The sequence below is a fragment of the Patella vulgata genome, chromosome 9 (genome assembly GCF_932274485.2).
Source record: "Patella vulgata chromosome 9, xgPatVulg1.2, whole genome shotgun sequence".
NCBI lineage: Eukaryota > Metazoa > Mollusca > Gastropoda > Patellidae > Patella > Patella vulgata.
The window spans coordinates 17,555,614-17,672,333 of NC_065887.2; the positions used below are offsets into that span (position 1 = coordinate 17,555,614).

Below are 116,720 nucleotides of genomic sequence, written 5' to 3' on the forward strand. Positions count from 1 at the left end.
TGTAATTCCAGGAGTTAAACGTACCAATTTACTAGGAACGGCTCGGCATCGATCAGAGATCGTTCCTAAAGGAATTAGCAATCTTTGGGATATCCTGTGAATCTGAAGCTGTCCCTTTAAATAACATTGATGGGGTCAAAATTACATGTACCATGAAAGATTTAAGAACTACAGCTGCTTCCCTGGCACCAACACTGGGAAACTAGACTACTGGTAAGTTTGTATCTATGTCCCCTTGATAATCAAACACTTCCCCTCAGTTTTAGTAATTTCTGTTCTATAACAGGTTGACAAAATATGGTAAACTCATACAATATTAGGTTTGCAGTGGTTGAAGGTCTAACTGGAGGATTCGAAAGTTTTGGGATAAATTTAAAATCCAGTTTCTGTGCATTAAAAACATTGAGCACATGTTTTAATGACAGATTACATGTAGATATCAAACTAACATTTGCATTCAATTTTGGCCAAGTTCGATGAAAATTTGATGTTGCTGGCAGTAATAAAGTGGAACATAAATGGTTCCCATCACAAAACGTGATCTTTCATGACACATTTCACAACATCTGATCTTTAATCACATCAAGTTCATATAATGTGGATGGCCTGCCCCACCTAAAACATTGAAATAGGAGGTCTTATCACCCAAAACAGCAAGTCCTTTATTATATAAACCTTAACCATCATGTTTCTGAAGCATTGGCAACGACTGAGTTTTACAACATCTAGACGCTGCTACACTGGTCTAGCTACATTATCTCCCTTTAATGCAGACACTTGAATGTAAGCATCCAATCAGAGGCTGTGACACAAACACACTCAAATCAAACATGGCAACCTCCATGGAAACATTGACAGAACCTTGAACTTTGCAACTCGATTATCGCAGACATTTTAGCTGGAAAGGAGAAGACTTAGTATTAGCGATGATCGAGGAATCTGATAGGCTCCCCAGCTAGGTCAGTAGCCAATCGAAATTAGTGCCGAAATATGCAGGGTATTACGTGAAGGGCTTAAGATGTACGGAGTTAAAGCGAGATCAAGCCTTTTATTGAAGATGGGTTTCCATAAGCTAACCCCTCCTTAAATATTCAAACCAAGAACAATTTTATGGAGGATCCATCTATTAATATGAAAAACTGATAAAACAAAAACAAAAAAGTCCCAAACGCTCAGAGATTTATTGTAAACAAGAAAATCTGACAGAATTTGTCCCTCATTAAAGATTATTAACGATTTTCAAATTGAAACCATAAAACCATTTCACACATTTATTTCAATAAGACTAGAAGCTTTTTACAAATATGTGAATTAAAATTTTATTTCAAAGTGCTTTAGGTCTCTGTGGCAGACACATATTATACATGGCTGTCTGATCCCAGAATTCAGGTCCTTTCCATCCACACCATCCCTTATCAATAATTTCTCTGATGTTTTCACCACCGGTAAAATGAGGATCTAAGATCAAAAACCTAAGAGCTCCAGTTACTTCACTAAAATTAACACCGAGAATTGTATGAGCCAACACACCACCACCTATCATGATTGGAGTTCCTTGGGTGGAAAAATGATTAGCTAGTTCTCTCCCTTTGTTTGCAAGTTCTGCTCCTGTACTGACACTCAGAATTTTGGATGTGACTCCAATCAGATGCTCTAAACAATAACTGACTTCTAATGATCCTATCCACTTCTTGCTTTCCACAAACTTGACATCTTTGTCCCCAATATCAACTAAAGCCTGTTGTATTTCTCTATGACTAGGCACAGATTTTTGTGTATAACCATGAAAAATAAACCATGAAACTAGGGTCTGCAATGATCGGTAAGCACATCCCCATTTATTGTCGTCAAATTTATCCTGCATGTAGTGATGATATGTGTAATTTCCTTCCACCAAGTAAAATTTAGAGTCTTTTAATGGATTGTTATTAACAATTGCTGTATGGGGATTTAAAATATAACCACCATTAATTTCTTCTCCATAAAAGATATATCTATTTGATCTTCGGAGCATCGGACAATCCAATGGGAGACCAAAAATATCATGGAGTTGTCTTCTCTTTACTTGTAAAAAATCCTCAGTTAACTCTTTAGGATAGATTACAGAGAGAAAGAAATTGGTGCCTTTAGGCTGAAAATGGAAAACTTCTGGTTGATAAAATTTGTCCCCTTGTTGGTATTCTTGTAAACATGTTTTCATGTACTCTAACTGTGAACATATGCTCTTACAGAGTATAGGATAGACATCTTTTATAGGTTGTTCCATAGGAATCAAACATAAAACATCAATCTGTAGGTTCAAAGTCAGACATTTTTCTTCTCCTATTCTGTGATGGATGAATGGGGCACAGGTTGGAGTACTATTATTACATGCCAATCTTTGATACACTGCCATTGGTAATGTTTCATGTTGGTGTGATCTTTGACCTTTTCCAGTCTTCAAGTATTCATTTAATGTTGAGACAGTTGCATTTTTCTTTAATCCAATGATATCATCGCGGGAAATGAGAACTGTCCCGTCATCTATACTGAATACAAAACTGCCACTTTCTAAAATGTCGTCACAAAGTTTTTCATACTCGCAATTGAGAATTGACTTAGTTATTTTACCATTTCTTGAAAGAATGTTAAGATTTATTTCTGTCTGTATGCGGGTTATAATTGAAGATGAAAATATGTTAGTTTCTTCTACAATTACTTCTGCTTGACTAGGTTCTGCATCATCTGTTGGTAACAGCCAATAAAAACTTTTGTCTGTAATCTTATCCTTGTCATTAAGAAAACAGACTATTAAATCATCGTCTGTATCAAGACCATCTAACGATCTTAACTGATTCCAGATCTTTTGATTTGGCTCTTCAGTTTTACCTTGAACGACCAATCCGCAAATTTTCACCGATCCGACTAAATTGTTTTCAACATATGCCTGATAATTTTCAACGTTAGTATTCTCTAAAACCCTAGCTAGTCCAATTATTTTGATGGCAGATTCCGTTCGTTGGCCTATTAAAAAACCTTGCAATAAACTAGAAGTCCATGTTGATGAGTTCAGAGTTTGAAGTAATTTAACGTCAACCTTCGTTTCTGTTGCCATTTTGTCATGACATGAAAACTTCACACGAAATGGATTGTGGGACGTTAGAATCTGTTGACAGTCTAACTCCGCTCCGTAGAATCTGTACTTCCGATGTAAATGTACACATTGATTGATGACGTTTTATGAACTGCTTGTCAGTACCAAAACGAATTTTGTAAGTTTTCTGAATAAAATGGGGTTTGTAGATCAAATTAAACAAATTATATTATTTCTTAATGCTTGTGAATGCAGATAAAACAATGCGTTCTCTGTTAACTATATATAAATCCTATTCAATAAACAAAACACAAGAAAATGTTATAAATAAATGACATGCCTGACCTGAAATGAACTGTTCAAAGCAATCTGTTTCGTTTCACAGAACACAGTTGTTTGCTAAGCCTAAGTTAGGCCTATAATAACTAACTAGTATTAGATGACCGTCCTTGAGTTCAAGTGAAGTCACATTATGCGGCATGGATCATTGGCTTGGTGGCACATGCATTGTTTATATAAGACGTTCGTAAACTGCCATAATAACTGGTCAAGGCAGAATCTTTCCTTTTAGTTTTACTTTTTACTCATTTTATATACCCATTTACACTCAATTCAAATAGGAAATATTTTTTATCTAGATATACTTCAAACACTTTTATTTATTTTTCTATTAATTCAAATTTTTTTTCTATAATTTGATTTGCAGAAGGAAATAAGTTAATATTGCGAGGTAATTAACTTGCACCGATTCATCCCTCTCAGTGATTAAACTAAAACAACTGGATTAGGATGGGGATATATATCATATTCCTGAAGCAATGGCCCGAGAAATCCCTCTCTAGCCTTTGCTGTATTGAGACTGAAAACTTGAGTCTTTGGCGGAACATGTCCATTCTCATCGTCCAATCAAATCTCTCCTGAGTAAAATATAGGGAATTTTCATGACTTAACCGAGGTGACCTCTTTAAAAATAAAATCCTAGTGTTTGTTAGAGCTGATTTCAAGAAAAATGTTACTCTTGAATTCATCGGGAGCAAACATCACTACTCGCATAGGTAAATTTGGCCGTCGTTGAAACTCGCTATTGGAACGAAAATTCTTTGACTCAAACCTCTGATATAAATTCTATTAATGTGTATCAATTATTACTGCCTACTTAATATATTCGATAATATTTATCCATTTTTGTGAAGAAAATCCATGAATTATTTATTTTATCAAAAAAGCCCACGTCGTATTACTATTCAGTTTGTTGAAACACAATACTTAACATGACATCCCTTCTCTTTTTCTCTTTGATCTGCTGTGTGGTCCAAGAGACGATAAAAAGATTCCACGAGCAAGGTGATTACCAAATGTTTACATTGTAGCTATTTTGGATAGCCTTGTTTATAACACAATTAGTGACTCTGCAATGTATATGTACTAGTTAATTGATCGTAATACATTTCGCGCGTTCTGACGTAATGTAGCCATGTTTGTCACCAGATACTTTACGGTAACATATTTAGAGCTCTGGTTGATCCCAATTGATTCTGTTGCATCGTTATGTACTGGTTGTTGATGGGACTGTTAACCAGTCATAATTTGGCAGTATGGTAGTGTTTGAGAGGGATTAGCATTAATCAAACGAAACACTGTGAGGAGTATGGGAATATATATACATGTACAATACATGTATATAATTAAAAGGGGAGTGCTCGATAATCATTCTAACTTGACGGAATTGTAATATACAGTGACACAGAATTAAGTCCTGTCACAGTTTTGTCATTCAAAACAGTAGGGGGATACCTGGTGGTTTCAGGCTACAATGCATGCACCGACTACATAAGATTATTACTCAACCAAACATGACAGCTGAAACATATTCTTTGTGTAGAGTTATGTCACAGTTCTACTTTAGACTGAAAGAACTGTGACAGGACAGAATTCACAGCGTCACTCGACTGCGATTTGTAATATTTTAGACTGACAATTGAGCATCCGCCAGACGTGGTGTGAGTCGAATCTATATTACAGTATATTGACATTAATCAGAAATAATTGCATTTATTTTCTTAGTTGAAATAGTAATATCTGTTTAAATGAAGTTTCAATATAAATCATTTTTATATTTTTTATTTCATATGGATTTGACTTCTCTGCTGATATTAAATAGACATATTTCTTTTAATAGGGTGAATAATGATAGTGATTTAAAATTACATGTACATGTACACTGTATGCAGAGAAAATGATAAAAAGGAAAAATAACACATGAATTGGCCCCCCCCCCCTTTAGCACTGGCACATGCGACCTTAGAAAAGTAACTATGTTTTAGTCTAAAAAAAATATGTTTTGAATAGATCTTAAACACTATTCCTTTCCATTTTATCTTGCTTTTAATTTGAAAATATGTTTAATATATTTTACAGCAAATTGTAGGACAACTAAGATTATTTCTTTTCTTAAAGAGTATTAAATATTTTCTAAAAATGGATAAACTTGACAATATAGAGAAGAAAAAAGTCATGGAAATGATGAAAACCAATCAGTAAGTAGCCTATCATAGTTTAAACTGGTGGGTGTAAGACCCCAAAAGATTATTTTTTGTTTTTATTTGCATTCAAATTCATTATAACTTCACAATCTGATTGGTCATGGTACGTTCATCAGATGAAGAAGTTTATTGATTTTCAATGGTTTCTTTAATTACGTACAAATGAATGAATATGTACAACAACCTTTGTGGACTGCGCAGACAACTTAGCTGCTGTGGATCTATTTTGGGTTGTTTGGCAACTTTTCTTTTCTAATTTTGATCTGTTTGAATTGTTTCTGATCATTTCACATTTTTAGTTTGTCAAAATAGGTAGTTTTGTGGGTGCAATATCAGTTTACATAACTTAGGTATCTCTGATGGCTAATACCAGTATGACTATTAGGTGATCTCCAAACAAAGCTTAATGGGGTTCAGAATTTTATTTTTTTCAAACATACTATGAAAAGAGATTAGCTGAAACTCATCTGAACATTATTTGAAGTAAATGGATCTTTAACATGAAAAGATAGTATTTTGAATCAATCAAAATAATTTTTCAACAGGACAGGGGCAATAACTCTAGATTGGATGTATCGTGAAGAGAAGCCAGAGGAAGAAGATTATTTATTAGGGAAAGAGGTTGATAAACATATAGAAGGAGAAACAGTTAGTTTTGAAGGTTAGATCGATAATTGTGTTTTTATCAGATACCTTATTAAAATCACGGTCTGTGACGAAAAGTAGAAAGTTAAAACTTCATTTCATTTTAAGGTGGGGGGGGGGGGTGTTGAGAGGCTGAATAGTTTAACATGCGCACATTAGATCATAACATCTGTCATTGCATCAAGCTGCGTGGTTTTGATTCCCTGCTTGTATGTGACAAGAGTAAGGTCACCTGTCACCAGGTCATCCGTTTTCCATCCACAGCTAAAGACTCCAAGTGCAAGTGAATTATTGATATAAAATTATACCATATATTAGTCCCAAAATGACCTAGGTTGTGTCTAGTGTACGTTAAGCCCCACTTCTCTCTCTCTCTCATTTCATTTCCTTATGAAAATCAAAATAATAAAGAAGATTTGTTAAATGATCATTTATGTGTTTTAAAAAGAATCTGTCAACAGACACTAGAACAGGATGATCCTTTGCTACATCGTCTTTTTATTCACACTGGGTTTTTTTTCTTCAGAGGAATTTGATGCCAAGTTTGGTGAGAGAATAAAAGCAAATATTGCTCTTGATATGCAGACAAAAATGAGGGAAGATCCACTTTTTATTATCAAGTGAGTTTTGTAATAATGTATGCTTTATTTAAATCACATAATTGCAAGGCTCTGGATTTAGAAAAGAATCTATTTTTGTAAGTAGTGTTTATCACATGACTTGGTTGAGGGAGAATCTATTTTCAGCTGTCATATTGATCATAAATATCGAAGCCAAAGTAAATTCAAAGAGTCAGGATGACTTTTAGGGACATCCTTACATTTTTGTTTTGTGAGTGTTTTTTTTAGGGAATCCAGGATTTTTCTAGTAAGATTGGGTGTCCCTACTTTCCATATACAAAAATTGCCAAACTTTTATGGGAAGTAACTTTCCTATAAATATTTCTGTAGGAATGTATCTTTAATCAAATTTTGCTTATTTTTATTTTATTGCATATTTTATTACTTTTAGACAGAAAGAATTGGAGGCCAGAAAGAAGATTGTTGAGAATCCTATCAAAATGAAACGACTTCAGGCAATGGTAGGTCATGTTTATAATATGTTTATTGGACTTTATCAGATAATGTCTACCAAATTGTTCAGGAGAGCCAAAAACATATACCAGGGGTTAATTATAATGTTTAAAATGTCATATGTACCCGTTCAAGCAACATGTTACTTAGACTAAAAATCTTGGGTTGAAAATCTGAGTTAAAGTTGATACTGTATAGTTTTACACTGTAAAAATATATTCTGGAATTCAACTTTAACTGCTCGAATTTCATAGATATGATTTAGTATTGACATATTGAGGGTGCTCGATTGTCAGTCCGGAACGTCCCGAATTGACAGAATTGCAATCAAGTGATACGGAATTCAGTCCTGTCACATTTCTGCCAGTCCCGACAGCTGAGGTGGTGTGAGTAGAATCATGACATATTTTAAGTAACATATATGTTACAGCTGCCATGATTGGTTGAGATATTTTTTATGCAGTCGGGACATGCATTAAAACTCTGAAATTTTCCTTTTCACTCAATTGACACTATTTTTGGAATGGAGAGAATTTAATTCCGGAACATTCAATCGAGTATTCCCTTTTACTTTATAATGATGTTATCCCCCTTGAAGTCGCTTGTAAAGCTGGTAATTAATAAATAAGAATGGGTTGTATTCTAGACACTTAACTGTACATTACAAATAAAGATCATCAACTTCTTAAAGGGGATTTGTACAAAATATTAACCCTAGCTTACCTGACTTTGGGGGCACATTTAATATGTCTATAAGCTCTCTAAATCTGTCCGGTTTCCTCCCACTACTAAAGACCCCTATGCGCAAGCGAATTATTGAAATAAAATTAAACCATATGTTAGTCCCGAAATGACCTAGTTTGTGTCGAGTGGACGTTAAACCCCATTTCTCTCTCTCTCTCTCTCTAAATCTAGCTTCCTTTTAATTGGCACTCAATGTCATTCCTACTGGCTAGGGGTGATATTTTCTATCTTGGAGTTCAGGGTTATAAATTATACAGCATTGAGGTATGTATTTCAAATCTGACAGAAGAAAAATGAACAAAAGACTTGCATTTGAACCAATTCAGTTCTACTCATACTCACACTATATTTTTTTAAACTTACAGATTGAAAAACAAAAGAGAGAGCAAGAAAAAAAGAAGAAGAAAAAGAAAAAGAAGCACAAAAAAAGGGGGGACAGTGACAGCGAGGAAGATGATAAATTAGTGGCTCAGTATCTTTCTATTCTCAGTCAGAAAAATCAGCCAGCAGGAGGAAAGAGGGGTAGGGACAAGGATAGGATGAGGAGAGAGGATGAGGGTGGGAGGAAAAAGGGGAAAAAAAGCAAGCAAGAAACATCTGATGAGGAAGAACGTGTTGAAGTTAGGAAACGACGAAAAAGTGAAACAGATAGACTTCAGAAATCATTTAGTAATGAAAGACAGACTGATTATAGACATCGGAATACATCTAGTTATAAAAACGATAGAGTGAAAGATTTAGATAGGGATGATGAGGATAAACAGAGAGACAATAGGAGGGAGAGGCAGGATAATGGGGATAGAAGAAGAGACTTTGGGAGGCAAAATAGTGGGGACAGGCGGAGAGACTTTGGGGGCCATGATAATGAGGATAGACAGAGAGACTTTGGAAGAAATGGTAGTGGAGATAGGTCACGAAATTTAGGGGGAAGTGAAAACAGGGATAGATTGAGGTATGAAAACCAGGATAGACAGAGGGATTTAGGGAGAAATGAAAACAGGGATAGATGGAAGGAAGAAAGATATAGAGATGATCAATCAAGAAATAATAGCAGGGTCAGAATTTATGAACAGCAGAGAAGTAGAGTTAACAATGAAAAGAGAAGGAATAGATCCTCTAGTGATGAAAGACAGAATGAAGAACAGAGAAATAGGAGGAATGAAGAATATAGAAGAAGAAATAAAAGCGATCAGAGGGTGAGTCATCCTAGAAATGAAGAATTTTCCAGTTCCAGTGATGACAACATGTCAAATAAAACAGCAGATAGAAAGATGAATAAAGCAAATGATAGAAGAATGAATACTAAAAAAATAGATAAAATCGGAAAGAAAAATAGAAATAATTCTTCTAGTAAGGAGAGACAGAGAAGAAAACAGATCAATAAAAAGAGAACCCATTCCACAAGTTCTACAAGCTCATCAAGTAGTTCTAGTGATAGTGATGAACAAAGAACAAGTGCAATGAAAGAGAGAAAGATGACAAAAAGGAGGAATAAATCATCTAGTTCAGGATCACCTGATACAACTAATCAGCATGAGAAGGGAAGACATCATTCCAAAAGTGATGAAAGATTGAGTGACAAAATAAAGATTGAAAGAAGAGGGTCATATACAGAATCTTCATCCCCTGATGTGAAGAGAAGTCGGAGAGAGATGGGGGATGATGATGAAGACAGAAAACCAAAGCCATATGGTCTAATTGTAAGTATTATAACAAAATTTTACAGATTTTTTCTAATAAGTAGGAATGAAATTTAAGATCTTACTTTTGAGCACCAACCAGGCTAATGAAGACAGGCAGACATGTACAATATGCATTGAGCTACATGTATGAAGGAAATCTTGCCTGAACAAAACTTTTTGAGTAAGTAGGCAGACATGTACAATATGCATTGAGCTATGAAGGAAATCTTGCCTGAACAAAACCTTTTGACTTACTCTTCATCTTCAAGGCTTCTTAACATGCACGCTGATGAATACATAGAAGGACTGTTTTTGTCCTATCCAAACCACTGCAATGTAGATGCTTTTGTCTTGCCAAATTCTACACCCTGTTTCAAGGTCAAAGTGAAACCAGGATGGAGACTACCTGGGAACTTTCTCCCAAGGCCAACACCAGAATCTATCCTAGTAACCCCTATAATCAGAAAGTGACCTCTAATAAATATAGGGTCAGGGGAAGATTTGACCAGCTTTAGCTAAATGAGACACATATAGCAAGCTTCTAATTTCAGATATGGTACAAAATGTTTTTATTATGTATAGAATGAATAAAAATAAGCGAATGTACGGGCTATTTCTATTTTTCTCGTTTTCTCTTATCTTGTTACAGTCAATTATTATTTTGAATTGTCAGATATCCTGCCACTGTCTCATAAAACAATGTTTTGTCTTTGAAGGAATTATTAGTGAGCAGAAATTCGCCCGTGTATCTGTTATCACTCGTCACTTCAGTTAGTTATATAGAAGGATAACTCGTGTAAATTATATTTGGAACATGTTTAACCAGTTCTATTACATATGTGATAATGACTGACACCAATATTGTCCTTTAACTTTCAAACTTCACTTCAAAGTTAACCTTTTTGCAAGAAACAAACACATCCACACCTGAAAAGTCACAGGCCTCTAGTTTGGCATACTTCTGCCAGGATTCGAACCTGTGACTTTCAGTATTGAAGACGAGCACGCTATCCAGTCAAACAAAAGGGCATCCAAATGCCAATAGGGTATACACAATAATTAAACTGTCATCATTCACACACAACCTGTAACACATAGATTTATAGGATCTGGAAATACAATTATTATTAAATTGACAATTATACATTTAAAGATCTTTTTTAATTGTAAATAAAGTTTTTGTTGTTATCATATTTGTGTCTATTTTAAGCTTAGTGCAAATTCCACGAGGCATCAAGGCTCAACCAAGTCCCGATCTCCTGTAAAGCAGAGACAGCGATCAAAGTCTCCACCACCAAGAAATATCCGATCCCATAGATCAAGATCTCGAGAGAAGAACAGACAAAGAAATCGGTCTCCTAAAAGGTAAGAAGCATTAAGGAATTTTTTGGAAAAACTGTTCCTAATGGATATTCATAATAATGCATTTAATTGTAAAAACGAACATAATTGTTTGAGATTAGCTTATGATCTATGAGGAAATTTTCTCTAGCTTATGATCTATGAGGGAAATTTTCTCTAGCTTATGATCTATGAGGGAAATTTTCTCTAGCTTATGATCTATGAGGGAAATTTTCTCCAGACAGCGGCACTACATTGTAGTGACTACAGCACTATGGCATACTCTTATTTCAAAATCCAACCATCAAGGGTCCTTTTACGTGCATGCCAATGTGTACACGGAACCTCTTTTTTTTGTCCTATCCAAACAACTATGTCGTGGGAACCACCCAAAAAAATCCTGATGAACTTTCTAGGTCAACACAGGGATCAAACATGGGACCTCTAGGTTAGAAGCCAAGGTCTTACTCATTGAACCAATGTATATATATATATGGTAACCCTGTGACAGGGTCATATAAATAATACAATTAAAGTAATGGCAACCAGATGTTTGGTGAGAAACGTTATGAAATACCGAAAAATGTGAATGATTAAGCCGACAAGTTTAATTTTGATACATGAATTGTTAATTGTTATGGGAAAGAATAATGGTTTGAATAGGAATACATCGTGTCGTACATGTATACTTTCGGTTTCAGGTTTCTTTTGAAATTATTTGCAATGTTCCAAATTTGAGATGTTTTGATTAGAAAGTTGATTGTTTTCTTTGAAACAAATTTCACATAGCTATAAAAGTTGCGTGTCCTTGTGAATTGTAATAGGGAAATAACAGAAGAAGAAAGAGAAAGAAAATTACAAGAAATGATGGACAATGCTAAATGGAGAGATGATCAAAGACGTACAAATGTTAAACGTTATAATGATGAAAGCAAGAGAGAGGAGGAAGAGATGATGAAAGGACACAAAACAAGTTTCTTAAAGTAATTTTATAATTTTATTTTATATTTATAAATTAAAGACATATTCAGTTCTTATGCCATTGACTGTGAGCATAATGGTTTGTGAACTAGAATGCTGGTTTGCATCATGGCATTGTCTAAGAAAATCTTTCAGAACTTATTAAAGGCTCAATACCACTCTTGTTGTAACTGAATAATATGTCCCAATCTTTATTCTGGTCAACAAATTGCACTATTTTACAATATTCCAGTTAATTGATGATACAAATTTCATCTTAACACACCTAATTTAAAAAATTGGAAAAATTCAACTAAATGATTTGAAAAGCCTGACGTAAAGCTTTTCAAATGTGACTTGGATTTAAAAATATTTTTGAACCCTCTGGACAAGTAAAATTGGATTTAATGGATAATTTACACAACAGGTAGGACACTAACACATCTAGTACTTAGAATAAGGCTATTTTTTATTTTCTGGAGCTGTCAAGCCAGCAAGAGTGTTATTGTCCCTTTAAAGTTATGAGCAAAGACTGGTTATTTTGAGACAAACATATGGTAATTGTTATTTCTATGGTATTGTGTGCAATGCAAGCTAGGACAATTTACCTGGAGATTGACTTTAATAAACCACGACTGGTATCTATCAACGGTTCTTTTATATGCATGCTGATATTTACCTGAATGGTCCTTGTTTTTTCGTACCTTCTAAATAACAAGACACATTTTACCTATCAGCCCTGCAGGCAGCACCGCTGTAAAATGATTCCAGAAAATTCTAGTCAAGTGTCTTGAATGTTTGAGATAGAATTGATTGAGCTACACCTGGGATGTCCATGCTGCCTTCCTTAACAAAACAGCTGGCAGGTGTATATTTGTTGCCGGACGGTGTCTTATCTTTGAACAGTAGGACAATAATTATTTTAAACTGGAATTGTTTTGGTTGGAATTTTTGGTAAAATTGAATACAACTCTGGCATAATTTCCGTTTTCCATAGTGACTTATCACTGAATGTGCCATGTTGCACTACTACTTCACAATAGTGTAATTGTTCTCCTACTACTTCACAATAGTGTCATTGTTCTACTACTGTACTTTATGAAAGTGTCATTGTTCTACTACTTAACAGTATGCTTGTATAAAACTTTGATTTTTTTTTTTAGTTCAATGATGTCTGACCATGCTGACCAGAGTTCGCTTGAGGATCGTATTAAAAGAAACAAATATAATATACAAAGAACACGAACTGCTTTAGATAAAAATTTTACTAAAAAATGAGAAATTGTAAATAGAGAATTGACAGTGTGCTATTAGCTGATGAAGTTTATATTAAATTAATTTTATAAGCAGATTGAGTATTATTGTGTCGATGTTGAATGATCTTACCACCACTCAATGGAAGATTGTTTTGAGATGTTCTTCATGCAGTGTTGTAATCAAGATGTTTCCCTGTGCATTATTAAACATGGAAACCAAGTCTGGAAATAAGGCACCTATCACAGACAATACAGGCTCAAATTCAGGCTTTGTCAGGCACAACCCTTGTTGTGTCTGTCATTTTGTCCAGTACAGTTTTGTGTTCTTATTTGATGTTTTTAACACATTGTAGAGAGTGTATTGTAAGTAAACATGGCTTTTTGGTTATACAAGACACATATGGTTTGATATAGTTTCATGTGATTCACAGTTGTTTATCAGACCTTTTTTTTTATCTAATATTTCTTTTTGGTCTCCTCAGACTGTGAGGTTTGAAGATCCATTCCCACAAAAGTATTTATCGGGTAGTTATTTCCAATAAAGGTATGGTAAATTTGATACATATGGAAAGCAGATACCCAACTTTACTATAAAAATACTGGATTCCCTGAAAAACACCCATGTAAGGGTATCCCAATTTGCATAGGGCGTGCAATTTAAATGTTTTGAGAGGGATCTATGAGATAAGTATTAAGGTAGGTTTCAACATTATGTCAACTGGGAACAACTATTGACATATACTCTCTTACAACAACTGGCTGTATCAAAGTTTGGCATGTTCACCTTCCAATACTGTTTATCAACTTGGTTTCTGCAACATACACAAACACTAGGTGTCATCCGATAAAGCCAATTATAATGCAAGATTTTGTCACCATCGGAAACTTTCATATATAGAATTGCACATGCTAATTCATCTTTATGTCCTAATCCCCATCCCTCAAGGATAACTTCCAATCAATCATTTTACAACCAAAGAGACCATTCTGATTAACAAATTTATTAAAATAATCATAAATTTTATAACGAGTTATAAATTTTTTTATCACAATATTTCAAAATATAATTAACATTATACAGTAAAACCTCCTTCATCAGTTCATTTTGGGTTACTGTAAGTTTATTTGCTCAAGTCTATTTTTATTGATCATATATAATTTAACTTCATTACATCTTGATCCATTATTGTCGTGCTCTTCTTTTCTTATTGTAAAGATGTTTTATAGCAGCCAACAGTCTTTTGATATTACTTGTTCACATGCCGGGATATTCAAAAACAGCAGCTGCTCCCATTCCTGTTCCTATACACATTGAAACAACACCGTATGACCTGGATAAAATAAACACAAAACATTCAGTTAAATAAGTCTTTGGGACTCTTTATATATTGGTAAAACAAAAACATTGAATTTTGAGGATACACAAAATGTTTCAGTAGATCAGTACTTGGATTTTCGATAACAGGCTTATTCGTGGGCACAAGGAATTATTTTGTCCGTGGCCTATCCAGAAATTATGAAAAATGGGCAACCAGTAACAATATTGAAAAATTTCTTATTTATAGATTTAAGATGAGGAGGAAGTGCATGGCCGGGTTATATAATTCCACCCAGCACACAATTCTGGATGGATGCCTGACGCAGCTGAGATGGCGACATCATTTCTTTACAATTAAACTAACACTACAAAGAAAACATTTTAGTCAAAAAAATCCTTTTCATTAAAATTACAACCACAACAGAGCACACTGGTACAGCAGAACTTGTATTAAGCAAGCACCCAAGGGAAATTTAAAAATGCTTGCTTAATGGGGGTGCTCTTTGACTAGAGGTATCTAATATTGCCCCAACCCCTACCACAAAAAATAAAGAAATAGATTGCATATATTTTTTTATTCATGTAGTACAACAATAACAATACATCTAGTTGTGAATTCAAAGTAGTCGCGTATACATGTTTGTTTAGTAATACTGGATCTCTGCCCCCCCCCCCCCCCCAATATTTCTTTTACTTTCATCATACTAAATCATAGCGTCTAAAAGCGTTTCAAAATGCCATGAATTTGAGTATTTCCCACCCCAACTATTTTAGCGATTACGCAACCACTTGTGAATTCAAAGTAGTCGCGTATACATGTTTGTTTAGTAATACTGGATCTCTGCCCCCCCCCCCCAATATTTCTTTTACTTTCATCATACTAAATCATAGCGTCTAAAAGCGTTTCAAAATGCCGTGAATTTGAGTATTACCCACCCCAACTATTTTAGCGATTACGCAACCACTTAAAAAAATCTCGGTGCTTTTTGTGCTGACATAAATTAATTACGCTTGGGTGCATTGGCAGCGAACATCAATACCTGCATCGATAAATTTGACCGTAGCTGAATCTTGCGCTGAACGAAAATTCTTTACTCAAATCTCGAACATAACTTCTGTAAACTTGTAATTTTGTAGCAACCTTCGATACTACTGTCTACCATTGTGATGCATTCGATAATATTTATCCATTTTTGAGAAGAAAATCGATGAATTAATTTTATTTTATCAAAAAAAGCACATGAACAAAAAACCATCGCTGATTTTATCACTGATTTACAGGGGATGTAACTCTGTATGTAATATTATAGGGGGCCCTAAAACGTCTGTTTAACAACAAAGTGGCAATGGAAAAGAGATACTAGATGATCGTGACAAAACTCGGTACTTTCATTTCATTCAATCGGTATCAAATAATGTGTCGTAACACGTGAAAACAATGATCAGGTTAGTTGTTTAATAAAACAAAAGATTAATAAACAGATAATCCCGGGTTGATTGTTATTTTTACATTTCTTTTTACCTGATCAGTGGGGGTCCAGTTAATTAACTACTATTCACAGGATTAGCGGGAGTTAAAAAGAAAGAACGACAAGATGGTATCATTCAACAATGGCCGTTGAATGGGCGATGTTTTGTTGAATTTATTAGTAAAATAGTGACCGCTGGCCGCGTTAGAGGAGTGACCGTTGAAACAGTATAATTTTTACGGGAGGGATTAATCGTGATGCCCGTTGCATGCGTTGAACAGGTGCGTGTTTAGTAGAGGTTAAATTACTTAAAAATTGCTTGGGGGGGATTTTTTGGTACTCGTTGAAGCAAGTGTTCGCTGATTAGGAGTGCACGCCGGAGCAAGTTCTACTGTATATTCAACATTGACTCATTACGTGTTACAATATACCCACAGACATAAATTATACCCTACCTTTTTTGTCGCCTCTTCAACTCGTGTAAAAGTGTAGCGATCTGTCTTGATCCTGTACAGCCGAGTGGATGACCTAATGCAATAGCTCCCCCTTTTGGGTTAACTTTTACAGGATCGATGCCTAATTTTTCAACACAATAAAGTGCCTGACTAGCAAAAGCTTCATTGATCTCAAAAATCTCAATATCATTCACTGACAGTCCTGTCAAATACAATTATTATTATTATTAAACTTTGGTAGACAACATACAAAAGTGCATCTCAACGTGGCACTGCGTTGACATTAATAAAAGTGTAATGTATTTATAGAGTACCAAAACATTAAACACTCTCATAAATTCAACACATATTTATATATTAAACATCCTATTAAACATGAATTAGATCTTAAGTTGGGTAAAAGTACTGTTTAATAATTTAGTAGTAAGGCCATAAAAAATATTACATTTTTTTAAATACTCCTGCGATAATTTAAAAAGAAGTGCATTACCCATTTTTATTTTAAAAAATTAAGTCTCATAAAGTACCGTATGTAAACATTTTCCCCTGCTTACATAAAGTAACTTGATAAATAAACATTTGAATGAAGCCGTAAATGGACTGTAGACTCAACTATCAAATACAACCCTGATAAATGTTACTGATAATCATAACTGTCTGAGGAGCAGAATAATTTTTGTATTCTTAAATTATTATTGGATTAAATATTATTAAAATGTTCAATTAAATGGCACAAAGTTCAGCTTAATGAATGCTTATATCAAGAATGTTTATTATCTAAGGTCCTTATTGGATTACATATGCCGAGGACAGAGGAAACAAGATCTATATTATAAAGTATAAACCCATAAAAGGCATGAGAATAAGAATTTATGAATACATTACGTTACCTGCTTTCTTTAATGCTACTGGAATGGCGACGGCAGGCCCGATGCCCATAATATCTGGGGGACAGCCACAGACCGCAAAAGATTTTAAAACACCCAGTACTGGCCAACCTCTCTTAGCAACTTCTGAACGTGTAGCCAGCAAAACAGCGGCCGCACCATCACTAACCTGACTGGAATTTCCTGAAAATTATGGAAGTATTAATGGATGCATAAAAAGATGGCGGGAAATATTATGCCATTTGGTTTTAGTCTTGCAAAACAAAGAATAATTTACTTTGTAAATCAAATATATTTATTTCTAGAATGGTCTATAGCTCACTTTTAAAAATATACAAAAAATATCCCACCTGCAGTAGTGCTTCCATTCTCTTGAAATGCTGGTCGTAATTTCCCCAGACCTTCTAAAGTTGTACCAGGTCTAATTCCATCATCTTTTGTTACCTTCAAATTTAAATTGGTATTAGAACATATGACTATAAAAAAATTATTATATTCCTACACCAGACATTGATAAACTATTTTGGTGTTGAGGACATTTACCCTACAAGTAATAATGATCCATGCTACTACTTATGAATACCAAACCAGAAAGAGAGAGAAATGGAGTTTAACATCCACTCAACACAAACTAGGTAATTTTGCGACTAACACATGGTTCAATTTTATTTCAATAATTCGATTGTGCGTAGGGGTCTTTAGAAGTGGGAGGAAATCGGAGGATCCGGAGAAAACCCATGAAGTTGGACAAGTGACCCTACTCCTTGTCACGTACAACCAGGGAATCAAAACCCTGCCAGTTGACTCAATGACAGACCTTACGATACAGTGTGTACATGCTAACCATTCGGCCATCCAACCCCCCGAATACCAAACCAATCTCAGTAAGACTGTTGATTCTATGGAACTTAAAATATCTGGGATTGTATCCCCAAACATTTTATTCTAATGATTCTCAGGCAAGGTTAAATACTGTATAAAGAACTCGAAAATGGACTACATACACACATACAGCAACATATTGAGATTTTCGAAATAAAACATCACTCACGGTAATAGTTTGTTCATTTCCAGCTTTATCCTTTATTGTAGTGGTTACTGGAACAATCTCTGCTTTAAATAGGCCATTTCTCTGAGCTTCATTTGCCCTGAAAGAAAATGTGTAACCCATCAAAAACAATAGGAATGTCTCTGTAATAAAAGAAATTAAATGGGTTTTAATGTCCTACTTTACAGCACCAACTGGGCTAATGAAGATGCACATACACCATGCAATGTGCTATGAGGACAATTTTGTCAGGACAACAGTCTGGACTAATCTTATACTTCAAAATTTTCATTTAATTACATCATCTTAGTAAATACTGAAGGGAGTTGAACCATTTGTGGACTGGTATTCCTTTTAGAGATTCAACTATCTCAATATTGTAGATTCAAAATACCTCAAATGACAAATACTGAATAGCAGCTTTAAGACATATAGTGCTCTCTAAAAGATTAAATCCCGAAGCTATGTAAATAATGACCAGTATTTTATTCAACTCCATTTCTTTGTAGCCTAATTGTGAAATAATGGTAGGAGATGGGGGGCTTTAGTCCATCTTATACTTCTGAAATCAACAAAATTTGTTCCTTGCAATGTCTCCTTTAAGATATATTCTTTCAAGCATAGTTAGGTCATGTTTTTATCTGAAAGTATGCAGTTTGTTGCAACAGAAATGAAATAAGTTAATTATCACAGATCGCCAACCACTGATCCGAAATTTGAAGATCAGTCAGAGATCATTCAGCAATTTTTCGTACAAGTATTTTCCACAAATCAATTAAGTATAAGGTTGTCAATGGAATACATCTTTCTACAATCACTTCTACTTACCTTCTCTGTGATTCAACACTAAATTGGTCTTGTTTTAATCTGGAAACACCAAATCTTTTTGCAACATTTTCTGATGTAATACTGAAAGACAGACAGGAATTGAACATTAAATTATATCTTCTTTGAGTGGCATTTAGTAATCGACACAAATAATAAACACAACAACATAAAATGGACCATAATTACTATTTTAATTAAAGTGGCATTTTGTTAAGGGTTTAATAAACGTTTTTAAGCAAATGATGATAAATATAATATACAGAGAACCCTCAAAGAAACGTTGTTTTCATTAAAATAGTAATTGTGTTCCATATTATGTTTATGTGTTTATTAAGTTATATGTGGTGTATACTCTTATAAAATATGGGAATTGGATGTCCGAATGGTTAGCACAGGCACGCTATATATTGCAAGGTTTGTCATAGAGTCAACTGGCGTGGTTTCGATTCCCCGGTTGTATGTGACAAGGAGTAGGGTCGCCTGTCTAACCTCGTGGGTTTTCTTTGGGTCCTCCGGTTTCTTCCCATTGCTAAAGATCTCTACACGCAAGTGAATTATAGAAATAAAATTGAACCATGTTGGTCCCAAAATGACCTAGTTTGTGTCGAGTGGACGTTAAACCTCATTTCTCTCTGAGTCTCTCTCTCTTTTATACAATAGAGATGCCCACAAATAATCACTGATGTGCCCTGGCCTTTGGCTACCCTTATTGCTAATCACTTGTTTTAAATATCATAGTCGATCTCAGCGCATAGCATTTAAGGTTGATAGATTATCTGCTACTTACCCCATGGGTATAAGACAGTCTCTTGCCTTTTCCACTTCAAAAACTCGAGGGTTGATATCTTTGGTATTATTATTCTGTAGGGTCATTGATTCAAATCTGTAACAATTCAATGAAAAACTACTTATACATTGATTGAGGATGCCTATGGAAAGAGACCGAGAAACTCATACATGTATACACACACAAATTAATTTACTTTAAAGGGTGCATAGCTCTATTCAATGGAACCTTAAAATACGCGAAATTTTCATAAAGCACATATTAATGTAATAGGAATGTATGTAAACTGAATTTTTAGAATAGTTATTAGTAATATAGCTTTACCGTTAATTTTTAAAGAAGTTATCAGTAATATAGTTATACTGGTAATCTATAATTATTTGATTTTCAAATATTTGACAAACTAAAACACATTTACCCTCCTGCTAAGCCAACATTGCAGACGCCATTACGAATACTTCCTGCAACAATAGCAACATAGTTATCAAATATGAATACATGTATAATCCATTGGTAAAAATAACCTACATAAGATAAGATAAGATTTTATTGCATCGAAACATCCATTTAGAACAGCATACAATATAAACGTGTACATAAAGATTATAACGATATGACAATTATTACACAAGACACACAATATTGCATCGGAACCTCCCTTGAGGACAACATACAATATACAAAATATACAGGTGCAAAAAAATGGACGGATACACAAATATGGACGGACATAAATTTAGAGCACTCATAAATAATGATTCTGTTTTGAAGGATGTAAATATCTTGGTGGTTCTTCAGTTTAATAATTTAGTCATATAGCACAATACCCTGGTGCACAACATTTGACAAAAACACTTATTTTTCAATCGTTATATGGCACACTTTGGTGCTTAAAGTTCAGGGTTTGTAATCCCTGTGAATTAATTGTACTCCAGTTTAGGCTTTGTGTAGAAACATAATAAGACAACTAAATAAACTGCCAATAGTGAATGTTACAATGGGAAAGAGATTTATACCAACAAACTTAATTCCAGATAGAGAGAGAGAGAGAAATGGGGTTAAATGTCCACTCGACACAAACTAAGTCATTTCGGGACTAACATATGGTTCAATTTTATTTACATAAATCTTTAGCAGTGGGAGGAAACCGGAGGACCTGGAGAAAACCCACGAGGTTGGACAGGCGACCCTACTCCTTGCCACGTACAACCGGCGATTCAAAACCATGCCAGTCGACTCAATGACAGACTTTATGATACAGCGCGCACGCTAACCATTCAGCCATCCAACCCCCCCAATTCCAGATAGAGTGAGAGAAAAATGAGGTCTAACATCTCCTTGAATCAAACTAGGTCGTTTTGGGACTAACATTGGACTTAATTTTATTCCAATAATTTGCTTGTGTGTAGGGGTATTTAGCAGTGGTAAGTAATAGGAGGGCCTGGAAACCCCTATCTTGGGATCGAAACCGCACCACTTGAATCAATGACAGATCTATGATCACAAGGTTAGACCAATCGATCACCCAACCACTCCTTAATTGGAGGACCTTACCTGCATCCCTGAAAACAACACGTGATTCAATGACCTGGTGAAAAAAAGAATATTCAACATACCTGCTACATTAAGGACAGCTTGAAGTCCTGAAGAACATTGTCTGTTGGTGGTGAAGATTGGGACGGTTTCTGGAATTCCACTAAAATAGAAAAAACGGTTACGCTTTAAGATATTGTCCAGGTGAGTCTCATACAGTATATAATTTTGCGTGAAAAGTATAGAAATGTATGGTATGGAATGGTATGTTCTAGAATAGCACTGAAATAATCATTTGATACCGCACCAAATACAAATAAATATGTGAAAAACTGGCTAAAAATTTTGTACAAACAATATTTCTCTACAGATTTACTTTTTTCAATTTTATGGTTCCGCTGTTAGGTTTCCTATAGCGCAGACACAAAAAAACTTTCTCTTCAGCAATAAAGGTGAGTATCTATTCAAACAGAAAAGGATGTGGGAATAGAGTCGAAAATAATTAACATTTGGAGATCACCACTTGTAGCCCTTATCATGCAATATAACACAGGCAGAATACTTAGTTATTTTGAGTATGACAGGAAATTTTTTTAAGTCTTCACCTGTAAAACTGAGCAAATCTGGCAGTAACAGCTGCCCTTGAATCACCCACATTTCCTGAAAAATGTTTTTTTGAAAATATATAATAATTAATTAGAACCAATTCAATCTGTTGCGTGAATTTTAGACAAGATGACATACATGTACATGTATAGGTCTTATACGACTGTTACCAGTTGTTCAAATCCTCTTCTCCCTTGTCAGGAGTGGGTGAAAAAATGCCAGTCTGTGTACATATTGGCGTGCCTTTTAAAAAATAACCTAACTGGCAGTTCGAATTGAAAGAAAAACAAGTAGAAAGACACTTGTGCGTATGCAAAATTACTATGTTTGTCCCCAAATCAGCTAAAATCCCTTTTGCTTCTTATTTGTTTACCTATGCATATATCTCCAATATCTGATGGTGATACATTCACGTCTGCTATTACAGCTTTAAATACAGCTGCCAGTAAATCATCTGGGTAGGTGTCCTAAAATATGATATAAAAAATTAGTAAAGGATAAAGCTGTGCAGATAATTGTCATGTATATTTTGTTATTAATGATGTAAAATAACTTGAACAGATTTATCAATTATAAACTGTTCCCAAGATAAATACACAATCATCAGGGTAATATCGTTTGGGCGAGTCAAAGGAGTTGTTTGGCAAAGATTGTTGTTATCACTCTACAGTGCGCCTATGGACTCATGGAGGCTCACTGAATATACAGGTATTGTGCTGGCTCACCAGGGTCGATCAGATGTTGACCGAGAAAATTTCACAGGATTTTCGAGCCTAATTTCCCCTTGTCAATGACAATGGTACAGGATGGAGGAAATGGGGCGCTAAAGCACTTTCGTACTTGCCGTGGTCCTAAAGACTTGAAATTGCATTGTGCCGAATTTTTAATCTAGAGTAGGCAAAATTTCACTTCAAGATTAAATTGCCTTTATTAGGTGGGTTGGTGCACTAAAGTTAAGTAGGCCTAGGACGTCAAACCCTATTTCATTTCACTATTCATTTCAATAAATTCATTTGGTGTGTTATCCTGCATTTTTATCGACAGGATAGGCCCACAGGTTTATCGGCCAACTTCACTGAAATTAAATTTTGGCACATAGTGCCACCCAGATATGGGTGCAAAATCCTAAGAGATCCATAGGTAAATTCTCAAAAACAAGGAGTCTTTGAAGTTTCGGATAACTGAAGTGAAGAACAGGAACTTTATCGCTCTCTCTAGCCCTCAAAAAGCAAACACAATCACATCAAATAATCCTTGGATTTTTGTGTGCATCATCTAATAATAAATGTTAAGAAAATTAAGCAAATGGACTCTGACACTTGCTTTGTCATTGTGCCCATGGCATGATGATGAAGTAGGCCTCCGCCGAAGATTCGCATGGTATGGTGCCTACCTTAAAGCTTCCCCGTTTTGCTTTCCCGATCGGTGTTCTAAGAGCTGACACAATGACTATATCTTCTGGCGAGTTGTTAGCAGCTGTCGGGTTGTGATCAATCTGCCATTCATGGAGATTTCTGCTAATGACATGACCAGATAATACCCTTAGTCGATCCATGTTGTTTCACCTGACCAAAGTTCACCGTTATGACAGCTAGGGATTCTCTTTTGTAAAGTTTTGATACGTCATGAATCAAAACGAGGAAGGGGGGTTTCCAGTTAGTAGTTACTGCACGGTGTTTATTTAAAAAAAATACCTTTGAAAATCAATATTGAATCACATTTGTGTAAAAATGAAATAAACGAACCAACCAGCTTATAATTATAATATATATAACTAGATACAGGCTACTGTAAGGAAGAAGTAATGATACATGTGTCAAAGAGTTCGCACCGGCAAATTATAACTAAAGGGAGGCAACTCGATAATTTATTCGACCGGAAGAGGCATCTGTTACTTAATTTAGATTTAGAGGTGGATTTTTTCTGAAGAGAGATAGGAGGTATCCAGGGAAGCCCTGCAGATAAATGTAAGTAAATACTTATCTGACTTGCAACCAAGCCTGAAATTTCAGTTGTGCACTGTTTTTGTGTCGAGGCATTTGCGAAAGCTTTAACTATGTGCAGTGTTACCATATGAATATGGAAAAACGCAACATCTGTGACATCTCATTCGCCTGGACCTGGAGTATTGAGTTGACCATTGTCATTGTCACTTGCGTTCTATGACTATTAACTTATCAGACTGTACTCCAGCCAGACTTATTAGACTTAGTAGTACCACTAGTGCCAATGCCTAAGTGATTAGTAAGACAGTTTAGCCCGTGGAAAAAAGGATTAAATTAGTTGGACAATTAATTAGCAATGACAATATTTGATGTTAATGGTTTCACCTTCTATGTTTTAATATTTATTGAACTGTCAACTGATCTACATGTATAGCCTAGCTTACCACCCTTGGAGAACAAATAGATAGTTAAGATAGATGTAATGTAGTCTATATCATTTAACCTCTCACACAGAGACCACAGGTCCAAGTTAAAACATCATGACCACTCTCACCATGGACCTTATAGTTATAATACATTATATAAGGTCCATGGTCTCACCAATATGAAGATAGGAATTTTTGAATCAATATCACACTTAAATTAATCTTAGATTTATGTTATATGTTGATATAATTGGTTAGATGCAGTTAAGAAATAATAAATTTATTAGATAGCAATATTAGCCATTTTTTTTAACCATTCATTTACAAAAGTAACTGAGTTTAAGAAGAGATTTGTTTTGTACCAACATTTACTGATTGATAACTTGCTTGCTATATTTCATAAATATTGTTGATTAGGAATTGTAATTCATGTTGAAGATAGTTTGTGGATTGTAAATAATCTTTAACACCTTGCAAGAGCACTTTCAATACCTTTAATTGGCTTCCAAAAACAACACATAATTCTTCTGAAGAAACAAACAGATGTTAATCGACACCTTCATCTGACAGATTAATTTCTGGTCATGGTCTGTATCTGCGCTGTCCAGCAAATACTCAGTTCAGATCACTTAAACATACTGACTAATCAAATTACAGATCTTGCTGTGCAGAAGAGTGATCACTCGCCCTCACCCAAGCTTGCAAATAAAAAATATGAGAGCAAGAACACTGAACACTAAATGTATAGAAATAGAATATTTTGTAGATTAATGCTTTCATTAGTTGTGTTACCCAGCTTGCACGGGCGTGAAAGAATAAGTCTGTATAGTTTGTCTCCATTTTTCAGACGTACATTATAACACAGTAATCATTAAACAGACATTATACAAGAGCTAAATCTGCCTTTAGCATGTCTTTAAACTGTTAGACATTTATTAACATGACAAGACCATAATGAACTCTCGATGCTATCTGAACTGATGGGTCTGATTTTCAACTTCTGTTGATGATTAAGCGTAAAAATAATTGATAATTGAGACTTTGTTTATTACTTTTATTAGTGTAACAATGACAATCGAGGCTATAGTGTTTTTTTAAATGAGAATTTCTTGGCTCAAGAGTGAAGTAATTTGACTGAAATTTTCGGGATACTCCCTTTACATTATATATTTTTTTACTATTATAATTTTTTATAGCAAGAATTGTCAGCTCTTTATCTAGTCTTCCATCATGCCACTTTAATTGTCAATTTCATCATGAAAGGCTGCCCCAAAATAAATACATGTACCACCATTAAATTTCTTGTAAAAAAGTTCTGTAGTTTCTGATGAGAAACAATCTGAAGTACAAGATGAATACAGGTATTCATTTTATAATTCTTAAAAACCAAAACTGTTATAATAAACTTGCTTTCTTTCAAGATTGCACATCTCGAGGGCTAAGAGATCTTAGTGTATCGTGAATACATGTAACTCGCACATCTCAATTTTGCAAAATGGAATGTCTTCCTTGGACATTTTGGGAACCTGGTTTGTGTTGTGTCATAACAGACAAAATTATCAGTAATCATTAATTATCAATTTTATCCAAAAATACTGAAACGAATACAAAATAACCACAGCACTGTTAAATTCCTTTTTAAAAAAAGGTTATTATGAAGTTATTTTAGTTAGAATGTTTGGTTTGCTATAGCAAACATCCAAACAAACAAATATTAGACTTGTAAAATAAAAATTATTAGTGAAACCAGTATTATTACACGCTGTTGCTGTGAAGTAACTGATAAATTGTCAAGCCATCTGTTACCCAACGGATGCAAAAAAGTTTATACAAATTATAACATTCAATCCAAATGGCATTTGTACAGAAATAGAATTGATCTAGGCTACTACTAGGTGCAGAAAGTATGTTCATTGTCTATGATGTGACATTATCAGTGTATCACATGAACAGTCATCTACAAGTAAATGATGGATAGAAATACTCTACTTGAATTGGGAGGCAATTAACATATTACATTTGTACAACTTGACAAAAGAGTGTTTATAAACTGCACCCCATAGCATTACCTTTGATATCAATTGACATACATTATGCAAGAGCTAAATCTGCCTATTGCAGGTCCTTTTTTAGGCGTGAAATGGTATCTAAATTATTAATTAGACATTAATTAACTTATCCAGACCATCAACTCTCGATGTCAACACTAAGCCAAAAATTCAATCACTAAAATCTTGGTTCAGAGTGGATCAATTTGACTGAAATTTTTAGCAAATTCCCTTTACATTACCTAGTTTTTAACTAGTTTTTAACTATTATAGTGAGAACTGCCAGCTCTTTATCTTTAATTTCCCATAATGTATCTTTAAGTAATTTATTAATTTCACTTAAGGACTAGTAGGTAACAAAATGACTTAATTCACAGTTTTTATATTGCATAATTTATACTTACTGGTATAAATATTAATAACTATACATGTACATAATTAATATTTTATTATAATACTAATAACTATTGTATGTAATATAGATTGCAACACCTGCACGATTTACAGAATGTAGTTGTTGATAATTTTATTGATAATTTACTAAAGTGTAAAATATGATGTTAAATTAATTATTTAGGCGTGTAATATAGATTTATATCATACATTTTATGGTATTTTATGATCTGCATGTAAATGTATGTACATACACCCACATTTTGTTGTGGAGACATTATGTCATTGACCCTGTCCTTCCGGATGTCCGTTCAGATTTGTTTGTGGACACTCTACACAGGTCACAATTTTTAGCTGATAATTTTGAGTGAAACCTGTATGATACTTGCTGTTCTTAAAACAAAACTAAAACAATTTGGTGATAAAAGGTTCAGTGCTGCTGCACCTCGCCTTTGGAATCAGTTACCAGTAAACATTAAAGAATCTCAGACTTTCACAATCTTTAAGTCACAACTAAAACTCGTTTGTTTAAACTGTATTATCCAGATTAGAAACAGATTGTTTATGTGTGTTTTTAATGGCGAGAGACTTTTTAAATTTTTTGCGCTTTGAGCATGCGAATACTATATGGATGGATTATTAAGCGCATTACAAATATACATTATTATTATTATTACAGGCATGGGACGAGACTCATTTATTTGATATTTGTTGTTTATATCTTGCAATATCTGTGTAGTTTTCCTTGTCCGCAGGTTTGTCTTATCAGGCTTGTTTGGTGTGTAGTGCAGTTCTCCTACTGTCACTATTTACTATATCTATACAGTTTTAAAACTGTAAAATCTTATCAAAATTATAGTCAACCAGTACATACATGTAGTAATACTGTGAATGATATTTTAGAGTTTTATGTGAATGAAACACCCACCAATTAAAGAAGTACTATCATTAGTCAGATCAGTAAAGATCTGATTTCACAATTGACTTGTCTGATAATTTGAGAAAAATCTATCAATCGACTCTTGAAGTATTACAGTGAAGGGAAGCATTTAGTAAATCTTTTTCGGGTAGCATTAATTTCATGATGCAATAGATTTCTTATATGTATAAAATAATTTTTGGCGGAAGTTATTTTAAAGCCTTTTAAGTAAGCCATTGGTTTTTATACGCCCACATTGAAATGTGGTCGTATTGTGTAGTCGCCCCCGTCCGTCAGTCCGTCCATTCGTTCGGCGTCCACAATTGCTTGTGGATGCTGTATAGGCTAAAGTTAATATCCGATTGACTTTAAATTTATACACAGTGTTTAAGGTCATGAGACGAAGAAGCCTATTGATTTTCAGAGATTTTCGATAATTACTGCCAGAGTTATGGCCCTTGATCCCATCAAAAAATCTTGTGGACGCTCTAGAGGTCAAAGGTAATATCCGATTGACATTAAATTTATACACAGTGTTTAAGGTCATGAGACGAAGAAGCCTATTGATTTTCAACAATTTTCGATAATTACTGCCAGAGTTATGGCCCTTGATCACTTCAAAACATCTTGTGGACGCTCTAGAGGTCAAAGTTAATATCCGATTGACTTTAAATTTATACACAGTGTTTAAGGTCATGAGACGAAGATAATTACTGCCAGAGTTATGGCCCTTGATCACTTTGAAAAATCTTGTGGACACTCTAGAGGCTAAAGTAAATATCCGATTGACTTTAAATTTATTCACAGTGTTTAAGGTCATGAGACGAAGAATCCTATTGATTTTCAGCGATTTCCGATAATTACTGCCAGAGTTATGGCTCTTGATCACTTTGAAAAATCTTGTGGACGCTCTAGAGGCTAAAGTTAATATCCGATTGCTTCAGATTGATACACAGATTTTAAGGTCTTGAGACGAACAAGTATATTGATTTTCAATGAATCTTTATGACTTGAACAGCTAAATCCATGATGTTAAAAGTTTCGTATACTAAATGTTAGCATGGGGCCGAACTTTATAAAAACCAAACAAATTCTAATGGTTTTCTGATAATTACTTAATGAGTTGTTACTCTTAATCAGATTTTAATGTATTATAAATGTTTCATTACCGAAAAAAGTAAAAATATGCGACAACTCTTGTTGACTGCCCTGATGATATAGCTGCTGTGGGCATATGTTTCGTTGCCTGGCAACCTATCTTTTTCAATGACATCAAGCATGCAACTGTCTGGCATTCTCCATCTGCTTGTGACAAAGGGTTAAAGTTGCGAACACTCTTTTCATCACTTCTACTTAGTTCTTGTTTTTATAACCTGGCCTTGACATTTACCATGGCTATTTGTATTATAGTCCCGCCCATCTTCATAAACACAGTTGGTGCAAATTAGTAGGACTATAAACCCCATTTCATTTCGATTTTGTAGACTTCCATTGGCTAGTAGAGACGTGTGGGCCAATCGGCAGTTAAAAACAAAAATATTGACTCGTGAAAGCAAGGGTTTAATTGAGGGAGTTTAGTTTACATTCAACTGTATTTTGAAGATGGGCATTCAAATAAATTTCATACTCTGCATAAAAAACATTAGATAGTGAATGAAATACATAAGAAAAAAGGTGTGCAAAGGCTAATGTTGTCCTGGACCTTGAATTTCATTGTTCAATAAACAGTTGGGTACATGTAGCTTTAACTTTCCAGTGGGTGTTATTTGGACCATGTCCCTTGCATTGCCTCTTGAAAGATTTTGTGATGAAAGCATGAACTATGATTAGTCATTTATCTAACCTTATTCTTACTGTGTACATATTATTGATAAGATTAAACAATTGTTTATCATTAATATTGCCATGACTCAGCTCACTTGTTAGATACAGTGCCAGTTGTGAAGCATACATGTTGAAGTTGTAATTCACATTTATTTTGTGTAAAGTTACCCAGGAATTGCAGTAAAGTTCACAGCTTTTATTTAGTTTTTAGTAATTCAGTTAAAGGACAACATCAGCTTTTGCAGTATGGTAATGTACACAAGGCAATGTTACATAATGTGTAACTGGTGTTGATGATGGATTAATAATTCTCACTTCCATAGTTTTGTTTTGGTTTAATTAATTTCTCTGGTATTGTCTTTAATTACATTTAATAGTGACTAAAAAGTAATTAGATGGCCTGAATTGTTATAATAGGCCAATTTTGATGGCCGCAATTTGGTAATATTGTGTATGGTGACTAGGATATAAAAGTAAAGTCAATATTTCCTGTTTATTGTTGAATATTGAGCATTGAAATTACTGTTAAGAAGCTGTTAAAATAGTGACAGATGTATGAGGTGGCACACAAGTCACAAGCTTACCTCAGGTCAGTGTTCTTGTGCTTCCAGTTGGTCGGATGGGTTGAAAAACTGAGATTCTGTGTATACTTGATGTGAATGTAAAAGATCTCTTGACAGTTAGAATTTGATATAAGAGAAGGCTCATAGCACATTGTATGGCGTATGCCCATCTTCATTAGCAAAATCAGAGCAGATATGTAGGCCTTTGTGTACCTGATTTCCTTTCCTTACCTTTCCTACTGCTTCCAGATGCGTCCAGATCTTTCCACTAGTGTAATATTTGTAGCTTTCTAAGGTGTCTTGCAAAGGATATCTCCATACAGGACTAATGGTACCAGTACTACATGCATGCGTTGTGATATATATTTTTCTGGGAATATTTTATTTACTAAGCCTTTTTGCGAATGTTTTGGATCTGCAAAATGTGGCATCATATATCTGTGTCGTGTAAAATGTATGGAAACTTTCGTAAGCAGGGCCGTAACTAGCTCAGAGCAACGAGGGGAGGGGGGGAGTGTACTCAGTGGTACTGTAAAATTGACAGACAATTTATATTTATTTTACGGGCCTGTTCATAAGTAAAAAGCTACCAATCACAGATATTCCAGAAAATGTATATGTACATGTATATAATAGCCTAACAGGTGCATGTATCTTTGAGGTATGTGAGGTTTTTTAAATTTCTGTATGTAATTACATGGTCATTTTTGTATTTGCAACATCAAAATGGGTGTTATAATATCAAAAGGGATTAAGTTTTTTTATGTTTGAATCAGCTTACTTTAGGTCTTCTGGTTAGGTCCCAGGTTCACATCCTGTTATAAATTGAAAAAAGTTTTCAACATCTTCCATGGGCAGATAGAGGCTTTTCAAAGGGTTGCAATGGGAGGGTGATTATTTGGAAGAGTGCCTTCTCCACTCAATATTCACTTTAAAAACATACATTGTATTTAATGATGCATTATTAGTAAGTGTAAGATTTAGATAAAGAGCTTACAGTTCTCGCTATAATAGTAATAGTTAAAAAATAGAAAATGAATTTAAGGGAATTGATAATTTCAGTTAATTTACTTCATTCTGAGTGGAGTAATCATTGTTTGCAAACAGTGTAGTCTTGATTGTCATTGTTACCATTGTTGCGATAATAAACAAAGTCTTGATTATCCATTTTAAATTAAATCATTAAATGCCAGTCGTATTTAATCTGTTGAAAATCAAAACCATTCGAAGTTCTAGAAAGTTAGTTATGGACCTAGGATCTAAATTTACATTGTAGCTCTTGAAAAATGCATTTTTGATAGCTGTTTTTGATTAACTGTAAGAATGGATAATCAAGACTTTGTTTATTATCGCAACAATGGTAACAATGACAATCAAGGCTACAGTGTTATTAAAATGAGGATTTTTCAGCTCAGAGTGAAGTAATTTGACTGAAATTTTCAGCAGATTCCTTTTACATTATCTATAATTTCTTTAACCAGTATAGAGAGAACTGTCAGCTCTTTATCTAATCTTCCATAATGCCACTTTAATATTTGCATCATATGTTATGCCCATATGAAAGGGTAATTATGACAACCCCTCTTAAATCAGCCACTGAAGCCATGTTACTAGTTATTTGTATTTTGTCATTAAATTATAATAGTTGAGAAATCAAGTTTAAAGATACATTTTTTCTTATACAGCATTCAGGAAACATGTACGTAATGTATAAGAAGAGGGGAGTATCCCTTTAAAACTGTCATTTACTATGTATGTACATGACATTTTTATAATGTTGTAGGCTGACATCTAAAGGGAAATCAGTACATTTTCACTTTTAATCCCAAACACTGTGAGACTGTCACAAATTGACCTATTTATTTCATTAGTACAAGATATTATCTTAGCAGGATTCCATATTAGATTTTTTGTATCATGGATGTCTTAAGGTGGCAATAAGTTTAAGTAAGTCTGAATAATTTGTTGCTATTAGTCAGCTTTATAAGCATATTAATTGTACAATTTTAGTTTTGATTTAGAAATTGTAATAGTTTAAGATCCGTGGTACTGGCAATCTTCTCAAATAATGTACATTGTTTATCTGTCTATATGATATCACTTTCTTCAAACAAACGTTATTTTGGTTGCTGGGGGATATATTGAGCGCTCAAATGGTCATTGTGTGCATGTTGCATCATATTAAGGTATGTCATTGAGGCAAGTGCCATGGTTTTGATTCGCCGCTTGTACGTGACAGGAGTAGGGTCGGCTTGTCCAACCTTGTGGGTTTCCTTTGGGTTATACAGTTTCCTCCCACTGCTGAAGACCCCTACACCCCAAAATGACCTAGTTTGTGTTGAGTGGAGTGGACGTTAAACTCCATTTCTCTCTCTCTCTCTCTATTTTGGTTCCCAACTAATTATAGAACTAGAAGTAAGGGTTTCAAATGTATTGGAGAAATGTATAGGTTTGTAAGATTTAACAACATTGTAGATAGGCCTTATACCATATTTTAACTACATGACTACATGCAAAGGATATAAATTACAATATTGCTACTTTAAAAGGTCATTTTATACATGAATGTATATGATTATTTTTTGGATCACGTTCGTTGTTACTTATTGAGTTTTAATGCTAGACATAGTTTTCTTTTAAGTAAATATTACAATGATGACAGTGGAAAGTTTTATTATTGGATTGAATAAGGAGTTTGTTTTTGTGCATTTTGTGTTTTTGGATAACTACTATTTTTAGTGTGCTTTTGTTTGTCTTATGATTTGAGTAGAGTTTTTAGTTTTAGTAAATATTTGACTTTGATCATGGTTTTGAAAGTAATAATTGGTAGAGGCCTACTTTTATTATAAAGTTTCGATATTGAATTTTTTATGTAATTTCTTACACTAGCATTCTGAATAGAGCCAACAATTTGTTGAGAGAATATAACATTCATTTGTATTGTATAAAATAAGTGGTTGATATTCAAGATATTTTCAAAATGGCAGAACATTCAGGAATAACACCACCGATATCTAATAATGGGATTGAAGATGAAAAGTAGGTTTTAATATTGTAATATTTACAGTTACATTGTTAACCTATGAAGCTAAATTATATTTTGTCATGGGAGAGGTGGGAATTAGTATTATGTTATAACCTATTTATATGTTTTAAAGTTACACAGGTCACAATTCTATGGAATACCATTACTACAGCTTATTACTGAGCGATGTTTCAACTAGGCTTCACTAGTCATTATCAAGTTTTAGATTTGTTTTACTCACCCCTTTTCATCACATTCTTAGTTATTATTTTTTTTTTCAGAAGGAATTTTTAATAAATGTGGGTGGGGTCTATTTTAGATTATAAGGTCTGTTATCGATCTTCACTCTTGTGACAAGGCGTGTGTTTTCTTCAGATACCTTGCACAAGTAAATTAATGATATAAAAATATACTGTATATGTTGTAGTGAATTCCAAACTCCATTTCTCTCTCTCATAAATGAAAGCCTGGGTGGTATATATACATGTGTAAATTTATAAAAAATAAAAAAAATGCCAGTTAAAAAGAAGTCAACTACTTTTACTTTGTATATTATATATAAATAGATAAACAAAAATGACATTAACACTGTTTTCATTGTCAGATATTATTAAATGAATGTTTCGAAGAGGTACTCTCTTCTTCTTCAAGGTAATCAATAAAACATTTAAAAATAATCTCTATAAGGAAACAGAAATTATTTTTAAATATTTTATTTATTACCTTGGTTTTAAAATATCTGATGATGAAAACAGTGTTAGTTTCACTTTTGTTTATCTACTTCAATATTTATCTAGTGAAGGACACTTCCGTATCAGATCTTCGATCCATTATTTCCATATTTCTGTTGGACGCGGATTCCAAAACAAATTTGGTATATAATATACATGTAGGACATTAAGTTGATTTTGACCCACTTTTTGTGCTCCCTAAATAAGATCAGTGTAAGAAAATGAAACATATGTTGTGGTAAAAATGTTAATTAATAAACTTAATACTTTTCTTTTTTAGCCAACTGAAAATGGAACCATTGGGAAAGTCTCCTAGTTCTTCTGATCTGAAATATTTAACATGGTTGGTACTACTAGCACAAGCATTCGGACTATCTGCAGTAGTTTTGGTAGCGGTGTGGATGGGCCATTTTCAGAAAGGATTTTCTTGGCAGAGTGATCCCAATTTAGAATTTAATTATCATCCTTTGTTCATGATTATTGGAATGATTTTCCTGTATTCTGATGGTAAGTTTACTGTTAATCTTTTACTAGTTAATGTTATACTAATTAATATTAATATTTTACAAGTTAATGTCAATATTTTACTAGTTTACTGTTAATCTTTTCTTTACTAGTTAATGTCGTCAATATTTTACTACCGGTAGTTAAAATGTTTTACAAGATAATGTTAACATTTCAGACCATCGGTCAGGTTATAAAGTGGTTATGCAAATTTGAAAACATGCAAAGGGCTTTCCATATACCTCATTTATATGTATCATGTACATGTATGTCCCTTTATAAATTTTTGCTAACTTGATTGAGTAAACCGGAAACAAATGTTATTAATTTTCCATCTTGTTTACTTATTAGACTAAACAATTTTAAGAATACTGGCTTTGTATTGCCCTAGGTAAAATTTTAGGTCTTAGCTAAATATTTTACTTATTATAACCTTTTCATGAATAAGACCCCTGGCCGACTGTCTACAGATCATGATGAAATATTTCACTGAAGATCAGATTTTTGTTCCTTCAGCCCAGTCGTTAGAAAAAGACAAATACCTATCAAAATAGAACATTAGCGTGTGATTGCTATTATTTTCCATACTAGAGGCCAGTCCAGTAACCAAGCACAATATTTAGATAAAATGATCATGTTTCCCCTGAGGATTATAGAGGGTATACAGCCCTTTGATGTATTAATAATAGTATGTACTGTACATTGTTCACACATAGACATACAACGCTTTGGCTTTTTACTGTTGAGATCTTGTCAAAATCATCCAGTTAAAATTGATTTGTGTGACCAACAGTAGCTGAGCACCCATTGATAATTGCAAGTTGTTGCGAAGGAAAATATACAGTAGACAAAAACACATACTTATGGAAAAACAGCTACTTATTTATTTGGGCGAAGTTTCAAAGAGTATTCTCTCAACGTTATCAACTATTCCATAAGTATGTGTTTTTGTGTAAATATTGCTCTATCCAGTTACTAAATGCCTCTAAAAGATGAAAATATACAGATTATCTCTGTTCACAGTAGGTTGCATACGAAATGGCAGGAGCTCCAACCAGAATTGGATTTCTGCTTTTACTAGACAAAAATCCAACAAAAAAAAAGACAAAAATCGATCAGTCTAATTCACATGTTCTTATTTTTATTTTCTAGCTATTTTAGCCTATAGAGTGTTCCGTAATGATAAGAAAATCTATGTCAAACTTCTGCATGCTGGCATGCATGTCTGTGCTTTACTCTTTGCTGCTGTTGGACTTAAAGCTGTCTTTGATAGTCACAATCTACCAGACCCACCTAAAGCTAACCTATCAACTCTACACAGCTGGGTTGGTTTGATTGCTGTGGTCCTGTATGGTCTACAGGTAAGTTAAATGTTAAAAGCTTTGATCTGAATAGCAGTCTATGTGCAACAAAGAGATAGAAACCACAAAATTCAGTAAAACATTCACAATGAAATCACATGAATTAATATCAACTATGATGAGCTGGTTATTGCAGTCTCTTTGTTTTTACTACACTGCTGGAAAGCCAGAACTAGGGAAATGAAAAGAACATAAAATAAAGGTTCATTGTCCTATTGTTCTGCACCGATTGGGCTAATGAAGAGGGCAATTTTGTCCAGGTAACAGAGCCATGGCCTGCTCTGATAACGAATTCAAATTGTCAAGGTTTTTTTTTACGTGCATGCCCATGTGTACACAGGACCTATGTTTTACGTCCCATCTGAACGACATGGGGAAACCACACTCTGCCAACACTTGGGGTCGAACCCCGGACCTCCTGGTTGGTGAGCCAGTGCCCTATCCACTGAGCCACTGTGGCTCCCCCAGCGCTAGGGACCTGCTGACAAGTTAGAAAATACAATCTCCCATTGGCTGATAAATAATGGCCAAGGGATTTCACCAGGTACATGTATATATTATTTAGTATTTTATACAGAAGTTCTCAGACAAATACTATGTAAAGTGACATTTAAGTAACCAAAGGAATACATTTGCCTACCATACACTGGTACTTTTATTGTGTATTTGATAACATTTTAAATCCATGAATTAATTTAAAGACTAATTGAATAAATATTTAAGTGATAATCGGGGGTGTAACTCACATGTATAATTATCTACGTACAGGGGGCACTGTTATACTTCCGTTTGGCGATGGAAATTATATACTAGATGACTGTGCGAAAACCCAGACTTTCTTGTGCCTTCCACTCAAAATCAGTTAAATCAGTTGAACTCATAACTTCTTACAGACTATCTTAATTAATACAAAAACAGAAAAAGAAGCAAAAGAATTAGATATTCCAGATTTCAAAACGTCAGTAACTTTATGCAAACGAGGTCTGATTTACATGTATGCATTTGAACAATTTTTTACACATATTTATCATTATTGAAATTAGAGGAAAAGGTTTTGATTCTTTTTCTTTTAGTAGAACTAAGAGAAAGTGAATTGTTTTGAAATCATAGTATAGAGGGACCTTTCTACATTTGTATACATCTTTTTCAGTGGCTTGGTGGATTCTTCTGTTTTTTATTTCCAAAAGCCGGAATGGCTACACGGATTATGATGATGCCACATCATCAGTTCTGGGGAATGGCTATTTTTGGATTTGCTGTAGCTGCTGCCCTAATGGGAATCACAGAAAAAGCCATCCTCTCAATGTAAGTATTACCCCAAAATTGTTGCCAAACAATATTTAATGTCCACACAGAATTATTGCCATAGCCTGTCATAGGTGTTCAATTGTATTAGGCAGATTAGTCATATTTTAGCCATTTTCAGGCAGTAATCTGGTAAAATTGAAAGATTACATTGGTAAATTTTATTAGGACGCTCCCAGACATGATAGGTCTTGTACAATGTACTGGTACATCTATGATTGTTTGCACGGCCCACCCCTGTAAAAGCTGTCATATATTATCGGTATGTTAGAAAGTAGAGCCTTGTTCCATTTAGATTTAATTGGTGAGGTATCATGTACAAGTCAGTGTATATCCACTCTTTCAGACATTCAACTAATGCCAAAGCCAATTGAAAATGTGTTTGGACATTGAAAATGGAACTACTTGAAATTTGTACATTGAAATTTTGGATCCAGTTGGCCTGATCTGTTGAAAAAGTGATAACCTCAAGTTTTATCACATTTTTGCAAACCGAAGGAAACTTCTTGTCCCTGACCAAATTTTTGTAAATATTTCTACTGACATTTTCTTCTCTTTCAACAGCAAACCGGTCAGCTATTTTGGTAAACCACCAGAGGGTTTGGTTGCTAACTTCCTTGGTTTGATGATTTTAGGCCTAGCAACAACAGTTATTTACATATTGACTAGACCTGAATACAAGCGACCTCCTTCACCAGATGAAGAACATCTTCAGTTACAAGAGAACTGATTGGCTACATTGGTTTGGACCTCTCCCAATCAGAATTATTCATATAATGGTGCATTCAATGGGGGCTATATATAAATGTTTTACTTGCTGTTTGTAAAATCTGTCAGTGTGTTTGATGGTAGAATATATAACCTTCTTGAAATTAAGAAATTTTATCTTGTATTATTGGAATTAGTTCTACCCATTTTCTGTAAATATCATGTTTGTGGCAGACAAACTCGCTTTCTAGACATTATTATTATATGGGGAATATTTTAATCTCTCAGTAGATTTTTTGCAGATAGCTATATAATTGATGATTTTCAGAATGAAAATTTTGCTGCCAAAGTCCCCATTTTATGTTTTTTTTCTTCATAATTTACTATTCCATTTAGTCTGTATCACATATTCATGTAATCTACATTCAAAGCATTCAAGTTATAAGGTCATTATGTATATTTTTATTTCTGATCAACTTCACACCCCATCTTTTTGTTTTATTCTCTCTGTTTTTATTTAAAGATCCATTTCCACTATGTGTCAATAAATGAGACAAGAATATATTATAGGTCAGAATTGATTTCTGATCTTATTTTAATTTCAAATCTTTTAAATATAATATTTATTGGCAGCAATGAAATTCGATACCGATTCTATATTAAAGATGCATTATGTGAGATTTAGATAAAGAGCTGGTCATTCTTGCTTTAATAGTTCAAAAATAGATAATGAAAAATGAATATATTGAAATTTTCATTCAAATTGCATTATTCTGACCAAAGTGATGACAGTTTGAAGATACACATTAAAACTACAAAACTAAAGTAATAAAGAATTTGATGTTTTTGAATATGGTCAAGATATGCGCAAGTTCATTTGTATTCATATGTTTTGCTTCGAATTTAAAATGTCTTAACCCGTTGTAATGATATAACTTTGTAATTCCTTGTCACTTATATTCCTTCTTATATACCTTTATACCCTTTTTTCTTTTGATTATATATCCTATATCTGTTTATTCATGTCAGGGTAAATTATTTAGGCTTGTTTCTTTTAATTTTTTAAGTCAAGAAATTGTGCCAGAAAAAAAAAATATTTCAAATTCTGGTTTCCATTAAATGCCATTAGGACTTTGTCTTGTAATGGATGGTTTATTGATAGTAATATAACATAAAGTTGTGATGGAAATCTTTTAAAAATATATATGAAAGGGATTAGAAATCAAAATATATCAGTATTCAGCCAGATTCAGTGGCTTGTTTATTTATTCCTTGTCTTAGAAAGCTCAAAATCAAAAATATGGCCTACATTATAACTTATTTCTTAAGATACATCAGGCTCCGAGATTATATCCAACCCTTTCGTTTTAACTTCTCAATTTACCATACCAATGTGGATTATCCATTTTGCTCAGTGGAAGGGATTTGCTGTAGAAAATTGGTTAAAATGATACGGTTGTTTTGTCTGTGTAGAATCCAAATGATTTTATGCAAGCATTATAAAAGGTTGTATCCAAATTGATTTTTAATAACTTGGTTTTAATCTGATGTACCCAATTTGATGTAATTACCATACAGGAAAATTGGTCAAAAATGGGTGCTGGGGTTGCTTTTAAAAAGGAATTAAACAAAAGTGCCTTGATGGTTTACTTTTATGGCATATTGTAAGACATATTTTATGTTTAGCTTACATAGAGTAAGCAAATGTTGTTAGGGGCTAATTACAGTTATAAGAAACCCAGTTGTTGGGTGCTATTACAGTTGAATATGGTAAATTTAGCCTATGTGTTCCCTTGTATTGAACAATAATAATAGTTTGCATGTATTTGTATTTTGAGATTTAGTTAAGTTACAATGGCATACATGAATGTTCTACGAGTAGACTGTTTAGAATATCAATTGACTGTGTCTAACAATATAAATGATTCACAGAGTCCTACATTTTTATATGGAAAATGATGAAATGGTTCAAAACTAGCAATTCCTATTAGCATCAGGATCTCCAATAATCTATTAGTGATTTTAGGAGCATTATGTTTTAACATAAATGTCTGAAGCTAGATTTGAAGGAGCTATATGATATTCCAGAGAATAAGCTGTTGGGATGACAATGTGAAAACACATGACAGTGCTGGACCTTGTTGTAGTCTTGCTCATCTTGAATAGATTCATGTGATGTCAGCTGTCAAAGGACAATTTGCTTGCAACATCATCTTTTGGTCAGTTCCTAGAAATCATTTAAAATGATCACTGATTTATCAGTCAATGGAAATAACATAATTATTTATGATTTTTTTATTAATATTAAAACTACTGATAGCATTGACCATGTAGTGATTGAAAACAAGAACCAGTGGCAATGTGGTTGGGCTGAGTAGATGTTTGATAGCAGTGGAATTATTGTCATATTTACAGGTTGTAAACTAGAACCAGTGACAATATGGTTGTTAATAAGGATATTTAGTTTTTAATATTCATATCAATTATTGTATGTATGAATTGTATATTTATAGATGTTGTATATAAGTATACTTTATAAGTATAGATATGCTCTTTCCTTGATCTCTTAGAATAGTGTTATTTAAATTACATTCCAAAATAAGACATTTATGTATTTTGTTTTAAATTATGTACCTGGATATTAAATTTAAAAGATCTACTTGAACTTATTCCTACCATTAAGCTAGATTATTTGAAAACATGAGATTGTTCAACCTCCATGACAGACTAAAACAACTTTACATCATAGATCTTTTGGAGTTACAAAGTCACCATGTATTGGAGTTATAAGCTCACCATGTATGTGCAGGCAGCAAGTTTGAAAACATTGAAGCTTTTTAGGTCTGCCCACTTATTTTGTTGATTTCTCTGTTATTATGTCTTCTTCCCTCATTGCTTTATTTGAACTTAATGAAATCGATTGCCAATCAAAATCTTTTTAAAATTTTAAAATTTAATGTCTTATTACTTCAATTACTCAAAAGAAATAGTATTAGTTTAGGAACCCTCTTAGCTTATTAACTAATTAAATATATATTTAAGTTTTGGGGTTTTTTTTCAATTTACACAGGCTCTTATCTTTTTTAAATAATGTACATTTTAATAGTGTTTCTCTATCTTGACTCAATTTTTATTTGTGTGTATTAACTATTAAAATATATTAGTGTTGTTGCATAATTCATAAATTTTTAGTTTTTCACTCATTGTCATGAACAAAATAAGACCTTAAAAACCATTCCATTATCAATAAACAGTGAACAAGGGTAAGATTATCACACTGTATTTTATTGTCCCCCGCCTTTCGAAGAAAGCAAGGGACTATTAAAATGGGTTCTTCCGTCTGTCTGTCTGTCTTTCCGTCCGTCCGTCTGTCTGTCCGTCCGTCCGTCCGTCCGTCCGTCCGTCTGTCCGTCACACTTTTTGGGACACAATAACTCTCCTTCTAATTGACCTAGAATGTTCAAACTTGGTGTAGGTGTTTATTAGGTCAATGTCTTGATGGAGTTCGAAGATGAGCATTTTCTGCTTAGGGTAAGCAGAGATAAGCGATTTGATTGGTTGATGCTTTGGGACACGATAACTTTAGTTCTAATTAAGTGAGAGTGATGAAACTTGGTGTATAGTTTCATTACATCAATACCTTGACTAAGTTCGATAATGAGCATTTTCTGCTCAGGGTAAGCAGAGCGATAAGCAATTTGATTGGCCGAGACTTTGGAACACAATAACTCTCCTTCTAATTGAGGTAAAATGTTCAAACTTGGCGTAGGTGTTTATTAGGTCAATGCCTTGATGGAGTATGAAGATGAGCATTTTCTGCTTAGGGTAAGTAGAGATAAGCAGTTTGATTGGTTGATGCTTTGGGACACGATAACTTTAGTTCCAATTAAGTGAAAGTGATGAAACTTGGTGTATAGTTTCATTACATCAATACCTTGACTAAGTTCGATATTGAGCATTTTCTGTTGAGGGTAAGCAGAACGATAAGCAATTTGATTGGCCGAGACTTTGGAACACAATAACTCTCCTTCTAATTGAGCTAGAATGTTCAAACTTGGTGTAGGTGTTTACGAGGTCAATGCCTTGATAGAGTGCAAAGATGAGCATTTTCTGCTTATGGTAAGTAGAGATAAGCAATTTGATTGGTTGATGCTTTGGGACATGATAACTTTAGTTCTAATTAAGTGAGAGTGATGAAACTTGGTGTATGGTTTCATTACATCAATACCTTGCCTAAGTTCGATGATGAGAATTGTCTGCTTAGGCTAAGGAGCAATAAGCATTTTGATTGGTCAAGACTTAGGAACATAACAACTCTGCTTCTAACTTGATGTTGATGTTCGTCTTGACCGAATTCAATGATTAACATATCGAGCTAAAGCTAAGCAGAGATAAGCAATTTCCTTGGTCGATGCTTTGGGACAAGATAACTTTGATTCTATCTGATAGAGAGTGATGAAACTTAGTGTATAGTTGATAATCAGTTTGATTGCTCAATACTTTTGAAAAAAATAGATGTGCGATTAATTAATATGTGTCATCTATTTATTTGGGGATTTCGGCGGGGGACATCAGCCTCACTGTTGGCTTGTTAATAATTAGAAATCAGTACAAAGAAATCATTATGTACAGACATTGGTTTTTTGAAACAGTTAGGGAACTAAGCCTACCCAAATATTTTTAAATGTCTTTTATAATTGACAATTATGTTGTGCAATATCTATGTTCTGAACCGCCCCGTACACACACACCCACCCGGCTAAGAGTCAGTTAAACTTTAAATTTTGATTCAATGAATTACCGGTATACTGCTCCACTGAAATGGATGTAGAATATATCTTACTTATAGTATAGACAGAAAATAATTACTAAAAGTAATAAAACTTATGATGCACATTAAAGTTAATGTCTTGGTCCCTTTTCTTTGAAAAATTGCTGGTTATTTGATATAATATATAATTAGGCAGTTTGAAAATATATGATATACAAATATATCTTGTTAATATTGTTGAAGCTGTGTATGTATGTGTATATTGTATAAGTATTTATTATGTAACAGATATCTAATTCTTTACAGATTTATTCTGAATTAAAATATATATTTGATGTTGCAATATATTGTTTATTTTCAATCTATCTCAAAAGACCAGTGTTTTATTTTTCATGGAAATCAACCATTTGAAGTGCTTGTCGTCAGTTGATATGCTCAACTAAAAAAACAAGACACGGCATGGAAAGTCAGATTATAAAGTGTGTTATTGACGGGTATTTCACGGAAAGACAGTCTTGATAGTCTTATAATAGAAAAACAATTGCATTGGCGTTATTGATGTGTACATCATGGAAAGTTATAGTAAGGGTGGTATTGATAATAATAATAATGTCAGATATCATTAAGGTTCATTATCATTTTCAGCCGTTTGGCCGCCATATTGAATGTTTTAAAACGGCTTGAAGTCGTAAACCATTTTTTTTTTTTTTTTTTTTTTTGAAACCTACTCGAAATAGTCACATTTTAGTGCTATCCGATTTTTGAATTTCGATTTTATTTACTTCCGGTTTCACTTTGAAATATTTCCGCTTCGACTTGTGAAGACTTTATTAACCTCCTATCACATGGACTAATCATTCAGTGACCCCCGACTTCTGCAAATATAATGACAAAGGTAAATACTGATAACTGTTAGCAAAAGGCTCGATCTTAAAGTAAAACTTCAGGGTTTATTCAGAGTTCAAAATAGCAGGGTTTTTGTCATCGCGTTAAAGCTGCAAGATTTAGACAAACGGTTGACAGTTCTCGCTACGATAGTTAAAAAATAGATAATGAAAGGGAATATGTAGAAAGTTTCACTCAAATTACTTCATTCTGAGCGAAGTTATTGTCATTTGCAAAATAGTGCAATCTCAATTTTCATTGCTACCGTTGTTACGATAATAAACAAAGTCTCGATTATCCATTTTTATATGTCCACATTTTCATGTGGAAGTATATTTTCGTCGCCCCTGACCATCCGTGTGTCCGTTCACATTTTATTTGTGGACACTCTACAGGTCACAATTTTTATACGCCCACATTGAAATGTGGACGTATATTGCCGTCGCCCCCGTCCGTCCGTCCATAATTTCTTGTGAACGCTCTAACGCCAAAAGTTATCATCCAATTGTTTTAAAATTGATATATGTTGTTTTCATTAGTGGGATGAAGAAGCCTATTTAATTTCAATAACTTCCGTTTATTACGTCTAGAGTTATGGCCCTTGTTTCACTTTGTTGAACCTTGTGAACGCTCTAATGCCAAAAGTTAACATACCATCTTTGTGAAATTTATATGCAATATTTAAGTTAGTGAAACGAAGAAGCCTATTGAATTTCAACAATTTCTGTTTATTACGTCTAGAGTTATGGCCCTTGTTTCACTTTATTGAACCTTGTGAACGCTCTAACTCTAAAAGTTATCATCCGATCTTTCTGAAATTTACATGCATTATTTAAATTAGTGAAACGAAGAAGTCTATTGAATTTCAGCGATTTCCGTTTTTTACGTCTAGAGTTATGGCCCTTGTTTCACTTTATTGAACCTTGTGAACGCTCTAACTCCAAAAGTTATCATCCGATCTTTCTGAAATTTACATGCATTATTTAAATTAGTGAAACGAAGAAGCCTATTGAATTTCAGCAAATTCTATTTATTACGTCTAGAGTTATGGCCCTTGTTTCATGTTATTGAACCTTGTGAACGCTCAAATAACAAAAGTTATCATTCGATCTTTGTGAAATTTATATGCATTATTTAGATTAGTGAAACAGGGAAGCTTATTGAATTTCAGCAATTTCCGTTAATTACATCTAGAGTTATGGCCCTTGTTTCACTTTGTTGTTTCTTGTGAACGCTCTAACAAAAAAAGTTATCAACCAATCTGTATGAAATTTATATGCATCATTTAAATTAGTAAAACAAAGAAGACTATTGAATTTCAGCAATTTCCGTTAATTACATCTAGAGTTATGGCCCTTGTTTCATTTTGTTGAATCTTGTGAACGCTCTAATGACAAGTTATCATCCGATCTGTTTGAAATTGATATGCATCATTTAAATTAGTGAAACGAAGAATCCTATTGAATTTCAGCAATTTCCTTTAATTACGCCATGAGTTATGGCCCTTGTTTCACTTTGTTGTACCTTGTGAATGCTTTAACGACAAAAGTTATTATCCGATCTGTATGAAATTTAAAGGTATCGTTTAAATTAGTAAAACGAACAAGCCTATTGAGTTTCAGCAAATTTCCGTTAATTACATCTAGAGTTATGGCCCTTGTTTCACATTGTTGAATCTTGTGAACGCTTGAACGACAAAAGTTATCACCCAATCTGTATGAAATTCATATGCATCATTTAAATTAGTGAAATGAAGAAGCCTATTGAATGTCAGCAATTTCTGTCAATTACTTCTAGAGTTATGGCCCTTGTTCTACTTTGTTGAATCTTGTGAACGTTCGAACGACAAAAGTTATCATCCGATCTGTATGAAATTGATATGTATTATTTGAATTAGTAAAACGAAAAAGTCTGTCGAATTTCAATAATTTCTGTAGATTACTTCCAGAGTTACAGCCCTTGTTTTAGTTTTTAGAACCCTCAAACGACGAAAATTATAATGTCATCTGTATGAAATTGTCTATTAAATGCCCCCTAATTACCTACAAAAGAACAAATATACGACAACTCTTGTCGACCGCTCGGACGATTTAGCTGCTGTGGGCGTATGTTTAGTTGCCTGGCAACCTATCTTTATCTGATTTCAACGAAATTGGCATGTATTAGACCGTAAATTTATGGATTATGACCCCTGGTTGTGCGAAAAATCACGTTTTTAGCCTGAGGACACTCTAGCGGCCACAATTTTTATCCAATTTTGATGAAACTTGAAATGTCTGTTTATAACCCAACGATCTCGGTTCCTTTCGATATTCACGCATATCGGACCGTAACTTCCTGGGTTATTGTCCCTGATTGTACAAAAAATACAGCTCGTTTTTAGCATGTGGTCAATCTAGAACCACTTAAAGGACAATATTGGTGCCAGTCATTATCACATATGTGATAGAGCTGGTTAAACACGTTCCAAATATAATTTTATGTCAGAGATCATTGCTACGATAGCTGAGTAATACAGTTTTTCTGAATCGGAAGTGACGAACCCCAAAGGAAAACACGAGTCGCCTCTCTATATAACTGACTGATGTGACGAATGATAACGGATATACGGGCGAATTTCTGCTCACTAATAATTCCTTCGGAGACCTGACAATTCAATAAAGTAATTGAATGTCATTAGATAAGAGGACAAAAGAAAAATAGAAATAGTCCGTACATTCCCTTGTTTATATTCATTCTATACCTTATAAAAACATGGTAATGCACGGACTTTTTCTGTTTTTCTTTCGTGTTCACTTATCTAGTGACAGTCAATTCTTTTTATGAATTGTCAGATATCCTTTCACAGTCTCACACAACAACTTTTGGTCTTCAAAGGAATTATTAGTGAGCAGAAATTCGCCCGTATATCCGTTATCATTCGTCACATCAGTCAGTCGTACGTAACTAACGTACGAAAATTAATTGGTGGCTAGCTTTTTTTTCGCACGTATACAGTGACACACTGATCCGCAGTGAATATTCGCTTGGCCGCTACAATCACTGATAAGGATGACATCGATGCGACTTAATGACTACAAAATATTAACTTTTTTCTTTCGACAAATTAAATTCTGAAACATTTTTTTTAGTATTAGAAAAATAAATAAACGTGTTTGAAGTATATCTTGATAAAAAAATATTCCATATTTAGCGTAAATAGGTACAGAAAATAGTACGCGGAGGCGTAAAATGGGTAAAACGATATAATTCTGCCCGTACCAGTTCATATTACTACGTTCGATGTAAACAACGCACGTGTGACCATCAATTTGACGTTTTTTTCTGTTTGTTTACTCTGAATTCTTTCAGAAGTACATTTTTTACTGCCTAATCTGATTGACCTGCTCGTGTTTGTTTTAAAACGAACAAAAACAAGCCACAGAAGTAATCTTTTTTGGCGTTATCGATGCCATCTTGCTTTGTTGGTAAACATTGTGATATGACGTCACCCTTAGAACTACAGCGGTCTGACCTTTTAAAGGTCAGTCATCTTGGACAGTGATAAAAGACGGATGTCGAATTAGGTCTGTAAAACAGATTGATACAGTGAATGGCCATTTTGCTCATTAATCCCAGCCAGAATTTGGCTATTTTCTAAATTTGCGTTAAAGTTTAAAATATTTGTTTTAGAACTGAAACATATAAACTATTAGTCAATCCCAACGCTAAAAACATCAACAGAATTGATTGTGTATATCTGAAATAGACCCGACCGACGCACAAAATAGTGCAATATGGCGGCCTCTATGAACAACCCTCGTAGACGCTGTCATTGAAGACAACGTCAATTCTATGAGTTGTAGATGTTATTTTTGTGAAAAAATCATTGGAAGAAGAGAGAACATGTTGGGACTGTACGAATTATATAGTCTTTATGGGTGCAACGGACACAATGCTGAAGATAAACCTATTGTTTACAATGTTGACCTCATGACCCATTGACGCCAATGTCATGACCTGTGATGTGTAGATCACGTGATATGGATATCACGGCTACTGACTGTGTCTGAGATACTTCTCCGCAGGTAGCGTGTCTCAGATGTTCAGAATGATCAGTCAGTTATATAGAGAGGCGACTCGTGTTTTCCTTTGGCGTTCGTCACTTCCGATTCAGAAAAACTGTATTACTCAGCTATCGTAGCAATGATCTGACATAAAATTATATTTGGAATGTGTTTAACCAGCTCTATCACATATGTGATAATGACTGGCACCAATATTGTCCTTTAAATATACCACCGTTATACCATAATGATGGTTGTGTTCGAATTTCGTGAAAATCAGACGGAAACTCTGACGGATTATGACCCCCGCTTGTACGAGAAAATCTCGTTTTTTTAACTTGTGGAACCACTAGAGGTCAGAATTTTTATCTGATTTGATAAACTGTTTAAATATATCACCGTTACACACTAATAATGGTTGAGTTCGAATCTCGTAAAAATCGGACCGGAACTGCTTGACAAAATGGCTGCCACTTGTACGCAAATAGTGTAAAAGTATGTCATACCAATGTTGTGGACCCCTAGAAGTCACAGTTTTCACCCCTTCTATATTAATGTAGCCAAGTCTTTAACTCAATACCATCCACAGTCTTCGACATTGAAAACACAAATTACCGGGAAAAGACGGACCTCTGATATCCAATATTTAAGACAAAATAAACATTTTACCATTGGTACACAAATCGTGTACCAGAATGCGTTTCAGCGCCATTTGTAACAATAGACTCGAAGAACGAGGCTAGACATGTCTCACAAGTCATGCCGAACAGTGACCACATAATGTTCTTATCTGGAGAGCATGCGCAATCAATATTACCGATGTAGACTAGAATAACCAGATGTTAGAGATTGCCACTCGACTGAGACTTTTCGCTTTAATTCACCGAACATAACTGATTTGAAATTAGATTAAAAACGGAAACAATTGAATGTAAATATACATTCATATTGCATTATGCGTTGCGGATTATGAATATCGATTGGGAACGATGACCCAATACTTATGGTCAAAGATCCATTAAAAAAAAGAAATGATATTGGGTTTAACATACTCCTGTACTGCTCTGTCTTGGCTAATGAAGTCGGCATACACCATGCAGTGTGCTGTGAGAGATATTTTGCTCGGACAGCGGCGCTACGGCATACTCTTATATCGAATTCCAACTACCAGGAGATATCGGGTTTTTATCCCATCACCACTGACCGATGAACTTTCTCGGCGGTTTTTCGAAAAGGGGGCATAACTCCTTATCGGAAAGTTGCGGAATGTTGAAATTCAATAGGGTTCATCCTCTAATGACCCCAATGCTTACAACCAAATTTGAAAAACATCCATTTAAAACTATAGCCTCTATCGTGTTCACAAAGTTTTCGGCAAAGGGGGATAATTTCGGAACGGAAAGTCACTGCACACTGAATATCGATAGGGTCCGTCCTCTCATGACCAAAATGCTTCACATCTAATTTGATAAACACTATCGCGTTCACAAAGTTTTCGATAAAGGGGGGTAACTCCGGAACGAAAATTGATAGAGTTCGTCCTCTTATGATCATGATGCCTATATCGCGTTCACAAGCCAAATGTTGCCTGACCGAGGGACAGGGTGAAATGTGAGCGTATGAAAATAGTGTTTATTTACCTTGCGCATAGGGATATTTATCAGGGGATGGATGGGGGAGGGGGGTAATATAAAGTTAAGCTACAAGACAATACGTTTCCCACATATATAACCGAATCAAAGAAAATAGCTGTTAGGTTTCTATTATAATCGATAATAATTATCTATGCAAATGAAAGCAATTATATATTCCAAAATTCACAAAACCTTTTTGTCGATTAACTTGTAACTCGATGATTTTAATTTATGTCGATTGCTCAGCCCGGCGCAGGATGTGGTATTAATTAACATATCTTATCGATACTTTTTTTTTTATCCAAATCAAAGGTCATGACATTGTGTCCTTTAAACCAAATCAAATTTTTGATATCCCTTTAACGTAAGTTGCGTAATTTCCCCCCCGACAAAAATACACTGCATTTCTTTAATGCTATATATCCAAAAAATTTCAATACCATTTAATCAACATGATTTATATTTGATTGTAATACGCTTTGCAGAATCCGTGAATATTAAAATAGTATTGCACTAAATTAATTCTATGTACTAATACTTTGTCGGAATGAAGATCAAAGGAATAAACAAAAAATAAATAAATAAAAAATAACGCCCCCCCCCCCAATAAAAATACAAAAAAACAAACAATGTTTTCCTGCTACTGTTGTCAGGTAAAGGTGGCGGAACCGACAATTACGAGATCTTGATGATGTTGGAAACAGTTTGAAATTTCTCGCTATAAAACCACATTTACTGTTAAAGGACACAAAAACACGATTAACTAATCACAGTTAGTGTGCTAAATTTGATTATCGAGTAGGTATCAATTATCACTCTGAGCAGAAACGGTGTTACAGATCAAAATGTTGCCAGGAAAAAGGTTTGTCAAACTGTGAAAATGTATTTCATGTACCGTTAAATCGTCTACTATATAAGGTTGTTTAAAACAACACGACTTTATAACGCCCGTCTCCACAACCACTTCGTCTAGCTACATAAGACTGAAAAAAGACGGACTGTGTCTTTGCTTCTTAGCTTTACAAATGACAGGTAAGTATTATATTGTATTTAAAAAATTCGCTTTCTCTTTTAACCATTTTATTCTTAGCTTGCAAGATCTCGAAAGTTCAAAGCAAATACTGAACAAGTCCAATCTAGAAAGTTACTATGTTCTGGAGTCTACAATGCTTATCTGTTTGGTGTAATTCGATATTCAGTTGTCAAAAGAAAATCAACCGAATGTCCATTACGTCAAACAGATAAAGTTTCCTGGTAATTAAAGTCTACCCAAGATAGGCGTACGATATACAAAATTAAAGGTATGTGTTTATACTCGACGAAAGACTGAGTTTATCAGTTAGCATTTTAGGAATATTACGGATATTTTGTTTTTTTTAAATATTAACGTTGCCAATTTAAATGGTGCGACCGTCAATAATCGTGCCATTTCAGATATCAAGGAATAGATAATTTTAATGATGTGGTCTGTTAGGTTTTGTAAGATGGTCATTTGTGTTATAAGTCAAATGGTCAGCTGACCCAACCAACAGATAACATTAGACCATCAAATAAGACAGTGGGTGGAGCCTTTGGTTGATTCCAATATAATAATTATGTATAATAGAAAATGGTAAAAGATCGGCTAAACCAACCACACTTTTAAACGTCACTTTGTCTACTTTACAGCCATAGTATTATTACATGAGATGATTTTGGTAGTTTTACGGTTTCAAAGGAATATTTATTAACAGGTTCATTTTATTATTCTAACACTTTCTCTTGAAGGGCGGAGACACAAGATCAGTAAGAAACAATGTCGTCTATTAGGTTTTGTAAGATGGTCATTTGTGTTACACATCAAATGGTCAGCTGACCCAACCAATAGGTAACATTAAATTCTACAAAAGAAAAGAAAGCAATGGCGGAGACACAAGATCAGTAAGAAACAATGTCGTCTATTAGGTTTTGTAAGATGGTCATTTGTGTTACACATCAAATGGTCAGCTGACCCAACCAATAGGTAACATTAAATTCTACAAAAGAAAAGAAAGCAAGTAAATGACTTCTAATTTTAAAACCATAAAATAATTTTTCAATGTGAGTTTATTATTAATTAGGTCTTCGCAAAGTTGGCACGTATGACAAAAAAAACAAACAAATAAAAGCAGGATGGTATTTCCCAATCGAATCAAAAAGAATAAAATCCTGTTTGTCTGTTAGGTTTTGTAAGATGGTCATTTGTGTTACAAATCAAATGGTCAGCTGACCCAACCAATAGATAACAGTATATCAACAAATAATTTTGGTTGGGGTACACACTGAAATTTATTTGCTTGATATATTGTCCAAATTCATAAAACAGTTTAGTCATACTACACTACGAAAGACAAATATTGTTATTGGTTAGGTTTTGTAAGATGGTCATTTGTGTTATAAGTCAAATGGTCAGCTGACCCAACCAACAGATATCAGTAATTCATCAAATTTAATATTCATCTTGACATTCGGTTTAAACTATGTTATATTTATGTAATGTATGTGTTCCTTATATATGTGATTGTAAAGCAGTTTGTCATCATCTATTACAATTCCAATGTCTATATATGCTGTTGTTCGTGTACTGTTGTATGTTGCTGGGCATTTAAAATGTTCCACTGTCTGGTACATCTACCCTGCGTGTATTAAGTTTACATAGCAGACCCGATCCTTAACGGAACCCCTCTCTACAAAGACCTACAAAACGCCTCATTCCATTCGTTAACTATATCATTTTTACAGTATCCAAATTGTTAACATCCCCTTAACTTAAGTATGAACATCCTAGCTCAATTAGGAGAGTTATTGTGTCCCAAAGGGTGTGACGAACAGACAGACAGACGGGCTCGCGGACAGACCCATTTTAATAGTCCCCCGCCTTTCGAATAATCATATGTTGGCAACATTTACAAAATAAATATATATTAAACCATTATAATAGCTTCTGTTAGTCCTTTGTAAAGGCGTGACCAAAGATGAAGATACTTGAAAGGTCACCGAATCTATAACTATTATTGGTCGGCTATGCATTGATTGTTTACAATTTTCGTGTTATTTTTTAAAATTAAATATGAAACAAATTGTACTACAGGCCTTGCATTCTTGGTACTCTTTCACTATTAAATTGTAAATACAATATACCCAACAAACCTCAACAGATGTGTTTAATGATAATTACTCTAATTTCAAATCAGTTATGTTCGGTGAAATACTCCAGAAGTCTGAGAATGGCAATCTTTAGCGTCTGGTTATTCCAGTCTATTGCGCATGCCCTCCAGATAAGAATCTGACGTCACCGTTTGGTATGACTTGTGGAATATGTTCAGCCCCGTTCTTCGAGTCCTTTGTTACAAATGGCACTGAAACGCATTATGGTACACGATTCGTGTACCAATGGTAAAATAATAATTTTGTCTTAAATATTGAATATCGGAAGGACATCTGCCCCCCCCCCCCCGTCTCCCCCGGGCCCATTCACTTTATTTGATTTGATATTTGTTTTTTTAAAATGTCTATGTATTCTGTCTTGTCTGCAGGTTTTTTCTGTAGATTTTGTTTTGCGTGTAGTGCGACCTCCCTGCACTTACTATTAGGGAGATGAATTTATATAAGTGGCTTTTGTATCTTTACAAAGGGGGTTTCTCCGACTGCCTCCCATTTTTAGGATAATATCTAATTGTTCACGGGTTAATTCAAGTTTAAAGGTACTCAAATTGATTATTTAATATTTAACTAAGGAAGTCAAAATATCAACGGCATATTATAATCTCCCAGTTTGGATTTTAAACGGGTCCATTCAGAGATTTCCGGTTGTGCTGGTTTCTGTTGATCATAACCAATACTTTTTATTCAAGCCAAAATTAGGCTTATCAAATTACCAATGAGATTCTGACAAGACCATGACGTAGGATTTTCCAGAGGTCTAGCCACGCTGGCTAGATTTTGAAGGAGTGGGGTTGAGAGAATCCTACCCCACACAGAATGTCAAAAAAATATATTTTGAAATGTATAAAATAACGAGCGCCCCAGTAGAGCATATTATATCGTATTGTCTATATAGTTTTTCGCCGATCGTTATATCGCCGGAAAGCAGTTTTATTGAAGTTTATGCCCTAATTTACTCCAAACTCATGTTCCTGAAGCAACGACCGCCAGTTTTACAACATCTCTAGTCGTTGCTTCAATACTCAACAATTCCCGAATTTTTGCGCTCGTTGTTTTTACACGTGACTAATTAGCATTGTCCAATCAGAGGTCGTGGCACATAACACACTGTAAACAAATATGGCGGCCTCCATAGAAAAAGAAATAGACCTGGGGCCTGTTTCACAAAATTTTAACTAAGATAAAATCCAAATTTTAGTAATTTGATTGGATAATATTATATTGATTTTAGTGCTTAGCCAATCAAAATTTGGATTTTATCTTTAGTTAAGATTTCGAGAAACAGGGCCCTGTTTACAGCCTTTGTTGATCAACCATGATTTCCAGCAACCTTGACATTGATCGAACCTTGAATTTTGCAACTCGATTGTCACATGTAGACATTTTTTTTAACGAAGGAATCTGATAGGATCACAAGTTGGGCTTATACCCAATCGAAATTAGTGCTAAAATATGCGGGGTATTACGTGAAGGGCTTGATAAGATGTACGTAGTTAAGGCGAGATTAAGCCTTCTATTGAAGATGAGGTGTACGTAGTTAAGGCGAGATCAAGCCTTCTATTGAAGATGCTCTAAACTGAGCAATAGACAACACCGCTTAAACATACATTATTGCAAGTCTTAATTTAGGCTTCAGATGTTATAGAAATTATAAATTAGATCTTTATTTAAACAAGCCCAAAATCAACTCTGTAGACCCACGGATGGCTCGGCTACAGCTTGGATTTAAATAGGATTTCACTGATTGATTAAATCAAAAATGGTGCCCCATGCGGAGATTATTAACCGTTACGTTGACGTCATCAGTTAGATCGAGGCTAAATGATAAGAGTGTACGAAGCGAGGCCGCTGTTGAGCGATGCCGCATGTCAGTCAATTAGATTGAAAGTTCGATATATACGGCCTTGATATTATGTTCAGTTGTGGTTAAAATGAGAGTTTGTCACTTGCGTTTACAGAAAAATTACGGAAATTGATAAACATCGCAGGTAACATCACCCCAGTTGAATTGCAGTCCCATTGAATCACTGTAGTGTTTGCTATTTCAGTATTTGTCTGCTTCGGGAGTCACGTAGTCACGTTACAGTACAAGAGTACACGCAGGCTAACAAGAAGTCGGCTATAATTATGCCTCATTGATTTGGTCCATTCCTTTCACACTTTCGCTTCTTATCTATATAATAAAAGTCCTATTTTTAATTTGTAGTAAAAATAAATGTGATACGAATTGAACTGCAACCCCGTCTCAAGCCATTGAAAACGTTACTTGATAATCGAGATTATGTAGGTGGAGTTAACGCCTGTCAATCAAACGATCGGTCAAGGTGAAGATATATTTGACTACCATTTCTAGTCAAATATTACAACGATGAAACTTTGTTCAGAATAAAGTACTTTGACTGAAATTTTCAATATCTTCTTCTTTCATCGTCTACTTTTGAACTGTTACAGCAAGAATGGCCAACTCTCTATAAAAAAAAATCTTCCATAATGTATCTTTAATTTGCTGTTTCCTCCATTTGCATAAAAGCCATTGTAAAACAAAATATTTTTCTCATTCATAATTTAAGTTAATGTAAACAATCTACTGGTCACGACATAGACACAACCAATCTGATTTGGGCATAATAAAATGTTCCAGCAATCCGGAATTATCGTTTTTATATTATGTCGTCACCCGGTCCGTCGGTACATCAACAATTGACTTGTTAACGCGGTACAGTTTTTGTCGGATTCTTTTCAACCAATCGATTTTCAGCATTCCGTCAATTTTCGATCCGGAGTTATCCCACTTTGCCGAAAACTTTGTGAACGCGATAGAGGCTACAGTTTTTGACGGATGTTTCTCAAATTTGATGTGAATCACTGTGGTCGTGAGAGGACAAATCCTATCGATCGTCAGTGCACCATGACTTTCCGTTCCGGAGTTAACGCCCTTGTCGAAAATCTTGTGCACGATAAGTGTTGTAGTTTTTAATGGGTGATTTTCAAGTTCGGTGGGGAGCATTTAGGCCCATGAGAGGATGAACCGTATTGATATTCAGCGTTCTGCGACTTTCCGTCCATGAATCACCCACCCCTTGTGAACACGATAGCGGCTATAGTTTTTAACAGATTTTGTACAATTTGGTGTGAAGCATTGGGGTCATAAGAGGATGAACCCTATCAATATTCAGCGTTCTGCGACTTTCCGTTTCAGAGTTATGCGCCATTTTCCTAAAAACCTTGTGACCGCGATAAAAGATACACTTTCTGATGGATCTTTTCATACTTGGCTTGAAGAATTTGGGTCATCGATCCCTATCTATATTCATAATCTACAGCCTTCTGTTACTCGGCGGTTATCCCCCCACCCCTTGCCGAAAACCCCGTGAATGCGATAGAATGTATAGGTTTTAACAGATTATTTTTCAAATTGGTTGGAAGCAATAGGGCCATAAGAGAATGAACTCTAGAGATTATATTTCTTCAAGGATCCTGATCCTTATTAAATTTGCCCAACATCTAAGTTTTCCTTTCTGATAAGCTGTATTTAAGACAAAGATGAGGGCGTCTGTATTCTACGCTTTGCGTGGCTGTCTTTGTTTTTTCGAGCGAGCTTCTAAACGGGCCAGAGGTGTGTGTGTGTGTGTGTGTGTGTGATGAGTAACAATTGCCCTAGATATTCTCGGTCCAAGTAATGGCCTTCCAATTATGTTGCCAAATATACATCCATCTGCAACTAGGTTGTCCCAGCAGTTAATAACATTTGTCTCCATATTAGAATGTGCTGTTAATGATATACTGAAATTCAATAATACAGTCATTTGACTCAGTGGCGGACTGGTCAGGTTATCAGCTTGCGCAATGGCATTAGACATCAGACAATATATTTAAAATATATAAATCTAATTATATATTTTTGTTTCCACTTACATATTTTATGAAAATTTAATTTATTCATTTTAAAATTTTAAATGATAGAATTTGTATTGGTGGGTGGGCCCCCTTTGTCTCCTGGCAACCAATATTTTTAGACCCATTCCGCCACTGAAGGTGAACATGATGAGCAAGTTTTTCAAACAAGCGAATGCCAATCAAGATATGCCCACATTTTGCAAGAGGTGGACGGAGAACAGGGGATATCAATAAGACTCATCCTCTCGTTGTTCTAATTGAAGAAAAAAAATCAGTTAAGAACTGATTCAAGATTTACCTTTATAATTTAGTATGTAGGCCTATGCTGATAAAAGCTCAGTTTTAAAAATAGTGTCCTTAATTGTAAAACACTTAGCAAGGTGCTGGTTACCTCGCCATTTGCACCCTGGTCAATAACGCTCATAGTTTGCATAGGTCCCCCCAAACTAGGAATATGTGACCAATTTCAGGGCAAATCCATATAAGCGGATATTATTTATGGCAAAATTCAGTATGTAGAAGACCGGAAGTACCAATTGAATTTCTCTCCTTTAAATTGTATAAGCTTATACAGCTAAGAGGAGATCGTAGTAACAATGAGAAACATATATTTATTTAGTTCTACTGATTCTTATAAAATATACACTTCTACAGACTTTTTCATCGAGAAGAAGCATAGGTATCATTATATTCTACAGAGGAGTTTAAAATTGATCGTATATAAAACCCCTTCATTTGCGATATTATGCACTCCCCCCCCCCCAAAAAAAAAGAGAAAAAGTTCATTTAAGTGTCAGTAGAAACAATTTATCACCTAAAATCAAAACAAAAACCATACTAGGATGAATAGCACAAACTTTCTTAAACGTCATAACTGTTTAAACGTAAAACATTTACGTGAGATAGACGAAAACCCACAGCGCAATTTACTAGTATTATTTGCATACTGGCATTGTTTGTTGAGATCAACCCATTTCGGCCCAGGAACTATAATGTGATACACACGTGATGAAGATACTAGTCTTGGCCATAATGCTGCTGCAAGATTCTTTATGCAGGTACACTGTAGAACCGTTTAGACATAGCAACATGGATGAAATATAAGGCGTATTTTGAATCGACTATATCAACGATCGTGCTGATTCGACATGACAATAGATATAAAACAAAAATTGTTGAATACTGTAATTCCAAATCATGTAACATAAATGATTTGGTTAAACGAGATTTTATAGAAAAGACACGCCACAAACGACACTTTAACAAAAACTGACAGATAACATTGAAATTAGTAAACAAACCATCTTCGACTCAATATTACTAATCAAATAAAACACCAGATCAACCCAATTGAACAGTATATTCTGATCTAAATCTGTTTAGGTCCGTTATTAAGCATAATAATATAGTATCGGGAGTTAGAATATGTCGGTCAAATCAACTTTAATTACACATTAAATACAATATGGGCATTAACATTTATTTTAAGGAAATACAAATATAAGACAGATTTTAAGTTATGTCCGATTTCGATTTATCTGTTTTTTCTTCTAATGAAATGGTGGTTGTTTAAATTCTTCTTCACCAACGATTTCTTCATCAGAGTAGCCCCCACCTGTTGAGCTACGCCGCTGAAGCTTCAAGCGTTCCCGTACTCTCTGAAATACAACCAAAAGTAACACCTGAATGTCGCAATAACCAATAACAAGTATGATAGTAATATATATGGACCTAGACCCGTACATGACGTCATCGCCGCCATCTTGGAAATGTGACGCCATGTCAAAACTCGAAGTCATCGAAGCCCTTCAAACGATGCGATCGACATGGAACCTGCCATGCTTGTTCCCTGGACAATTACATGTATGTATCGTTTGAAGGGCTTCGATTATTTCGAGTTAGATATGTCATCATCTGTTATTCCCATTCAGTTACTAAAGGCCGCTTAAGCAGTTTATTCGTATTTGAATTGGCGGGGTTTTAGGCTAATTTTCGATCAGTTTCAGTTCCAAAAATGTTAAATAAAATGAGTTCCATAAATTACAGAAATCATACTGACATAAAGGGACAACACAAAATAACATTTCTTCAAAATGATATCCAAAATTCTAAGAGATAATTCAATTTCACAAACACAGTTGAGCTAACGTGTTTAGAAAAGCTTGTCAAATACTAGACACACCGCCTATATGACTTAGACTGGATAATTTTGTTTAATTTGATTTCGGTAGTTCAATTTTCTCTCATTTACATGAACTTAAGAGTTTATGTAACTTATTTTTTAAAATTTTAATTGTCTATAATTATTATCAATACAGTTTTTGTTTTAATAATGAAAATAGAAATGTTTATTGCCATTCCGTTATGTTTCCCTGTAAGTCCACTTTAATTTCTCTAACTTAAAAAAATACAACCCAATGAGTTTAGAACATGATTTCTGTAAAAATGGAACTTACATTCACATTTAACCAGTGAAGATTTGAAGTCGGGTAAGTTTCTTCTTTCTCAACAACCTCGCCTTTTCTCTCTCGGCATAAGACATCGATGTGTCTGTACTCTGTACCGCTTCAAATGCCCTTTCATCTATCTGCACTAATTTCCTATTGGTCTGAATAATAATAGATTACTAAAGTCAAGAATGAAAGACTATCAACAGAAGCCCTAGTTAACACTTGTTGACTATAAAGACAATCTGTTTAAAACACAGATCCTATATAATTTATAATTCAAAATTTGGTTTTACTTGTCTTTGAAATTATAAAAAAAAGAAACAAAATATAGATCTGCATTTCAAGCAGATTGCCACGCCAATGGGGGAGATCCTAACAAAAAGTCCTAGTGTTAGAGTTTTAACTTCGGCCCTTTAATCTGATGTTTAGGTTAGCAAAAAGATTACACTTTGAAAAATATTTTAAATTTCAAAATTGAAATTCATGTTCATTTTCAATAATTACCTCCTTTTTTGGCTTTACACTTTATTTGATGTCAGAAGTTATGAAAAGAATTACACTAGTGACACTAGTGCTACATTACATCATAAATATTTACTCCAACACTACTTTTGACCTCACCCATTGTCGTTATTTAAAGTTACAATTTCATATTTTCTAATTAAGTCAAAACATAATTATTTCTATGTCCTTTGCTCAATAAGTTTGTCAACTCACTATTATACGATCATAGGTTATCTTTCATACACTTAAAAATCTTCACACCGGAAATAATAACACAATTAGCTCCCAATTACCTCCCTTGTTTTCCTATTCCCCACCATGGAATAGCTATCTTCAAACGTTTGAATTTGAAGTTGTAAATGATATTTTTGCCAATTTCTCAACTGGCAATAGTGAATTATAGGATTAATAGGTCTATTCTTTAACAAGGTAGGACTGTTTATAAATACCATCTATTTTAGGGCTGTATTTTAATACATTTTAAAAATATAACTTAAAAATATGAAATTGTAACTTTAAAATGAGGGGTAGGGGTAGAAAACGGGTTCGTTTTTATCTAACACGAAAAGTTGTCAAAATGTTTTGCACACATTCTGAAAATACATAGTCCGACATTAGTGATCTCCTTTCTTTACTTAGTGAAATCAATTGAATGTTTTTTGTAATGGTGATCCTTAATTATTAGAATATAATTTCTAATTTGAACCGCAAAACAAATACTTCCCTTATTTCAAAGTTTAAAACGTGTTCTTTAGCTAGAACTTTAGACCATCAAAACAATAAATGTTTAAGAAAGAGAGAAACGGGCTGCCTGTAACGTCCACTCGACAAACACTAGGTGGTCATTTCGGAACTAAAATATGGTTCCATTTTTTATTCATTAATTCGCTTGCGCGTAACAGGCGCACGTGTTAGACCATTCGGTCACCCATAGTTTAAAATATGGACAAACTAAGAACTAAGGTATATGTTAGGGTTTGGGTAATACTGACGAGAACCTGGTGCGAAAAAGTGGTGTAGAAATGAAATGAAATGAAATGGGGTTTAACATCCTACTATTCTGCTCCGACTGGGCTAATGAAGACGGGCATACGCCATACATTGTGCTATGAGGGAAATTATGCCCCGACAGCGGCACTATCAAATTCCAACTATCAAGGGTTCTTTTACGTGCACGCCAATGTGTACACCCGAACGACTAAACGTTGTCCCTTGCCAGGCCCCCCGTCCTGCATCAGTGACAAGCAGGAAACACACCGGAAAAAATCAAACACGGGACTTCGAGATTAGCGAGCCAACCTCTTAGGCTCCGAGCCACCACGGCTCCAAAAAGTGGTGTAGATATAGGTTCACATTTAACACAACCTTTATATTCTGGCATGCCAGGGCTTTAAATTTACACCCATTAAAGACGCATTACATTAAGAGCTAAATTTGCCTTTTTCTGACTTCAAATGTTATATAAATTATTATTTAGACATTATTCACATGACAAGCCCAAAATCAATACTTTGACCATCGGGTGGCTGAGTTATCAAGTGGATTAAACGATGTCTGCCATATCTTCGTTAAGCGTTCAAATGGAAAATATTTAGCGACTTCGTTTATTACTGTAGCAGGGGGACTTGACAATCAAGCCTATTTACGCTATTTCTGGTCAAAACTTCAAACATTCATAATTTCACTTTGAATACTACTGTACATAGGCGTAGGAGCCGGGGGGGGGGGGGGCATTTACCCCCCAAAAAATTTATTTTCGGGCAATGAAAAATTCGACTACCTTTTTTTTCTATTAACGTTTAGAGAAAAAATATAATTAACTTATTTCTATGAGATCCACACTGCCCGAAAAGTATTTTCTCGTCTTTTTCTTGTCCACTGCATATGCCCGAAAATATGCCCGAAGCTCTCTTATGATAGGTATGCCCGAAAAAACGGTATTGCCCGAAAATAGGTATTGCCCGAAAAACGGGCATCGGGCCGGAAAGCGGCAGAGGAAACTAGCAGTAAAACGCGTTTTCTTGGCGGGTCATTCGCCTCTCAAAGAAAACCGGCGCCGCTGTCTATAAATCCGAAATTTTTCGAAATATCGGGAAAACGCGTTTGCGGCAGTTAAATTTTCAAAATTTACTCCTAACGGTCCCGTCTTCGAGGACTGTAAACGATTGATTGGAATTCCGAGTCAGCCACCTTAATTAGGCTATATTAAACCACTTTGAAGTTGCTTTGTTCAACGGCTGCAATAGCAGGAAAACGTGTTTGCAGCCGTCAAATATTCCAAAATTGTCTTGGGGGGGGGGGGGGGTATACAAGGTCGCTGCTGTCTGTAAACCCGAAATTTTTTCGGGCATTTCGGGTTCTGCCCCCCTAACTGTCATCGAGCCCCTACGCCTATGATACTGTATAGTAAACTGACTGATTTTTCTTCTTCTATTTTTTAACTATTCTAGCTAAAACGACCAACCCTTTATCTAAATCTTATAATGCATCTATAATGACTTGATTTTTAATAGTGTAATGCCGTAACAAATATTAGTCTTACCGCATCCTGCGTGAATTTAGTGGGTTCATAAATTTTGACGGTTCCTTTAACATCTTCAGTTAATGAGTATCCACTTTTATGACCATAATTCTTCATGAACAGCGTCTTTTCTACATGTTCATCGGAGGAGATGGGTGTTGGTTCCTTTTGCACAGGCGAGGTATCTGTTTTACCATTTAATGAACTAGTTACATCCTTTGATGCATAAGTTACATCCTTTGATGCATTAGTTACATCCTTTGAAGCACTAGTTACATCCTTTGATGCATCCTTTGATGCACTAGTTACATCCTTTGGTTTTTCAGTTGTGTCGCTGCGTCTGCCAAAATTTACTTTGTGCTCTGCAGATTTTGTAATAATACGACCGTCACTGGGAACGGCTCTTTCAAAAGTGGTTATGGACCCGTCACTCGACCCAGGATAAAGTCCAGTTTTATATAGTAGCCTAGTTTGTGTTTGTACTGGGCTACTAGCTCTGAGAGATTCTGTTTTTACTTTATTGGATCGAGGAGGAGCTGGTGAAACTGGTTGTTGCGGAATGGCCGCTGTTAAACCCGAAACCGCTACTGCGCCAATTTCAGTTTGACCCTTAGAAAAGAGAATAATTCAATTTACGACATGTAATTATAATTAAATTTACTGTAAAATTTGTATTTATTCCAACTGCAAGGGAGAATCCAGATGGGTGGATAAGATCTCAGCCTAAAGAATTTTGTCATAACGAAATATTTAATATGTCAATGAGTTTTTGTTTCATCCAAAGACTGGATACGAACATGTAATGGGCGGGGAAAATATGGATTCCAAAAGAGAATCAACGCTGTGTTTATGCGTGAGGGTACCTGCATAGAAATGAATTACTGGTCTCTTTGATTATCAAGATAAACGTAAACAAAAATGGTTGAAAAAAAATGTCAGATTATTGCACGTCCAGAACTCATGGAGAGATCATTATCGTACAGACTGGATAACCTGATATAATACGTTACGGTCTGTATTCAAAGTTAAGTAAAATATACATAATTTTTCCACTTAACTTAGTGTGTTGCCTTAAATCGGTATTCAAAGTTTATGTTTTACATAATTGTGAAAAACTTAACTGCACACCTAGTCTATGGAATGCCCGCAGCCGTCAAAAAGCGTGAATTTAAAATTTAGGGAATGACGTCAACAGCCAAAAATCACGAATTTCTAACGTCGAAGGCAAGTTATGTCCCCTTGGAGGTATCATTGCTCTATTAAAATCAAGCTATTTGTCGAAATATTATATTGTAACATATTATGACTATATAAATGGTAGTACAAATCCTTTGGGAGAGTTTTCTTTTTATTTTCAATTTTAATAGATTTCAATTACAGTTATTGAATCGTGGTAGTATATTGTCAAATATTGTAAACATTATTATTTTAAAGGACAACATTGGTGTCAGACATTATATGTGATATAACTGGTTAAACACGTTCCAAATATAATTTTAACACTTAAGTAAGATTTCCATTGAATACGGACCTCAGACGTTTGATAGCTCCTCCGTCAGTCCTTTCTTCGAGCAGGTTATCCAGTCTAATTATCGTACTATCTTAGTTTTACCCTTATACAGACGTAATGTTTGTGAGTTTATAATATGCGACGATTATCGATAAACCATTATATATATAACACATAGATGTATAAAAGTACCTACCATATTTACGAGATTAGCTTTAGGCATGTTGAAATTGGTAATTACCACTGACTTATCTTTTTGTTCTTTTTGTTCATCGTCAACTGATCGACGTTTATATTCCGTTTGTACCTTGCCCTTCATTTTGCTATAAACAGAAAGGTTTGGTTGTAAAAATATTAAAAAAAATCTTCAAAACCCTCCCACCTAAAATTAATTGATTTAAAAGGGCTCGACCCCCGTATGACCTCTTTGATTTGGACAGAAATAATCTGTCGATATTGATTTTATGTGTTGATTTGATTTATGGGATGACAATCTGTCGTTGCAAAAATTCTGACGATTGAGTTTATGTGCTAATTGTTATGTTGGGTGACAATCTGTCGTTGCAAATTGTACGTCCATGTATCAGGGGCGGATCCAGAGAGGGGGTTGGGGGGGTCGAAACCTACCCCCCCCCCCCCCGCTCAGCTACATAATTTTTTTTGTCAATAAACACTTTTTATGCGAAAAGTTTCTCGGTCGTGTGCTTCATCCTTTATCGTCAGACGTGGGACAGGGTGGACACTCAGAGCACGAGATAATGATATAGACATTATTTGATGTCACAATTAATGCTTTGCATCATAATGCTTTGCATCCATGAAATTGAATCACAATAACTGGTGTTAAAAAAATCTTAGTTCAAGTCGTTTATTACAACACTGGTGTAAAAGAGCAGACGACAAGAAGAGAATTTCTTTTACGGTTCTTAGATTTAGTTTTAAGGCTTAAAATGATTTTTTTTATCCATATACAGCCAAAACGTGTAAGACAAAGAATATGTTGATCGCAGACCTGCTAATTTACGAGAAATTTGAGGAAATTTCGACTGAATAATAATCAAATGAGACTACAAAAATTCAAAATAGATTCTAGTTACTTAACTTCCTGGAAGCGGTTAGTTTCCCCCAATTACCTTTCTTTTGGTGTTTTGTTTTAGTTGGCCAGCTCATGCAAAGAATTGAATGCGTTAAAACAGAACACAAAAACAAAGTGTAACATTTAAAAATAACACTATAGTTTTATATTTTTCCCCTACCTGGTATTAAACTAGTTTAGACACTGGTGTAAACACTGGTGCTAAATCGAGAGGCTCAGGTTAAGGCACTAAAAAGAACACCAGTTATACACCACTAGAACACAACCTTAACACAGGCGTAACCCGGGACTTGAATTGACCCACTGTATTAATTCATAATAAAAATTGACGTCAAACGAGGTGTTGAATTTCTCTGTTTACAAAGCTCAATGTGTATGTATATACGCCAAAATAACGATATAGACCATGCGGGAGGGGGGGGGGTACATTGTCTCAGGAACCTGGCAACCCTCCCCCCCCCCTGCAAAAATTTCTGGATCCGCCCCTGTGTATACATATCTCCCTACGATAAATATGATATATACACAGAGAAAAAAGTGTCGCAACTTCCCTTATTTAATATAGTGCTAGTTTTTGATATGATAGCTATTTCATTTTACGTTCTGGAAGCTATTCAATCTTCCTTAACTGCCACGAGGAAACACAGAACCAGCCATGACGCCATGTTCTAATCATGGCGTGTTCGGCACCATGCTCTTGCAGCCTTATGATTACGCGACAAGAGCGGTCGTCTGACTGATCTCTAAGCGCCTTATCCAGTTGATTTGAGCCGATTACGAACAGTTTTGTAGGATAGGGGCTGTGACGTAACCATTTCCGTTTTAAAATAGTTCTTGGTGCAAAGAGATGACGTAGCACGAGTCTCGATAGTGCTGTATCTCCTCTTGCAGACGTTCTGAGAAGTCTAAAAGAAGGTTCAAGGTCTTTTAAGTCATATTTCCGTTGATGTTTTCGCAATAATCGACTAATGGTCGAGGGATGGTGACCCAACTGTCGTCCAATCTGTCTCATTGGCATCCCAGCCTTTCTCATGCCAATATCTTGCCATTTTTAAGCTGTAGTGAGTTGTTGAGGTCCCATTGTAAAATACAGACAATGAACTCAGTGCAATGGCTGGTTTCCCAAACATGCTTTTCATGACGGGAGGGTTTCATGATTTCCATGCACCGTAGGTCTGTTAGGTGCTGCACAGGCAGCTTTACTGGTATGTACAGGGGACAGAAGATATCTAAATTTACTCACAGTGTTCACTTTTAAAAAATTTATAGCTGTCTTATTAGAAATTTTTTAATCGATTACTGAATATCATAACCGTTTTTTTTAATATTTTAATACAACAATAGTGTTTATTTACTTACTTCCATATATTGTTATTTATATAGTAACTATGAACATCTAAATCACCCTTGTTAGGTTTATTGAGAGAATTTCTTTTATTCTGTGTCTGAAAAAGAAATCGAAATTTAGACCGCGGTGTGGTGTCGTGGAATCTGCATGAAACAGCTAAATGTCTACACTTGAAAACACATAAATTTCTTTGTTATTCAACTTTTCTGTAGTTGGGGCAAAACAGTTGAAATACCTATGTTTCGAAGTACAAGACGTAAGGGTCATGTGCTGTCTATAATTAAGCCAAGCGCAGTTTAATAATAGACCACCTGTCAAATGACTTTTAGTGGTTCGTGTGGTTACATTATGGTAATTATGCACATACATGAGTGCTTGTAAAGGATACAAGTGCACCCGGATTTCTAAACCCGGATTTTATGATAAGTTTTTTATTCGATTGCTAAGTGGGTAAGACGCTGACTTGCTAGCCAGGGCGACCTTCGGTTATCGTGATTTCTTGACTATGGTCGAACTAACTGAATCCGAATTTCATTTAGTCCGGACCATAGTCCGAAAATACTGAACCATGCTATTGTGGCATGGTCGGAGTAGTTTCAAGATGGCGGGTGTCGATGAAACGTAAGTGTGGAATATTTAGAAAGAATCTATGTTTGTTTAGTATATGATTTTAGGAAAGCTTGAAAGAATTTGAAATGGTTGCGACTTCTATGAGCTGATAATTTGTTGTCTCGTATGTAGTCTAAAAAAATACGCATTATTTCAATATTTATGTAGGCCTAATGCAAAAATGTGAAGTCAAATTACAAAGAATTTGAGCCGCGCAAGTTTAATTTCATGAAAGCATTATTGTTTAACAATATAACATCATATAGCATAGCGATTCATTATCCTCCGTGGAGAGATTATAGACCTTCCTTGGGCTTAAGGGTGTTTTTTAGGGTTATGGTCGAGGTCTAAAGCAGACTAAATTGACATTACCATGTCCATGGGAACAGCCATCTTTTAACAGACGATTGTCCGGACCATTCGCGTTCGGTTCCTTGTTCCGACCACTAGTCACGAAAAAATTATAACCGAAGGTCGCCCTGGAGGTCGGTTGTTCGATCCCTGCATCGGCCGATAAAGTTCATCTAGATTTTTCCGGCGTGGTCTCCCCTTGTCAGGACGGAGGGCCTAAAAGGACAGCTGTCTAGTCGTTCGGATGGGACGAAAAACCGAGGCCCAGTGTACACATTGGCGTGCACGTAAAAGATCCCTTGACAGTTGGAATTCGATATAAGATTAGGGCGTAGCGCCGCTGCCCGGGCAAAATTTCTCTCATAGCACACTGTATGGCGTATGCCCGTCTTCATTAGCCCAGTTTAGGAGAAGAACAGTAGGACGTTAAACCCCATTTCATTTCATTTCATTTATGTCTATGATGGCGTTGTTTCAGTATAACGTAGAAATCTAGCTAGATTTGAACTTCACCAATTTCAATAAATTAGGACCACGTTCATGATTCTGAGTGCTTGTAAAGGATAAAAGTGCACCCGGATTTTATGAGAAGTTTTTTATTCGACTAAAATCATTCATGCAGTAATTTCTACACATACTTCCGTGATGGCGTTATTTCAGTATGACGTAGAAATCTAGTTATCTGACACAGTAAACTTCGTAGGTTCCATCCCATGCAATATTTTCAGAATGTAACCGTATATATAATAGGTAGGTCACAATTCTATGGAATACAATTACTGCTTATTGTTTGATAAAGACAAGCGAAGACTATTCGACACGTCACTCAGTAATGAGATGCAGTAATTGTAATCCATTGAACTATGACCTGTGTATATCCAGTTAAATTATTAAATTCCATTGAAACAACGTATAATCTTACCATTGCAAATAACACCATAACTACAACCAGCATAATAAAAACGATAATACATCCAAATATTGTATATTTCAACCGCATGTCGTCTGCCCAGATTTCCCGAATTGACTTTGGTGTCTGAAATCAGAGTGGGTTTTGTTTAATATTTTTAATTCACTGAGGTTATAATAAAATCTTCATTTCCAAATAAAATAAACGTGGATCTAAAATGAGATGTCAATTCAATTTCTATTATTTTGGGAGTCGCGGTGGCACGCTAATCGTGGAGGTCCCGATTATGATACTGATGTTGGTCGAGAACGTTACTCGGTATTGTTTTGGGTGACCTTTCCTTTTCTGTGGTGCAGGGCGGTTGGCTGGCAAGGAACATCAAGAACTCCGGTAACAAACTTCAGATCTGAAAGCCTATACCATAACTTACACTGTGAATATTATTTGACCTTACATTTCAGTTGCAGTTATTTTGCGAAATTTTTGAATACCAATATTACATATTAATGCAATAATAAAACCTGTACCATAACTTCCACAATGAATATTATTTGGTTTATTCTATATATTATAGCCATTTTTACATTTCAGTGTCAGTTATTCCGCGAAATTATTGAATATCCACGATAATGCTATCATAAAGTCAACTATGAGCCCTGTCTCGAGGATGTCCGCTGGCTTTATAGATCACAATAATAGTAAGCTTATTGTTTCGTATGAAACCTTCCTTTAAATTTGGGATGCCTTGTAAGCGGAAGGCGGAACAATGAATGTCAACAATAGCACCCAGAATAAATTAAACAAATCATTTAAAACGAAAACTTACTGTAAGTGTGCTTGCCTTCGGTGTCACTTGGTCTTCTATAAAATGTTTCCATCCACCTGAAAATAAATAAATATTAAGCTTAATACATAAAATACCTGATTAATAAAATATAGTTGTTTTAAAGAAAATCGCTGTTACTTGGTCTTCTATAAAAAAAATTTCCCCAATCACCTTAAAGACCACATAAGATGGCCATTTTTTTTTCTACGTGTAGCCAATGATTACTACATCCATTTTACGGCAAGTTCACACCAATCTGATTAAAATTAATTCAGCTATTAACGTTTAAGTATCCGACAGCCAAAAACGGTTTTCAAATTTTCATTAACGACCTTAATCCGGTTGATTGGCTAGTGACGTCACAGGCACTACACATGAGATATACATTATCTACACAATATCTCACTGTGTGTACAATATATCACTGTATAAACACACCACCAGTTGACAAGTGTGTATTTGTCGGCCCAATTAACATTGGACTGGCGTAATCATTTACTCGTAATTATGTAAGGGGTTGGGATGGCCTGGTGGTCTAGAGTGTCACGCTTCGACCTCTAGCTGGCCGGTCACCTCTGGCTTGCGGCTGTGGTTTCAATCCCTGGTGTGAGCGTATGTGGCATGGAGATAGGGGCGCCTTCTCAACGTTTACTCCGGGTACTCCGGTTTCCTCCCACACGAAAGACCCCTGCGCGTGCGCTAAGATCATGAAAATTAAAAAAAAGACAACTTGTCTGCGATATCACCTTCGGTGGAAGCGGACGTTAAACACTAACAACAACAACTTAAGCCGACGGCCTCCACCTAAACACTAAAACGATGACATCTACCAATCCAGAAGCAGACGTAATCATCTACCAAACGATATGTTTTATATTAAATAAAGGGAAAAATGGCCAAATGGAAAGATTGCAAAATCATATTCTAAAAAACAGGAATCAGCTTCGGCTCTTCTATGTATTGTCTCCGATATCACTTATGTGGAAGCAGACGATAAACACCAAGAACGAACGACGAACTTAAGCCGACCTTTCTCGTTTTGAATTGTAATAAATTAGTTATTTGTGCCTAGAATATTTCGAAGTGTATTTTAAGATGCCGCATTACCGTTGTGTTATTGAGAGTTGTGGAAATTCCAGCAAAGAAAAGGGACATAATGTACCGGCGTTTCATAAATTTCCCAAGGATGGAATATTACGGAAAGAGTGGATTGCGTTTGTAAATAATTCAAATCCTGATTGGCAACCTACAGTCACAACAGTGTTATGCAGTGAACATTTTGCGAACGATTGCTATGGGCTGCGGCCTAACCTAATTGAAGTTTTTGGAATACGCAAACAGAGAAAAAAAATTTTCCCGGGTTCCATTCCTACAATCGCTAAAAGAACTACTGCTACAGGATAACTCTAAATATTCTGCCTCCATTCTCTCGGTGAATGATAAAATAACCAATAACACAAATGTTGATGATCTAAGTTCATATGATTACTACTTGAAACCATTTCGTTTCTTAAAAGCCGAAAATTAATTATTTCTATGTCCCTCGCGCCGGCTACAATTTTACACCAATCTTGTTTCAATCAGAAGCCAATTATTGTTGGTTTACCGTCGGCTTATTCTGATTAAAAAGAGAATATGATTACAGCAACTAGCTTTATAAAACAAATTCTAAATTACAAAACAAATTATTCCGCAGTCAGTTGTTTTATTTAATTAGGGGATCAAGGAATCAGTCATGCGTTACTGAATACACACACCGGCTGTATATAGGTAATTAAGGAATAAACATTCCGAATATGCATTCGGTCACTGTGACGTCACTGGCGTCTGAGGGGATTAAGAGTGTTTTCGATAATTGGCAAAGTCGTTTTCACGGGAGGTCCATTTTTACGACTTTGAGTGAAGATAACTGAATTAATTTCAATCAGATTGGTGTGAACTTGCCGTAAAGTTGATATTGTAACCATTGGCTACACATATCCAAAAGTTTCCAAACCCATCTTATGTGCACTTTAAAGTATATATTATAAACAGTAAGCGTAATAACCAAAAAAAATAATAAATACCTACTTAATAAAACAACATTGTTAACATGATTTTAACAAGAAAATTCCCTGTAACCACTCCACTTGATAAATTAATATTATAAAAATTTACGCCTATTCAAAATCATCTAAACCCAAAAGAAAATCCGCTGTTACTTGATCTTCTATAAAAAAAATTTCCCCAATCACCTTAAAGTATATATTATAAACAGTAAGCGTAATAACAAACAAAAATAATAAATACCTACTTAATAAAACAACATTGTTAACATGATTTTAACAAGAAAATTCCCTGTAACCACTCCACTTGATAAATTAATATTATAAAAATTTACGCCTATTCAAAATCATCTAAACCCAAAAGAAAATTAAAACACAAAGGGTAACAAGGCTGACTGGATGAGGGGTTCGATACAATCAACACATAGTCGGATAGTAATTCACTAGGTTTTCAAAACATAATATGAATTGACTTTTTGTTAACAGCCTGGGCCAAAAAGTTACAATTTAAAAATGTCTTATTTACATAATACGACAAAATAATGTCAATTAAGCGGATGTCCGGAGACTGATATTACCCGTGAAGGGACCCCAGACAGCAGTGTTTCATAAAGGCCCTTCTATACCATTTGTCTTGTATGGTCTTGACACCCTCTGGCAGTCTGTTTCACAGAGATCTTCTAATATCTCTGTAACAGATGACTGTTTCGACACGTGACGTCACATCACGCGGCGTCAATCATTGGCTCAATAGCGCGTGAATTGTTTACATAAGACGTAACTGATTCGGGCTAAATGGTGAATTTTACCTATTTTAATACCCATTTACACTAAATAGGAAATGATTTTTACCTACAAATAATTCAAACGTCTTTATTTATTTTTCTAATAAATGAAAAAAATGTTTTAGAATTTAATTTGAAGAAAAAAGTTAATATTTGGGACTAATTAAGTCGCATCGATGTCATCCTTATTAGTGATTGTAGCGGCCTAGTGAAAATTCACTGCTGATCAGTGTGACACTCTGGCTCTTGTGACATGTCACAGCTAATATACTTATCCTACTACCTTATGCACAAATTTAGCTTGTGACAATCTAAAAAATTCATAAACAAAGATGTAAATTCAAGATTAAACAGATCCCAAAACTACGTGATAAGATTAACTACATTAAGAGCTCCCGAACCTAACAAATTCGCCCCCGAGTACCACCACATTAGAAATTGCCGAACTGAAGATGACCGTTTTTGGGGTTTTTTTTAAAAGGTTAGGGTTAATAAAATAATTAAAAAAACAAACCATAATCAATCGAGAATTCAAATATTCAAAATATAAAATGAAATGGGCTTAACGTCCGACTTGGGCTAACGAAGACGGGTATACGTCACCATGTAGTGTGCTGGGGGAGTAATTTGGACCGGGCAGTGGCGCTACGGCGGCTCTTATTTCGAATTTTAACTGTTTAGGGCTCGTTAACGTTCACGTCAGCGTTTACACGGTACCTCCTTGCAAGCACCACTGCAATGGGGAAACATACGGCTATTAGCACACTATCGAAACAGTTTACCGAAATTGTCGGTAGAATATAATATTATATAATGTTCCTGTCACAATTATAACAGTTAGCAGGATTCCCAGCTTCGTCCGGGTCCCAAATTCGCCAAGGGTCCAATTCGTCCGGGGACCAAATTCGCCCAGGGACCAAATTCGATGGGCTTAAACATTCACGGGGTGATGGCGTTGAATTTGATACCACGTGGGGGTGGAGCGCGGCGATGAAGCGTGATTCGCTCGGGGCCTAAATTTGATGGCCTTACAATTCTTTGGGTAACGTTGGTTAATTTGATACCACATTATGTGGCAGTGGATCGCGACGCAAACACACGTGCAGATATCTTTGATTTTATTTATAAAGACATGTATGTTGTTTTTAACGCCCCAATCCCCCCTTCACAAAAACACACACACACACACAATTAAAATCAGCGGGGGGTCCAGGTGGGGACGTGTAACTCGAGCATGGTTGGGGTGAATGTTATATTCGGGTCTAGTTATTGGCCACAAATCACAATTACACCCCGATTTTTCAAACTTTACCCGGAGAACCTCCGGCCACCTCTAATAAAATATCCAGCGCCCACCACCGATTAAAATAAATAAATGGATCACGTACTTGGCTCAATTTCAATATGGTATGGAGCTTTATTAGTATTCTCTTGTTTAGTAGAAATTTTTTCGGATTCTGAATTGGATGCATGGCCTTTAAAAAACTTCCACAAAGGTTCAAACGCTGCTTCTAGACGATTTTTGGATGTCTTCCCTAATGGTGTGGTGGTTGTAATAGTCGGTTCTGAATCCTTTGAAGGGTCTGACTTCGATCTATGGCTTTTAAAAAACTCCCACAAAGGATGAAAAGCCGCTGCCAGAACATTTTTGGGCGTCGTTACTGGTGTGGCGATAGTAGTCGTCCTTGGCAAAGTAGTTGTAGGCACACCCCGCATTTTGTCAATGGCATCACGAGTGTTCATAAGCACAGCGCTTACATATTTTAACCGTTTTTCAGGATCACGGATTTTATACACTTTCTGCACTAGGCCTTCAAGGTGCTTATTCAAATTGTCTTGAAGATCGGCTCTACGAACGTCGAAAAATTTACCCGCTATCTCAACCAAATTTTCGTCGGGTGCAGGCGCAGACTGTCTATAGCCTGAAATAATAATAAGCCAAATGGTATACGCAACGTCTTCTACTTCACAATGGGGAATATTTAATACTGGGGCCTGTTTCACGAAATTTTAACTAAGATAAAATCCAAATTTTAGTAATTTGATTGGATAATACTAGATTGATTTTAGTGCTTAGCCAATCAAAATTGAAGTATCTACTAAAATTTGGATTTTATCTTTAGTTAAAATTTCGTGAAACAGGGCCCTGGTTTATAGATTTTAAAGCGCTCTAAACACCCTACCTCTTTCATTCTAAGACGAAATGTTATTATTTCTTCCAATTTCATAAACCTAAACATTCTATATTAACACCGGGGAACGAAAAAAAAACAACAAAAAAAAAACATGTTTCTCGCTACACAGCAACACAGATTACAGTATCTGTGAAGCGACAAACTTGGATTCGAAAACGGACATTGTAGTCGTGTGTATAGGGAATTTCGTACGAGTAATGTTAAACTTAACCGGGAATGAAACATGAAATCGTTTCTGGCCATCGTTAACAAATTAGAAAATCAAATATATACAGCTACCTAATTCGGTACTGAAGTTATCATTAGTGCCACTAAATTTGATTAATTATTAGTGAGTTAACCCCCATTTCCTCCCTGGTTGATATCGCAGACAAACCTTTATTTAGTATATTGGAGGGGACACAAACATACCCGGAGAAAATCCACAAGGTGTGGCGGGCGACACTACTCTTGTCATGTACTTGATTCAATGACAGGCCTTATGGTCTAAAGCTCACACGTCAGACCACTAGACCACCCAACCCAACATAAATAAAATATATTATTAGATTACTTATTTTCTTGTTAAAAAAGTGATAATACCACTTTCAAACTCATATTCCACTTGAATGGTGGTTGTATTATCAGCATTAATTACAATTGAGTAAACAGAAGGGATTTTGCGCAACCTGCTGAGACGTTGCCCTTATATAGGTCTCTTGCTCTTATATAGGTCTCGAATCTTCCATAATAGTTTTACTTACCACAAGCCACCGAAACTTCAGTTGAACATTCTATTGGTGCAAAAACTATTAAATCTGGATTAACATGGTGATTAGTTAAATACAATAACTCACAATCACAATTTAACTCACTTCTTATATCTCTGAAAAATAACCACACAATTCTTTTATTTTCAGGACATAATTATAAAATAATTGGGTCAATTTAATTTGGGTCAAAATAGAATAAAATGATCGATTCCAGTGAACTTAATATGTTGATTTGTTTTGTGGGTTAACAATCTGTCTTCACTAAAAACTATACTTCTAGTCGCCAGTAACCTTATGTCGTGTTGGACTGCAGTCGACAGAGAAAAAAAATACAACCAGTTTTAACAAGCTGTCTTCTTTACAATTATCTTTGGAAACAAAAAATAAATTAATCCCCATAAAAGTACTTAGGTCAAACCCCAATGGCCACATTTTGTCATGCTGAGCCCCCCCCCCCCCTTCCTACCCCAACTCGCCCCTCCCCGGCCATATAGGAATTTTAATTCGACTGGTGTGTAGCATAACTCATACCTAGCACAACAAGAAAAAAAACCACAAACAAATTAGATCAACCCGTTTAAAAACTTTCGTCTTCAGTCGGTGTAGAAATGTGGGACGTTAATTCATTCCATTTACAACTCATTTATATTCATGCCATGCTACCCCCCCCCCCCCGCCCATTGTTTATTGGTACTGGGTATTGATTCCCAAACAAAATATTTAACTTACAAAATTGCTACGTTTGGTAAATCGTTGATGCACATATATAATTCGGGTAAATCGCCATTATTAATATCCTTACACGTTAAGGTGTCACCGTCACCTAAACATCCATTTGGGCATGATGTCACAGCTACCTGGTCCACAAAAACAAGGAGTAACAAATAAAGTAACCATGGTAACTCATAGATCCTCATACCACATAGTCACTTTTCAACAACACGGTTGCCTGAAAAAGAATTACCAGTGTTGAAATACTGTTTTTCTTAAAAGGTCAACAACTATGATAATCTTTAATTAAATGACATTTCGTTACCGGATACAGTAAAAACAAAAACACATACTTCAAAACGTCGCCTTAAATACACTAGTAGTTAGCTGTTTTCCATAAGTATGTATTTTTTCTTTTAACTACTATAGGTCTAGTCTACGCAACTTCACAAGGTTAAGAGCAAAACAGTAGGACGTTAAACCCCATTTCATTTCATTTCATTTCAATGGGTCGCAACGCATATAATAATGTTATATGGGTGTATATAAACTGATTTACATTCACTAATTTGCGTTTTACTCTAATTTCAAATCAGTTATGCTCGGCAAAAAACGCCAGAAGTCTCAATCGAATGGCAATCTATAGTGTAAGGTAAATTCCAGTCTACATAGTATTTATTGCGCATGCTCTCCAGATATGGGTCACCGTTTGACATCACTCGGCAAACCTCAACAGATTCCAGTACCCTACATCTAATCTCGGCTGTATGACAAAGTCCGCCATTAGAACTACTTTCAAGTTCCCGGATTACAATGGCGTTGTCCATGACGACCAATGACGTCATTGATGACGACGTATTTGAAGAATGTTTTATCTTACAAAATGTTTTATCTTACAAAATTTTGAAGCTGTTTTTCTTTCAAGTTTATCCGATTTTCTTTAGACAAGGACAAATTTGCACGGAAATTTCTACACACTCTTCGAACGACGCAATTTTGAGAACTTCTTTCTAAACGCGGGCAAGTTTCCCCTTATAAGTAAACCGGTGCCGCATCGCAAATGTATAAGGCGTAGGTACATATCACTTACTGTCATACAGCCGAGGCTAGATGTAGGGTACCGGAATCTGCCGAGGTTTGCCGAGTGCTAGATGTAGGGTACCGGAATCTGCCGAGGTTTGCCGAGTGCTTTCGACATGACTTGTGGTATATGTCTAGCCTCGTTCCCTTGTTAAAAATGGGTCTGAACCGCATTATGGTACACGATTCATGTACCAATGGTAAAATGTTTATTTTGTTGTAAATATATTGGATATCAGAAGCTTATCTTTTCCCGGTAAGATGATAACTTAAATGTTGATTTAAATTAAATAATTCGTGTTTTGAATGTCAAAGACTTTGGATGATATTGACTATTGAGTTAATTAAATAAAGACTTAGCTACCGTAGCCTACTTTAAATAAAGTTAAAGTTAAATAAGGCAAGGCATATAGGCTAGCCATAAACACATACTTATGGAAGAACAATTACTGATTTATTTGGGCGACGTTTCGAAGAGTATTCTCTCAACGTTGAGAGAATACTCTTCGAAACAAAATTCGGTCAAAATTCATCTCATCATCGTCCAAGACTAACTAGTCGGTGTAGAAGTTTGGAGAGAGTTACGACGTTAAACTCCATTCACTTCATTAATTTATATCCTAATCCCGGAAAATGTTTATCGTTATAAACCTGAACATTATTTTTTTAAAAATAATAAAGTTATGACCTCAATGCCCTAAATCGAATTGTTGTCACCTGTATTTCTTGTTTCAGCTTTACGTTCAAATTATGCGGCCATATTGCTTTTTGTATGACGTTGCGTCGCTAAGGCCTACCGTGTTAAAAGTAAAACTATTGTTGACGTCATGACTATATGACGTCATAATGGAACTAAAGGACGTTCGCTGTATTAATTCACGTTTTTAACTTAAGTTAGGCAGATGATGATAGGTTATTGAATGTAGGAATCGAATAGAAACTATTAGTTATATAAATTTACGCATGTGTTTCTTGATTTGCTGATACATAATGTGCGTAGATAGGCCTAATAAGTATACGGTAATACCTATATGGGGCGTCAATTGGAACTTCATTGTCAACTAAAAATATCCTAAACTTTAGAAATATGACAAACTTGGTTTTATTTCTTTGGCAAACTTTTAATTGATGCTAAACTCCAAATATATATGACATGTAAACTTGATGTCAAATTTATATGATCAAATATATGACGTTCTTCTTTTATAGATGAAAAACTAAATAAATAAAATATGCGGAACTTTCTAAATACGCGCTTAGTTAGTCTCGGTTTACCGACCTTAGAAGTTTACTTTGTCTACGTCTTGTTATTCGAGTCTAGGAGACGTTGGGCCCCAAACTAGCGAGGCATTGGCGTCATAATATAGAGATGACGGTAACAGGTTATTGGATCCAAATTGAGTTCAACATCCTAACCCAAAGTTAAAAATAGACTCATTAATCGGCAATGTTGGACTCAACTTGGGTTCAATTTGCCCCAGACATTAGATGACGTTGATATAGTAGGTAGGAGCGGAAATGGGATGGACCATAGATAATACCGTATGACTGCCGACTCATGAATTCTCGACGTTATGTTGCGAAACGCGTGAAACGGCGAGAAAGGTGGTTGATCACTTCCGGTCTTCTGTTCTCGCTGTTTGTTTACTATAGGCCCAGTAGCGATATTTTTATTTAGCGCTTTCTTGTAGTTTAAATGTGGCATCATCTGGTTAAATGGAAACGAGAAATAGAAGGAATGTTTGAGGTAAGAATAAAAATGAATATCTTATAATTTTGATATTATATTGTATTATAAATAAGTATTACATTTCATGAAAATCTCGACACGTGTGTTGCCCATTTAAGGCAAAGTTTGACAGCTTTGACCTACTTTTAAAAATCGGCAAAATAGAGTTTTCAATTCATTAATTTGTAAAATAATACTTGCAGATCATTAATAAATCGTAAATACATAAAATACAGTTTGGTATGAATAATAACATTGCTGTGCTGGCTATATATAAGCTTTTAATTACACAATTTTTTAAAAAACCTTTGTATTTTCAGAAGAACTGTACTGCCTGGTAGCCTACCTGTCTTTTGTTTGCTACCTAGGGGCCTAGGGGAGTGCCAGCTTGTGAAGCAAATATATTTCATGTTGATTTATTGTGATACTGATAAATATTTGTATGTTTTATTTATGTTATTTACTTCTTTTCATAGTGTGTGTGTGTGTGTGTGTGGGGGTGGGTGGGGGGGAGGGGGTATAAATATTGAGACACTAGACACTAATATATTGATAAAGTATTTTATTTTATGTATCTATTTATTTATTTATATTTTTATTTATTTTTTTTTTTCATTTTTTTTTTGGGGGGGGGGGATATTATTATTTTCATTATTTTATTTGTTTTATTTTAATACTCAACAAGGGATTTCATTTAAATTGTTTGATTGTATTATATCATTATTGATTTTAATTTTGTATAGTTGAATTAAGCAGAATTATTTAATTTTATGTATTTCAAACATCAGAAAATAAACCATTCAAGCTATGTGTAATGTGTTTGTGTGGTTATGTTGATGGTTAAATAGGTTGAGAATTGAAGCCAAATGACCAATTTTCGCGAAAAAGGGATCTGCCAGTTGGTGTTACAGAATTCAGTCAATTTTGCTCCGATATTGATGAGGTTGGTTTTGTTACAATGCTGAGATGTATGGCTTTTCAGGAAATAACACGGTTCTGGAGAAAAATTAATATTTAAAAATAGCTGCCGGTCGATATGTAAGGATATGGGTTTTACTGTTCCATGTAATTAAATTAATCATTAAAAATATAACCTACAATTTTTGTTTCAATTAAATAAGTTAATCTTAACAATAATATTAGGTTGTTGCATTTTGTGATTTAAATAATTTAATCTTATCAGTTGAGGAAGAAAGAGTTGGTATTTCAATCTAATAAGGTGCCTATAAATTATATAATTATAATTTATTATAATTATGTAAAATTAACATTGTCTGATCCCTTTATTTAATAATACATTTATTAATTTATCCTAAAAGTATTGTTAATTAAAGATGCGTTTTTAAATGTTAAACAGGCATTATGTAAGTGCTAAATCTGCTTATTGCAGGTCTTTCTTTGGGCCTTAAATGTTATGTAAATTATCAATTAGACATTTATTAACAAGAAAAGACCATAATCAACTCTCGATGCCATCTGATTGCTCAGATTTTAAATAGATTAGAACGGTCTGGTGGTAAATTTTCAATATATTCAATTTGCATTATCTATTTTTGAAATGTTATAGTTAATAGCGAGAACGACCAGCTCTTTATCTAAATCTTACATAATTCCCCTTCAAATTTATGTCTATTGTTATTGTATTATTTTAATTTAGGACATAAAGAAATATATTTTGGTTCTCGCTTGGATGACGTGTTTTATTTTTTTTTTTTTTTTAAAAAAACCCTAACAAAACAGTCTTGTTAATTACTGTATGTAACTATTTTACCCCGGTTACACGAAGTAATTCTGTAAAAAAATTTGACTAGATCTATAGGCTAATTTGTCAAGTATGCAAACAAGTTAAATGTTAATGACATGAATGATATTGGATACCGTAATCATATATTCATATAAACAACATGATGAGATAAATGTAGTGCCTTGCAATTTTTAAAAACTCATCTGTTTCAAACAAGTTATAACTTAGAGCTAAAGACTTCGTGTAGGTATGTTTTGTCAAGCACTATGAACACAATTTTTGCAGAGTTTTGGCGCTATAGAAATGGACGTTCATTATATTTATTTATTTGGTTCTTCTGGAAAAATACATACATCTATTTAAACACCAAAAGTACTTGGCTGTTCTGTTCAAAAGCTTATAGTTCCAATTTTTTAAACAAAACACCTTTCACATGATTTAATTAGCTATTTATTTTTATATCGAAGCCCGAAGAACAGGAAATCAAATTGGTGTGGCCAACATTGAAATATCAGATATCAAGGATGAAGTTGCCTTTATCAAGTCTTGTAAATCTTTTAATGTACAGGATTCCTGGAAGCATCTATTTTAGAACAAAAATTCCTTTTCATTGATAACTTAAGCAATAATTCCTTTTTTATTTAATACTAATAGTGTTTTCTTTTTCCTTATATATAATTGTTATATCGACTGAAGCTAATTTAATTTCTCAACAAAGCCTAGATCAAAAAGACTATGAAATAATTGCTTACATTGGGGTGGATTTATATAAGTAAACTTTTTTCCAGTTGTGCAAGCTGAAAAAAAAGTATGTGTATTTTTTTTTTTTTTTTTTTTTGGGGGGGGGGGGGGTCTGCATTTATAAAATTAAATGACAGAGGGACTTACAATAAATAAATAGGCCTTTTTCTAAAACTATTAATTAGGCCTAGATTGGAAAAGAATTTTGTAGGGATATTTACATCTTTATCAACTAAAGTATACAAACAAAGCTGAATTTATTTTAAAAAATGCACATTTGAATATAAACAAGATTTTTAAAACTTTTCTAATATACCATGCAATTGATAATAAAATGCAACATCTAATTTTATTAATCAAACTATAGATAGGCCTATACCGTAGGCCTGTGTGTGGCACAGAGGTGCGGGTTAGTTAGCTCGCAATATAACCCTTTTCCTTTTGCAAATTAAATTGTAGAACATTTTATTTGAAGTATTAGAAAAATAAAAATAAAGGTGTTTGATGTATTATCTCTATATCAAAAATATTTCCTAATTTTAGTGTAAATTGGTACGGTACATGTCATGAATGAAGAAAGGCATTTTTTGCCCATTTGTAACCTTTTTTCAACTTAACGTCACACAGTAGCTATTTAATCTTTTGCAATAATCTAAAAATATTTTGGAAGGAGATATCTTGTTCTTTTTTTTCATATAATTTTTATATACGTGTTCATTTTATTAATTTCATAAACGTAAGTTTCAAAAACGTCAATTTCGCGTGTCACTGTGCGTACGTACTGTCGAAAGCTAGACCGGAAGTAAACACCTCCCCCCCCCCCCCCCGCGCAAAAAAATATGCGAACGAACCAGAACGCAACATCACGTTAAAGGGCTAAAGACGAGTCGGCAATCATACGGTATTATCTATGGATGGACGAAACATCCTCATAACGGAACCCAGGATATGCCGTTTTCGCGCCATTACTCTGATAGGTCGAGAAAAAAAACGTTAACGCGCTATTAAAAATGGCTAACGAAGACTCGGAAGAGACAAAATTGAGAAAAGCGCTAAGCGACATCGCCCAGCAGGCTAATAGTCTGCTGGGAATCTACAGAAACCGTCGACTTTCATCAACTGAAAGAATGTTAGTTGAACCTTCTCCTCTGTCAACATTATTGTACGTGACGTTGTCGGCAGGGCCGTAACTAGCTCAAAGCAACCAGAGGGGGGGGGGGGCGAGAAGTGTTCTCAGGGGTGCTGTAAAATTACGGGCCTGGATGTCGGGCAGTCCTGGGCAAATTGGCACAAAATAGTCGTCTGCTGAGTCGAGTGCAAATACTTCATTTTTTTTAATAAATTCTAACGCAAGCCAGTCTAATTTAAGCCAGTGTAGTGCAAACAGTGTCGCCTCTAGTAGCAGTGTGATACATTCGATAGGCCTACCATCAGTGCCGGATTAAGGCTCTGCTGGCCCTAAGGCACATTTTGATAGGTGGCCTGAAAATACAGATATGTTGGGCTCATAACGAGATTCTTTCCCACAACAAATGTAAACAAACCTCACGTGTGTAAAGGGACGAAACATCATGTCAACCCTTTGCCAGAGTATGGAAAGCTTTAAAGGACAAACGCGTAGATGAAGAAGGATGCAATTTATTTACATAAAAATAAAGGCAAGCATTTTTGTCACCACTTGATAATTATCAAAATATTTTACTTCATTATTTTGTGGCCTGGATTTTTGGCTGGCCCTAAGGCACGTGCCTTAATTGCCTTATGGTTAATCCAGCACTGCCTACCATAGGCTCTAAGGCTGAAATTTCCATCCATAACCTTCGAAATAAAAAATGTCTTTGCGATTGCAGTAGCCTATTGGAAGAAATATCTGCCGATTTTACTTATGTCAAGGCTTGTTATGGAGAAATTGTGGAATTGCATTTTCATTTCATAAGAAAATCCAGTGATTTATGTAAAATTAGTTATATTAATCTTTTATGCTTAATTAAGTTAGTTAAATTAAGATTTTTTTTCTTTTAGACAGTGCCGCCAAACATATTTAATTTCGGAAACTGATGAGTAATTCCTCTCCTAAAATAAACCCAAACGATAAGAATAGGTTCCTAAGTAACTAGGCCTATAACCGTTCAAAAAGAAAAAAGAAAAAAAAAACATAAATAAATCCAGATTCTTGATAGTTTTGGGACAGATTTAGACTAGTCTTAAGGCCAGCGCACATGATGCAATTGTAGTCTACGAAATAACAAAAGCTGCTGTCCTCGCATACATTTCTAAAATCGTAGCTAAAGCGATAAATCATGTGGCGTTGTCACGATAGGACGTCATTCTTTACCAGCATCGGGGTCGGATAGTCCTACTGGCAAAAGCTGATGTCCTCGTATACATTTCTAAAATCGTAGCTGAAGCGATAAATCATTTGACGTTGTCACGTGAGGACGCCGTTCTTTACCAGCATCCGGATAGGCCTACTGGCTACTAGGCGAGGGTGGAAATCAAAATGTTTGATCATGGCAATAAGAAATCTTGGATATCTGCAATGTTTTCAGTTTTCTGAAAGCACAGTTAGGCTCAAGTCGATTATTACCTAAAGACTGTCGTTTTTTTTTTATACGCCCACATTTTCATGTGGACGTATATTGTCGTCGCCTCTGTCCGTCCGTCCACAATTGTTTGTGAACAGTCTACAGGTCACAATTTTTATCCGATTTTAACGAAACTTGAAATATAGGTTTATCACCCTTAGATCTCGGTTCCTTTCGATATTGGCATGTATCGGACTTTTACTTCATGGATTATGGCCCCTGATTGTACGAAAAATCACGTTTTAAACTTGTGAACACGGTAGAGGTCACAATTTTTATCCGATTTGGTTTAAACTTGAAATGTATGCTTATAACCCAACGATCCCGCTTCCTGTCGATATTCGCGCATATCGGAACGTAACTTCCTGAATTATGGCCCCTGATTGTACGAAAAATCGCGATTTTAGGTTGTGCACCCTATAGAGGTCATAATTTTTATCCGATTTAAAAAAACCGTATTATTATATCACCGTTACACCCTAAGGACGACAGAGTTCGAATTTCGTGGAAATCGTCCCAAAACTGACAGACAAAATGGCCGCCCTCCGTTCTCAAATAGCGTAAAAATATGGTATTTCATTGTTGTGGACCCTATAGAGGTCACAATTTTAATCCGATTTTGTTGAAACTTGAAATGTAAGTTTATAACCAAGGATCTCGGTTCCTGTAGATATTCGCGCATATGGGACCATAACTTCCTGAATTATGGCCGCTGATTGTACGAAAAATCGCGTTTTTAGCTTGTGGACCCTATAGAGGTCATAATTTTTATCCAATTTAAAAAAACGTATTAGTATATTACCGTTACACCCTACGGATGGCTGAGTTCGAATTTCGTGAAAATCGGCCCAAAATTGACAGACAAAATGGCCGCTATTCGTTCTCAAATAGCGTAAAAATATGGTATATCAAGGTTGTGGACCCCATAGAGGTCACAATTTTTATCCGATTTTGTTGAAATTTGAAATGTAAGTTTATAACCCAAAGGTCTCTGTTCCTTTCGATATTCGCGCATATCGGACCGTAACTTCCTGAATTATGTCCCCTGATTGTAGGAAAAATCACTTTCTTTTTAGCTTGTTCTCTATCCGTCTCTCAAAAATGTGGGCGTATCCTGCCTGGCAGCCGCTGGTTTTAGTTTTAAAAGACAACACCGAACTCCGTTGGGACGTGTGCGCTTAGCCTAAAGGTTGCAATAATATTGTTGTTTTATTTTCACAGGGATAATGAAGAAGAGAAGACGTTTGCTTTATTATGTAATTGTTGTAACAAGAGCAAGGCCAATTTAAACCAGAAATAGTAGTTTTATGTACTTTAAGTCGAGAATGATCGATTTATGACCCACGTGTTTGTTATTTTAGGGATATTCTTGTATCTATTTTGAATTCTGTAAATTTCTAACCATCATAAATTAGCTTCTATTATCTTACCGTTCTTGACAAGTTGTTAACAAATTAGGCTACATTACTCACCCATGATTCGTGCCATCTAACACCAAAATCAGCAATCAGTGTTCCAGGAAAAAATCACAAGGTTACAGGGGCGGATCCAGAGGGGGTTTCCCCCATCCACCCAGAAAAGGCGTAACGGTCGTGTGCTTTATCCCTTATCATCAGATGGTGGGATGGGATGCGCATTCAAGCGAGAGATAATGATATACGTGATATCACAATTAATGCTTTACATCAATGAAATTGAATCACAGAGTGACCCTATTAATTCATTATAAAAATTGACGTCAAACGGGGTGTTGGATTTCTCTCTATAAAAAGCTCAGTGTGTATGTATGCCTACGTAATTTGGAGACGATGATGGCATATGCATTGTCAACTGTCAACTTTTCTTAACAGGAACCTGGCAAACCCCCTCCTGCAAATATTCCTGGATCCGCCCCTGGGTTAGAAAGTAACTGTGCTAGAACTAAGTGCACATTTTTTAATTCATCGGTTAAATAAACATCACAGAACTTCTCCACCACAAAACACAAACAGAACAAACAATGATCGTCACATACAACTAGATGAATAAAATGTGATAGAGACTGGTATTCTGGGATATATATTCCACTGCGAGGCTGGTGTCTCCCGCCTTAATTTCAAAATAAATAGAACATACATGTATATTTTTAATTTCACATTAATCTTTTTGAAAAGCATCGAGTAATCAAACTGCTTATATGTCTATACCCTAACCCGAAAGTCCTCACGGTCGAACTCAGTCAGGTTTTGATATAGTGAAACTATTTCCTTTAAAAGTTCCATCACTCTTCCCCAATCATAATCAAAGTTTTGACCCTATTTAGTGTAAGCATGGACAGACTGGGAGCCGTAGGCTAATAACTTATAAACAATAACTCATTCCATATTCGTAAATATCGATGTAAAAATGATATCTAATGTTTTGACCGTCTAAATTACTATCAAAAGAGCAATTCTCGGTCTTTAATTGTGTTAAGTATTTTGTTTTTTAACTTTTGCGTTATGAATTTTGATTTTAGCAAGTCATTAATTTTGCAAAATAGACCAGCATCTCAGAATTAATCAAATCGGTACTCTTATTCGGGCAGGGTATAATTCTCATAGAACTATATGCTTGATAAAGACTTGGTGATACTAGCCGAAACGTAGTCCAGTAATAGACTATAATTGTGTTCCACAGGAATTCCCCTTGTTCATTTACTAAAATGTCACTGAAACAAGACACTCTCATTTCCATACACATCAAAGAGATCGCGTCCTTTCAAAAGCTCCCTAGTGTAAGTGGAAACTTGGTGCAAGTTACTTAAATAAGAATTACTTGTTGTTATAATTGTAATGCACAGTTCCAAATATAACTCAAGAAAGGTACTAGGTGAAATAGTTTGACTGTGATTTTACAAATAGGTTTGTACGAAAATACGATCAAGTTTTCAACACACCCATACTACGTAATGGTATTTATATTATTTATATGACTGTTGAGGGTTAAATTAGTTCAGTGCAAATGGTGTGCAAATACAGGTACCTCGTACTTAGCTCATGCAGTAACTATGCCAATGCACTTCTGATATCTTAACGGTATTAGCCAACTTTGTCCTATATTCGGGTGAGACTATAACTTCTCAATCAGGGTTCATATAAAGTCAACACACTAACTCTTCACATCTTTTCTATTTAGTTCTTTTTTTAAAGATGTTAATATGGAAACTTTAACCCTCGTATAGAGATAGTCTTTTCTTGGGTCTACTTGATTCACCACGACTGTCGATGCCTCCCCAGAACAGTAGGACGTTCAATCCCATTTCATTTCATTTTAATGCTTGCTGAGCCAAAACAACCAAAACTAGAACTGCTATGCATTGATGACGGGTTTCACCGGTGCCACGTTACTCTTGAAATGACGTCACTCCCCGTACCAATGAAACCGTTAAATGCACGCCAGATAACTGAGGTGACAGTATAATGATATGATATAAAATGAAGAGAAATTTTAAAAACTTTTAATATATTAAGTTATATTTAACGAATGAGGCGTGCTATAAATCACTTGTAAGATTGACACCTGCTCAACTTGCTTGTTGTTATTGCACAGAAAACCCACCCTACTTTTCTATATGATTTCTACTAAAACTAGAGTAAACCAGCAAAAGTGTAGAATAACATTGAACATGTTCAGTTATTGTCCCCCGCCTTTCTTCGAAGGCTATTAAAATGGGTTCGCCCGTCTGTCTGTCTGTCCGTCACACTTTTTGGGACACAATAACCCTCCTTCTAATTGAGCTAGAATGTTCAAACTTGGTGTAGGTGTTGATTAGGTCGATGCCTTCATGGAGTTCGAAGATGAGCATTTTCTGTTTAGGGTAAGCAGAGATAAGCAATTTGATTGGTTGATGCCTTGGGACACGATAACTTTAGTTCTAATTAAATGAGAGTGATGAAACTTTGTGTATAGTTTCATTACATCAATACATTGACTGAGTTCGATAATGAGTATTTTCTGCTCAGGGTAAGCAAAGCGATAATCAATTTGATTGACCGGAAATTTCGAAAACAATAACTCTCCTTCTAATTGAGCTAGAATGTTCGAACTTGGTGTAGGTGTCTATTAGATCAATGCCTTGATGGAGTTCGAAGATGAGCATTTTGTGCTTGTAAGCAGAGATAAGCAGTTTGATTGGTTGATTCTTTGGGGCACGATAACTTTGGTTATGAATTGAGAGCTACGAAACTCTTAATATAGATTCGTTATATCATTTCGATGGTGAAAATTTTCTGCTTAGACTATAGAGCGATGATGTTGGACGCGATAACTTTAGTTCCAATTAGGTGAGATGGATGAAACTTGGTGTATAGTTTCATTACATTAATACCTTGACTAAGTTCGATAATGAGCATTTTCTGCTCAGGGTAAGCAATTTGATTGGTCGAGGCTTTGAAACACAATAACTCTCCTTTTTTAGGTAAAATTTTCAAACTTAGTGTAGGCGTTCATTAGGTCAATGCCTTGATGAAGTTTGAAGATGAGCATTTTTGGCTTAGGGTAAGCAAAGATAAGCAATCTGATTGGTTGATTCTTTGGGGCACGATAACTTTGGTTATAATGAATTGAGAGCTATGAAACTCTTAATATAGATTTATTATATCATTAACTTGACTAAGTTCGATGGTGATAACTTTCTGCTTAGGCTAAAGAGCGATGGGCAATTTGATTGGTCAAGACTTTGGAACATAACAACTCTGCTTTTAATTGAGGTAGAATGTTCAAACTTGATGTAGATGTTCATTAGGTGAATGTCTTGACTGAGTTCAATGATTAACATTTCGAGCTAAAGCTAAGCAGAGCTAATCAATTTCATTGGTCGATGCTTTGGGACAAAATAACCTTGATTCTATCTGATAGAGAGTGATGAAACTTAGTGTATACACGTATTTTGATTGCTCGATACTTTATTTTGGGATTTCGGCGGGGGACATCAGCCTCACTGTTGGCTTGTTGCACGGTTCAGCTCCACCCAATCTACTAGAGGGAAAACAATCTGCTTATTCAACGAAAAGAACAAAGGAAGATTCCCCGTCCATGTTACAAGTCTCAGATAGATTAACCGTAAAGCACTCGCGGCCAATAATATTGTCGGTTATATGGCCTGTACATGCTTTAATGATTCGTTTCTTGGAGCAAACAAAGTGAAGGCGCATGTTTCACACTTTGAGGTCGGGTGTTCGATCCCTGCATTGGCCGAGAAAGTTCATCCAGATTTTCCGCCGTGGTTTCCCCTTGTCTGTGGTGCAGAACGGAGGGCCTGGCAAGGACAGCTGTCTAGTCCTTCGGATGAGACGAACAACCGAGGTCCCGTGTATACATTGGAATGCACGTAAAAGATCCCTTGGCAGTTGGAATTCGATATAAGAGTAGGCGATCGTGCCGCTGCCCGGGCAAAATTTCCCTCATAGCACACTGTATGGCGTATGCCCGTCTTCATTAGCCCAGTATAGGAGCAAAACAGTAGGACGTTAAACCCCATTTCATTTCATTTCACTTTTTGAATCGCTAATTTAAGTTGACTTTCGGAACTCAATGTCAAGGCAGTTTATAAATTTAGTATCTTCACAGAAGATGTTATATATATATAAAATATGACGGTAATTTCTTTTTTAGAGTTTAAAATTGAGCATCCTCGAATTGTTTTGAATTTGTTGGTATATTGTGGCTAATTGAGTGAGTTAATTGTAAAGTAAATTTAATAAATCCTTCTGAAGGTTGTCTCTAATTAGGTAAATTGATCAGTATGACATTTAGTAACATAAAGTGGGAGGTCGTTCAGGAAAAGTAATGGACCAAGACTATAACCTTGTGGGACCCCACACTTAACATCAGCAACAGTTAAATGACTTGCATCTAAAACAACTTGTTGCTTTCGGAATTTAATCTATGATCAAATTAATTCATCAAAGTTTAAATCACATTTGTATAATTTTAATTTTTGGAAGGATTGCTATGTGTTATATAGGGGCAAACGCCTTACTAAGATAGAGATAAATAACCCCAGTCATATTACCCGAGTCTATTTCTTTAAGCTAGATATCAGTAATTCTCAGCAAGGCTGTGGCACATGAATGACGGTTTTGATAATAATAATAATAATGTACATGTATATTTGTAAAGCGCCAATTCATCCACAAATGCATGCTCTAGGCGCGTACTATGTACTCTATGGTCACTATTTACACACAAATCCTGATCCACTCCAACTAAAACGCAGTGGTAAATAGATGAGTTTTTAATTTTGTTTAAAAAGATTCAAGTGATGGAGCTGTTTTAAGATGATGGGGTAAGGAGTTCCATAAAAAGGGTGCACTGTACTGGAATGTTTTAAAACCGAAAGTTTGTCGATTGTAATTAGGTCTATAATTATGTGGTAGACCCGTATCTGCCTTCAGGGAAAAATTCTGCTTGAGATGCATACATTTTTTATATAAGTCAATGATTTAAAGACGTAGTCTGCCGAATTTAGGGACAATATTTATTAGAGGGTGATATTCAGGTTTAATCGATACCATTTGTAAAATAAGTATTCATAATTATTAGTAATATCAGTTACACTGGCATATGTTCTTTTAAAACGTCAGTGTAAAATATATACTATTACTTTTTTAAATGTCCCGTTTATACCGCTAAAAGAGATGTGCTAATGTTCGATATTAATTATCTTAATAGTCTCCCTTTTGACGAATTATTAAATATCTTACTAAATGGGGGCCCTGTTTGCATTTTAAACAAGAAAATATTTCTTGCAGTTCAACGTTATATTTCCAGCAGAAAAGTTTTAATAGTAAATTATAAACTCGTTATTGATTAATGTACTTCCTCACAATCATACATTCATACTTATCATATTGTTTAGATACACACATATTTATCATTATAGTTATCATTATATTAGATGTGTATTTTAATAAAATGATAATGATCTAACTTACGCGTCTATATATAAAAACAATAAATAAATAGATAATTATAGATACGTGTATATAGATACGTGTATATTATATTGCTATATCCACCGGGAGAAGGTTTAGAATTTCTATAAATTGTCCTAGTCCCTTTGTTAATTATTTGCAATGAAATATGTTTAAACCACACACCGTCATTATACACTTTATTATTCGATGTAAACATATTATATGTTTCGATTGAACAATTTCATAGACCACAGTGATTATGCCATTGACAATTGGTTCGCATTTTTGGAAATAACGGGTGTTTGCAATTGCATGTATAAGATTTAAATTAATGTCGTTTTCCTGTTTAATGTAAAATCCGATTCTCTATTTAGGACGTGTACGCCCCCTGTACAATAAACAACAGAAAACACCAATGGACAATACAGCTGAAGTGTAATATTGTATAGACTATTACCATTTATCCCACACAATTTGTATATTAAGATTTTATGAGAATTATGGATTGCCTTGCGTTAAACCGCCATTAAGTTAAAACAAGCCAACAGTGAGGCTGATGTCCCCCGCACATTTATCTTTTTCAAAGGTAACGAGCAATCAAACTGATTATCTATACTTAGCCTAAGCATAAAATATTCGATCAAACTCAGTCATGTTTTTCAAGTACCAGGTAGTGAAATTGTAAACAAAGTTTCATCACTCTCCATCAGTTAGAATCAGAGTTGTCTTGTCCCAAAGCATCGAACAATGAAATTGCTTAGCTTTAGATGGAAATGTTAATCATTGAAACTAGTCAAGACATTTACCTAATGGACATGTATGTACATCAGTTTAAACATTCTACCTCAATAAAAAGCAGAGTTGTTATGTTCCAAAGTCTTGACCATGTTAATCATTGAAACTAGTCAAGACATTTACCTAATGAACATGTATGTACATCAGTTTAAACATTCTACCTCAATTAAAAGCGGAGTTGTTATGTTCCAAAGTCTTGACCAATCAAATTGCTTATCGCTACTTCGCCTAAGCAGAAAAATGCCCAATATCTAATTGATGTAATGAAACTATACACAAAGTTTCATCACTCTCACTTAATTAGAACTAAAGTTATTGTGTCCCAAAGCATCAACCAATCAAATTGCTTATCTCTGCTTACCCTAAGCAGAAAATGCTCATCAAGGCCTACACCAAGTTTGAACATGCTAGCTCAGTTATTGTGTCCCAAAAAGTGTGACGGACAGACAGACAGACAGACCCATTTTAATCCCCCCCTGCTTTCTTCGAAGAACGGGGGACAATACAGAATAATTCACAGTACATGGCATGTAACAGCGTGTAGTCATTCGAATGGCACGAACACGCGAGGTCCCATGTAAATCATCGCTTTCACGTAAAATAACCCCCGACACAATTGCTGTCTTGACAAATGTCCCTCATAGCATAGGACGTTAAACCCCCATTTCATTCATTAAATTACAAAAGCAGAGCGGAGCTAACTGGAAACACTTATATGTATTGCCTATTTTTCAGATTTAACCCCGCTTATTTGAAATTGTAAGAAACTCAGTCTCGAATCCCATGTCTGTCGAGGCCGGTGTGTTAATTCATCGAGGCTAAAAGATGGAACAAATAACTCGGATGTCCAGGGTTTTTTAAATATTATCTTGTGTCGAGTGGTCGGAGGAATATTGCTATTTCACGAGGCTAATGCTTGTTATCGACAAGAAAAAAAAAGAACACACAGTTGCCATGAAAGATACACCCACATTTTGCAAGATATGGGCAGAGAACAAGCTAAAAAAGAGATTTTTCGTACAATCAGGGGCCATAATAAAGAATTCAAACGAAATCAAGATCTTTGGGATATAAACATATATTTTAAGATCTTTGGGTTATAAACATATATTTTAAGTTTCATCAAAATCTGATTGGGGGGTGGGGTTAAGGTCCACTCGACATAAACTAGGTCATTTCGGGACTAACATATGGTTCAATTTTATTTTAATGATTCGCTTGCGCGTAGGGGTCTTTAGCAGCAGTGGGGGGGGGGGGCGGAGAATACTCACGAGGTTGGACAAACTCTAGAGCGCCCACAAGCTAAAAACGCGTCTTTTCGTACAGACAGGGGTCATAATCCAGAATGTTACGGTCCGATATGTGCACATATAGAAAGGAAGAGGGATCTTTGGGATATAAACATACACATTTCATGTTTCATCGCAATCGGATCAAAATTGTGACCTCGAGAGTGTCCACATGCTAAAACGTGATTTTTCGTACAATAAGGGGCCATCATTCATAAAACTATTGACCGAAACATGCCAATATCGACAGGAACCGAGATCTTTGAGATATAAAACTATACTTCAAGTTTCAGAAAAATCGGATAAAAATTGTGACCTGTAGCGTGTCCACAAACAAAATTTGGACGGAAGGACAGGAATGACAACAAAATACGGCCACATAAAAATGTGTTCGTATAAAAATGAAAACTATTATTAACTGTTCGGGATGTCAGGGGTTTTAAGAAATAAAAGCCACTCGGGTTTTAACTTCGAGTACACACTGCTAGGGTGGTTACTTTCCAATTTCTATTAATACATAGCAATTGAAAACTGGAGTCAACATGGTAGTGTACCGTTAAAGACAACATCAGCTTGGCAAAGAAACTAATGTTGCTTTAATCTTTTATCATGTTATTAAATTCACAACAGAATGCCAACATCGTGTAAATTATTGTTAGATGGATTTCTGCATATTTCGCCATCACACCACCCACGTGTATACGCCTTCGTGATTTACAGTGGCGGTAACTGACGGTAGTAGAATTATTTCTGGCATCACAAAATGTGTTTATACAATGATAAAGAGGTGATATGCATTTAAAAGGCCGTAGAGTGGTAGGTAGGAAAGTCAAGGTGAAAACACATTAACGATTTATAGTGATAATACAAAATTAATGCTTAATGCTGTATTCGTTTCGGGAAAAATTGATAGAAACAATTTTCTAAATCAAGATTAGCTCTACACCCACGTTTAACGAAAATTTATTCTTTAACACTAGAAAATCAAATTTATGTCCAGTCTGAAAGCTACATTCTAAAACCATGCCCCATAAATTTTCTTATTGCCAATCTAAATTATATGGTCTTAATCTCCAAAATAGGATCCTCGATTTGTCACAATTGCTTTAAAGAGGCATAATTATTGTTACCAAGAACATAAATGTAATAAATATTGAATAATATCGTTAGATTCCGCTAATGACCAAAAATTCATACAATGATGTTAAATTTGTTTGTTATCTGTGGTGTGATTCGTGGCACTCGTAGCAATAAAAAGCAATTGAAAAAGTTAGTAAAATTGTCAGCCAAAATAAATACATCTTAGCTACTGCTTGGGAGATTCGTCTTGAATTTTGCATACAATATAATGTGAACATCGTATAGCCAAACTGAAAATTATTTTATTGCCAACTAAATGGGATATATTCGAGCGAGCCCAATGCTATTGAACAAACATTTTTAATTCAAATCTACTTGAACCTATAAACAATCGTGCTTTAATATTACATAATTATATCATTTGAAACAGGCACATCCTTACAGACCGCGGTGAGCCGGGCATAGTGTGTGGGATGTCTTCACCACCACCCATTTTCGCCCAAACGCAATGCATGACTGTTGCCACATGGGAGCAAGAGTTTACTATAATCTATGACGACGGATATTACATATCTATTGTGGCTCTGTTTTATCTGTGGCCATAAAACAGTTTGAACTCCACTGCGCTCAAAGCCTCCAACATTTAAGCCTGCAGCGAACATACAAATAGATAATGGGATAATTTCGTTATTTGTAATGTCAATATGATCTATGCAGGTCTAGGCTATGTGTCTGATATATACAAAAATACAGTCTACATTGTGCTATTTGATCTGGCAAATGTCCTACAAGTTTAATACATCTGTACACGTCTATTAGGTTCTCATATACAACTTCATTTTTAAATCTGCAATTCTGACGTTTGTTTTTTTTCTCTAGATTTTTGGCTCCAAAACAGACAGTTAGAGTTGAACAATAAACTCACGTCTGTTCATTTGTGTTGTAATATTATCTATCATGATTGGGCAGGGAGTTCAACGATTATGAATATCACCGATAGATTTTTTTTATCACGGCGAATTAATTCAGTTTAACTTTTAAAAACAAAACTATATCGTATCTAGACTCAACCATCACCATTAATTTCATAGTCAATGATATACAAAAGTACAATACACTTTGTACTCGAACTTTCATGTTCAATAATATACAAAAATACAATAAACAATTACATCAGTTGTACTCGAACCTTCATGTTCAATAATATACAAAAGTATCCAAAAAATGTAATATTAGATGTACTCAAACTTTCATGTTCAATGATATACAAAAGTCGAAAAAATGTTATATTAGATGTCCTCGAACTTTCATGTCCAATGATATACAAAGGTCAAAAATATATATATTAGCTGTACCCGAACTTTCATGTTAAAACTTATACTTTACATATGTACTTGAATTCGTAATAAGCGAGAAATGATATAACGTGTAATTAATTTATAAACTTGGTTTCATTTGATGACCAAATCTGCATGAATTAGTTTTATAAATATGAAGCAGTTTTATGAAGCCCATATATCAGTGTAAATTATTGGCAGTTTGATAAGACTTAATTAGAAATGTTAGCGTTTCTTTAATCACGATGTGAAATGATAAAACAAAGCCTTTTTAAAACATAAATGTTAGTTAGCTATGTGATTATTTAATAAGACATACTGGGGCATTTTGATTATTCTGGTCCAATCTAGAATTTATCCGATGAAGCAATGATGATACTTTCATGGTCTTGCCTATATTCAACAAAAGTAAACAGGATTTGATTTAGCAATTAAAATAAAAAGCAAGTACAAAGGTCCCCTCGACACCAGATGATGTTGACAGCTCGATTTACTCCAACTTTGCTTATCTCCAATACATGACAATTAAAGGAAAGGTGAAATAAATGAACACCAACTAGACATGTGTAAAAGCAAACGATGGTGTGCGATGATGCTATGAGATATCGTCGTGGAGCGTCTAACAATCGGGTTGCTCTTGTTCTGTATTTTACTTTTCATACAAAAATGATAAAATAAATACAACGAAGTTCAGTCACACGCTACACATCATTGTTTTGTTATAATACTTTTAGATAATGGCGCAAAACATAACACATTGGTCTACATTCGCAATCCATAATATTGCGGCGGTGTGAACATAAATGGTTTTTCCCCCATTTACTTAAAATAATGCCAATAAGTACATAAATTTAAGGACGAGATGTAGCAAGAAAAACATGGTTTTCGATGATAACAATAGATAATGGCATAAAAATATCATGGCACACGAGAATGACGCAGGTAAAAGAAGTTATCACTGTTAGTAAAGGAGGAAGAATAAAAGAGCGTAGTTGTATAAAGCAATTGTTTTATGAACTTAGCAACGTAAACAGGTACATCTGTACACTCGGCTAAAGATAAAAATTATATTTAGTTAAGTGAGAAAGAAACCATTTAGTGATATTGTTTACATACACACATCAAACGAGGTAAGACAAATACCCTTTATAGTTTTATAGGTTATTATTTAACTTTATTAATCAATTAGATATTAAAAACATTAGATTCATTAGTTACATTGTGGAGTTATTACCTATTTTTATTAATATCACTATTTTTCCTTATTACACTATTTTGCCTATACCGTTTTTTTAGGACCCCGAATTTTGTCTAATGGTTTGGATTGTTCGTACTTGGTTTTATTTTATTTAATACTTTATTATTATTTAATAATATTAAAATACAAATCTACGTTTAACGAAAATAAAAGCAAATCTATGGAATAATACAGATCATAATACTTTTAAATGAACATACATAATCTTTTATTTGATAACGTCCAATTAACGGAGTTGTATGTATCGGTTCTAGTCAATTCCGTACAATAATTTTCATTTTGAGAGTATAAAGTATGTGTTTATTGGGGGATATGAAAGATGTGTCGTGATAGGAGAGGACAAGTGGCCTCGAACATGATCATATAACAAGACAGAAATAGTTTGTCCAATAACTAATTAAAAGAAAAAAAAAAAGATAATGAAACAAAATGCAGCTTAACAGTTTTACAAGTTGAGATTAATTCCTTTTAAACCGAGATGCTGTTTCCTTATTCTTTATCGCGGTTTGTGGTATAAGTCAAGAATTTCTATTTTAAGCTAATGTTAGAAAGACGTATTGTGTTGTATCTATCCTTGCTATCATTCATAATATTTTTTTCAGAAATAATCATCATTTGCTGTTGTTTTACGCAGTGTTCTTCAAGATAACGGTGTTATACCAAATCTGTTTTATTCATAAGTACACGCATTATAATAGTCATGAATTTTTGTTTTATTGTCATTCATTCATTCATTCACTTATTCATTCAATAAGATATTAATCTATGTTGTCTTCCTATACTAATAGGGCGGGATATGGGGGGCGAATGACTATTTAAATATATATGTCCCACTTGATTGTTGTTACTAACTTGAATGTATAGATAACCCCCTTGGATAAAATTAGATAAGATTTATCATTACACCCATCAAGGGCAGCATACAAAGTTTACAGTTTAAACAAAAGTTGATCATACAATTATAATTTAACGTCTACTCCTCTAGAGTGATCATTTATGGATGCACAATGTTATACAATAAGTGTGTGGTCATATACATGTAAACACCAAACGAAAGTCGTTACAGAACAAAGAACGAAAAATATATAAACCTATGGTCCCATTTCATTATAAATTCTATGCTTTATGCCGTTTCATTCTGCTGTTCTGTAGCTTTATTCCATTGATATTTGTAATTGAAATTTTCAGACGGATACAATAGATCACTTATAATCAAAAAATGATTTCCTTGACAGCCGAGATCCTTATATATGTAAGACGGTAGCTATATAGCCGATTCTGCAACGAAACGCGAAATGGGTGGATGAGAAGTAGAGTATGTTAACGAATTCCCCTTTGGCTTAACAATGTGCCTAATAAATTTCAAAATATCATGTATGCTTTGGTACATGGTCAAAAATTAATGGCTTCACGAGCTCCCAAATATTAATATCGTTAACACCGTCGATGTAGAAATGCAGAACTTCTTATGCTTATCAGTATTGGTATCAGGTGTTGTAAAAAGATGATTGAAAAACCTCCTGGTCATAGCCCCCAACCCACACACAACTCCCCTCCCCCACGCCGAAAAATAACAATATGAAAACAAACAAACACAATGCAAAGCTTATGTTAGGGTGTTTGACATATCACGGAAATACACGCGTCAGATATTCGCCGAGTTACCGCCACAAAAACCACACTGGACAAAAAATATTTCATATTTAGTGTACATGGGCATATACAATGAGTAAAAAGCACCATTCTGTCCGGACCAGTCCACGTTAATTAAACATTGCACGCGTTATGATTGACGCCATTATATCGAATTTTATGCCTATATCCATGTTGCCTATATCTATCATATTTATATTATATATATCTATTGTAGACAATATCGAGATTACAAAACACCCCAATGCACCTTTCAATGATCAAACAATGACTTAATTGTTTACGTTTTCCTTTGAAGAAAACATGATAGGGAATACTAATTAAGTTATCTTTATAAATTTTTATTTAATTCATCATGGACGGACACATCCCTGATTTTATTTAATGTGTATGCGACATGCGTAGATCCTATCATGATTCTTTGTAATGCCATAATACACAAATTTCTAAGTGTACGCGTAAGAATCATCTGTAGTTCAATTGTAGCCATAGATAATGGATTCATAATCATAAACGCATATATTACGGACACCAAAACTAATAGACAGCTATGTGATATAATTATATTTTCTTAACTTCTTCAAATATTTTATATATTACCAGACAAATTTATTCTTATCAATAACGCAAATGAAAAGTTACCAAAACCCAACTTGACATGGATTCAGTGATAACACTTATCACCTCAAAGATTTACTAGAACTCGATTTGATGTGAATTCAATGATATCAATTGTGATCTCAAAGAGTCAATGAATATAATCTAATATTATTTCAATGTCATGTAGTGCACACCGAAATATTGCGTAATGTTTACGAAAGTTCATTATACCTGCCAAAACCACATAGAATAAAAAAAAACCCCAACAAACTCATCGGCCGTACGCCTATGAATGCAATATACTCATCTAATGTGCCTGAATTACATCCAGCACTGTAGGAGAAAAAAATGCGGTTTAACGTCCTGTGTTTGTACTAATAAAGAAGAGCATACGGTATGTCTTTTACCCGGACAGTGTGGTTTCCACCCACTCTCAGGGCTTCTTTTACGGGGCTCGGGTTTGCGTACCATCCGATCTTACGGCGTTGCAACTTCAATATGACCAATTTGATCATTCACTCAGTTTGTCCGCACTTTTAAGCTCTTAACATATATTTGTTTATTTTATTTTTTATAGTTACACCCGGGATGGAAAATACAGGCGTGGGAATTATCATCTTTTTCTTAATGCTCCACACTGAAGAGTCTTCTGGGAGGAAAGCCATCAATTTTTCAGAAAACAATATGCGACGTCTACACCAATTAGCTCTTCTTAAGGCTAGGATCCTGAACGGCCTTAACCTTCCTCTACCACCAAGTGTCAATGATACAAATGGTAAACCCCCGATCTCTGAGGTAGTTCTAACTCAGCTCCATTATCAGTCCGCTCTGGTGGCAAGTACTGGACCATCCGACAATATGGTCTTATTATTGCTATCAGAACCAACAGGTAAGCAATGAATGGGTTATTTCTTTTGTCTTTAAATTCAGCACTTACATTTCTGGGCCAACACCAGGATCGAAACCTGAATCTCTTAGTGGGTTAGCGACTTAATCATTGAGCCATCGTGGCTCCACGCCAGCAATAACATAGCCAGTGATCCCTATAACACTAAAGCCAACGAAATAGTCCCATGCAATGTGTTCAAAGAGAGCGAAAAATGAGGTTTAACATCCACTCAACACAAACTAGGTCATTTCGGGACTAGCATATGATTACTGAACGTACCAAATACAGAAAATTCTTTAAATTAAGATGAACGAAGTGTCGAGTAAACAGACAGCCGAAATATTAAACAAAAAGAAATGCTGGTATGATGTTTCCTCCTTTAAAGTCAAAAGTGACCTTGTAATAAATTTTTGATCTTTGTAATAGTTCATAAAGATACTATAATTATATAATGCAGACAAAACTTGACCTTTGTCATTACTATCAACATAGATATCAACATGTACTAAACAAAAACTTATATTGATTAGACAAGTAGGACATTACCCCTCCACCCCCCACCCCCGATCATATTTCGTGTTTTACATTGCCCTTATTGGAATACGTGGCGACAGGAAACGTCATTCCGAAACACTTACGGGGTGTGGGGGTGGTGCGAATGGTTTAAAGCGTTAGATCACAAGGTTAAACCGTGATCGTGACAAAATAAAATTCCGAGAATTGTTTTAAAGGACCGTGATTAACAAGATATTTGATTCATGGTCAAAGGTGATGAGTATAAACTTGCATTTCTTAAAACTGTCGCTAGATGTTAATTGGGAGAGGTGATGGTGGAGGGGGGGCGAAAGGGAGAAGAGACAGGTCATTTCGGGACTAACATGTGGTAGGGGTAATTTTATTTCAATAGGAAGAAACCAAGAGGAACGGGAGAAAACCTACGAGGTTAGGCAGGCGATCCTACTCCTTGTCACGTACAAGTGTGGGATCGAAACAGATGCACTCTTTCGGCCATTCGAACCTAATCACGCGACCCATTCTCAGCAGCATAAACGAAACACAAATAATATCTGGTTTAATTATATTGGACTTTTCTAACACTAAAAAAATTCAACTCTGGCATAAAGATGAAAATTAAACCAATTTTATCATTTACCATATACCAACAGTGTCTTCTATTTACAGATGAAAGCGATGTTGTTCAGTTTAACTTGAATGGAAATGCTGATGGATTTAGAAAGAAAGTGAAAAGCGTTCAGTTATTTATACGACTTGTAAATAAGAAACGACGCGATACAAATATGGAAGGAAAAAGACAAAAATCAAGAAAAATAAAGATTATCATTCGCGGATTTCATCCCAAGAAAAACAAAATGAAAAGACTTACCGTTAAGAAACTAAAAATACGAAAAGAAAAATGGCTGAATTTGAAGCTACCAGTTAAATTCATAAAGAAGGTTGCTAAATCGAAAAACAAAACACTTGCATTAAAGATATCATGTAAACGGTGCTCTAATTGGGTAGAAATGGACATGGCCTACAAAAATCGCCAAAATTATAATTCAAACACGACAAATGTTGTACCGGTACGCAAGAAAATGCTAAACGCCCAGCGTCCTTATATAATAATTCACAAAAAGATTTCCAAGAAAAAGTCGAAGAAAAAAAGACGGGCAAAGCGAGATTTGAGCGACACTTGTCAGTATGTGTCAAATGTGACGTCATGTTGTACTCAACCTTTGTATGTAAACTTTACTGAGATTGGTTGGTCCGATTGGATTATCTATCCTCAAGGTTTTACAACCGGAACATGTACAGGTTCGTGTTGGAATGGACGAAATTCACTTCCGGGGTCACTTGTGTGTTCGCCATCAGAGACAGGCGCACTAACTGTTGTGTATTATGCGAGCGATAATATCATCATTAGAAGAACAATACCGGACGTAATAGATGCGGCGTGCGCATGTCAGGAATCAACTTTGCCTCGAAAATAATAGCGGTGCAACTAGTTCGGGTAACGTCTGTGAAAATAAATGATTACAACACCAAGGGAAGTTTAAGGCAATGATTGAATTAAATATAAAAATAAACAAAGACAAGATAGAATGCGCAATGGGTGTCGTTTGGCATACAAAGATGGATTGTGTACTGTCTCATACACGATACCATTCAATACTTACAGTTTCATGACAAATGACATTTGTATTTTCAGAAGCAAATGTTTGTGGGTAGAAGGTAGCCGCCGAGCAAATAGTTATTATCATAAGTAAATTGTTGTTGAAATGTTTAAATGTATGTAAGGCAGCCGCGGTGACTCGGTGAGTTCGGCACTTGCTCACTAACCAGTAGATCCCGGGTTAGCCCCTGGTGTCTTCAAACGTGGTTTTCCTCTCTTCAGTGGTGGCCGAGCAAGGACAGTGTACACGTTGGCTTGCACATAAAAAAAAACATTGACAGTTGGAACTCGATATATATATATATATATATATATATATATGGAAGCCTATAATTATAAATCGTACTTCGTAGAAGTAGAAGTTACGACAAAATGTGAGGCAATAGCACTCTACACAAGCCAAAATCTAGTCGAAAATAGGAAATTAATTAAGAGATAAACACAACGTTTTGTCGTGATTTCTACTTTTCGACGTGCATTTTGGTTTGTGTAGCTTGATGTCGAATTTCGACATAGTCATATTTTTTTATTTATTATTGGTCAAATTTGATATTATTTGTTAGTGTAATATTATTTGATGTTGGAATCATTTGGCAGACTTACTGTAAACCATTACTTTGTAAACAATTAGATGCTGCGATTTTTCAACTAGTCACACAATGGAAACTACTGTCGCAGAATAACTGCCCCTGTCACTTAAACTGTAAATACTCTAGGGTCAGTATCTCTGGCTACGGGACTTTTGTTCTCAACTTTGGGTAGTCATTTATACGTGTTTTATGAAAAAATTTTTCGAATATTACGAAAAATCGTATTTTAACTTCAATTATTTACATTTTAATACTCAAACTGTCTTCGGTGATTTCCGTGACGTCCAGCGAACGTTGGGTGTCTTACGCGACCATTACGCGTAGCACATGCATATCACATATTTGGAGAAACATTTTAATACTCAAACTGTCTTCGGTGATTTCTGTGACGTCCAGCGAACGTTGGGTGTCTTACGCGACTATTACACGTAGCACATGCATATCACATATTTGGAGAAACGGACGTTAAATAAAACTACTTCAAACACATTTTATTCATATAAATATTTTCCCTTTTATTAAAACTACAAGGAGAAAACTCATTTGTCTGAGAAATGATATATTCATTAAAATATGTATAAAAGAAAAGCTTTAAGCCAAAGCTTCTGCTGTTTAATTGACAACTTATCATGTTTGTGCAATATTTAGTAATGTGTTCATTACGTAAGCCGTAGGTGACACACATAAACATATCTTATAGGTTTATCCATGCGATATAGAGCCTCACTTAATTCGATAAAACAAAGTCTTATATTAAAGGTCACATGTAATGGCCCATTCGTGTATCAAATTTGTTTTTATTCTAGACGTTTTATCAGAAATAAAGCTTTCATAATTATATTTTAGCGGGAAAATATCATTAGTTTGAAATAAATGTATGTTTTATAAGCCGATACCGGTTACTCCCCGCTAACGTGGAGCTTTGATATGACGACGTCAATTATGTCATAACGCCATTTATGGCTCTACGAATCGGTGTATTACGGCTTCTTTTCTTGTATTTTTTAACGGTATATTTTTTGGACTGGGAACTGGTCGCTAACTGCTACTTATCTTGTTCTTCTTCTTGGGGTGACGCTTTGAACAATTCTGTATCGATTTGGTGAATTAGATTTTTGAATTTCATCCTAAAAGCAAAGTTATGACGTCATAACTGTGTTAACCTTCGTTATAGAAACCTTTTCGAATTCTGTCTTTACAGTGTGATAGGTGTATATGCGCTTAAACAATAACGCTTCTGTATATGCAGAGAACAATACCTGGCCGTTAAAACTATATGTACCCGCATGAGGGATACTCTATGTACCATATTCTAAAACATCACGGTCAGTTCCTGGTCCATAGTACACTCGTACTAGTTATCCTACGGTTTCGAAGGTGGTCCAAAAGGCGTAGATTTGTATATACACAACTTTTGCCACAAAATATCACAGAATTGCGATTCTGTAAAGTCGACGGTCATTAATATTTAACAATTGTATGAACTGCAAACTCTCTATCTGCAGATAGTTCGAGACATACCAAGTGAAGAATGTGCTATGAAAGAAATTTGTTTCGTTCAGCGACGTTTCAGTCTACTCTTCGTCTAATTCTAACTGCCAAGGGTTCTAACACGTGGCTTTGGTTTTTCGTGTTCCTTGCCAGGCACCCCACCCTGCAAGCGGAAATCAGGCTACATCAGAATCTACACCTGGGCCGCTTGTTTAGTGACCCAACACCTTAGATGCCGAGCCACCGTGGCTCCCACAAAGTGTGTAAACACAGTGGAAAAGGCCATGCTTTAATTTGTGAATATAATGTCTTAGATTCGTGGTCCCGTGTACACATAGTGGTATACAATAGGGGGGATATTATTGAAATGTTATCATGTTAGACGTGACACATGAAAGGAAGGGATTAATTTAATATCCCCCACGACTTGTAAAGTAATTTGTACAGAAAGATTAGTAATCATTTCGACATCCTTTGATGTTGCAGTTCATCTGGCATTATGCAATAGCCCAGCTTAGTAATCATTTCGACAGCCTATGATGCTGCAGTTCACACGCCAAAACCTGTCGGTAGTTGATTGGCTAACGCTTTCTACCCAATTGGAGCATAACCCATCATCGACTGAATATTATCCAATCAGGCCACAGTGTGTGGGGGTTTAGTTTTCGCCGTTTGTTGACTGTTGGAGCTGGACAATGGCCAGTATCCGAGGGGTTATAACCTGCGTTCTGAGCGGTAGAGGACAGTTATGACCGGGGCGCCAAGAACACAAGTTAACTAACGAGTACACATGTATTATGAAATTAATATAGTTGGGTCATCAAGAGCCAATACTTTTACAAATGTCATGCACGTAAAAGAACCTTTGACAGTTGGAATTCGAAATAAGAGTAGGCCTTAGCGCCGCTGTCTGGGCAAAATTCCCCTTATAGCACATCGCATGGCGTATGTCAGTCTCCATTAGTCCAGTAGGAGCAGAACAGTAGGACGTTAAACTCCATTTCATTTCAATTTTACCTCTGCCAAAGATTCGGATGGAAAAGCCTGACTTAAGTTAATCTTATTAACGACAGGATATGACGCACGGGATGTACCATGCGAAGACATTATACTATATGTCCGCCTGGTACGGTGGTTTAATTATTATTTACGGGCGTCGGAACAGTACCCCACCCACATTAACATGCCAATATGTGTTCATTAGATTAATGAGACGAGTATCGGGTGAGGGAGGAATGAGGCGGGGTCTCTCATTGAGTCAAGTGTTCTAAATCCTGGCCTTTACTTGACAAGGATTATGATGAGTGGGTAGTTCACATCATATTTAAATGATCGGATTCGTAATATAATTTGGACTCAGTCTGGAGATGTTTAGGGAAATTGCCTTTGTGTTTTGGTTTCTCTGTTTAAAATGACTAAACTTAATGATAATAAACAAAATATATTAATTCACGATTCAAAGGCACATTCATTTGACAGGTTTTGGACCGGGAGAGAGAGAAAAAAAAAATAAAATGGGGTTTAACGTCCACACGACACAAACTAGGTCATTTCGGCACTAACATATGGTTTAATTTTATTTCAATAATTCGCTTGCGCGTAGGGGTCTTTAGTAGTGGGAGGAAACCGGAGGACCCGGAGAAACCCACGAGGCTGGACAGGCGACCCTACTCCTTGTCACGTACAACCGGGGATTCGAAACCACGCCAGTTGACTCAATGACAGGTCTTATGATACAGCACGCACGTGCTAACCATTCGGCCATCCAATTCACGATTCAAAGGCACATTCATTTGACAGGTTTTGGACCGGGAGAGAGAGAAAAAAAAAATAAAATGGGGTTTAACGTCCACACGACACAAACTAGGTCATTTCGGCACTAACATATGGTTTAATTTTATTTCAATAATTCGCTTGCGCGTAGGGGTCTTTAGTAGTGGGAGGAAACCGGAGGACCCGGAGAAACCCACGAGGCTGGACAGGCGACCCTACTCCTTGTCACGTACAACCGGGGATTCGAAACCACGCCAGTTGACTCAATGACAGGTCTTATGATACAGCACGCACGTGCTAACCATTCGGCCATCCAACCCCCCTTTGGACCGTGAGTACGCAGGGTTGTTGTAGCGCTTTGTTGATGCAGTGAGCAACCACAAAAAGACTATCACTAAGACATTTTTAGTTCTGATTAATTGATCGTAACTTTCTAAATGATAGGCAATATTTGGCGCAGTTACTTCCAGCCAAGCGACAATATTATGAACAATATATTTTCAGTACCGGAGTGATGCGAAAGTGTGGATTTGACCCACTCACAATGCGACTAGTTGGATTTTGTAAATATCAAGTCTAGAAAATATCAAAGATTTAACTAGAGCTGCAGTTGCGTCTTCAGTTATGAGATAACAATGGGGGGAATTATATATTTTAAGGTGTTTGTTTGTTCGTCCGAAATACTCTGTTAAGCCGTTTAACCATTTCAGCTTGTGCGCTTGTTCAAAGTTTAACTGAAAGTCAATTAACAAGCATATGACTGAAGACAATGGGGTGACAACACTCATGAAACGAGGTTACTGAATTGATCACGTTAGTTTGGTTCTTTGCGAGAAGTATGAACCAAAATTTTGTACTAATACGATTAAAAAAGTTGAGGATGAACGAAACATAGGATGTTGGTTGATTACCAAATCTTGCGGTAATGAAATGAAATAGGGTTTATCGTCCTCTTTTTCTGCACCTACTGGCCCAGACAGCAGCGCTACGGCCTACTCTTATTTCGAATGCCAGCTGTCAAAGGTTCTTTTACGTCCACCCAATCTGATGGATCTGGTGGATTCGTAGACAACCGAACAAAAATTGAATTAAATCTAAAACAGTTCAGTATTACAAGTTTTTTTACCATGATTTTTCTAATTATTGTCCCTCTGTCAGCCCACCGTCTCTCTGTCTGTCCGTCCGTCATACTTTTGGGGGCATAATAACTCTTCTTCTAATGGAGCTAGAATGTTCAAACTTGGTGAAGGTGTTTCTTAGGTCGATGCCTTGATGGAGTTTGAAGATGAGCATTTTCTGCTTAGGGTAAGCAGAGATAAGCAATTTGATTGGTTGATGCTTTGGGACAAGATATCTTTAGTTCTAATTAAATGAGAGTGATGAAACTTGGTTTATAGTTTCATCACATCAATACCTTGACTAAGTTCGATAATGGACATCAATAACTCGCCTTCAAACTTGGTGTAGGCGTTCATTAGCTGAATGTCTTGATGGAGTTCAATGATGAACATTTTCTGCTGATGGTAAGCAGAAATAAGCAATTTGATTGGTTGATGCTTTTGGACACGATGAATTTGGTTATAATTAAGTGAGAGCTATAAAACTCTGAGTATAGATTCATTATACCATTACCTTGACTAAGTTTGATGAGAATTGTTTGCTTAGGCTAAGGGGTGATAAGCAATCTGATTGGTCAAGACTTTGAGGTAGAATGTTTAAACTTAACGTTGGTGTCCATTAGATGAATGTCTTGAATGAGTTCAATGATTAACGTTTTCCGCTAAAGCTAAGCCGAGCTAAGTATTTTTTTTTTACTTTGATTCTATCTCATAGAGAGTGATGAAACTTAGTGTATAGTTGATAATCAGTTTGATTGCTCGATACTTTTGGAAAAAGATAAACGTGCAATTAATTAATATGTGTCATCTATTTATTTCGGGATTTCGGCGGGGAACATTAGCCTTACTGTTGGCTGGTTTTGTTTTAAATAATGCTAGGTTCCCACTATCACGATTCGTGCTGTAATTGACATCGTGGTTTTAATCGTGGTGATCCTATCAGGTCTTAACATATATTGAGCTCAGCAGTAGCAGTCGTGTTGATCGTATCGGATCGTGGACTCAATGGGGACAACCCTGTCGTAACGCATCGCACAACCGTGGGAACCTAGCATTAGCAAACAAGCTGCATCTGGCACATATAAGTTGAACTGAAAATGTTTTATTGGTGTTTGTTGTGTTCTAGAAAGCGTAAGCGTAATACTACCCTAATCCGTGAACGTGAATTTACGAAATATTGAAAAGCTTTAAACCGGACAATGTATAAGTCAACTTAAAAATCCCAATATTTACATCCACGACTCCAAACTCGTTATGGTCTTAAAAAGCTGCCATTACCACATTACTAACAAATATTATCACGTTAAAAGACAAATATTTCTCAATACACGCTAAATAGTGTAAAATTCCATTTGCCAGTCAATACTATTCCCAATCCAATATCTCTATTCAACCAAAATAATTTGATGTCTGTTGGTGTGAGTTTTATGCCAGGAATAAATCGACCGGATATAGAACCTTAAGCTAACCGGAAAAAGGGTGATAGTCGAGAGAAATAATGTTAAACAAAGCTTAAAGGTACAACCTCACTGTTACATACATCGTTAGAAATGAAATGAAATGGGACTTGATGTCCTACTTTTCTGCACCGACTGGGATAATAAAGACGGGCTACGGGTAAAATTTTGCCCGGACAGTGGCGCTACGACTTTTCGAATTCCAGCTGTCAAAGAATCCTTTACGTGCAGGGGGATCACGTGGCTAAGTGGGTGTTCGATCCCTGCATTGGCCGAGAAAGTTCATCCAGATTTTCCGGCGTGGTTCTCCCTTGTCAGTGATGCAGGACGGAGGGGCTGACAAGGAAAGCTGTCTAGTCGTTCGGATTGGACGAAAAACCGAGGTCCCGTGTACACATTGGTGTGCACGTAAAAGATCCCTTGGCAGTTGGAATTCGATATAAGAGTAGGCCGTAGTGCCGTTGCCCGGGCAAAATTTCCCTCATAGCACACTGTATGGCGTATGCCCGTCTTCATTAGCCCAGGTTAGGAGCAGAACAGTAGGACGTTAAACTCCATTTCATTTCATTCATTTCATTTCCTTTACGTGCACGTAAATGTGTACACGGAACCTCGTTTTTCTGTCCCATCCGAATGACTACGCACTGTTCCTGCCAGCCCTCTGACAAGGGGGGTACCGAGACCTTACTCGTCGAGTCTCAGTGGCTCCTTACATACATCGAAAGAAATGGGATTTGTTACTCACTTCCTTTCGGTACTAATTGTAGATTTTTCCCCTACAAGCGGACCAAGGAATCAATTGTTGGGAGGAATGATGGGGGATGGAGGTTGTGGCCCATCTTTAAAATTGCACGGTTTTTATACACCGCTTGAGCAGAATTTGACGTTTTGTACCCCTTATTTTAAAACAAAACAAAATTAAATATTGTCGGGGGAGGGTCCTTTAAAGGGAGACATATTACCAACGGTTCTAAAAATACTTATCTATAAAGATAAATGTTCAAAAGCGGAATCACGATCTGAATGTAAATAATATCAAATATATACGCAGAAGACTGCCTTTAATACCCTAAGCTCCGTCATTTGAATTATTTCTAATATCCTGCAAGCGTCTAAAGACGTGGGCAAATATTAATTACATAATCAACAAATGGCAGATAGCATTATCATCACGTCAGATGTACAGATATTGGATCTCTATTCAAATTGAGGTATTGTTAACAGCTAAATGCTCTGCTTGACCAAAAAGTGAGCTGTGATAATTGCTGAACGAAAACAATCTTAAACCCTTGTGAATCACGTTGTGCCGGATTGACCCGGTACCTAGTTTGGTTCAGTTCCATGCGCATGGGACTTGAGCTAAACAGAATTTCTCCCTCGATTTTATACAGTAGTTATTTAATAACAACCTGGGGGCCTGTTGCACGAAATTTTAACTAAGATAAAATCCAAATTTTAGTAATTTGATTGGATAATATTAGATTGATTTTAGTGCTTAGCCAATCTACTAAAATTTGGATTTTATCTTTAGTCAAAATTTCGTGAAACGGCCCAGGGATCGGGGTAATCCTGTGCTTTATTGTTTTTATTATTTTCAGTGCAGGTTATGAAACAATAGCCATTTAGAAACCATCGCATTGGTGTTTTATTTATTGATTTATTAATTTTGCTCATTATCATTAGGTATATGGTATGATGTATATTACCAGTAGGTCTGACATTTTACTTACAAAATGTCACGGTTACAGTCGTTTATTGTGTAGCTAAAAAATAAAAAACAAGAAACAGGCACCGAGCCAAACAAGGCACAGTGGTAACCTCGACACCGCTTCCTGTGATAACGGCGAACCCGCTGGCAATTATACGAATGTCTAATTGTTCCGATATTTAAAAAAATCCGACGTTCATCAGGATTCACATTCACTTATAATAACACATGATAAATTCAATTCAAAGAAAGCAGATGAAATGTCAATTAAACTACTTATTTCGGTTCGTTAATTTTTATTTTCAATTTAATTTTTGTGATACCCTAGCTTAACGATGTTTTGCTGCGAAGAGTTCTGTTTGTATCATACAGTCGTATTTCACATGGTAAAAAAATGGCAAACCGACCGGAATCTTTCCCATAATTCACCACTATACAAACACAGACAATTTGATTAGTCATGAACGCCGACTTTAAACAAAATAAGTAAGTCAGATGTCAATTCAGTACAGCATAAAAATCAAAAAGTAATTAGCATCTTATTTACATTAAATTGAAATGACCCCGCCCAGGCAAAAATAGACCCCCCTCATTACACACGAATCCGTAGTAACTATAAAACAGTCTAAGTAGACAAAATGACTTGAGAAGACATAAAACCTCATCCCATTACTTTCAATTTATAAGCAATATGCCACTATAGAGTGTTACAGCATGTGCAAATCATAACGTACAAAGTAAACAAAGAATATCTCGAATCAGTTAAATCAATGCCAAGTCTGTACGTAATAAATTTAATCAGTTGAACACACTGGATTAAATTCCCGCTTTGAAAAGTAAATGCCATTAAATGAAATACTTTTCTGTACCCACTGGGCTAATAAAGACGGGCGTACGCATGCAGCATGCTATGGGGGAAATAATGCCCGGGCAGCGGCGCTACGGGCTACTCTTATATCGAATTCCAACTATCAAGGGTTCTTTTACCTGCACGCCAACCTCGGTTATTGGTTCTATCCGAACGACTAGACACTGTCCTTACAGGGTCCCCAGTACTGCACCACTGACAGGGTGAAGCCACGATGCAAAATCCCATGGAGCTTTCTCAGCCAACACCTGGGTCGAACTAGAACCACCTGGCTAGTGAGCCATCACTTTGCTCTCGTTGGAGCAACTATGATGTACGGAATGTTTGGTTTGGGGTTCTTCGCATGGTCGATAATGGGAATATTGAAATGCCGTAAAATATACACAGAACCTATATGATAGAAACACTAATACAGGTTATTATTCAAACAGGACTCATACCCTAAACATAATGGGGCGCGGCTCTAATGAATCTACAAATATACAAATGCACGAGATTTCGTTACATAGAGCTTAGACCACATCCATTTAAACTGTTGTAATTTTTCTGGAACAACTCTTAAAATGGTGTGACTTGTTTGATCAGTAGTAAATAATAGTCAGAAAACAAAAAAAAAATATTTGGTTGCACTTTTCGAAGGCTTTTAGTTCTACATTTCCAAATTTTTAAAATTTTTAATAGAACAGTTTTCATGGGGCTGGGGTGGATTTTTATTTATGAAGACCCCATAAGATTAAAAATTAAATTGTTTTGGCCTTACACTTGTTTTATGTTTTTGGTCAACACAACCTCGTTTGACATGGCACAATCCCAGAACCAGCGCGCCAGACCTGCTTAAATAGACTGGAATAACTAGCTAGACACAAGACGATTATTTGCCTCATATTTAATTGATATTTAATTATTGAAATTATACTCCCAGGTTTAAAGACACTAAACAATTTAATTAACCTTTAAAAAAATATAACTTGTTTAATTCAGGAGTAAAGAAAATTGACTACCAGTTATTATATCTTGTATAAAAATGTAAAATGGTAAGAATCACATACATTTGATACCGACTATTTGGTGCATAATGGAAAAAAGATGCACTCTTTATCATTAATATCGGTAGCACAGCTCGGAAGCACAGCGAACAAGGGCAATGGACCAAGATTAGTAATTACCTAAACCCCGTAAGGCACCTTTGTATAGCAATTCTTTCCATCTAACTCACTCACCCCATCCATACCCACGCCGTGTGAATGTCAATTTTAGTTGATGTTCCAGTCTAGAACCGAACAAAAGTATCTGAATTTAGGTTTTCTGAAAGGTTTTGAGGTAAACATACAGGTTTTAGTCTACATATTATTGCTTTGACCATTCGTAGAAATAGATGGGCGATGGTCAATCTCCCCCCCCCCCCCATCAATATTTTTATCTAATGCGTGTAACGTGTTGGACTCTTTGTGGCTATATAAATTAAGATTATCGGAATGTTAGGAAAATGTTATTGACCAAGAAATGTCGTGGATTTAACATTGAAGTCAATAGGCTTACACTATCACAGACCTATACTCCAGTTACTTCCCCTTAGTCGTAAAAAAACAATATGACAACTTGATGCTTGGAATGAATAGGGTTTAACGTCTGCACAATACTAAAAAGACTTACAAGCAATTATTTCTTTCTTAATAATCACACGAGAACGAATTTACAGTCTAAACCGAACGAACTGGTAACACTTCCCCAAGTCAGCCCTATAGACAAGCGCTGTTCTGTCAAGTGAGAACAACAGTCTCTGGCTTCGAAGCATCGATATTCCAGTCCAGAGTACCGCAGTCACCCAATATCCTACGTTAATGAACATTACCCGGGCTAGCTAGTTAATCTCCACATGGTTAATCCCACTTTTATTAGTTGGTGGATCAGTTCGTCTTCATTAGAGTTTCGCCCTCAAACTTGTACGTGACATGGAGTGGGTCGCCTGGCTAACATCTGTTATATAATAGTGAGCACATGTTTTATTATTCAGCCATGTTTTATACATAATAGAGGGAGAGAACTCCCAATCACCAGAAAAACCCAATAGTCCAATTTATGGACTTGGAACATATTATTACATCTCCCTTTCTTTTTAAGTTTGATTAACTTATAATGAAATTGTTAATAAACTGAAATAGAGAATGACAATCCACATTAAATCACTATTGGAGTCAATATTGTTCAATAAATCGATTTGGTTTCTTTATATTTCTGCTTGATTTACGTTGAATATCAGTTGTGCCATTTGCTTCTGAGTTATGTCTGTAGACGATTTCATTACGATTTGAATGTTGTTTTATCTTCCGCGTCATTCTTCGATTACGTCGCACTTTAAGATTATTTTCGATCTTAATGATGTATGATCTAGGATTTTTCAGACATTTATTCAATACAGATCCTGTAGTGTGCAGATCTGGTATCCACACAGTGTCACCTGGGTAAAGATCTTCACTATCAGATGCTCTATGTCTTCTATCATAATTAGATTTCATCTTAGTTCGATACTCCATTTCTCTTCTTTTGACTAGATTTATATCAGGAGTAAATGGAAAAAGTTCATCTGAAGGGCAAGGAAGACGTGAACATAAACGTCGACCCATGCTTAGTTGATCGGGCGAAAACCCATTTTGTAATGGTGTGTTTCGATACTGTAATAGTGCTAAGTATTCATCGTCACACTTTTTTAAGATACTTTTCATGGTCTGAACAGCACGCTCAGCTTCGCCATTTGATTGGGGATATCTTGGTGATGATGTTACATGTTCAAAACACCATTGATCAGCAAATCTTTTGAATTCCTCAGCAGAGAACTGTGGGCCATTATCCGTAAAAAGTATATCTGGAACCCCATGTCGACTAAATATTTTCTTGAACAATTTGAATGTTGAAATCGATGTGACATGTTTAGGAGTTATGCATATTTCAACATCTCGGGAGTAATAATCCACAGCTAAAAGATATTGATGATCTTTGTATTGAAAGAAATCTGCGCCTACACGTGACCATGGTCGGCTAGGAAATTCTGTTCCTTTCATAGGTTCAGCATGATCCCTTCTGTACTTTGCGCACTGAGAGCAATTTTTCACTAATTGGTCTATGTCCTTTGTGATGCCAGGCCACCATACAGATGAAGAAGCGTTAAGACATGTTTTTGTAACTCCCTGATGACCATCATGGAGATAGGACAAAATATCATGCTGTAGTGTGGCTGGTATGACTAAACGTTGACCTCTCATGAGCAGACCATCATGAACAGACAGATTACCACGTTCATTCCAGTATTTCTTCAGACAGGTTGGAAGTTTGTTGAGTTCTGGCCAGCCTGTTTGAGTATATTGAAAGACTAAATTTAGAGTTTTGTCCTTCCTGGTTTCAGATCTTATATTATCCAATCTACGATCTGTTGCCGGCAAGTTAACCATTACCGCGTGGACGTAACAGTCTGCGTTGATTTCCAAATCCTTAGGCGCTAGGGATTTGCTATCAGTAGGAACTCTTGATAAGGTATCTGCTGTACAGAGATTTTTACCAGGAACATGCTTGATGGAAAAACTGAAACGCAGAAGTCTCATTCGGAAACGTTGAAGGCGAATAGGTCCGTTTCGACATGGAAGTGCAATCCAATTAAGAGATTGGACCAGTGTTCAAGGGCCCACGTCATGGCAAGAGCTTTCTTCTCTATTTGTGCGTACCTCTTTTCAGTTGTGGTCATAGCTCTACTTGCATAAGCAACCGGTTTCAGGACTGCTGAGAACTGACGCTGGAGTAAGACAGCTCCTAAGCCATAACTGCTAGCATCAGCTGAGACGATAGTTTCTTTGTTAAGATCATATAAAGCTAAGATGGTATCTGATTGTAAGTCGGCTTTTAATTGAGTAAAAGCTTTTTCGTGATTCGAAGACCATAGCCATGCTGTGTTTTTCTTCAATAAATCTCTTAAAGGTACAGTTTTCTCGGCGAGATGAGGGTAAAACTTAGTTTGCTGGTTCACCATACCCAAGAATCGTAATTCTGAAATGTTGGTAGGTGAAGGCATATCAATGATTCCCTGGACCTTGGAAGGATCTTTGTGAATTCCAAATTCGTCGATGAGTTGCCCTAAATATTGTAGTCGCTTGCAGGAAAATTTACATTTCTCTATGTTGAGCGTAAGACCAATCTTGACCAAACGTTTAAGAACATCTCTGAGGCGTACATCATGTTCTGTCATGTCTGTGCCAGTGACTAGAATGTCATCCATGTGGCATAAGACGCCTGGTAGATCTCCTAGTAGTTGGTCCATTCGTTTCTCGAAATATTCTGGCGCAGATGATATTCCATATGGTAATCTTTTGAAGCGGAAACGTCCAAAAGGTGTTATGAAAGTTGTTAAGCGTGAACTTTCTTTACTTAGGATTATTTGTTGAAACCCAGAATTGGCATCGAGTTTGGAAAAGACAGCCCCTTGACTGTGACCTCCACTCTTAGCTATTTTCCCAAGAGTATCTTCAACTTTTGGCATAGGATAAATTTCTCGTTTAACTGCTTTGTTCAGACGAGTAAGATCCACGCATAGTCGTACGGTATCATCAGGCTTGACAACAGGGACCATACCGGAACACCAATCTGATGGATCATCATCAGCCGACTTAATAACGTCTTGATCTTGCATTCTTTGAAGTTCCCTTTTCACTTTATCCATTAAAGGGATAGCTACTCTTCGTGGACTATGAAGGCAAAAAGTTTGGGCGTTATCTTCTAGAGTAATTTTGTATTCTCCAGGAAGCTTACCTAGTCCATTAAATAATTGTGGGTATTCTCTTACAATATCTTCCTTTAGGAGTGGTAAGGTACTATCGTGGTGAGTGTCAATCGAACGTATACTGAATGCTCCAGGTATTTGATAGATAAGTCCGAGACTGTGAATAGCTGGAAGTCCTAATAGCAATTTCTTGCATTTAGTGATATAGACTTTTTCAGTAATGGTAGTTTGATTATTTGACAGTTTCATAGTCACATAACCTTTAACATCTAATTGAGAGTTATTAGCACCGACAAGTTTGCGATCTGTTGGTTGTAATTCGCCATATGATGGTTGATAAATCTCTTCTGGCATAACCGTGACTTGAGCTCCAGTATCAATCTGCCATAAATGTTCATGGTTACCTGTATTCAATTTAATATGAAAGCCAGGTTCTGTTGGTGGTTGAGACTCTAGGGTACCAATAAATGTAGGTGTTAGATCATCCATTGGATCAACATGATCATCAGATATTTAATTTACTGTTGCATGTGAGCTTTTACAGATACTTGAATAATGACCAATTTTAGTACATTTTTCACATCGATGTCTAGCAGCTGGACAATAACGTTTACCAATGTCATGACGAGTGTTGCAGTAAATACAGTTTCCAGTTGGTGTAGTTTTACTAAGATTTGCTTGTTGAGTAACAGGTTTACTTGAGTGGTCATGAGACTTCCCCTGGAAATGTCGTTTTGGCTTATTAGCGTGTGTTGCCTTGCTATACTGTTGTGTCTTGCTGTTTGTTTTATGGGACTGATAATTGATAGCTTCATTTGTAGAAGTTTTAGACTCACGTAGCTCACGTTGTGTAGCTTCTTTTAATTGAAGAATTTCAATTGTTTGGTCCAAAGTTAGAGTGGCTCCCCTATCATAAAGCTTTAATTTTGCTGAATCATCATTGCAAGTGAAGACTAATTTGTCTCGAATAGCCTGCTCTGCAAAATGTTCTGGAAATTTACATGCTTGTGCATGATCTTTAAGAGTTACAACCCAAGACTCTATAGTTTGATGTGGTTCTCTCTTGATATGTAACCAAAATTTTTCTCGTAGCATCAACTGCGGATCTCGTTTTGAAAAATATTCATTAAATTTTCTTATAATGATAGAATATTTTGTCTTGTCTTCTGCTGGAAGATTTCTATCTAAACGGTCTGGATCAGGTCGTTCTGGCAAGAATTTAAAGTTAGAGGCTCCTACAGCTTGCAGAAAAATCTCAAACTTTTGTTTCCATTTTATCCAGTTTTGTGAAGGATTTCCACCAGTTATTTCTAGGATGCCAGGTGGTTTTACAAATGACGCAAATCCTTCCATTGTTGAAAATTAAGAAATTAAACAGATTGTTTATGAAGTAAATCTGGCTCAGATATACTTAGTTTCTTCTCAACTTGGATGTAGACTGGGTAGGACACTATTCTGACACCATGTTATATAATAGTGTGCACATGTTTTATTATTCAGCCATGTTTTATACATAATAGAGGGAGAGAACTCCCAATCACCAGAAAAACCCAATAGTCCAATTTATGGACTTGAAACATATTATTACAACATCCATCGTTTTCTCCAAGTCCAACGCCCCACCCCACCCCAATGCTAAAGACCCATATGCGCAAGCGAATTATTGAAATAAACTAGGGGGTGGATGACTGAATGGTTAGCACGTGCGCGCTGTATCATAAGGTCTGTCATTGAGTCTGTCATTCGTTTCCCCGGCTGTACGTGACAAGGAGTAGGGTCGCCTGTCCAACCTCGTGGGTTTTCTCCGGGTCGTCCGGTTCCCCCCCCCCCCCACTGCTAAAGACACCTTCGCGCAAGCGAATTCTTGAAATAAACACTGAACAATATCTTAGTCCCGAAATGACCTAGTTTGTGTCGAGTGGACGTTAAACCCCATTGATCCCCCCCCCCTCTCTCTCTCTCTCTCTCTCTGAAATATACTAGTATCATTTAGTCCCCGACAGACGCAATCTGTGTTGAGTGGAAGTTGA

At 35.5% G+C, this 116,720-nt stretch overlaps 6 protein-coding genes across 10 annotated transcripts; 3 read left to right on the forward strand and 3 right to left on the reverse strand.

Moving 5' to 3' along the window:
- Nucleotides 1-1,167: 1,167 nt before the first annotated feature.
- On the reverse strand, nt 1,168-3,146 carry LOC126832363 (ufm1-specific protease 2). Its single transcript, XM_050563111.1, has one exon. The coding sequence runs from the start codon at nt 3,092-3,094 to the stop codon at nt 1,325-1,327; it is 1,770 nt and encodes a 589-aa protein (XP_050419068.1). The 5' UTR covers nt 3,095-3,146; the 3' UTR covers nt 1,168-1,324.
- A 29-nt stretch (nt 3,147-3,175) lies between these two features.
- LOC126832360 (pre-mRNA-splicing factor CWC25 homolog) lies at nt 3,176-13,701 on the forward strand. The gene is made up of 9 exons (XM_050563105.2): nt 3,176-3,251; nt 5,492-5,610; nt 6,162-6,277; nt 6,788-6,881; nt 7,273-7,342; nt 8,444-9,778; nt 10,971-11,125; nt 11,926-12,084; nt 13,225-13,701. Exons 1-9 carry the CDS (start codon nt 3,210-3,212, stop codon nt 13,337-13,339), a joined length of 2,205 nt encoding a protein of 734 aa, XP_050419062.1. The 5' UTR covers nt 3,176-3,209; the 3' UTR covers nt 13,340-13,701.
- Nucleotides 13,702-16,749: 3,048 nt separating this feature from the next.
- LOC126832699 (3-ketoacyl-CoA thiolase B, peroxisomal) lies at nt 16,750-24,080 on the reverse strand. The gene is made up of 9 exons (XM_050563566.2): nt 23,642-24,080; nt 22,622-22,715; nt 22,248-22,302; nt 21,726-21,805; nt 20,528-20,570; nt 20,110-20,205; nt 19,323-19,403; nt 18,489-18,594; nt 16,750-16,761 (listed from the first exon to the last, which is right to left on the reverse strand). The coding sequence occupies exons 1-9, from the start codon at nt 23,801-23,803 to the stop codon at nt 16,750-16,752; spliced, it is 729 nt and encodes a 242-aa protein (XP_050419523.1). The 5' UTR covers nt 23,804-24,080.
- Nucleotides 24,081-24,131: 51 nt separating this feature from the next.
- Nucleotides 24,132-43,114, forward strand: LOC126832366 (transmembrane ascorbate-dependent reductase CYB561). Of its 3 annotated transcripts, XM_050563115.2 has the most exons (6): nt 32,396-32,436; nt 33,256-33,405; nt 34,403-34,629; nt 35,779-35,987; nt 37,138-37,292; nt 37,857-43,114. In XM_050563115.2, the coding sequence occupies exons 2-6, from the start codon at nt 33,347-33,349 to the stop codon at nt 38,020-38,022; spliced, it is 816 nt and encodes a 271-aa protein (XP_050419072.1). In that variant the 5' UTR covers nt 32,396-32,436; nt 33,256-33,346; the 3' UTR covers nt 38,023-43,114. The 3 variants fall into 3 exon arrangements, with proteins under 3 accessions (XP_050419073.1, XP_050419072.1, XP_050419074.1); XM_050563116.2 differs by lacking the exons at nt 32,396-32,436; nt 33,256-33,405 and adding an exon at nt 24,132-24,215; XM_050563117.2 differs by lacking the exons at nt 32,396-32,436; nt 33,256-33,405 and adding an exon at nt 34,200-34,280.
- Nucleotides 43,115-57,192: 14,078 nt separating this feature from the next.
- Nucleotides 57,193-75,290, reverse strand: LOC126832361 (uncharacterized). 3 transcript variants are annotated; one of them, XM_050563107.2, is made up of 10 exons: nt 75,048-75,290; nt 74,310-74,431; nt 72,760-73,293; nt 68,542-68,597; nt 67,728-67,841; nt 65,857-65,942; nt 63,598-63,724; nt 61,913-62,500; nt 58,873-59,024; nt 57,193-58,074 (listed from the first exon to the last, which is right to left on the reverse strand). In XM_050563107.2, exons 1-9 carry the CDS (start codon nt 75,233-75,235, stop codon nt 58,881-58,883), a joined length of 1,959 nt encoding a protein of 652 aa, XP_050419064.1. In that variant the 5' UTR covers nt 75,236-75,290; the 3' UTR covers nt 57,193-58,074; nt 58,873-58,880. The 3 variants fall into 3 exon arrangements, with proteins under 3 accessions (XP_050419064.1, XP_050419065.1, XP_050419066.1); XM_050563108.2 differs by lacking the exon at nt 58,873-59,024; XM_050563109.2 differs by lacking the exons at nt 72,760-73,293; nt 74,310-74,431; nt 75,048-75,290 and adding an exon at nt 68,713-68,878.
- Nucleotides 75,291-95,331: 20,041 nt separating this feature from the next.
- LOC126832365 (inhibin beta B chain) lies at nt 95,332-102,510 on the forward strand. The gene is made up of 3 exons (XM_050563113.2): nt 95,332-95,477; nt 98,436-98,747; nt 99,930-102,510. Exons 2-3 carry the CDS (start codon nt 98,447-98,449, stop codon nt 100,736-100,738), a joined length of 1,110 nt encoding a protein of 369 aa, XP_050419070.1. The 5' UTR covers nt 95,332-95,477; nt 98,436-98,446; the 3' UTR covers nt 100,739-102,510.
- Nucleotides 102,511-116,720: the final 14,210 nt, after the last annotated feature.

What these genes read in the sequence shown, in the direction of transcription:
- LOC126832363 (XM_050563111.1), bottom strand. Translation starts at nt 3,094, where the DNA reads ATGGCAACAGAAACGAAGGTTGACGTTAAATTACTTCAAACTCTGAAC.
- LOC126832360 (XM_050563105.2), top strand. Translation starts at nt 3,210, where the DNA reads ATGACGTTTTATGAACTGCTTGTCAGTACCAAAACGAATTTT. An exon ending in TCAGTACCAAAACGAATTTT is followed by an intron (nt 3,252 to 5,491) that starts GTAAGTTTTCTG and finishes TATATTTTACAG; the next exon opens with CAAATTGTAGGACAACTAAG. An exon ending in GATCCACTTTTTATTATCAA is followed by an intron (nt 6,882 to 7,272) that starts GTGAGTTTTGTA and finishes TATTACTTTTAG; the next exon opens with ACAGAAAGAATTGGAGGCCA.
- LOC126832699 (XM_050563566.2), bottom strand. Translation starts at nt 23,803, where the DNA reads ATGGATCGACTAAGGGTATTATCTGGTCATGTCATTAGCAGAAATCTC. An exon ending in AGCTGTCCTTAATGTAGCAG is followed by an intron (nt 20,571 to 21,725) that starts GTATGTTGAATA and finishes CTATTGTTGCAG; the next exon opens with GAAGTATTCGTAATGGCGTC. An exon ending in AATGTTGGCTTAGCAGGAGG is followed by an intron (nt 20,206 to 20,527) that starts GTAAATGTGTTT and finishes GAATTGTTACAG; the next exon opens with ATTTGAATCAATGACCCTAC.
- LOC126832366 (XM_050563115.2), top strand. Translation starts at nt 33,347, where the DNA reads ATGGCAGAACATTCAGGAATAACACCACCGATATCTAATAATGGGATT. An exon ending in AATGGGATTGAAGATGAAAA is followed by an intron (nt 33,406 to 34,402) that starts GTAGGTTTTAAT and finishes TTTCTTTTTTAG; the next exon opens with CCAACTGAAAATGGAACCAT. An exon ending in TGGTCCTGTATGGTCTACAG is followed by an intron (nt 35,988 to 37,137) that starts GTAAGTTAAATG and finishes CATCTTTTTCAG; the next exon opens with TGGCTTGGTGGATTCTTCTG.
- LOC126832361 (XM_050563107.2), bottom strand. Translation starts at nt 75,235, where the DNA reads ATGAGGATCTATGAGTTACCATGGTTACTTTATTTGTTACTCCTTGTT. An exon ending in ATAAATAACAATATATGGAA is followed by an intron (nt 63,725 to 65,856) that starts GTAAGTAAATAA and finishes TTCTGTTTATAG; the next exon opens with CAAAATGAAGGGCAAGGTAC. An exon ending in AAGCTAATCTCGTAAATATG is followed by an intron (nt 62,501 to 63,597) that starts GTAGGTACTTTT and finishes CTCTTTTCTAAG; the next exon opens with GGTCAAACTGAAATTGGCGC.
- LOC126832365 (XM_050563113.2), top strand. Translation starts at nt 98,447, where the DNA reads ATGGAAAATACAGGCGTGGGAATTATCATCTTTTTCTTAATGCTCCAC. An exon ending in ATTGCTATCAGAACCAACAG is followed by an intron (nt 98,748 to 99,929) that starts GTAAGCAATGAA and finishes TTCTATTTACAG; the next exon opens with ATGAAAGCGATGTTGTTCAG.